The sequence below is a fragment of the Carettochelys insculpta genome, chromosome 4, assembly GCF_033958435.1.
Source record: "Carettochelys insculpta isolate YL-2023 chromosome 4, ASM3395843v1, whole genome shotgun sequence".
NCBI classification, from domain to species: Eukaryota; Metazoa; Chordata; order Testudines; family Carettochelyidae; genus Carettochelys; species Carettochelys insculpta.
Genome location: NC_134140.1, coordinates 104,372,075 through 104,516,253, shown reverse-complemented (window position 1 = coordinate 104,516,253; position 144,179 = coordinate 104,372,075).

Genomic DNA, 144,179 nt, shown 5'->3' with positions numbered 1-144,179 from the left:
ACATTTGACAGAATAGACTAAGTATGGATACCAATGATTGATCTGTGCTTCTTAAGGAAAAATATTGAAGCCATATTTCCAGCAGAGGTTTCAGACATTGATATATTTACCACAAAAGCTCAGCACTGCTACTCAACTTTATACAGCACTAAAAATTTTGCCTGTTGCAAGAATTTACAACTATAATGCAAGATTCATAACCACTCTCTTTTTTGGAAAAATCTCTTGCAACTGAGTAAAGATATTAACATGCAATTAAATTAGAAAAAAATAAATTGAAGGAACATTAACTTTATATTGTTCATTCAGTCTGAAATGCTGGGCTGTGGGGGATATCTTTTTATTAACACATTCACTATGCCCAAGATTGCAGCACATCTGATATGTAAAATTGCAAAATATTTTGATTCTGGTGCTGCACATAAGGAAAATAGGACAGCACATTAGGACGAAAATGCATTTTCAAATGTGAATTTGTGGGGTTATGAATTGCAGCCTCTATGTTATTTGCTACCATTTCTATAGCATGATTTCCGTTTTACTTCACAGAAATATCTTAATTTTAGAAACTGGTATTTTGTTGCCTGTACTTGAAAAATGACAGTCATTTCAACAACTTTTAAAAGACATACAGTAGGTATATGGAAAAGTTAATGTCACTGCACAAAAGTTATTGTGAAAAGCATACAGCTGTTTAAAACAACTAAAAATTGCATGTTCAGAGTTGTTAAAGTTCAGAGCTGAACAACTTCAGTTATTGTTTCAATACCAAAAATATGTAACAGACTTCAAGCTTGTTTTTTTTAAATACCAGGAATAATACATAAAAAACAGTGCTTTCTTAGCACTTTTATAAAAATGTTGCAACTTGATTCTGGGTTTAAAGCTAATATAATTTTAATGAATATTTCCCAGTGATTTAAGAGTAATGAAAAAGTGGTGTGGGCCACCCCAAGCATGGCTGATCTCATCTGGTTTCAGAAGCTAAGCAGGGTCAGGCCTGGTTAGTACTTTGAGGGGAGACCTCCTGGGAATACTAGATAGTGTAGGCTTTTTTCTGCTTTAGGAACGGGGATCGACTAGATGACCTCCTAAGGTCCCTTACTGTCCTTGGATTCTATGACTCTATGTAACAGGAAAATAATAAAAATTTACTGTGTGGATATTTTAATTTTTAATTCAGCATTTAAAATGTTCACAGGTCTGTTGAAAAATAAGAGAAAATCTTCATTATAAAGTCATTAATTGTTTTCAAAATGTCAAAACTCAAAACATTTCAATCAGCTATTGAGTTGATTAAACAACGTCTACATAAGAAGCATCTGTCAACAGACGTGACTGTCAGAAGGCAGAACTTCTGTTGACAGATTTCATGTACACATAAAACCAGATCAAAAGAGCAATCCACTCTGTCGACAGAGAGCAGCCAGACTGTCCCACCCTATCTCAACAGAACAGCTGACTGGAAGCTCTGCAAACAGAACTGCCCAGTGAACCAAAAGCCCTCCTGCCAACGAAAGGGCCCTGGAGTGTCTACAAGGCTATTGTGCGGGTACTTCAAAGTGCTCACAGTTACACAGCTTGCTGGCGCTTTGAAGTTTGCAATTTCAAAGTTCCAGCAGCAAGAATGAGGCTAATGGGGTGCTGCATGTGCAGCACAACACCTCAGTGCTCTTCTCCTCTCTGGCTCATTTACATGCCCCCTCAAAGGAGGAGGCTAGTGTAGACAAGCCCTCAGACTTTTAACAGGTCCTGAGGGGCCTGATTACTGTCGCTGTCAGTGAAAAATTGTCAAACACAAGAATTTAGCCTCAGCCAACACAGCGGTTTACGAAGAAGGAATTGTACCAGAAGTGAAAGGATTACATAAAGCACAAGCCCATGTGTTAGAAACAGCAATACATTAGAAACTATACATTCCCTTAAGCAAGCCTCTCTTTTAGAAATATACATAAGTAGTTACTGAACTGGCTCCACACAAAGCCTGCCTGGCAAACAGGGAAGGTTGTTACTAAGTTATAGATGGCTCCTGTTCTCCTTGTGTATTTTTTCTGCTATGGTCTGCTTTCCTGAATCAAGGCTTTGGTTGCCTTGAAGGTCCTCTTGTATACAGTCCCATAATACACCAAGCAGAGCATCACTGGCCTCTTCAGGTGCTCAAAAGTCAGGAACCCTCACCCTTAGGTAAATTAATTTGCTCAGTTTTTATTCTTATACTGCCTTTTTCCCAAAAGAGACATATGTCTTAAGAGCTTTCCCAGTAGACGTATAGATCATAACTTATATTCTAGTCCATGGCATAGGCTGTTGAGTTGATCCTAGCGTGTGTTATGCTGTAAATATAAAGGACCAAGTGAACATTTAGCACACTAACTAAATTCCACTGAGTTTCCTCATTGGGGTAGCTACAGAAAACCATTGAAAGTCCCTTCTTCTTTGCCTTTATAATTCATGCCCAATACCTTTAACCAAAAGTTGCTTTTTTTACCCCCCCCAAAAACCTTTCCCTATGACAACCATTACCCAAGCATGTTTTATATTACTGTTTAGAATATAAATTGCAATTATACCCTCTTGACTCCTTTCTCTCTTCTCATTGCCATGATGAAAGTGTGCCCCTGGATAACCAGCCTACCATGAGAGCACCATCTCCTTGTTGAGCTAATATACTGTTTCCTATGTCATCCTTCTCCTCACAGCCACTATAGGATGGAGGGTCAGAACTGCCTGGCATTCCTCAGCTGCCTTAAATGACCCTTGTGGCTAGAGCAGCTGATGGAATCTTTATTGTCTCACTAGTCCAGCTGCACAGATGACCCAGGAATAGGGAAGCACAAAGATGGCTTAAAGCACCTTCAGATGCAGAAAAAACACAATGGTTGGTAAATCCATTGAACTATGACTACATCACAGTAACAATTCTTCATAATCTTGATCATCTTTTGAAACTAGATTGCATTCTGGGTTCGGAGTCCATAGATATTTTTATATGTTTAAATACACTGAAATCCTAAATGGAAAATTTTGGCTAAACCAATTGACAGTGATAGGCCCAGTTGTGATCTATAGCATGGGTGGGGAGGGATACACTGTCATAGGCTGTAGGTAGAAGAGCCTCTGCAGGACTACTCCTTCCCCTTTGCTGAAGATGAGAAGGTGCAGCAAGTAGGTGGAGCTTTGGTTTCCCAACCTGCAGTAGATTGTACAACTGCAGTGGCACAAAGAGTGATGAAATCTGCCCCATGTACAGGGATGGCACAATTTATTCCCCTTCCTCTCCAGTTCCCTGGGAGGAAGGAGAGAACCTGATATGTATCAGTGGCCTAGGGAAAATATGTGAATGATACAATAGTCTAGTGTTTAGGGTGCTTACTGAGGATATGGGAGACCCAAGGTAAAGTCCCTGCTCCAACTGCTTTTCAATGATTTATAAATAGTAGAACAGCTAAAATAGGAGAAATTGAGAGCTGTTTGACCTAGAATATCCCATAGCCCAGTGGGCAGAGCACCCTCCTAAGCAGCAGGACACTCAAATTCACATCCATTTTCCCATTCAGGAGAAGTAAGAGTTGAAACTGGCTCTATCACATATCAGATGAGTGCACTGACAACTCACTTAAAAATTATAAGCCAGGCATTTCCTCCAGAGGTTGTTTTGCACATAACAGCTAAGTTGTAACCTCCCACCCCAAAAACTTGACCAAAATATGCATCAAACTCATGTCAAATTTGAAAATCATTTTGGGGGGCCCAAAGTTGCATTTTGTTTCAAACGAAAAATTTCTGTAAGAAAATATTGTGTAGATCCAGTATCCATTCCTCAAGGCTTGTTAGTAACACCATAAAGTAACTCTCTATAAGCAAACTCTCCTGGCATCACCCATCTTTAGACAGTCTAACAGGCACAGATTCTTATCCTGAATAATCATACATAATAATATTTTGCCCATTGCTTTAAAAATAAACTGTGTGAAGTTCTTTTGTCTGAGACTTCAGGCTCTTATACAAAAAAAAATCCATTCTCTTCCATTAGTGACAAAGAAATCTCTGCCAAAGTAGCTGCTTCATTAGCACTTTATTATTCCTTTGTTCCCAAACTATTGTGCAATGCTGCTGTGACCTGTTTGAAGAGCTGCTGTGTTCCAACTTGCAGGTGCCCAGATTTCACTTGTGAGGTGAAATGATTCCTGTATGTATACAATTTATAGAGTACTTTGGAATGCCTCTGGATGAAAGACACTGAATAAATCTAACTTACATTATTATTGCAGACGCTCCAGGTAAACTTCCATTTTAAACTCTAAGTAGAAGCCGATATTACTTTCAACTATTGAAAACATTTCTCAAATATTTTTTTCCTTTCTCTTGTGCAATTATCATGGCTGCTTTGTAGGTTCACAGCACATTGGAGAGTCCCTGCTGAGTCTTTTTCAGTCTGATAGCCAATCATTGGAGAAAACTCAGCAACAACTTTGTAATGCAGTAGCCTAAGGGTGTTTGACCCTTAGAAACATTTTTCTTTTAGTTCTTGAACTTGCTCACCCTTCATAACTAATAGATATAAGGGGAAAAATCCCAATACAGTCAGATATTGTGAACCACTCCTGAACCTCAATCTACTTAAGGCACTTAATAGACAAATTGTATTATTTCTTTGTATTATTTCTTCCTCATACTGCAAATATTGTCAGACTGTGCAGAAGTTGTTTTTCTTATTTACTGACATCAATAGCACAGCAACACAAGAGTGTTGGGAGTGAGAGGAAGAGAAGCAGAGAGTGCATGAAGACTTTTTTTGTCTGTGACCAAGTATGTATGGAAACCTGACTCTTTACCCCTGGTTCTGGGGCAGTATAGGAGCGATGTATCAGGTCTTCTACACTACAGTACAAGTTGATGAGAAAGAATGGTGGGCAATAGCAAAAGTCATTGTTTGCAATTTCTGTATGCCGACTAGTCAAATTAGGTGACCATGTGAGAAGGTGTGGAATGAGCAAGCTGCATGTCTAAAGAGGGTCATATAAATCGCTTCTTTTTCACCACAACAAGACAATTGCAGGAGTTATGGTACTTCTGAGTCACAATGGCTCCAGTGCTCTCCTGGGAGGTGGTGTGCCTTCACATACCATCAGGGCTATGTGCAGAAAGACATAATCTATGCTTTAGATTCTAATAGGTGCTTTCACCTTCCTTTCAAATAAATTTACACACATTGTCTTCTGAACAATGCCTAGCCATCCCATGAATTTGGGTATTTTACACCACAAAATAGGAACCATGACTTTGGTTAACAATGGTCAAGTTGTTACCATGATTCCATCACTAAAGAGGTACCTGGGTTTTTGTTTTGTTTTGATTTTGGATGTACTTATATATTCATTGTTATATGTTGACTTATCTTCAAGATTTACTAGGAATGTTATGCTTTTGATTATATTATTTCCACTGCCTTAATAAAATGCTGAAAATTCATGTGTACAGTAGTATTACTGACTGTGTGTTGTACAGTAGATTTAATGTATGATGTTTGACTATGCTCAGTACAAATTTGGTATGCATGGATTTCTGTTAGACTTGTCTCATGAGCCCCATTTTTTTCTTTGGGGGTTGAGTGGATCACCAAACTACCTGGGCTCATGCAAACTTCATTAAAGAATGTGAGGAAAAAGTGGACCCTGTCATGCTTTGCATGCTTCACAAAGTCATGTCATGTAAAACTCCAGCATACGCGGTTCTAAGCTGAAGCTTATTTCTCCAAATCCTGCAAAGATTTGCATATGGCTACAGTCTGACCCATTTTCACGCTTCACCATTGGACAGTAAATGAGTCTGTAAGGAATTCTTTTTGGTCTCATTGCAAAGGTATAAAACTGGGATTGTATCAAAGATATGCTAAACATTGTGGTAGATTTTATTGTTGTTGTTGTTGTTGTTGTCTATTGTTGTAGTTGTCTATCAGGTTTGTTTTCCAAATTGAAAATAGAGTGATTCGTGTGCATGATTTTGTCATCCAACTTCCCTCAATTCAAGAGAGGTCAAACTCAAATCGTGGTTTGAAAAAAATCTCCACAACATAGTTCAAATATTTCATTTGAAAATGAGGGTGAACTGAAGCATTAAAACCTAGACATCTCTGAACTTCATAAGTGCTTCAAGCATGAATTCAAGGCCATTTGCAAAAATTATGTCTAATTTTTAATAATGGGAAAAATCAAAACCTCAGAATAAGATATCCCCAAATTTTGGATGTTTAGAATGCAGACTGAGGCCATGTCTACATTATACAGAAGATCAACCCACTCAGGGTTGATCTTTCATGGATCGATTTTGTGCACTTGGTGGAGATGCATGAAATGGACCTATCAGGGTCGGTAAGTAAGTAACGAGTAAGGGAGGTCAACGGGAGAAACTCTCTCATTGACCTTCCTTAGTGAGGACAGCCCGATAAGTCAATGACAGGTAATTTAATTCTAGCTACTAAATTGCCATAGTTAGAATTGCATATCTGCACTTGACTTACCTGCCTTACGTAGACCAAGCCTCAGATCCAAATTTATTCCAAATTTATTCCTCCAATCCAAATTTATTTATTATTACTGGTGAATAGGTGTGAATGCTACCTTCAACAAACATGACCAGAAACAGCTCACTAAGGAGTATGTGAACCACCCAGAGGGTGTAAAAGCATTTTTATTTTAGGGGCAGGGAGGTTCACAGAGTCAGAAGCAACATTTAAAAAGCCAAGCAATAACCTAGGAACACTAATAATCCCAGGAAAAACTATACAGAGAACTTCGGGGTTGGATGGCTAAAGAGGCTTGAGACTAAATTTAAAGTTCTCCATTGTTCTTATTCCTCTGCATTTGCAAAAGCAGAATGTTGTACAATCCTTATAAATAGAGTGGATCGACTCCTATTTCCCATGGGAACAGCCACAGGCCCCTAAAATTGGACTAGTCACTTGTAGGGACTATAGGGATCATAATAAATTAGTGAAGACTAATAGCTTTAGAGAAGGTTTTTAGGTCACTTATTGATCAACAAATAAAGATATACTCGAATGTTTCACAAAGGCAGTGGTACAGATTTGGGGTGGAAATGCTATCTCAACATTTTTTCACAGTGATAGAAATATTAGTGTTTTCAAGATTGTAAGAGTTCCTTTCAGTCAAAGCAAAGGCTGCTCAGCACTTCAACAGAACTGAGTTCATACCCAATTTGTTAGTTTTAAATTACCCATGTAGTCGTATGCACTATACTGGCCATGTATAAATAACAGCACAATCCCCCCAATATAATTCCAGGTTCTAAATCAAAATATTATTCTGTTAGATCTTGAACAAATTTCCACCAAGATATATAAGCTGAGGTAGAATAAATTGTGACTAATTACTTCATATACTTTGGTTGCTGATAAAGTGCTGGAAGTAAGTTGCAAAACAACAATCAAGTATTGTATAGCCTCCCAGTCCACTAACCCTGGACTGGAATTTCTGTGAGTCCCCAACGGACGGGAGTGCTTCTCTGTCTGGCTGAATCTAAACAGCAGATAGAGATATAAACATTGCTACTGTTGTATTGATCTCCCATGGGTGACTGCACACAAGCAAGGACATATTAGAAAAGAAATAGCATATTTTTCCGTGTTTAGTTGTGAAGTGGCAAAAGGAATTGGAACAATGACAGCAGTGTTAATCTATCAACCCAGGATAAAAGTTGAATTGTTTTCTTATCTTAAATCTTTAAAATCAGGAATAAATTTAATAATGGTTTAATAATAAACAAAAGTGATTTTATAAAATTTAAAAAGTAGGATTTAAGTGGTTGCAAGTAATAACAGACAGCTCAAAGTAAGTTACTAAGGAATATAAAACACAAGATGCCAGCTAAAGCTAATCGCTAAGGCTTGTCTGCACTTTTCCCTAACTTCAAAGGGGGCAGGTTAATCAGGACAACAGGAGATTAAGTGCTGCGGTGAATATGCAGCACTTCATTAGGCTAATTGTCCCCCATGGCAACTTCGAAGCATCATAAGTGCCCGTATGTGTGTAGCCGTGGGTGCTTCGAAATGCACACAGTACTTCGAAGTCCCTTTTCTCCTCAAAATTTATGAGGTTTTGGCAGACAAATCAGAAATAATTGTGAAGAAGTAAAGTTACGTCCTTCCCCTATGAATTTAGTTCTGGAGATAGTCATCCTTATAATAATGTATTGAAAGAAACTTTTCTCTTTTTATCACATGTAATGCTACACCATAATTAGAACACATCCTTAAAAGCCAAGCTGAATTGGGCTCCCTGATTCTCAAAACCTTTGTTTGGTATTCATGAGCTAAACAGAATATGTCACAGGAGTTGTTGGATTCTAACTAATTTGGCATGAGGTCTGACACGGGCAGCCCCAGTATCAGGCATCCTTCAGTCTGCATAGACTATGGATTGCTCCCTTTAAAGTTTCAATTGAGGACTTTGTTTACAGCGTCTACTGTGACTATGAAGACCCACACGAGAGTGACAGTCCTTGCTGCATCTCTTGCAGATGTAGTGGGTGTCTGGCAAGTCCTTATTGTGCTTTCTGTGTGCTCGCTTCTCCTCTGCTAGCTGTCTGATCTTCATCTCGCCCTTCTGAAGGCCCTTGTGTAACCCCTGCCTCCATCTGCTGCAGTCATCTGCTAGTTCTTCCCTGTTGTCCAGCTCGATGTCTACCTCTCTGAGGTCTCTCTTGCAGACATCTTTGTAGCGCAACTGGGGGCGTCCGGGAGGTCTTTTGCCAGAGGCTAGCTCGCCATACAGGATGTCTTTTGGGATCCTTCCATCATTCATCCTGTGGACGTGGCCAAGCCAGCGGAGTCGACGCTGCCTGAGGAGGGTGTGCATGGTTGGGATTCCAGCTTGCTCGAGGACGGTGGTGTTGGTCACTCTGTCCTTCCATGATATTCCAAAGATGCGCCTGAGGCAGCGCAAGTGGAAGACGTTCAGCCTCTTTTCCTGGCGGTCATACAGGGTCCAAGTCTCGCTGCCATAAAGGAGGGTGCTGAGGATGCAGGCTCTGTAGACTTGCCCAGTATCAGGGAACTATAATTATCTATACACAGCTATAGAGGGAAATAATCTAGCTCCAAACAGGTAGAGAACGTTCAGATTCCTCTATCTTTAGAGCAGCTATTATTTATAAAACTGTCTGTTTAAAGAACTTTAGCAAAGAGACTTGAAATAAAAGGTCTTCTGCTTCAGCAGGGTCTTTTTATTTAACAGTAAATGTGGTATGGATTTCTTTTTCCTGCCATAAAGAGTAATGAAAAGATTTCTCTCCCCCCACCACCATCCATTTCCTAAATTGTTGTGTTTTACAGGGAAACTGGATTTTTTTTCTTGACAACTTACATGTAACAAAAATCAATGTATTTTTTTAAAAAAAGTTGTCAAGTGTCTTGATTAGCTGTACTAACTCAACCATGATAATTCACACAACTAACAAGAAAGGTTCCCTTCTTTTTATATCCTTTCTGCACAGTGTAGATGAGGATGGCCAGGGGACTTATAGTCCTTGTAACAGGCTGTACTCTTATAGACATCCTTTTTACATGGCTATGGTACATTTTGTACAAAGTATGCCTTGAAGCATCATTTGAAAACTCAGTGTACTGAACCTTACTGTCCTGATAAAATGTAACAGTGTTGTATATAAAGTTAAGATTCTACTGTATGAGATTGTTGAGCTGTATTCTAGCTATAGAAAAAATGGTTCTTAGCCGCGTCTACACGTGCCAGCTACTTTGAAGTAGCCACACCAACTTTGAAATAGCGCCCACCACGTCTACACATGGCGAGCGCTATTTCGAAGTTGAAATCAACGTAAGGCGGCAAGACGTCTAAGTCGCTATCCCCAACAGGAGATGGGAATAGCGCCCTACTTCGATGTTGAATGTCGAAGTAGGGCACGTGTAGACGATCCGCATCCCGCAACATTGAAATAGCAGGGTCCGCCATGGTGGCCATCAGCTGAGGGGTTGAGAGACGCTCTCTCCAGCCCCTGCGGGGCTCTATGGCCACCGTGTGCAGCAGCCCTTAGCCCAGGGCTTCTGGCTGCTGCTGCTGCAGCTGGGGATCCATGCTGCATGCACAGGGTCTGCAACCAGTTGTCAGCTCTGTGGATCTTGTGCTGTTTAGTGCAAGTGTGTCTGGGAGGGGCCCTTTAAGGGAGCGGCTAGCTGTTGCCCGGGAAGTGCTAGTCTGCCCTGTGACCCTGTCTGCAGCTGTTCCTGGCACCCTTATTTCTATATGGGCCACTTTGGCATGTAGATACTCCCCTGCAGTGCCTACTTCGATGTGGTGCTGCCCAACGTCAACGTTGAACGTCGACGGCACCAGCCCTGGAGGACGTGTAGACGCTATTCATCAAAATAGCTTATTTTGATTTCACTACATCGAAATAAGCTATTTTGATGTAGCATACACGTGTAGACGTAGCTCTTGAGATGCAATAGGTCTACTGATGCCTTACTGAGTATCAGTATAATGAAATGGACTATCTCCTGCTTAAGATCAATGCTCTGCCCACTAGTACCTTCAGGAATCACTTTAGAATGATTTTGAACCAAGAAGATTCTCCACCTAGCTGGCCACCTGGCACAGCCAGCATGTCACCAGGTCTCAAGTTCTGGAGTGCTACCTGTGGCCTTGGCTTTGGCCGGGGCGGGGGTGGGGGAATTATGTCCAGAATTTGTACCTTTATACCTTGGATTTTAGCCTGAGGTAGGAGCTCACAGGTTTGTAGGAAAGCCTTGGAGTTATCAAGTCTTAGCTTTTCCAGGCCTGACCACAAGTACAATCATCAAGTGGGTTCTTGCGTGTGCTGTGACCCAACCACCTCTGCAGCCACTCCTGCTGGTTGTAGTGGATCTCCTGCCACCATTGCTATGTCACAAACCAGGCCTCCTCTTGACTCTGCAATTTATCCATAAATTGCATCAGAATAGCCTTGGTCTGCTGCCGCATAGCTGATCCCTTCTGCTGCTGGCTGGTCACCAACAACCAGGTCACCTCCGATGATTACATCTCTTGTTTACAAGGTGTCAATCTGAAAGAAACTCAGTTCAGGTACCAAATATAACAGCATGACACCCACCTCTCATGAGCAACTCTTTCTGGTCAGGTGTGTGTGCGCTGTTTTAAGACAGTCATGACCCTGGTGTTGGGCTTTGTCCCTGGGCTGAGTTTTGTTCTACAGCTTGTGAATGTTGCCATCTGTTCTGATGGAGGAGCAATATTAAAGGGCTTGATATCTGTCTTATTAAGAAGATCTTCAGTCCAGTCTGCTGGCTGAATTTGTTGGGTTGTTTTCTCTTGTATATCAGTCCAGCTTGTACCCTGGTCACAGTCATCTTATCAGATACAGACCTGGTCACTGAAAGACGTGCATTTTTGTGGTCTGTACTATAACTAGAATGCACTGATTATTGGAATAAATTCGAATGTGCTACAAGGCCAGTTGATGCAAAATGCAGCCTGCTGATGACAGAGGCTGGGCAAGAGAAGAAAATAGAAAAATTGTGTGGGCTATGAGTTTTAAAGTTAGAATTCCTAAGGTGGGGCACAAATTGTTGAGAAGGGTGTTACCAACATCTCCCCACATTGCTAACAAGGACAGTGTCTCCAATTCACTCCTGGCTAGATAGGAAGAAGATCCCAGTTTAGAAAAGATAAGTTGTTGAGACACCAACAGTGATGAGCACAGTATAAAAATGTATCTTCTGTGTATATGGGAGTGCATTTAGGCTGTCTTCATGACCAGAAAAGAATATTTTGACAATGGGATAACTAGCATGTCAGTAAATTTTCCCAATTCTTGCATCTTCTTTCTAACTTGTGATAAAAATTACAATGCTTCATCTTCCCTAGGTTACTGTACAGTGAGATAGCAAATATATATTATCCCACTGTATACCCCTGCCATTTTCTGCAGAGAAAACATAACTTATATTAGAATATCTGGAAAATGTTTGGCCAGTGTGGTCAAATATTTTGTTGATACTAAACCTATCCTTTCGCCTCACCCCCCACTTTTTTTCTTTTTTTCTTACTTCTATCAACACTTTATGAAATAACCTGGTAAAAAAGAGCAATTTTAGGAAAAGTAATGCTAGGAAAACAGTGTCTCTGCATGGTAGGACAGATTCATACTCTACAGGTTTTTTTAAATCATGCATTGTTCTTCGGATAACTCTTTATCTATCTAGCAAACCTCTGTGCTCTGATTCATTAAATGCATTTGCTCTTTTAATACCACTATAGACAAATGATAAAACATTATGGATACATCTACACTAGCTGGCTACTTCGAAGTAGCCGTCACAACATCGAAATAGCACCCGGCGCGTCTACGTGCGCCGGGTGCTATTTCAATGCTGAAATCGACGTTAAGTGGCGAGACATCGAAATTGCTATTCCCATCAGAAGATGGGAATAGCGCCCTACTTCGACGTTGAATGTCGAAGTAGGGTGTGTGTAGGCAATCCATGTCCTGCTACTTCGGAATAGCAGAGTCCTCCATGGTGGCAATCAGCTGAGGGGTTGAGACGCTCTGTCCAGCCCCTGCGGGGCTCTATGGTCTCTGCTCTCATCAGCTCTTAAAGCTGCAGGGACCCAGAAACCCCGTAGCAGGAAGCTGGCAGCGTGCATGCAGCAGCCCTGCCACATGGTGTCCCTGCACTGCCAGAGGAACATCATGGCAGCCAGCCAGCCTCACGAGCGCCCCCAGAGCTCCCCTTCTGGGCTATCCCAGGGCTTCCAGGCCTCCAGCCAGCGGGAGGAAGCGGGGCCCCTCCTGGACAGACCCTGAGCTCCGAGACCTGCTGGGGCTCCGGGGGGGAGGAGGTGGTGCTGCATGTCATGGGGAGCACGTGGTGGAACGCAGAGGCATTCGCCCGGCTGGCTGAGAGCCTGGTTGCCCGGGGTCACCCTGCCCGCACCCCTGACCATGTCAGGAGCAAGGTCAAGGAGTTGAGGCAGGGTTATGCCCAGGCCCGGGACTCGGCCAGCCAGTCTGGGGCTGCCCCCGCTGCTTGCCCCTATTACCGGGAGCTCAGGGCTATCTTGGGCCCCTGGGACACCTCCTCCCGCCCCCCCCAGCAACCGTTGACACCACGGCCGATGAGCCCCAGCCAGGCTCGGAGACAGGGTCAGGACCGGAGGCCAGCCCTGCCCCCCAGTGCCTACAGCCGGGACCCTCCACCCCAGCCACGGAGTGGTCCAGTGAGGAGGGGGAGCTGGTGCTGGACGTGCCATCCCGCAGCTCCAGCTAGGTGTCTGCCTCATGGGCATCTCCAGAGCCTGGCAGTGCACCATCAAGTACGTACCCCACAGGGCACAGACCCCCTGAGCATGGGGCGGGGGCACCACTTGACCAGGGGCCCCCCACAACACCCCAGCCTGACATAGCCCAGGCAATCCACAGCATAGGGATGCTGCCACAGCCACCAGTGCCCAGCAGCACCTCCGCCCATGGACACTGCCATGCCCCACCCCCGGTGGGAGGGGAGAAGGGAGGACCACTGGAGGGGGCCACCCACAGGATCACTGCACACACCAATGGGGGATGGATGGGGCAGGGACACAGGCCCTTGGCAGGATAGGCGGTGAGCCACGGGTCAAGGCTGGGTACTCACAGCCTCCCTTCCCCCTTTCCCCCTATTTCTGCAGCCACACCATCCATCGTCCCCAGCAGCCCTCCCAGACCACCAGAGCACCAGCTGTTGGGGACACCGCCTGTCCCAGTCTGGGTCCACTCCCGGGGACAACACCACTGCACCACCACCACCTACAACCCAGAGGTGGCTGCCGCCCTCCGGCGCCAGGCGGACCTCATGGAGCGGAGGCTCCAATTCGAGGAGTGGGAGGCCTCCTGGCACCAGGAGGCCTGGCGCGAGTTCATGGCCACCTTTAACCAAGTGGCCGATACCCTTGAGGAGCTGGTGGACCATCTGCCCCCCCCCGATGTCCTCCATCCTGCCCTCCCGTCCCCACTGCCCCGCCCACTGTCGTCCCGCCTGCTGCCCCACCCACCAGCTCCTCAGAGCAGGGGCTACCCGGGGCCATGGACCCACCTCGGCCATACCTGCCCATGCTCCCGGCCCCCAGCCAGCCTCGCCAGGGACCCCAGCTGAGAGGGGGACCGGCCAGCCAGACGCAGCGAGTGTTGTGCCCTTCCACCCCGTCCTGGTGGGCCTGGCGGCTCGGGGCGGCGGCTGGCTGGGCGTAGGCTGTTGCGGCCTCCTGTGCCCAGCCCTGCACGAAGGCCTCCCCCTTGCTTTCCACCAGCTTGTGGAGTGTGCAGCAGGCCCCACAACCTGGGGGGATGTTTGGGAGGCCCAGATCTAGGCATGCTAGGAGGCAATGCCAGCGGCCTTTCAGGCACCCGAAGGCTCGCTTGACCACTTGTCAGGCATGGTTGAGGCGGGCGTTGTAGTGCTCCTTGCTGTCAGAGAGGTGGCCTGTATAGGGCCACATAAGCCAGGGCTGGAGGGGGTATGCCGCATCCGCCACAAGGCAGATGGGTACGGTGGTGGTATCCCCCAGAGGGATCTCCCTCTGGGGGATGTAGGTCCCCGCTTGCAGTTGGTGGCATAGTCCCGAATTCTGGAAAACGCGAGCATCGTGGGTAGAGTGGGGCCAGCCCACGTAGATGTCCTGGAAGCGGCCACGGCTGTCGACCATGGCCTGCAGGACCACAGAGTGGGAGCTCTTCCTGTTGACATAGCAGCCACCACTGTGATCTGGGACACGGATGGGGATGTGGGTCCCATCAAGGGCTCCGAAGCAGTTGGGGAATCCCATGGCGGTGAATCCCTCAACAGCCGTGTCCAGGTCCCCAGCTCGGACGACCCTCTTCAACAGCAGGGCATTGAGTGCACGCACCACCTGTGGGGAGGGAACACGGGTGCCAGTGAGGATTTGCAGAGTGTGACCCCCTCACCCAGGCCCCCCTCACCCAAGCCCCCCTCCTGAGGACCCCCTCCTGAGGCCCTCCTCAACGAGGCCCTGCTGAACTCCCTGCTCACCCAGGCCCCCCTCCCTAGCAGGGAGTTCAGCCCCAGGCCTCCTTACCTCCATGAGGACAGCCCTGACTGTGGCCTTTCCCACTCCAAACTGCTGTCCCACGGAGTGGTAGCTGTCTGTAGTGGTCAGCTTCCAGACAGCTATTGCGACCCTCTTCTCAACGGGGAGGGCGCGCTGCATGCGGGTGTCCTGGTGCCTGAGTGCGGGCGTGAGCCACTGGCAGAGCTCCAGGAAGGTCGGCCAGCTCATGCGGAAGTTCCACAGCCACTGGTCATCATTCCATTCCCCCATAACCAGGTGCTCCCACCACTCGGTGCTGGAAGGGTAGCTCCAGAGTCGGTGGGGCACCCGGCGGGGGAGGGCGAGGAGGGCCCGATGGTCAGGGGCATCTGCTGGTGCTCCTGGGGAGGGCTCCCATTCCAGAAGCTGCTGGGCAGCTGCCCAGGCAGCATCTAGAAGGGCGCCTGCTCCACGGGAGACAGCTTGTAGGGCTTCCAGCTGCTGCTGGAGCTCCATGTCTGTGGGCTCGAGGTCTACGAGGCTTGTCTCACCAATGCAGGGCTGCTCATGCAGTGCAGGCCGAGTGTGTCTGGGAGGAGCCCTTTAAGGGAGCAGCTTGCAGCTGCCCCCAAAGGGCTAGTGTGCTCTGTGACCTGGTTCGTGGGCTTTCCTGGCCCCTTATTTCGAAATAAGGGGCTTGTGTGTGTGGATGCTCTGCATTTCCCTCCGGGGCGGCTCTTTTCAATGTTCCCTGGCGCTACTTTGACGTTGAACGTCAACATTTGCCAGCCCTGGAGGACGTGTAGATGATAATCGTCAAAGTAGCCTATTTTGAAGTTCTTACTTCGAAATAGGCCATTTCGACATTGTGTCCTAGTGTAGACATAGCCTAAAAGTGTGATAAATCTGTAATTTGAGAGCCACACGTTGTATACTTTCAGCATTTGAACAAAATAAGTAAAAAACCCCTCTGTTATCTGTCTTCACTTATGTACTATTTGATGCTTTTCCTATCATTATGAAACTCAGCAAAGGAAGGTGGTTTTTTTTTTTCTTTTACAGAGATATGTGGACAATTTCTATTGATGCAATTGCCATGTTATAAAGTAGTGTTTGAAAGTAAATCTAAGATTACTTCTCATCCTTCCCTGCTCCATAATCTGGTATGTCATTCTTTTGATGACTGTAGATGTAAAGGGAATTATACAAAAGGGGATTTTACGTAGATACATATTTTGCTATAGCATAAATCTCCTTCCCTAAAACTTCCAAAAATGTTAGCTTTACAAGGGTAGGAAACATAAGCACTTTGAATTACATGCATTTTCTCTTCTTCCTTGTGCTTTCTTCTATGCTGTCTTCAGATTTTACATTATTGTAAGAAAGCATTTTAGCTTATGTGATTTTTGTATCGAAGGATGGGAAGTAACCTAGATATTTCAATTGCTAGAGTTTTCAAACTGTCACATACTGGGGTGCAACTCACACCAGTGAGAGATTGTCAAGACTTGTATGATAACCCTCAGTGCCCCAAAACGCTTTTGTACTGTGGCTCCCTGCCTAGGGAACACACAGCCAGCTTGTGCTCCATCTTCTCTATACTGTACTACTCTGAGTCAACCAGGAGGATAATGGGAGAAGTTGCACAGGATCCCTTTAAAACACCACGGCAACACTGCTGTACTGCTCCACATGACTCTGAAGAGGAGGCAGCACCACAATCTGAATGTCACTATGGGCAGAATGCCCTAGGCCCTCCTCCTAGTGTCCTGGGCCCTGCCCCTTCTGGGTGTGCGGACTCAGGCCACCTCCCCACTTACCCCTGGGCCCACAGTGGCTATCAGCTCTGCTGCATTCAACCACTTTGAATCCAACTGATTGCCAGCAGTTGTCACACATACTCTTGTCCTTGCCAGACTTGGGTTATGGTAGCAGGCACCCTCAACACATTCCCAGTCGCAAAACATGGTCTTGCCCTTGTCCAGCCTTCTGCAGCAACAATCAGAGGAATAAGGTCCATCTGCTCCACTAAAGTGATGAAATGCACAATATTTTACTTTAACTGGTATTACTCGAGACGCACAGCATTGCTGGTTTAGATCACAAATAAAATGTCTATTAATGAGAGAGGAAAGGAATTTTAAGTGAGGTCACATGTAAGAGATAAAATGCAGAATTGATTACAACCAAATAAAATTAAAACGTTTTCTAGTGACTAAAACTTAACCCAGCAAGACACAGTTTTTGTTCAAGATGGGCTCTCTCATCATTCCTCTTCCTAGCTACATCTGGCTTTCCTTTAGTCAGGACCTTCCACAAGGTGCTGACTTCCCTTTTCTTCATAAGGGAAAGATTATTGCCTAAGCAGGTTTCTCTGCTATATTCAGGTCCCGGAGACATCAATACTCACCCACCCTTTTGCAACCTTGGTTGAAGAGCTCATCTTCTCATCCTGGTAAAAGTACATCTACTTGACATTTAACCCTCCCCGTCTAATCTGAATGCTGTGCTTCAAACAAAGTGAACCATTTCCTAACTTAATTATGGCCAACAATATGAAGAAGCTCTTTGCCAAGCTCATTGATATCTGGTCATAGGCCTGCACTTTAATTCTGGTAAACCTGTCATATGAGGCATGGAAGAGGTCTATTTTCAGTAAGACTATGTGAAATGACTGTGTCTACCAAGGGATACAAAAGCAGCTGGAAATGGTGAGGATTTAATGGACCAGTAAGGCAAGCAGATTAAGCAGTTTAGGACAGATAACTGAAAAACCATTGATGAGAACAGGAACATCCTATCATCCTGCCTCTTTTACAAGAACTATGACAGAATGCTGTGTGTTGCTTGGTTTAGTGAATCCCCAGTAACTTACAATAAGCTGGTCAGACACTTTGGGGACCTTCTAAGCCCTGAATCCACTGTAAGAGCAGAGGGAACCAACTGGTGCCAGATTAGGCTAATGAAAAGTTTCTGGAGTTCAAACTTGTCCAAAAGAAGGCTTTGCCCCTGAAGTAGCTGCAACACGTGTTGGGTTCATAGTCTGAAGAGTCATTTGATAACCCCCTGCTGAGGATCAGCCCACCTATGGAATTGGTAATAGTAATAGATGAGGCAGACATTTCCCCAGAGCTTGGCACATGATTGTCTGGCTCCATATTAACTGTTAATATATGAATGTGCATAAACAGAATGGTGTAGCGTTTGTTTTTAAAGTAACACTATATTCCCCAAATGAGAATTCCCACGTTAAGACCCCTGCTACAATACTATGTCCAGTTCTGATGTCCACAGTTCACAAAGGATGTTGGTAGTTTGGAGAGGGTCCAGAGAAGGGTCACAAGGATAAGTAAATACTCTTTATAGTTATGGAAGTCATTGAGCCTACCTACTGAGTCTTAATTACAGTCTATAAGTATCCATAAGGAGAATTTACAGTGATCACATCTATTCTTCAGTGTGTCAGACAGTTTTTCTCTTTGCTCACCTTGTACTTTTATCCCTTTTAAATTATAAGATGGTTGACTATAAAGGAGATTGCAGTTCCTACTCCAGACATTACCAGGGCAATGGAGCCTGAACCGCATAAGACCTTTGGATAATTCTGTAACATGGATAATTCATGGTACATTTTTAAAATTCTCCATTTTCTGAGCCATAAGGCTTGTTAATTCAACACAGCTGTAGAAATTTAAATAACTGGCATGTGGGGACAGGCTGAAATTTAGCCTTTTCAAGCAGATTATATTTATTTATTTAGCACTGACATATCATCTCATCAACACATACAGGCACTTCTATTTTTGAAATGTTTCACTTATCACTCTGTGCGTGTTTAAAAGTAGATATGTTTTCCCCCAAGAGTTATTTTGTAAATGACAGGTTGTCCCTTGTGAAATACTTAATATAGTCAGGCAAAAACAGTTTCTCTTCACGAAATGCATATGCCTGATTAAAAACTTTACTTTTTACTTTGTAGTTGTACCTCAGATTCAATAACAGCTGTAAATTTAGCTATTTACAGGTCTCTTTTTAAAGAAAATCCTACTCTGTACTTTCTTCTAAGAAGCACAGGTCAGATCACAGTTACTAAGGCCCTGCTGAGCTAGAAAATTCAGAGACCTGTGCTTTCATATCTCACAAACTCCTATGTTTTAAGCATGTTTCCAGAATATCACTAACCCTATATCTCTCAGTCATCTCTCCTTGATACAATGCCACAATGGAAAAGCAGCTGTATATACACTGAAGATAGAACGATCTCAGAAATCAGCTGGACAAGCTAGTCACGCTGAACCTTTGAAATCCATCCAGCAACATCAATGGTATTGGATCATGGCTTCACAGGGACCTGTGCCTTGACATCAGCCCACAAGCTCTGTTCAGTCACCATATGGTTCTGACAGTGGCCAAATATCCAACTATTGATTTTTATTTTGTTTTTCCTCCTCCTGATTGAATTCCCTAATGCAGCAGTCAGCCCCCACTTAATATCCCTTTCTCCTGGACAGATTTTCTCAATGTGAGAATAGTTCACTTCTGCTTCTCAGAAGGTGAATTCTAGCTAAAGTAGTTTATTCTGTTTCTGAAACTTTAGCTTCTTTAACAGGAAGACAGGCAAATGCTGTATCTGGGTTCTTAGACTCATAAACTACTACTACTAGGTGCATAGAATTGTCAGTCTTCTGCCAGTTAGATACAGAAAATAGTACATATTACATTCTGCAATATACTCTGTATCTTCTACTGGAATCTACTGTAGTATTTTAACTCCATAATTAAAATTGAAGATTGTGTTCTGCGGCTGGAGTGCTGAATACAGCTGGTGAAGATAGCCAACACTAGCATTTTAATTGTAAACAAAGTGGTTGATGAAAGTGATTTTTTTCTGATGCAGGTATGTAGTACTGGACTTTCTAATGCCTTGAATGCTATGTATATTTTACTTTGTGTATTTATATAGTGTAATAAGTAATAATAATGAGTGCTCAATTTACTTAATTAGTCAGTCAAGTATTAGTTTATGTAACAGCTGAAATGCTAGACCCACGACAGAGTTTGTGTGAAACTGGAAGTTTCAGCAATCAGTCATGTTAAAAAAATAAAACAATATAATTAAAATGTGAAATCTAAAATATATTTTCATATTCATGATTTTTGCTTCTAAACCAAGAAAAATTTCCCTTGAAAAAGAAGACTAAATTTTAGAGATGAATATTGATGTAAAAAGAGACCCCAAACCTTTTTTTCTTCTCATGATAAAGTGTAAATCTCCAAAAGGACTGAGGAAATAGACAAACATGAACAGTTTATAAGTTTTTTTCAACTGCGGGTTTCAAGGATAAGTCTTTTGGATAAAATAATGTGCCTACTTCTGCTCTCAGCCTTGTATTTTGTTTTTCCTGTGCAATTCTATAAATCATAAGGACAAGGAAACAAGAAAAAATCTTGACAGTACACAAATTAGTTTTCAGAATATGCAGACATAATGGTTTGTTATATTGATATAGTCTATAGAGCCATCCCTCAAAGCCAGTGGAGAATTTCTATTCTGTTCCCAAATGTATGATGTACATAGAGGGCCAAACAGGCCTAAGAGTGGGCAGGCTTTAAAACTTTATCACTTTTTCACCTCCGTTGACTGAAAACACTTTAGAGAAGGTATGTTTGTTAAAGACAACACCCTCAGTTCTTAGCAAGAGATAGATACTACATCTGAGTGTGCACTAAGTCCCTAATATATCCCTGAAACAATCTGGAACACCACACCTGACATTCCTCATATTTCTAACATAATATAACTGCATAAAATCTCCTTTTAAAAAAACAAACAAAAAGAGCCTTGACGATACCTTCATATATCAGACAGAAGATGGTGTATTTTTCTAAGCAGCAAAGCTATGTTTTAAAAAGTCATCTACAGGTTACTCTTAAAGAAAGTGTGAGGAATGCTAAGACTGGTGACTCTATTTTAAGCCTATTGTTCTTATCCACAGGATTATACAGCCTAACCAGTGGATTTTTTGAGCAGCTACACAGTACAGCTGAAACAAGTTGATGTTGGCTGTATCATGCACAAGAACAGATTGCAAAACATATCAACTATCAATTAAAACATTTCTCTCCACTCTGCATTTACAGAATCCTAAAGTAGAATTCTTTGTCTCCATTTGTGGTTCATGTTTCATGGTGTTGAATAATTAGTTGCTCAAACCTGGATTTTTTTTCCCTCTTTCTAGGAATGTATGAATGCTTTGATCAACTAACATTCTTCTTATCTCATGGAAAAATACATCGTATGTTATGTATTTGTTCATTGTTTTGCTTCCAGAAATGAATCACCTGGGCTCTTGCCCATGAATCTTCAGCACATTAAATGTGTGCTATAGATTTTCATTCCCTGGAAACCATTTTTCTAATGAGAATAGAATCCTAGCTCTGATGTTCTGTAATCAGCCTTGTCAGAAAAGTATGGTTTTATTTTCATTTAAAATATTACTTCACTAAAAATTAAAAGCTCTATTTATATGCAAAAGAGTGATGCTGCCTAGATATTGTAATTGAAATAGCCAAGAAGACTAGCAAACTTTCAGAATAGAAACATCCACACAGACTAATGTTTTCTTTAAAACACCTCTAATTAAGGTGTGACACAGGAGTACAGGTAGTCTGTTTCACCATTTCAGTCATAGGATCTGGGTTAGCAGTTACAAAAGCTTATACACCTTCACTTGGCAGGCATCAGACTCCCCTGATTCTAATGTCTATGTTTACACCTACCTCCAAAATCACAATAATCTATATAGTTTGAGGCCTAATAGAGTCTGTACCCAATCTACCTCATATGTGGCTGATATGTTGATTCCTACCCTGCTCTACCAGTGATCTTAGTGTTCACAAACCCACTTCTTAAAATTTTAAGCAAACACCTTGTCTTTTCTCCCATTCTGTGTTTCATGTAGAGAAGGAGCTCTCTCTGTAAACATCTTACCCTCACCCTGCTATAGAGCCTTCCATAAGGCTCTTCTTTGGTGTGATGCGTAGAAAAACTTGACATTGGTTAAGCAGCTCGTGTGTTAACACCATCAGTACAGTGTCCTTGTGTCCTCCACCTCACCACCAGCTTTTATTTGTTTCTATCTCTTGTCTTGTACTTATGATCCAAGTTTTTTGGGTCTGAGACCATCTTTTTAACTCCTTTCAATGCCTCTGAGAATGGGGTGCTGAGCCATGAATGAGGCTTTCTCACACAGACATATTGCAAATAAAAACCAACAATGTCAATTGCTGATCTTCCCTAAACTAGACTGACTATATACAGTATTTTTCTGTATGCACACAAATATTATTATATCAATGAGTAAGCTGTGCTAGGCACAGCCAAACAGAAAAATAAAGACATTATCCCCACTCAGAGGTGCTTTTAAACCACAATTAGATATGGCATAATGCACAAATAAACCAGCTGAATGGGATGGTCAAGACAAAACAGGATTAGGATTAAAAAGGATTATATTGTTACAGGATGAGCGCTCATGTATGGTACAGGGGAGTACCTGTTTTCACAGCTGGCTAATTGCATGCAGCTGGGGCAGAGTTGTTGACCATACCAATATCTGATTCAAGCAAATGTTAGTTGCAAAGGAAATTTAAAATTCATCTTTAGGAAAGCATTAATGACAGTCTTTCAATTTATAACTTGTGCAGAACAAAATATCTGCAGCGAAGTTGAAATTTATTCTTTTCCCACTCTAACCAAATAAAGGGTTCTGTTACAACCTAACCTGTAACATTACTAGCTTCTGTAGCTAACCCCCAACCACAAGATTGCACATGATCCTACCAGGCTAGCAACTTCTTGCAGGTTATCACCAATAGTCTTTCCAGTCCAGAGTTCCCCCAAAACCACCCTGTCTGAGTACCTAAATATGAGACACTGGGACTGTTCCCATGTGACTCTTCATGTCAAAAGTTCATGTGAGCACTAACACACCAGAAGCCTGATTATTTTTAACCAAAAAAGTTTAATTCATAGAAAGAAAACATGGATTTGATGATAAGAGTAAGGGAAAGCAGTCCTATTCAAGTTGCACAGGAAATAAACAGGATAGTAACTTCAGGCTTACTCTGAGCAATTTGATACATTTATACAGAGTAAGGTAGGTTTGTCTGGCTTTCTAGTCCCATCTGGGCTGCACACCTGAGTGTTTTGTTAAGTCCCTTTGAGCTCTGCCAGAGCTGAGCTGCTCACACTGTCAGTGTTGCTCTACTGTAGGCTGCGTTCCCAACTCCCTAATATTACTGGGGGAAAACAGAGTTTCAAGCTCAGTCAGCTAGGGTGATGGGGCTCCTGTGGATGGGTAAGCCAGTTAAGTGGCACTTTCCACGCAAGTGGCAGTCTCAAAGGGATCTCTGTGACCAAACCCATCACAATGTGCTACCCGTTGCTCTGATGAATCATTTTTATTTAAGTGCTTGTGGGATGGGTGGGAAAATAAACCACAAAAGAAACTTGCAAAGCAAAGAGACCTGCATTCTCCCAATACTGGCTATTCCCTTAAGAAAACAACTTGAGAGCGAGAGTTTTCCATTGGAGGATTTGTCACAGTTCCTGTGGGGAAAGGTAAGTTACATGCAAGCCAGGGCCTCATTGGGTGATATTCGTATTTCTGGATAGATCAGTAAGCATCCAGACTTTTATACGCACCCTTCTGGACATTTCTCTGAACTGAATTTTACATATGTAAGTTTCTAGCTCTGTTTTTTCGGGTTTTTTGGGTTTTTTTTCCTGATAGTGATTTACTGCATGTTTTCTAAGGAGAAGTTTATGACTGGTTGTGTATATGCACAAGAAGGCTGGTTTACTGAGTGAACATCCCATACAATTTCCCAATATTCAAGCTAACGTATACAAGTTTTAAAACCATTATGTATTTCTGAATAGTAACAGAGGGATAGTCGTGTTAGTCTATATTCTATCAAAACAAAAAAGCAGTCCAATAGCACTTTAAAGACTCACAAAATAATTTAGCTCATCATCTAATAAATTATTTTGTTAGTCTTTAAAGTGCTACGGGACTGCTTTTTTTATTATGTATTTCTGTGCTCCTAAAAACAAGGGCAATAATTCTATTTTCCTCTTTATTTTATTTCCATTTCTATATCTGTCAAAAAAAAAAACAATACACAGAAAGGACGATACTTTGTTAGGCCATAAAATCAAAAGCAACCACCAAACCACCCAATTTTATTTTGTCTGTAGTGCTAATGCAGCTCAAGTTTGTCTTCTGTTGCGTTAATGAGTTTTCCCCATTATTTCTTTTGATTCCTGTAACTTTAACTGTACGTATGATACAAATGTGTGAATTATGAGACATTTGTGGTAACCTAGTATTGAGAAGTCTTTGCTGTGTATGTTGTTCCAGTAATATGCATTGATTAATCTTAAATTATTTCACTTTTTGCTCTGTCCAGGCTGCACAGATCACATTCAGTAAGACTAAATCTCCCTTATTGTTATCAAGAAAAATCTAGTCATCATAAACGGTTAATTATAATAACTAATGAACTTATTTGCCTTAGTAAAAACAAAGCACAAAGAACGTTTAACAATATTAGTATGAACTTCAAGTCTGAAATCTTCTATTTAGATTTCACAAAAGACTTTCACTAAATTATTGATGGCTATGGCAAGAGCCGTCTTAGAAATGTCAGGAGATCAAGTTTGGATAAACTGATGCATTTCATATTATGAGCAGCTGGATGAGCCCCAAACACCATCCCCAGGTGATTAATCTTTAAATGGTCTTGTAGGGAAGGGGTGCTTAAATAAATCAAAAGGTGGTTTTAATGATTTGGGAGCGTCTGGGTACTAAATGTGTCTGCCTCTGATCTGAATTGGAATTACCTGTCAAAAATTCATCCATCATTGCAAGCTCCAGACAAACTTTCTGGCAGCAGATGTTTCAGGAAAGTGACTTCAGATGGGAAATATGTCTGCCTGTTAGTATATAGCATACCCAGGAACAGCAACAAAAGGATGCAGAAAACATTTCACACATAGCAGCAATAACTTCTAAGTCTTATATACATAGTAAACTAGGTCTGTATTATTGGAAACATGAATTTTTACCAAATCAGTCATTGAAATGACTATACTTTTAGCTGACATATGTGCCAATATTTGCTCAATATTTGCATATTTGTGAAAATTACATCATTCCTAATAAACTTGAATATAATACAGTGCAACCAGTGCAGACTCTATTATTCCCAGATAAAATCTATGTTAAGATCGGAGTAGGACTGCACAGATATATCAGTAGTTTAAGCTAAAATATACTACATGGATGTTGTAATCATTTCCCATACAAGTAATAGTCCCAAGAAGTTCACAGTTAAGGTCAAACAGACCAAAATTAAACATGTTAAGCTGGGGAAATACTTGATGTTTGGTGGTGGGAAACAGGAAGAAATGCTGATCTGTTGAGTGGCCAATAGATCAGAGATATTGACCCAAGAAACAAAGCTGAATTGGCTTGGACATGTCATACAGAAGTCAACAAACTAGGCAAGTCTTTGACTGGGTGCCACATGGAACACAGAAAATGAGGAAGACAACACAAGACATAACAGAACCATTGTGAAAGATGTCTGTCATTGAAACAGACAACACCACAGTAGAAAATGGGTCATTAAACAGACAAGATGGAAAGGATGGGTTGCTTCAAACATCAGAGGATGTGAAAGCTTCTAAAAAAAACCAGTTGGAAATGGACAGTTGAGATTTTTTTGGCCCTAACATTGCCATGGAGAAATACTATGCAATAAACACGTTGAATAAGGCATTTTAGATTAAACTCACCCCAAACTCAAACCTCTCATTGTATCCATCCAAGGATGGGTGAACGTTGTTAGGATGCCCCAGTGTGTTTAAAACTAAGCAGATGCATATGTACTTAATTGAATCAGGACCTTAATATGTAGAAAGTACTCCCTTTTCATGCTGTTCTCTTAAAGTAACTGGTACCTTAAAAGCCTTAGGTAGTTCAAAGGGAAAATACAGAAGAGATTGAAATATGCATCAGTGGCTTTTTTTATTTTCTTTTTCTTTTTTTTTTAACCTTATGTTTGTAGGAAATACTTACTGTTTCTCCCAAGAGAAGGTGTTGCAAACAGGATTTAATTCAATTTCAAATATACTGGCAGGTATAGCTCTCCGATTTCTCATTGACATCTGCCCACCATTTGATTTGTGTTCTGATCCCTTTTGATGTGGTAACAAGGGAATATAATGGAAGAATATCTCCTTGCAATTGATGAAAAAAGAGTGTCTTACGATGCTACTATCTCTCGGATGGCATTTTAGTGTACTCCAAGAAAGTGACCTTAAGGGAAATTGGACATATTAAAAGGTCGTTATTCCAGTAAACCAATATCCCAAAACTGTTCTTGTCAGCTACTGTATCAAAACCTTCCATTCTATATGTCAATTAGAAAAGCAGAATCCATCAAACCATTAAATTTTCTTCATGTCAGAAATTTACTTTTCACCATTTCCTGGTGTACACAATACTTTAAAATCATATTTCATTAAATGCTGTTTCTAACATAATTGAAAGCAATTCACTTATAAAATAACTGCTGACAGATGGATCTATTTATATCTTAATATGCCAAACTTCTTATCTTGTCACCAATGTCGAGTATTCGAGAACTCATGTTTCGTTAGTGTCTCAAAAAGTATCAGTCTGATACAATGTATCAGGACTGTGAGAGTTTGAGGTCCACTCAGACTCTTACTAAGCTGGCTGAGGCAAATATTTAAAGATGACATCTGTCTCTTCGATACTTCACAGTTTTCAAAACTATCCTCTTACCTAACACTGTACTTACCAAAGTCAATAGAAGGAGCCCTATTAACATCAGTAAGACTGTAACTAAAATCTCTGACCACCTAATATAAATTCATTATAGAGATGGGTGCTGATGCAGGTTGATGGGCTCTGGTCTAGTGGGTCAAGAAAGCTCTAGTTCAATTACCTGCTGCATGCCATGCTCAACTGGGCTTTGATCCTCCTCTTGAAGAAGCTGCTCTCACTAGGTTTGACAGAGAGAAGCTCTTTAACCCCTTTCTGACTGGGGTGGGAACTTCTGCTGTCACAGAATTTCTAAATCATTGTCATAATATGGTCCACTTTGACAGGGGGATATTATGAAATTTCATTCCACTCCCTTTTATAATCTCACAAGCCACTTCTCTCCCTTTGTCAGACCATGTGATCACTAAAGCAATATTTTCCATGCAATAATATTAACAAGGTACTGATGAATTTTAACTCTTTTCTTTGACTTCTTTTGTTTGGATTGTGAGAGGTCCTACTGACATCCGGTCTGTAAAAGCAGTTTTTTATTCACTTCTTAGACATTCTTTATCATTATCACTAACCCCTGTGTTAGTTGGAGTAAGCAGTCAAGAATACTATATCCAGGTCAATCAATCTTGATCTCCAAGCCATTCAAATTCTATATCAAAGAAACCGTCCAGTGTAATCTCAGTTTGGGAAAATGTGGCAGCTGTTTGCAGTGACCCTTCCTCAAATCAACTGTATTTTAACAGACAGTACAAAACTCACAAAGCGCATTCACAAAGAAGGGACATAAGCAGCTGTTAATTATAAAAAAAGCAAAAAAAAAAACCCATACCCCCGCACCCCCCTCCACACACACACACACATTTTGATCCTTTGCCTCTTCTTTTAGACTTTTCTGCATGAGAGTTTTGTTTCCAGACTAGAAGTCAACAGACAGAGATTTTAATGTTGTTCATCTTGTATGTGAATATTAGGCCAGAATTCCAAGTGGAAGAATGTTGATCTACAGATTGCTCTGTAGCATCTCTCCGGGGTATGATATGTATTGAATGAATTAACCTCTTATGTAAACTTGAAGTAGGTGAAGCTTTTGCTCATGTGGGTAATATCTCTTCTGAATGCACTAAGGATCACAAGGCTGCCATGAAAAATATGGTACTATCCCAGGAACTTTGTTTGACACAGTCTTGGTTTTGGAATAGAGAGTTACTTCCTTGTCACGGTCAATCCTTTATTGCCTCCTAGTCAAGAGCAATAAATACCTTAACTCTGGTTATGAATTGGATGATGACTTAATTGTTATAAAGATTGTCAGTATCACCTTTGAGAGGTAACAGAGAGGTAGCTGTGTTAGCTTATTTACTTTGCAGAATAGAAGACTGAGGGGTGATTTGATAGCAGCCTTCAACTTCCTGAAGGGGTGCTCTAAAGAGGATGAAGAGAAACTGTTCTCAGTGGTGACAGATGGCAGAACAAGGAGTAATAGTCTGCAGTTACTGAAGGTGAGAAGTAGGTAGGATATTAGGAAAAAATACTTCACCAGACGGGTGGTGAAGGACTGGAATGAGTTACCTACACACATGGTAGAATCTCCATCCCTAGAGGTTTTTAAGTCCTGTCTTGACATAGTCATGGCTAGGATGACTTAGTTGGGGTTGATCCTGCTTGAAGAAGGGGGCTAGACTCAATGAAATTGAAACAAAAACTGACAAATCAGGTACACAAGACAGAAAGGGGGATGGGTGAAGGCAGGGAGGAGGGGAGAGAATTACTAACTAAGACTAGGTCTGCACTAGCAGCAGAAAATCTAATGCTTAGGTTCAATCTTCCAGGGCACCATTTTGCGCATGCACAAAATGACACATTCCAGGGTCAATGTTGACCCTGGAACCCCTTGCAAGCCACAAGGATTAAGGAGTGTCAGTGGGATGCTGCTGGCAACCTACTGCCATAAAGACAAGGATCAATGGAGACAGTTGCAAAATCGATTTTAGGTAAACAATTGGTGTACCTAAAATTGCGTAGCAGCCGTTGACATTCCCGGTAAGTGTAGACATAGCCTAAGTGTCCTGCCTGAGATCACTAAGAATATCAAAGATGAGGAAGCTGTCTTTGTAATGTGTAAGGTAACTCTTTGAGAGGGAAAGGTGCCAGCAGCTGTAAAATGTGTTATTGTTATCTCCCAATTCAAGAGGCCAACTCTTGATGTTGGAATTCTTTCCAATTATTGCCTTTAATTTTTCTTTTCTAGTGAATATTAACAAGATGTGAGTTTTCTTTCCTTACATGAAATTTTGACCATTTTAAACTATTACAGGCTGCATGTTCCTGATCCAGCATCCTTGGCACTTCAGTGGTCCCGAAAGGGGATTTTGCAGGACCAGGGGATGTTAATGCCCCCTGATTGCCCACTTACTTGATCCCTGGTTGCCCCTAAGGTAATGGCTCCTTGGCTCTCTAGCTGTGGCTCACAACTGCAGTTAGCTCCAGCCCTGGCACTGTGGCCCCAAGGGGCTGCTGAGGGACAGTGGTGCTCCAGTCTTGGCCCTACCTGGGGCTGCCATGGTACACCAACACTCTGGCATCCAGTCCCTCATGTTGGGGCTGCTGTGGGGATGCTGGTGGTCCAGCCCCAGGCCACCCCATTGAGAGCTGCTGGGGGATGCTGGTACTCCAGCCTTGGTGCCCCTGTGGGAAGCTGCTGGAGGACGCTGGTATTCCAGCCCTGGTCCCTCTCAGGGAACTGCCAAGGGAAGCAAGCATTCTGCCCTGGTGCCCCCATAGGGGGCTGCACCCAGTGGGGCTGCAAGCTGGTTGTTCTCCTGCCATGGCTCTCTGATCCAGGAATATCCCTGGTTCTGCCTGACAAGGCATGTTGCCAGACCACAGAGTGCTGGTTTTAGGAAGTGCAACTTGTACGAAGATTTTATACCACTTTGAGAGTTATGAGGAAGTTTTGGAATTGCACCAATGTAGGAAAAATCATGTATACAGCTAGATGAGCAATCTTTGAGTTTAAAAACACATTAACAGTCTATGACACCTAGAAGATCAGCACAGGATAATAAACAGGGAAGCCAGGGAATGAAAGCAGCTAACCAAAATGAGGAAAAAGCCTAAAACTTTAAACAGCTCTTTAAGAGGCATATTTCTGAATCTAACAGAACTAAGAGGAATGCCTGCTTGATCAATCATCTTGATTATAAAGCTGAAACATTTCCTAGTCTTATTATTTACAATTGGTTACCCTGTTCATGCATAATATGATTAATAGAAACATGTACAAGACCCTTATAATCACTGAAACCATTTAATCATCAGTTACAATGTGAGTTTATATTACCTAGACCTTCATATATGGCCACAAAAAAAATGTCAGCTGCAGGTGTTTCAAGCTAGGATTATGAAATCACCATAAACACAATGCTGTATATTCAGATGCGTCATTATTGGAAAGCAGAAAACCTGGCTGATGCATGGGGCCTAGCTGAATCCTTGGGAACCTCAGATCTGAAACATGGGGACTTCTAAAGCCTGAGGTGCTAGCTTCAGCTAATGAGCTGGTATCTCTAACTAAGACCTATAGTGCACACTATCTTTTGTTGATAGGACACCTAATACACACTGACCAGTGAGTTCAGAGTAACCCAAACTTACCAATACAACATTCAGCTTCCTTCTGCATATATTTCTTAAGCCTAATATGACTCGTCATTGCAAACTTATTTCTGATAGTCAGTCTATTTCCTAAAGTTCAAAATATGACTGCATTTTCTACAAACTCTCCTGCAGCAGGTGTCTCTGAAGCACAATGTTTTCTGCTTGTAAATCGCATATTCCATTTCTCTTCTATAGAACTGTGATACATCTGCTATAAATCACAGCAGTTTCATACATCAGAACATATTCCAGAGAGTCAGTGTTAGCAAGATCACATTCAGAAAGTATAGTTCAAATGTTCTTCTTCTTTTCAATGTGAACAGTGAATGAATGATTTCAGAAGTGTACTTCAGAAATGTACCCAAGAAGCCTGAAATACATTTTTTCATAACTAGTGTCTCTTTGCTGTAACTAACTATTGTGTGGCAAAGGGAAACTTCGCTAAAACTCTCGACTGTTTCCAGAGAGCCAACAGGAAGTACAAGTAAACTGAATTTTTCTTTTTTAGATTAGGCATTGGCAATTTTTATCTTATCTATCATCAATACAGGAAAAAAAATTCCATACAGATTTTTTGTTCCATTACGGTTTCATATATTAAGTGTAGGGAAAATAGTTGTTAATGCCTACATCCGAATATGGAATAACTGGCCAAATGTGTAATGAAAGATAACATTAATAAAGATGTTGGTGTCATAATTAACCTACAATGATAAAGATGTGTGGGAATGAGCAGAGGCATGGATGTTGACAAGCCATTAATTATATTTGAACAATTAAGACATTTGATTGGATCACATAGGAAATCTTGCCTAAAATCTCCATATAACGTCATCTTGTGTCCTGTTTTCAATAAATATCTGTTTGTCAACTAATTGCTGCACGATGCATACACAGTAAATTGGAATCATCTATGTGACAGCAAGATGCCAGGACACTGGTTCATGTAAAAACTGTGGTTACCAGGCTGTAACATCCAGCTGGCCTTTGAAGATATTGAAGCATCTCCAGATCCCTATGAAAGGCCGTAATAGGGATCTGTGGTGTGTGGTAGGTCTCTCATGCTAATGAGAAACCCCAGAGCTGACACTTGGCTAAGTCAAATCTGAAGTTTCTAACAGAGAAAGAAGACCAGACTCCTTCCTACATGGAAAATGCATCAAATTTATCCCATAATAAATTGAAACACTAGAAAATATAAATTTACCTCCAAACCAAGGCCAAACATTTGACTTTTTCTTAGGATTGCGAAAAGCCCTTGGGTAGAACAATTTCAGAATATCCAAATTGTTCCAGTACCCACTAGTGAAATATACATGAATGCACGATTATTTTTTCCCTGAAGTAGACAATAAACCCATGTTTCATGAAAATAGTCAGGTCTCTGGATTAAACCAGTGCCATTCTAAAGATGCTATACTTGTTTGCAAGACTTAAAGGATTCAAAAAAAAACAACTAGATAAATTCATAGAAGACAGGTCCATCAGTAGCTATTAGTCAGCATAAGCAGGGAGGGTATCCTTAACTTTGTTTACCAGAGGCTGTGAATGAACAACAGATTACCTTTTTTGTTCATTCCCTCTGGGACATCTGATATTGGCTGCTGTCAGAAGACATGATGCTGGGCTTGATGGAACTTTAGTTTGACACAGCCTGGGTGTTATGTTCTTATCTATGTAAGCCTGCCAAAACAAACAAAAAACTGTAGGCATTGTATTCAACTAGGGAGGGGGAAATAGATTAGATAAATAAAAGCTCAGTGCAGCTTGAGTGAACAGTGAAACAATATGAAACAAGCAGATTAAAAAACGAAGCTACCACAAAATCATCTTAAGAGCTATACTTCCTTAATAATCACAGCAAGGAAGAGTCTTAGCTTTAAAAGACTCTTAACTAAATTACTCAAATCAAAGGGAACAGCTTCCTCTCTCAGTTTTTTCGTAAAACCTTAAGAGAACTTTAATTTGTTTATTATAATAGATTTAATTAGTTATTGTACTAATTGGCAAGCCAGACAAATTGAATTGACATTGATAGTTCAGTTATAACCTTGATTTACCCAGTGCATCGGATTATTGTAAATTGTTAGAAAATTAACTAGTTATGATTTAAATTAGATAATAATGTCTTAGTTAAATACCTATTTCTTCTATAACTGCTTGTTTAATCTTTTAACAAATTTATAAAAGATAAATCAATTCACTGTAATTTCAGAACATCAATACAAGCTAAGTATGTAGAGGAAAGAAAATAAGTCATTAAAATCATTCCTAAAACCATCCTATTTTGAGTAACCTATGTGAGGTTACTAAAAATACCTTATCCTTACATAGTCCAAATGCTACACACAAGGGTAGAGAACTTTGGGAGCTATATCATGCCATGAATGTTTAGTAGTTCATTTCTTGCTTAGTAAGCAGATTTCATGATTTAGACAGTTGCCTATTTAATAATAATAATAATAATAAACAGAGCTTTGTATTTGTAATGAAACAACACCTGAATACCAAAATGAAAAATTAAGAAACATTCTACTTGATTTAAACCGTTATTCTAGACTATTGCAATAATCACAGATACCAGTGCCTTAAAACTGCAGCTTGGGTAATGTGCACCTCATCAAAGATTACAATATCAACTGAGTTTCTAGGCGGTTGGAACAATGTGGCACTAGACACTTTCCTGTCCCACTGAATAGCTCCTCAGCTTAGTAGCGATATGTGTGGAAATAAACTCGCAGCCTATGAAACCTCTAGTAAAACTAAGTCAATGGGAAAAAAACTGGCTGGCATATTTTTACTGGTACACCTTATTTATTTTTTAGGAGATGAGAAAAATGAATAGGCCTTTGAAAACTTCATTATTTATCATAAGCTTTTAGCTAGCCAAAGCTTAGTTGAAAATGAACACTTCACTGACATTTTTCTGTAGAGAAATTCAGAGACGTTTTAGTTTACCACTTTACTACTTTGGAGTGTAAATTCTTTTGGTCAATAGTTATAAACAAATTACTGGTTGAGTCTATGTAGTATGGAACTCTTTCATTCATCAACATCCATAATACAGCATGATTTTTGTTAGCTGGATGTCCAGGTATGGTGGGTGTGGCCAAGTTTCACGTGGTCCCATAAAGTTTGTTTACAACAACCTACCCTGTTTTTCAGTGTTCTGTGCTGTTATTTAGGTTTAATTTACCTTTAAGTGGGCTTGTCTACACTTGCCTGAAACTTTGAAGGAGGCAGGTTAATCAGGGTGATGGGAGATTACTAATGAAGTGCTGCAGTGAATATCCAGCACTTCATTAGGTTAATTCTCCCCTGTGGCAACTTTGAAGCTTCAGACTTCAGAGTGCTGGCATGGTGTAGTCATGGGCAGTTTGAAGCTTCGAAGTTGCCACATGGTCGAATTAGCATAATGAAGTGCTGCATATTCACTGCAGAACTTTATTAGTAATCTCCTGTCACCCTGATTAACCTGCCCTCTTGTTGGGGGGCAAGTGTAAACCCAGCCAATGTCTTCAAAGAGCCCATTAGTGTAAGTGTTGGTAATGCTGCTAGACAATATTGACCTCCTGTGGTCCACCTATCAGGTCCGAAGGTGCCTACCTGGTGAGGTTCAACCTGTAGAGTAAGACAGTGATTATCACAGAAATAACAAATAAAAGGATTTTCCCCCCTCTGATTTTATGAGCTTTCATGCCAATGTCATGCTTTCATGCCAATGTCATGCTTTCATGACATTTTGAGTTGAGTCTGTACCTAACTCAAATCTTTCTTTTCAAAACAAGCTTTATCTTATCAAATTCAAAGCATGACAATTCATCCAGCCAGATTAGTGGGGGAACAAAGTTCATCCCTAATAGTAGAGACTTAACTTTATCCCCAAGACAATAATGTTTAGTTTGAAACTCTGAGGAATGGAAGATTGATTTTGATTATACAAGTCCCGTATAATGTGCATGACATTTACTTTCATTATCTATTATATTCCTTCTGCATCTACTCAGCTTTTACCATAATAAGACATGATCTGAAAAGACTGGACATCAAATATCTTTGAAATAGCTGTGTATTATGTGCAGCTCTAGAAACAAACTGCATATTTAGATGATTTGGGAGGGTGTTTACAGTCCAAAAGGTCAGTACTTCCCTAGACATGTTCTCTTAGGCTGTGTCTACATTACAAAATTAACTTTAAAGTTGAGCATCTATACAAACCCTACATCGAAATTAAACTTCAAAGTAGGGCATTACTCCATTTCCAGACATGGAGTAAGAACTTCGAAGTTGAGCTCCTTACTTCAAAGTTAACAAAGTTAAGTGTGCGTCTACAGTAGGATCTAACTTTGAAGTTAACTTGGAAGTTAGGCACCACTTCAAAATAGGCATCAGAGAGTCAACACACATTTTCCTTTACTTCAAAGGAAAATGTGTGTTGACTCTCTGATGTCTATTTTGAAGTGGTGCCTAACTTCAAAATTAGATCCTAGTGTAGATGCACCCTTACTGAAGTCAATGGAAGGTTGGAAGGTTCAAAGGTTCCCACTGAAGCAAAATTAAGTCCCTGTATGTTTGTAGTACAGAAAATAGGTGACATAGCTGAACAGAAGTGTAACTTTATAAAAGTAAAATCTTTATATCAAAAAATGGGGAAACTAAACAAACAGAGGAAAGAAGCTCTCAGAACTAAGTACCATTCTACTTTAGGCCACATAAGAAGGCTGGAGTGACATTAAAGGGACCCTAAAATCACCAGTTGTGACAGTAGAATTTGTCTGATGTAGGTATTACAGAAGACAAAGGCTGTTTGTGTTACACTAGAAGTCTCTGCAGTCCTTCCTACATCCCAGGCTCAGGAAGGCACAGCAGAATTTTAAGGGCAATTTATCCCTACTTTACTTGGAGAGTATATTCTAGGTTGTGTCTTTTAGAAGTTCACCACAGAATCTCACCCTGAGAGTTTTAGAAGTTATTTCAAAGTGTTAGGTATGTAGCCCCCACAAAAAGCTCTCTTTCAAGCACATGTATCGGAGGAGTAGTCATGTTAGTCTGGATCCACAAAACAATGAGAAGTCCTGTGGCACCTTATAGACTAACAGATATATTGCAGCATAAGTTTTGTGGGCAAAGACCCACTTCATCAGATGTATCTGGCAAAATGGGCCTTTGCACATGAAAGCTTATGCTTCAATATACCCGTTAGTCTGTAAGGTGCCACAGGACTTCTCATTGTTTTTTTCAAGCACATGGTCAGCATAAAATGGAATTTCACTGCAAGCCCCTAGTTTACAAGTCCATTCAAGTAATCTGCAAAAGTAACAAAAAAGGCTTTTTTGAGAATCTTAAAGAGCAAATAGATGTACAACATTTTAAAACAGACATCTGAAGTTGCTCAGCCTAGGCAGGGGACACAGGGTATGTGTGGTCAGCTAGAATCCTAGAATCCCCTGTGTTAATGGGAATTTCATATTGTAGACTTGAGTTCTCATCACTGCTGACTAATAGCCTTTGTCCTTTAAGAAGTAGAGATTCGATTTTTTTAATATAAGAGGCCAGGGATTCAGTTTCTGATGATGACTTAAGATGACTTAAGAGAAGTGGCAGTCACAAGTGGTAGCTTGTACTGGGATTTGGGCTGCTTCTGGATCTTCGAACTGCACTCCTAAATACTGTCATTTCCTTAATAGTGAATCATAGAATCATAGGGCTGGAAGGGCCCTCAAGATGTTATCGAGTCCAGCCCCCTGCTTCAAGCAGGATCAACCTCAACTAAGTCATCCCAGCCATGACTATGTCAAGCCGGGACTTAAACCTCTAGGGATGGAGATTCTACCCTGTCTCCAGGTAACTCATTCCAGTGCCTCATCACCCTCCTGGTAAAGTAGTTTTTCCTAATATCCAACCTACTGCTCTCCTTCTGTAACTTCAGATCATTAATCCTTGTTCTGCCATCTGTCACCACTGAGAATAGTTTATCTGCATCCTCTCTAGAGCACCCATTCAGGACGTTGAAATTTGCTATCAAATGACCCCTCAGTCTTCTTTTCTGCAAACTAAATAAGCCCAAATTCCTCAGCCTCTCCTCATGAGTCATGTGCTCCAGCCCCTTCATCATTTTCTTTGCCCTCTGCTGAACCTGCTCCATCACATCCACATTGTTTCTATACTGGGGGGCCCAAAACTGGACACAATACTCCAGGTGTGGCCTCACCAGCGCCAAATAGAAGGGAACAACAACTACTCTAGTTCTGCTTGAAATGCTCCTCTTAATGCAGCCCAATGTACCGTTGGCCTTTTTGTCTACAAGGGCACACTGTTTACTCATATCCAGCCCTTCATCCACCATAATCCCTAGGTCCCTTTCTGCTGTACTGCTGCTTGGCCAGTCGGTCCCCAGCCTATAATAATGCTTAGGATTTGTCCGTCCCAAGTCCAAGACTCTATACTTCTGCTTGTTGCACTGCATAGACTTCCTTTGGCCCAATCCTCCAATTTATCCAGGTCATTCATATCTCTACCCTCCAGAGTATGTACCTCTCCCCCTAGCTTGGGGTCATCCACAAACTTGCTGAGGGTGAAATCCAATCCCTTATCCAGGTCATTAAAGCTGTAAAGCTGTTGAACAACACCGGCCCCAGAACTGAGCCTTGGAGCACTCACTTGAAACTGATCGCCATTCAGATACTGAGCCATTGACCACTACCCTCATGTAACCGCTGTCAAACAGACACCTGCAGTTGAAACAGAAGTAAGTACTACAGGCATCAAGCTCACCTCTAAGCAGTTATGCAAAACTGTATGCCAAAGCATTACATAGTCACCCTAAACAGTTAGGCCATTTTGTACATAAAGTGAAATTCATTAACGAAAGCTTCTGGCTGTCTTTCATTTCATTTTACTTTGTCCCTGCGGTGTAAATCCAGTAAGAGCAAGCACAAGCGCAAAGGGTTTGCCACATCTGGTTGATTGTCCAAGTCATTTTACATGGTTTTGGCAGTGCCTATTTTGCCACAAATTGAGAAATGATTTTGCGGGTTTTCATTCATGAACAGGTTGCATACAGAAAGAGAAGAAAATATGAAGACAAATGTGTATATATACTGAACATGTAAGAAAACAAGCTTAAAACTGCAACACTAATTTTTCTAAATAATATTCCCACAGGGCACATTCCTTCACCTTTCATTTTAAACTTTAAGATCTTCAGGGCAAAGTCTTTGTCTTTTTATTTTGCACCATGTAGACTTATAATGAGAGATACATCATCTAAATTCTCTTGCCTGAATAGTGACTGTGTTATAGTGTGTATATAGATAAAATGAATCCAGTGTCCTGTAAAATTTCCTCGTGTTCTCTAGAGTTCAGTACCAATGACTACTTATGCAAATTTTTGGTAATATATTTGCCAACTTGATGGTGGATTAACAACATTCGAAATATGCTTCTCATGGCAATATTTAAAAGGTTGGTTACTCATCATAGACACATGGTCACCTACAGGTATTCCTCTATAAATTTATTTCTGGAAGGGTTATTAGAGTAATTCATTCTATGCTGGAGCATATTTGCTTAACCCTCTCTTATAGAAATATATATTGCACTAAAAATGAATTAACTCAAACAAGCACAGATAATCCCCTCAAACTGGAATACAGTCGTTATTTCTTATTTTATCTATCTTTGTTTAATGATGCCCACCACCATAGTATCTCAGTGCTTCTCAGGGGAGAAAGCAGAAATATATTAATGCAGAATCTCCTGCCTCCTCTGAAATGGGTTAAAATAAATACAGGAGCTCTCCTCTTCCACTATTCCTTGTTGGTTTCCTAGCTGTTTGTTGACACCACTTTTTTCTTGCTCTTCCTCTTTATTATATTTGTTGTTAGATCTATTGAATGGCACACTGACAAAAAAAGTTAGATTCCTTTTGAAATCAAAGAGACGTATGGTTATTTGTATCTCTTCCAATAATGAATCCAGAGCCTTGAACATATTTCTGAGAATGAAGCCCTCCTGTCACAAGTTTCACTCTCGAGGCTGACAGCTTTGTAGTTCCTGAGAATTTGCCTGGGGAGCAAGGACGGATCATGGGAGCTGAGCTGTCTTCCTGAAGAAAGTTTAGATTTTCCTGAACTATTTAATCCCATTGCAACTATTTTGAAAAACAAAATAGTCTGAATTCATTCTGTTTCCTCATTTCTTAAGTTCTTCCTGATTCAGCAAAGCACTGAAACACATGCTTCAGAGGCATTCAGGCTAAAATCTTATATTCTGATTGTCAGTTGTTGATTGCAATTATTGTCTTGCTGGGTTCTGTAAATTGATTTTAGGGATAGGGACACCAGTAAAACTTTTGCTGTCCTTGTGCAACCCTGTGGATGCACTCAGTCTATATGCACTGATAGTGCCAGTAGAGCTGATGAAAAATGCTTTACGTATTTCAGGTCCAAAATCTGCATAGTCTTGCAGATCACTAATTTTACATCATCCTCATTAGGTTATGGGCTGTTTTAACCACCAGTTCATTTGGTTAAATGTTTAAATTCTCCAGCTTTGAAGGATGCCAAAATCAGAGTTCTTGTTGAGAAGATACCAACCACAGTTCTCTCTGAAATGATCTGAACTTACTGAACCTTAAGAAACATTCTTCTTTATGCAAATGCATTTTCAGCGCTATGGAGCATTTGTTCTGTTTCCACAAGTTCAAACTAGCCAATAAACAAGGTGAATCTTAAGAACAATGAAAACTTGTTTTGCAGTGATTCTGAAATTAATATCTTATTATGCACGTTTTGTTTTCAGATTCTAAAGTTCCCCATGGTATGTATCATCACTTGAACACTAAAGATGAAATTGTTTAAACGTATGTGCTTGGTTTAAATATTAAAGTGCACCAGAGCTCTAATTTTATTAGAAAATTGTTACATCTTGCATGACCTTCCTCAAAGGTTCCCCAACAATTATGAAGCAGAAGTAACTATGGGCATGTTTCTTTTGCTATGTTCTATGGGAACATGCTCTTTGGGTATATCTACACTGCAATAAAAGATCCAGAGCAAGACTGTGACTGGCCTGAGTCAGCTGACTTGGGCATATGGAACTCAGGCACATGCAACCTCAATGTAGATATTTGGGATCAGGCTGGAGCCTGAGCTCTGAGAACCTGAGAGGGAGGAAGGAGACAGAATCTGAGTTCCAGCCCAAGCCCTAGTGTCTGCTCTGCATCATTATAGCCCTGCAGTCTAGTATCTACATTGCAATTTTACATCCCTACAGCCTGAGCTCCAGACAGCTGTCTCACAGTCTTGGACCCAGCGCCACAGGCTTGCAGTTTTCATGGGGGTGGGGGGGTGTCACATTAAAATTACAGGATAAGTCTGCACTGGATGTAAGCTAAATACAAGAAATGGTCCAAAATGTTTCTAATTTATGCACTTACAGTATGCAGCTGAACTATCATCTAAGTTGATTACATTAAGATGGCAGTGTACGGGGAGAGGTGTATAGAAAATGGTATGTCTGCTCTCCTCCAGGTCACTGCAATTCAATACATTTCAAATATTGGAATGCTGGAAGAACCATGGAAATGTTTAATATTCAGGTTTATCTGTTGCTTTTTTTAAGACAGGTTTCTAGTTTTTATCATGACCTTTTAGTATCTGTGTTTTGCCATTTCTTTGTAAAGGACTAGCTGTGCTGAATCTTTATCATATTGATTGCTTTACGTGTTTTTATCTCAGGTGCAAGACAATACACAGCACTGTTACTGCATTATTATTTTTCATTTGTACCCCATTGATTTGCTGCCAGTAACTTACAGGTCAATTTACAAAAAGATTGGGTATGATTTATAATTTTTCTAAAAGTTTATGCCACATTGGGAATGCTTTTATAAGCCTGTCATATCTCCAGGTTTGTTTTCCTCTTGTGAGTTCAATGCATTCATAGATTAGTAGCTCAGTTCCACCAGGATATCCTGGATGTTCACATAATTTATATGAATAAGTGTCTGTGCAAAAGCTTATAGTTAAATTGGAATTTTTACTCTGGAGAATTGGTCCTTCCCTTATTTCCACCTGAATAATTCAAGCATAACTCCACCAAAGCTGGTACTATTATACTGCTTTGAAACTGCTGTAAGAGGAGTTTACATACCCTAGTAGATACCAATATTTAAAAGCAAAGGTAAAAATTACTGGAAGAAAACCATTAATATGGATTTACTGAAATGGACCGATATTAATAAAACTACAAGAACAATTCTGTGTTATGAATTATTTCTGTGCCATTAAGCCACAACCTGGCAAGGCAGGATTTTATGGAGTTATACCTCTGTGTGAGCTCCTCCTAGACTGCTAAGTCAGAGTCTAAGAGCTCCAGATCGCTTGTCTGATACATCATTGTTCCCCAGCCGGTGTGGCATGGCACTGTGGTGTGCTGCGAAGTGGTGCTTAGTGAGTCTCAGAGCAGTGTGCTGGGTGTGCCATCTGCTGCTCTGTGAATGTGCTACACTGCTTGGTGAGAGAAGTACATGTGGCAGCAGTAAGCTACGTCTACACGTGAAGCCTACTTCGAAGTAGCCTATTTCGATGTGGAGACATCGAAATGGCTATTTCGATGAATAACGTCTACACGTCCTCCAGGGCTGGCAACGTCGACGTTCAACATCGACGTTGCGCAGCACCACATTGAAATAGGCGCTGCGAGGGTACGTCTACACGCCAAAGTAGCACACATCAAAATAGGGGTGCCAGGCACAGCTGCAGACAGGGTCACAGGGCGGACTCAACAGCAAGCCGCTCCCTTAACGGGCCCCTCCCAGACACAGTTGAACTAAACAACACAAGATCCACAGAGCTGACAACTGGTTGCAGACCCTGTGCATGCAGCATGGATCCCAAGCTGCAGCAGCAGCAGCCAGAAGCCCTGGGCTAAGGGCTGCTGCCCACGGTGACCATAGAGCCCCGCCGGGGCTGGAGAGAGCGCATCTCTCAACCCCTCAGCTGATGGCCACCATGGCGGACCCCGCTATTTCGATGTTGCGGGACGCGGATCGTCTACACGTGCCCTACTTCGACGTTCAACTTCGAAGTAGGGTGCTATTCCCATCCCCTCATGGGGTTAGCGGCTTCGACGTCTCGCCACCTGACGTCGATGTTAACGTCGAAATAGTGCCCAGCACGCATAGCCGTGACGGGCGCTATTTCGAAGTTAGTGCCGCTACTTCGAAGTAGCGTGCACGTGTAGACACGGCTGTAGTGGCAGCTCTGGGGTGGTGGCAGTAGCACTGGCTGTGGCTCTGGGGCAGTGGTGGTGGTGGTTCTGGTGAGTCACCAGCATCAAGGTAGCACAAGGGGGCAGGCATGCCTGGCTGGCTCCAGGGAGGGATGTGGCATTGGGTTAGAGCAGGGGGCTGGCAGTGCCTGGATCTGGAGGACAGGAGGCGGATTGGGTTACAGTGGGGAGCTAGGGTGCCTGGCTCTAGAGGAAGGGTGGGGAACTGGGTTTTATATATATTGGGTGTGCTGTGAAATTTTAATGACTGCTGAAATGTGCCGTGAGATAATAAACAGCAGAGATAATTGTTATAACCAATAGGAACGGACATGCTCAGTGTTAGTGACAGACTTTGCTGGATCCTGGACAATGTGGGAGCGGAGGTGGAGGGGCTCAGTGCCATGTTCCCCTGAAGGAGCAGGGATAGAGACAGACAGCCCTCAGGGCCACCTGGACTGCGTGATGCCACCAGTAGCCATCAGTCAGTGTCACCAGGACTGCACCAGGATTCAGCCATGATTTAAAGAGCCTGAGGCTCTCTCTGCCACAGCTGCTGCAGAAGCAGCGGTGATGGCCTGGAGCTTGATAACCTTTTAAATTTCTGGGTACCAATGCAACTTCCTCACCACTGAGGGTGCCCCTGGACATGCAAATCAAAAGTGTCAGCTCACATGGTAACTAGCATCTTAGGCAGATAGCAATCAAAATGGCAAGTGTAGCTGTGGGTGTGAATATAGCAGGGGATGTTCCAGAGATATGGGAGAGAATAGCCTATGAAAAAGGCTGTAACATTTTCACCAGATGATACTCCTGAAAAACAGCCCATTGTAAAAGGGTTGGTATACCTCACCTTGATATAACAAATTCTACACCCTAGGACTTGGTGAGCAGGTCAGGTGAGGGATGGAGCTTTTCTCTGGTGATCAGGAGGAGGCTGTGAAGCTGTCAGTGGAATTGCCAGGGAAAAATTGGATTTGTAGAAAAGTAAGGTTTTATTTGCTTTTCCTTTATAACAAAGCTACAGGGCAGTGTAGGCTCTCTACAAGATATGCTATGCAAACATTTTTGGGATTTTTGTTTTTATTTTTAACACTGTTTTTGGTATATCTTGTTTGAGACAGCTGTTGCATTGGGTAACTTCACGTAGATTGTTTTGTGTGAGATGAGAAATCCTCAGAACTGTGGAGAGGTGTTGAAAAATGAAGATTTTCTGGAAGTCTCCTCTTCCATTGATGTGTCTCAAAAGTCTGTGTCCAAGTGATCAATGTAGAGAAGCTAAAATACTAAAGGGACATAAGTTGGTAGTGATGCAGGTGACAGTTTCCCAGAAGTAACCTTAGTATCTTTTCATTGTCGTAAGCGTTTATTTGCAGCAAGTAATTAGTTCTCTTCTAAACACCTCAGGAACATTCTGAAACTGATGACTAGCCTACTGAACATATGTCTTATTTTTTGCACGTTGTGAATCCACATAGCTTGATTTCCTCCTTTTATTCTTGATGGGAAGATCTTCAGTCTATTTTTTTATTTGTTCTTACCTATTGCTCATGCATTTGTAATATTGCAACAAAGATGATCATAAAGAAAATTTATATTACACAAAAGTTATGTTTAAAAGAGCATTTTTGTTACAAATCAAGCTCCAAAGTTAAAGAATGACAGAGTTAGGACTGCCTCGCTACAGTCTAATTCTGGAATGAAACTTTCTCCCCCAGGGCCTGTCTTATTGCTTGCACAGAATGGTCAGTGGCTACACTAGCCCCTGCCTTTCGGAAGGGGTAAGCTAATGAGCGACTTCGGCAGATTCTAATGCATTTTCTTAGCAACACAATTATTTCAAAATAATTTTGAAATAGCAGTTGGCTCATTTCACAACAGGTAAACCTCATTGCAGCTGAGTCTACACTAGGCAATTCCTTCAAAAGAGTGGACCCAAGGTTTACACATGCCGTGTGCTCTTTTGAACATGAAAGCAATGGTAGGTGCCATGGGAATTAAGACTGCTCTTCCAAACAGAAAATAGGAAGAGGCTGCCCTTTTGATGCCTTTTTAAAAAAAAAAAAAAGGATGTGTAGACATTCCGCAGCCCCCTTTTTCATAGCAGTGGGGTCTGCCATGGTGGCGATCAGCTGTTAGGTGGAGACGTGCTGTCCCAGCCCTTGCGGGGCTCTATGGGCTGTGTGTGCAGCAGCTCTTAAAGCTACATGGACCCAGAAACACCATTTCAGGAAGTTAAGAATGTGCAGGCAGCAGCCATCACGCATGCTGCCCCTGCATGCTTCAGCCAGACCCACAGTGACTACCAGAGCTGCATGGCCACTGGTCAGCCATGTGAGACACCCCAGGGCCCCCGCTCTGAGCAAACTCAGGGCACCCAAGAGTCCAGCTTGGGGGGAAAAAGTGTGCCCCCTCCTGGATGGAGCACGAGCTCTGGGACCTGCTGGGGCTCTGGCAGGAGGAGGAAGCACTCCAGGTGATGGGGATGAAGCAGTGGAATGTGGCCACCTTTGCCCAGCTGACCAAGGGATTGAGTACCCATGATCACCCTGCTCACACTCCTAACCAAGTCAGGAGTAAGGTCAAGGAGCTGCAGCAGTGTTATGCCTGGGCTTGGAACTTGGCCAGCCAGTCGAGGGTCAAGCCCACTTCCTGCCCCTATTAGTGGGAGCTCAGGACCATTCTGGGCCCCCAGGACACCTCCTCCCCGCCTGCCATCCTGGACATCTCAGTCAAGGAGCCCCAGCCAAGAGAGGAGCAGGAGCTAGGACCATCATGTTTATGAACTGTCGTCTGCTGTGGTCCAGGGTACAGGTGGGCATGTGAGTCCCATCAAGCACTCCAAAATAATTTGGGAACCACAGTGCAGCAAAGCCTGCTATGGCCATGTCCAGGTCCTCGATGCGGATGACCCTCTGGAGGAGCATGGCATTGAATGTGTGCACCACCTGCAGGGGGGGGAACATAGGCACCCATTGGGGTGTGCTGAGTGTTCCTGCCTCCCTCCCCAGCCCTCACCGGCCCCCTAACACCACCCTGGCCCCACTCCAGCCCCACCCCGCCAGAGGGTGCATGCCTGAGCTTCTTTGCCTCCATCACGACGGCCCCAAGTGTGGCCTTGCCCACACCACAGACCGGTAGCTGTCTGGACAGATTCCAGACAGCTATCATGACCCTTTTCTGCATTGGAAGGGCGCACTGCATCCAGGGGGCCTGGTGTCAACTATCACCACCCATCTTCTTCTCTTAGGGGTGGCTGTTGTAGAACCTTTTTGCGCTCCTGAGAGTATCCTGAAGGATTCTGTCAACACCTTGGCATGTCAACAATTTGCACGTTAAATTGATTCCATTAATAATTCGGGATGGGATACCACAGTGTTGCAGCATTTTCCACAAAGTTTCTCTATTTAATTCTGTCAAAGGGATCTGATGAAGTGGATCTGTCCCACAAAAGCTCATCACCTAATAAATCATTTTGTTAGTCTTTAAAATGCTACATTTCTGCTGTTTTGTTTTGTTTTATTGGAGTACAGACTAATACAGCTACCTCTATATTGCTTTTTCAAGTCTAGGAAGGTTATGAACAAAGAGGAATTCCACTCAAGCAACTGTTCTATGATTACTCTGAAGAGTTGCTATTTGGTCAATGCAAGAACTCTTACTTTGGAAGCTGGCCTGTTCTTTCCATCAATTTCTTTCTTTATTCTCTCAAAGAGGATCCCATTGAACACTTTTCCTGGAATATACAGCAACATGATACCCTTCCAGTTCTTGCATTCGTTCAAGTTACCTTTCCTTGGAAGCTTGATAAGGTAGCCATGTTTCCAGTCTTGAGGAGTGTCCTCAATGTCTTGTATTTTCCCAGATAGATTGGACATCATGTTGACTGGTGTCTCGCTACCTGCCATGATTGCTTCTGCAGGCATGTTGTCTGCACCAGGTACTTTTCCACTTTTCAGATGGGCAATGACTCTTTTTATTTCTTCTTTTGTATGTCGGCTGCTGTTAATTTGCAGCAGTATGTTTGCAGACGGTAACTCTGAAAATTCCATGTGGGCAGGGCACTTCAGTGGCCCTTCAAAGTGTTCCTTCCATCTACCGAGCTGCTCACTTGGGTTTGTTAGCTCACACCCCTCCTTATCCTGTACTGGCAAAGCCACTGAAAACCATGACCCACTTAGATTCCATGTGATGTCAAATAGCTCTTTCAAGTTTCTCCATCCTGCAGCTTGTTTCACTTCTTGTGGAAGGTTTTCCACAAAGTTCTTCTTGTCCCATTTTTCAGCCTATTCAACTTCTCTGTTGGCTTCTAAATACTTTCTCTGAGCTTCTGCATTGGCTGCTCTTGTTTTGCTGTTATTGACTGCTGCTTTTCTGCCCTTTCACTCCTTCACTTTTCGTAGAGTTTTCTCAGAGTGAGCTGGGGAAATCACTAAATCACTGAGAGCAGAGGACAAACAAGCTTCCACCTCTCCATTCTGGTACCTGGACCTTTGCCCAGCACAATTTATGATGCCCAAAAACTGCAATATGCCTTATATGGTCAATTTTTAAAAGAATTTAACTGCTTTAAAAAAAAACTTAAGAAATCTCTGCTAAGCAAATGGCCATTTCTCAAAACAAAGCAAAACACCTAGTAGTTTGGCCACATCTGAATGGATTTTTGCTCAAATAAGGGCATCCAAGATAAAAGTGATACACCCTATGATTTTTAAATCCCTACTTCCAAGCATGGGAAGATAAAGTAATTTTAAAATAAGGTTATCAATTTTTAAACATGGTAAAAAACAATGAACGTTTCACTAGCTCAATTCTCAGAAGTAGCAGAAAACAGACCCCCCCCAAAAAAAAAATCAGGCTGACATATGATATGGAAAAAAATCTCAGCTCAAATTGTTCAAGTTTGGCAAAGCTTAAGCAACTGAAAACAGGATCTTATGATGCAAACTATCAGACAACCTTACTACTTGGTACTACCAGCCATGCCTAAAATATAAAGTAAAACATTACTTTAAATAATTGCTTTTTTAAATTAACAAATTTAATCAGGTATATAGCAAGCTTTGAATTACCTCTTGATATTAAAGGAAGCAACAGAACAAGAAAATACAAGATTCTTAAATGTATATCTCTAGATTTTATGGGAAACAGCATAGTTAAAGCATGACTTGTGGTGGTGTTCAACAACAGAATCAATATTCCAGTTAAGACACCACATAATTGTTCTGTGTTAAATTATTTCTTTTCAGTAATTAGTCCATTCAATGCATTTATTATTTGATATAGCTCCTAGTCCTATGCAATTTCAAATGGGTCAGCTCTTGTCAAGGACAGTGGATCTTTATGCACCCCAGCAGATCTCTGAAGTGCTGCTAATGGTGGTCTATTAATCTGGCTGCTAGAATCTGAAGTTTTCAAGGCTGGACCATGAAATAATGAATAAAGTTTTAACTGCAAGCCATAGACAAAACATATAGAGAGATTTAACTTATTCAAGATAACTTACCCCTCCTTTCTAAAATTAATCTCTTGTGAAGTCACCTTTATTTTTAAGTCACCTTTACTTTTTGTTAAGTTATGAAAACACTTTCCATTATCTTGGCAGCCAGTTCTCTTTTATGCAATGCTATTATAGGAGAATTGCTCAAGCAAATCAAGTTATCAGTCTGCACATCTGAATCTTAATAATTTAAATTTTGCTCCCACATACAATAGCAAACGGGATAATCACTTACATTATAATATCTAATGCAAGTGTAGCCCATGTTGCTGAACTAACAAAAAGTTTGGCACCTTAGGATCTGAGGCTGAACTCTCATAAGCTGAGGAATCAGGAGAAAAATTATGCTTGACCTTTGTCAGTATCATAATTGCATATTTGTGTACAGCTACTGTACTACTTTGCTGGAAATTTTTTATGGCCACAGTGCTAACACTGCATAAATGTTGACAACACTTTCAAGTTGGTCAGTTATGATTTATCTATTTCCATTCACCTTAAGGATAAAGATATGTATTTACAAGCTGTTTTTCTGGTGTGCAGAAGCCCAAGATTGAACACTGAAGCAAATCATGTAGATTAAATACCAACAGCCATAAACTTCAGTGGGTTATAGCGATTGAAATTTTTGAGTTCTGTTGGAAAGTTTTACTGGTTCTTCATAAGAGCTATAAAGTAACTGAATTTGTAGTCAGTTTGTGATATATTATGATGCAGAAACATACTGAATTAAGAAAGGTAAAAATTCAGAATGAGGCTATGAATGAAACACATCAGAAAGCTGATATTCTAAAATGTAACTAGTACATCATATAAAATAAACTGATCTCCTCATGGACATGACTAAACTGAGTGGTCATTCTAATAGGGTGGAACCAATGTTTCACGAGTGCCCACCTGGGTTTGTTTGCACAGTTCTGTCAGTCTATGGTGATCCCTTGTGGTAATTTCTGTGGTCATTTGTAGTGATTGAGCCCTCCTCCCAACTCACACACAGAGTCTCTTTGGAACACAAATAGACCCTTCCAGGGTATTAGTCCAAAGCCTGTATGCTTCTTGGTCCTAGTAGGGGCTATGCCTACAAGCTACCTCCCTGAAGAGTCTTCACCCATTCTGAGCTGACCCCAACTGGGTCTCGTAGCAGTTAAGTTCTGGGAGCTTATCACACTCAATTATATGTCATTTCCCCATATGCTTATCTGGTGGAGAAAGGGAAAACCAAACCCTCACACAGTTTGGGTCCCAACCCAGCAATCCTAAGAATTACAGCCAGATGACATCATGTCTGTATAACTAAACTGCTTTCTGTTCCCTGGGCTACTTTTTGATGGCTGCAGACTTCACCAATGGGTAAAGCCTTTACCACAGTATCATATATGTTCTGGTCCAACAGCCAGACAGGAGCGTTTTCTTGCTCCCCCATCTCTGCCAGCACTGAGCTGTCTGTGCTTTGCCATGCAATGCTTTGGACCACTAGGATTACCACTTTCATTCCTCACGTTCCAAATACCAACAGCCGAGTGCACTGCAGCTCTTTTTATATTAGCCTGTAACCTCCTGATTGGCTAGAGCCTTGCAGCCTACCCCAGACTGGCCATGTCCTACTCAGCATTTCCATGCAGCTTGCAGGATTCCTCTATTTCTCTCTTCCAGAGACAGGTGTAGCAGGACCCTAAAACCTCCCATATGGGGTCTATGAGGCAGGTACACCCCATCACAGCAAAAATATTTTCAGCATAGAAAAGCTGTGTTATAATTGACAGATGCATGAAATTTTTACCCACAAGTTCCTCTAGTAGAAAATGCAGGTTTGGGATGACAGCTATTGGAGAATATGTTGATTTGGGAGAGTCATTTTGATTAACAAGACTAAATAATACACTGCTTGTTCAAGCCAGTTTCAGAAGGCAAAAAAATAAAAAACTCGAGACATCGCGCCACTCCCCCTTTTACACAACAGGCCAGTGGCTGGTCCACTCACAGGGGTAGTGGGAGATCCAGTTTCATATCCTGTCCTGAAGTAGGGACTCAAACTCAGTGTGTCCCTTCTCTCTTAGGAGTGGTCAACACCTTGCAATAGCAGGCCAGTCAACAGGAGGGGAAAGGGGGCAGTTGCCTTGTGGCCAGCAATACAAAAGAGCCCTTTAAAATTGCTGCTTGGGTGCTGTTCAGCATGCTCCAGCCAGTGCTGAGGGATGGCTGCCCCATACCCACACCTTCCACCTGAGGTCCCTTCACTTCTGTAGGTGCAGAGTGCCCCTCTCCCTACCTGCCCACTTGACACAATGCAATAGTCATTTTCTCTGGCCCAGTGGCTATTCAACTATTTCAAGCAGAGATTTTCATCTGAGCTCACATGCCAGCTAAGTGTTCTAATCATGAGGCTAATTGAGGATAATAGCCATCTCCTCCATTTTGTGAATAAAGACCTCCAATTATTTTGGGTGTTTTGTTTTGTTTCTTAAAACATAGACTAAATATACCTAAAAATAAATAGTTTATTTCAGGGAACACAGACCATATTCCCAACTTTTTCACTTGGTTGAAAAAGCTGTTTTTGCTCACCCCTGAACCATTTCCTGATTCCCTGGCACGAATTCCAGTGACCACCCCTCTCCCACAAAAATAGGTATTTGTACAGCTTGAACAAGCATCCTTGTCGGTATTTGACTTTTTTGTTTTGTATTCTTTTGGCAGGGAAGGGTTGAAAACCAACCATTTTCTAAATCTTCAGCTATGCTGCCCATTGATACAGAATATCCACCTGGCAAATGCATCCCTTTGGCAACTTCCCATCTGTAGCCCTGTTCTGAAATACAAACAGAAGTTTTCCCCAATTCAAAAAAAAATTGAAGTATAATAATGTAAGTGAATTTAATAATCATTCACTTATTTGTGTTAAAAGGAATAAAATTCCACTTTTGGTGTTGCCTTTTCCCACTTTTCTATAATTTGTCTTTATGGTGTTTGTTATGGTGTGCACATATTAATGCATACTGATATTAATATTACCTTCACAATCTCTCTCTCTATTTATAGACATTTATTTATTTTCTCAGAAGGCATAGTTATTGCATAAATGTACAAAAATGTTATATTAAAGCACTCATGACCTGATCCAAAACATGACCTGAAAATTGTGGAAGACTTTCCACTGAGAGTGGCTCAGCCAAGACAGCATGCTTATGGGGGGAATCTGAAAGCATAAGTCTGCACGGTTATCTTTTTCCTCCCTTGATTTGTTTTCAGAGCTCTTTTCAAAGTGCATGACTTTACCGGAAAAGACAGGGCAGTCTAAACAGTTACTACTTCTATTAACCAAAAATGTGGAAATTGCTTCTGGGAGAAAAAAAATAGTTTATTATTAATGAACCATAAAAACCCTGAAAGGATGTCTAAGAACTAAGGGGGTTCCATTTGACAAATGATCAACAGAGTTTTATATCAAAGAAGAGCTGATACTTTAGATCCACACACCTATCATCTTTATTATGATGTTTCTGGGGCTACTGTTTTTATGTTGCCAATATATCTGATATCCCTTTGGATAGTCCACCATTTTTTATTGTACACAATTCCCAAAGCATAGTAAGGTATTAGATATGTCCTTGGCCACAAACTGTCAAAATATCACTTTTGTTCATTTGTCTTGTTTTGAACCATCTTTTTTTTTTTTTACTGGGCAACAGACAAAGCTAACAGCATTACATCAGTTTCTGCACAGTTTGTAATTAGGGCATATTTGAGGATACACAAGTCTCATAATCCACAGTGTTTTATATGTAGTCTTCTAGAACATATAATAAAATCTTGTCCTCACATTTTTCATGACCTTCACAAATTCATAACATATTGTGCAAACATGCAAATGGAGTGTTTGCCTGCATCAGCCACCTTGCTATTCTACTAGTACTCATTTTCTCTGCTTCTAGCTTTAGGGGGCTAGTCAGAATGTACCTAACAATTACTTATGTTCTGTTTCATTTTTTAAAATCAAAACGAACATGATTCTCAGGGAAACAATTTTTTGCTGAAATTTCAGTTCTGAAGGTTATTTTAAAAACACCAGTTCCTTAATTATGTGATTTTTTCACTTTCCCCCATTTACATCTATCAAAGCAACTACTGGACTGAGGCATTTCTGACACATGTTGGAAAATCTGTTAACAGATGGACACATATTTCCCTTTGCTGCGATGAGTGAAGATAACAAAGCATGCCTGGAGAGCTATCAAACGGACAGAGAAGCCAATCTGCTTTAGTCTTTCTACCATTCCCCATCCTTATGGAAGCCTCTGAGGTCAGATTGAGGGAAAGTGACTGTCTGTGGAATACTCTGACTAGGACCAAGCATTTTTCCCATAAACAATCTACTTGTGACTGCTAACCAAACTATCTGTAATTTCTGCTGCCTCATTTCAAATCCACCAAGATGGCAGGAGAGACAAAACTGTGTTTCCTTTAATAAAAGTAGAATGTTGTTCTTCGGAAGCAGTTTATCCTATAGATTTGGACAAGTTACTCCCCACTACCAGTTCTGTAAGGGGAAACTTCTATGCAAATGGACCAACTCTGAGGCTTGTGAAACAAAGCCATGTTCAAGTCTTAATTATATCAGTGTGGCTTAAGAGTTGAGTCCTTATGTTTAATTGGCTAATTATACTATTTAGAAACCTGCAATTTATTAAATCCTGATACACAGTTTCTGCCATGTCTCCAATATTAAAATAAAAGGCAATATATTTTAAGACAGGAAATTCTGTCTGATTTGGAAAACCATTGTCTCCTAGATTTTGGCTTACTGCCTGGCCCTTTGAAGGTTTTCAGGTGAAAGCTAGACTTCTGTCATGTACGAAAATTCCATTTCAGTTTCCCTACACAGGAAGAGCAAGGGAAAAAGTACTGTTCATGCTGACAAACAGAACTGAATCTAGCTTTTTTGGAGTCTAGAACTGCAGCTTTCTGTCCCCCCACACTGCCACCACCATTAATCTTTGGGGGTCACCACCCTGGACACTGATTTAGAGAAGTCACCTCCTTTTATTTCTCCCTTCCTGTTCAGTGTGCTCTAGAAAAGCTAAATTGGAGGAGATTAGGAAGTCCAGTGTTGAAATCTTGGCCAGTGCACTTCAGCTGCTCTGCATCTCAACTAACACCCAGTGCCATCTCTAGGAGTGCCACACCAACTTGCACTTAGCGTGGATACATATAATTAACATTGGCCATTGCCACCTCCATGACAACAGAAGGAATACAGAATGACTGCAGGTTGGAGCTCTCTAAGCTAGAACTCTCTCATCTGGCAACATCTGTAATCTGGTTTGATTTTAGTTAGCTGGATGACCACTTATCATGGGTTTGGCCAAGTTTCCTGTGGCCCCATAAAGTTTGTTTCCAGCCACCAGTCGTGGCTCTAAGTGTTCTGTGCTGTTATTTAGATGTAATTTACCCCTAAATGTCTTCTAAGAGCCCAGTAAGCATTGGAAGTGTTGGTAATGTGCTAAACAATATTGACCTCCCATGGTAATGCAAATTCTCTTGTCTGGGACCAGTCAGGCCCAAGGGCACCAGATTAAAGAAGTTCGTCCTGTAATCTTTTTTATTTTCCTTTTTGTTTTTCAGTAGTGTTAGATGGAATCCTGTAGGTGAGAGTGAATGGGCTGAAAAAGGATGTGATAACCTTATACCTTTCAGCAGGCATGGGTTGGCAGAGTAAAAGTAGGTGCTAGATTTGTTAATGAGTAATTGCCAGACATGGCAGAGTTAAGGTTACTCAGGTACTCCTAACTTTGCAATTCGTGTTTTCTGAGGTCTGACTTTTACTTACCTCCCCATTCTGCTCTGGGATGACATACCACCAAGCAACATTACTCAACATTAACATTGGAGGGGGGTGTGGTTTGCCACTAAATAGGTCCAGTTCTCATTACAGCAACATTTTAAGAAAGAGACCCACTTTGTTGTACTGTAACTTTGATTAGACTTTCATTCTTAGCCTGATCACACTACTCTGCCTTGTGCTTTAGAAAATGCAGTCACTTTCTTTTCAGCTAGGCTGTTCCTAATAAAAGAGCCTACTGTCAGCATCCATGTAATGGTAGCTTTGCAGAGGATGTAACTGAGCGGAAAAGAAATTAATTTTCTGTGCGCTCTAAAGTTTATCATTTTCCTCTTAGCTATAATGAGAAGACAGTTTCTTTTGTATATGCTATATTTGTTCTTCAGCTGCTTGAAGGGCATGAGTAGCCAGCCAGCCACTATTGCTTCTGCTGCTGCAATATCATTTCCATTCCACATTGTGCTGTCCTTCTATAGGCATCATTCCTTTGTGAAGTCCTTACTATTCCAAGAACGTCCACATTATCCAAGAAATGTAGGTCCTAAACGTCTATTGATTTTTCAGTTGCACTTACATTTCTAAATATCTTTGAGGATCTGGGCTGGAGTCACTAAATTGGATGAGATTAGGTGAACCTCAAAGGGCAGTTAGCCCTCAGACAGGTGTGGGTAATCTTTTTTTGGGCCGGGGGGCACTGACCCACAGAAAATTCAGTGAGGGAAGACACACAAGCGGGATGCAAAAAAAAAAAAAATCAAAAAACAAAACAAAAAAAGAAAAAAAACAAAACCAAAACCATGAAACTCTCATGGAATTCCTGCCAATCAGGGCCATGAGAGAAGCCTCCCTCCAGGCCGTGCCATGCTGCCCTTCCCAGGGCCAGGGGAGGGAAGAGAGGGGTGGCAGTGGTGGTTCCGCTTCTTGCCCCCACCAGGTAGAGCTTGTGGGCTGGATCCAGACTCAGTTTGCCTGACTCAGGGCTCAAGGCTCCATACCCCCAAACCACTGCAGACTGCACACTAGGGAGGGAAGCCCCAAGCGTCGGGGGCTGGATCCAAGCAAGTCACCATCTGTAACCGGAACAAGAGTTAGGGGCATAGAATAGAACAGCATAGAACCCTGTTCTAGGAAATTGGCTGTCTGTCTCTTTCAGGCTTCACTCATTCTGGTTTGGGTACCATGTGTATAAAAATTGGTTAAATACATGGCTTGAGGTTCTCTGCTTGTGAAAAGTGTTGGAGCTGGACTTTAGTAAGTGAAAATATGACTGTCAATCTGGTCTGTTAAATTTATCTCATCCAAATCCCTGGTCACCCAGTTTGAGCTTTACATTTTGTCATAGCTTTACATTTTGAATATGTTTACTGAGCTAATTTCTTTCCTGATTTCCCTCTCTCACCCCCATAATAGAAAAGTATTATTGGAATCTATCAGATGTGCCTTCCATAGTCCAGAGCAAACTGGTTTTCTAGTTAGGACCAGGAATAAACTATTTTGAACTTTAAAGTAGAATATTTTCATTTGTCACTGCCAGCACATCACAAATGTTCAGTTATAAATCCTTATAATAATGTATGAGTCATCCACTGCTTATTGCATTCCCTATCATTCCAGGGCTTTTAATGTTGTGGTAAATAGCAGAAATCACTTTGAGTTTCTCATTTGTTTTATTAAGATAAAACCCCAAGAATATTATTGGTCTCCGTCATTTCTAGGACAACCTCACAGGAGACAAGGAAACAGAATCAGTGTGGCATTGCTTCTTTTTATCCATAAGCATTCACGAATTTTCCATGTTCAGTTCTTTTAGATATATCTTCTTTTCAAGCTCATGTATGTAATTAAATCAGCCATATTTTGAAAGATATTTAAGTACCTTTGTAATGCGAACAGGCAGAATCAAACCTGGGAAGCTCCAGATCTTGGTGAATGAGTCTCTACCGCATGAGCTTAAAGCCACCTGTGGCTAAACTGGGAGCTTGGGAAGAGCTTCCTTAAGTGGTTGAAGTAGGTTAACCCTTGTAGAAGTGGTACACTGTCCCATTAATGACACCGGGACAATAAGGAGTCTGTTCTACAGCTAGTTCATATACCAAGACCCAGAGTCCTAGGTCTGAGTCTGTCTGTTGGTGATACAAGTGGCGGCTCATCCCATCTCTAAAACTAGCAGACCCCAGTCACCTACAGACAGACTTAAACCTGGGACATCTGGAGCTTAGAACATGAGCCACAACACAGCTGTCTGTTAACTAAGGCTGTAGAACAGATTCATTTTTCTTTCTGTAAGTAGTTTCAGCATCCTTGATAGGACAGGACACCATACTCAGGAGTTGTGTGGGTTACATGTAAAGATTTTCAAAAGTGACTTATGAGTCAGGCATTTAACTCCTGTTGATTTCATGAATGATTAGTGCAATTATACATTGGAATAAAACATGAATGGTAGATTTTCCATCTCATATTTTCAGATCATAACTGGATGCCTGCAGAGAGATGACTGTTGGCAATGGGAGTCAGGAGGTTAAAGCATTGCTCAGAGAGGCTGTGCCAAACCCCAGCCAATGGCAAAATGGCTTACTAAGATAACCAGTCAGGTCCAGGGAGTGTTATATAAGAAGGACTGCTGAGCAGAGCAGAAGACCATCTCTCCTTTCAGGCAAGGAAGAAATACTCATCACTGGGTGATGACTGTCAGAAAGAGTAGTGCTTGAGCCTGGCTGGACGACAAACAAAAGCTTTGATACAGAGCCAGAGAAGGAAGTAGGGAAAGGGAAATGGGCCAGGGAAACAAACAGCAAGGTTGCAGAAAATGCAGCGTGTGGCTGCTTCCTAGAAGGTTCGAGGGTAGTGGAAGGTCCTGGGTATCTCCCCACCCCTTTGCCCCATTCAGGAGAATGGCCAGACCCTGTACTGAAGCTTGGCATACAGGCAAGAAGCTAGATTAAGGGCTGCTACTGCCCCAGAAGTGGGTTATGATAAAGTGCGGGCATAGCTGGAGGGCTGTCTCCATAAGAGGACACTGTGGTTCAGGGAGCAACACAGGTCCAAGCAGTGGAGACAACAGCGATGATAGACATGATACCACTAGTTGAAGGCAGATTGAAGGAGTCGAGAGCTAATTCACCATAAAGGCCAGTAGGAGGTGCCGCAGTGCTGAGCACATGAAAGTCTTTGGCCAGTGTAAAGCTGGAAGTCAAATTAGACAATTTTATGAAGTCCCTTCTGGCCTTAAAATATATGAATCTGCATAGTAGGTGTCACCATTCAGTCAACTTCACTTAGGAAAGATTAGCATGCGTCTTGCTTTAGAGAAGGCATACACATCATACGTTCTAGGACCATGATGCAGCAATTGTGTATTCAGTCACTACAGATCCATTAAAAGACCTCAGGTCCATCAAAAGAGTTCAAACAGGCTATTATTGCTATTACACCCGGCTGCTCCAACCAAGCAAACCTGAAGCAGCAATTACAGAGTGACTCACCATTAGATGGGGGTATATTACACAGAAATGTGCTTCATAGTAATAATTTAGCCAGCTGCCAGATCACAATAAAACACCCTTTTTATTTCTGATTGTATTGATTCTGTGTGCTCTCATCTGGTGCTTGAATATTTTATCTGCTAGTGCTGTCTTTTCTAACACAGTAAGAAGGAGAAAAAAGGATCCTGGCCTTTGCTTTACTTTAAATATTTTCACTTGGTTGTGGATAAGTCACAGAAAAGGAACATCAAAAATGCTCTCTTTTGTGTTGTACTTGAACAAATCAGTAGAAAGAGAAAATAATCTTGATTTTAGATATGTAATTCTGGAACTAAACCTTGATTTTTGGTTTTATGGAAGTAGCTTGTTGCTAGTACCTTCCTTAATATTTTTGTATCCCTTCTAAGGGGTTTATACAGCTGTTTAAAACATCAGGCCTGCAGCAGAAGGGGAGCAAATGAGATGTACATCCTTATTGTAAGATCAGAATGTACAGTCACTTGGAGGCCCTGCCCCAGAAAAGAATCTCCATAGATTCTTTGTGCACTCTCTCTCTCTCTCATGACCAGAGGCAGTGAACTCTGTGCTATATCTGTAAAAACAGGGGCATACGATCTCAAAGGGTTCAAAATATCCATTTAGACAGTTGAAGTCCAATTGTTATATCCTGGGGAAGAGGACACATGGTACAACTTCGTTTGCATGGTCTTCAAACACTGAGTAGTGATTACTGTTTGCTATCTTCCATAAACATGGGGAATGAAGGGCACCAGTCTGGCGTGCAGAGTCAAAGAATACATAGAAAGCAATAACAAAATTTTGCCAGAAGGACATTTATAGTGCTACAACCCGTGATTCTGCATTTAGTCACTATTGCTTGGAAAGCTAAATCTTGTTAAAAGTAGACAATATCATTTTGTAGTATGTTCCTGAGACTGGAAATGGTAACTATGATTTATAACTAACCAAATGCTTAATCCTCAACAGAATGGACTGCAACAAATGTAGCAGTTAAGCCAAATGACAGAAGCATAAAGAAATGGTGCCAGAATTCCTCTGCTTACACTGACCTTTAGAAGGCTGTTTGTCAGATATACTTTTTCCCCACAAAGTGTTTTTAAAAAGGACCAGGTAGTTGACCAGGTCAGTTTCTTTCAATGTACTCTTCAGAGAGGTGAAAATAGGAATGCTCAACGATAACTTCCTTTCCGTCCTATGAAGAATTTTACATAATGTACTGCACAGTCTGGGTTGCAAACACCAATAGAGAAGTTCTGCTTTTGTTTACCTTAGCTGAGCTGAATGGAAGCGGAGGCATTTAAAAAAATGTTAAAAAAAAATTCTTTCAAACAAAACAGGGAAAACTTGTACGTCTGAAATACAAAAGGTACAGCTTGAGGTTTGGACAAACATAGCAGCACAGATTTTACAAATCTGACCTGAAGAAGTTTCCCTAATGAGATCTTATTCCTGTAGAATTTGGAAATCTTCTAGCTCAGACTCAGCTGGGCTAACACATAAGAAATAGACACAGAAGAACATGTTTTCAACTGGTGTTTGCTGTTATTGAGCAAATGGAGTTACAGCAAACTCTTCCCAACATGACATTTTGTTCTGTGTACATGGGTTTTATTCTGTGTATATGTTCCACAAATATGAGGCCAACTGCCTTGAGTATACATAAGTTATCATGAGCCATCACAACACAAACATTCATGTGATTAGGCACCACCACAAAATGTAGAGAAGTTCACATATCTGGGGAGCAACATGACGTATGATCTAGACTGTAAGAAGGAAATAGCGACTAGAATAGCGAAAGCAAGAGCGAGTTTGAAGGTGATGGATAAGATCTGGAAAAGCAAAACAATTAGCTTAAGAATGAAGCTGGATGTCTTGAAAATGTGTGTATTCAGGAGCAAGTTGTACGCATGTGAGATATGGGTGATAATGAAAGATTCGAAAAGAAGAATTTTGGCATTCAAAAGGAGTTGTTATAGAAAAATTCTGAGAATAGGATGGATGCAGAAGGTCACCAATGAGGAATTATATAGGCAGATACTGCCGAAAGAGAACCTGCTGCAGAAGGTTATAAAATGGAAGCTACAACTATTTGGACATATTTGCAGAATGAACAATGGATGAAAAATCAAGACCCTAGTATTCGGCATAATGGATGGTTCGAATCGAAGAGGCAGACCCCACAGAGAATGGATAGATGATGTAGTAAATTGGTGCGGAGCTAGTCTACAGAAACTAAGCCACGCTGCACTGGATAGGGAAAGATGGAAGGAAATGGTGAGAAAGGCATCAGACACCAACGGGCGCTGAGCCCTAGGTTTTTGATGATGATGACGTTGTCTTGTAGACTCTCATGACAATGGTTAATGTGAGAAGCCACTTCCCTCTGACTTGGCTTCCAGGGCATTCATGCATAGAAATTCATATTTTGTGTTTGTGCTTCACACACTACAGCATTTGTGCAGATTTTATGTTTCATGTTGTATGCAAATCAGTGATAATTAATTGAATAAATATTTTTAAAATGCCACCAAAGCATGTGAGCAAGTGTGTGGGCAGTGAAATTTCTTCCAATATTGCCAAGAGGGCAAGAAGTGTAATGTCTTTGGAAGATAAATGATAAGTTCTTGAAAAGCTTGCCTAAGGTGAAAGTAATTATGCCATTGGGCATTCCTTTAGTGTTAAGAATCTAAAATTCATACAATAATTTAACAAAAGGATGCTATTAGGACTAGTGTGGTGAGTGGCACACCAACATCTTTAGAAGTGTCTTGCATGCCACATAAGCCATTTGCAGAAAAACATGGAAAAGGCATTGAATGCTGGGATGGAGGACCAGAACCAGAAAAAAAATGCCTCTTAGTACACATGTGATACGTAATAAAGCCAAACAAATTTACAAACATCTGGGACAATAAGTTTAAAAAGTGCTATAACCTGCATAATGTGAAATTGTTGGGGGAGACAGCATCTGCCAATCATGAAGCAGCAGCTCAGTTTCTCAACTATTTCAGGAAGCTTACTGAGGAAAAGAGCTATTTGCGAGAACAAATTTTCAATGCAGAAGAGACTAGCCTGTTTTGGAAGCATATGCCCAAATGCACATTTCTTTCCAGTCAGGTATACCAATGGGAGGAGGAAAGCATCTTTTAATCTGAAAATAATTGACATCTGAGCGGGGTCTTTGTCTGGGTCTGGAACAGGGAGCAGGGCGAAACTGAATGCTTGAATGAATCCAGTAGGTCTCCTGGCTGTCTCAAAATCATCCATAGATATGTAAGTAGAAAGGAAATGTTTAGTTAGATGCTATCATGTTATGGGTTATTTTGAAATTAGTGTGGACTTTTTCAGCTTCTCTGTTTAACGATTTGATTCTTTCCCCTTTACTCTGTAACTTCTAAGTTGAATCCCAGGGAAGTAATTCTCTGTGCAGCAACTGCAATGTTTCAGTTGTTTTCTCTTCTTTTATGAACAAATTACCCCTTTTTTAAGGCAATGATTTGATCCCTGTGTCCTAGAGAAAGGTCTGTGTATATTCATGGCTTAGACTGAAAAGTCAGCTATCAGTTACAGTTCTTTGTTTCCAAGCTTTCTTCTAAGGGAGGGTTAAGAGCTTGGGGTTTACCCCATAGGGAGACACCCCAAGTGCATCTTAGTGGATTAAAAGGTTTTGGTTTTTTTCTTTCACTTGGGTGTTGATGGCGAGTACCCCTCAGGATCAGGGAATCTGTGAGCTTGGGCATTTTTTATTTTAAGCAAAGCATCTAGCGGCTAGGTATTTTCAAGGCTTTTTGCGGGACCCCACTTTCTGCACTTGGAGTGTCAAAATGGGGCAGAAGCCCTGACACCTGCACAATATGAAAGTATTGGGAGAGGCAACATCAGCCAATCATGAAGCAGCTGCTCAGTTTCTTGACTACATCAAAAAATTTATTTAGGAGAAGAGCTATTTGCCAGAACAAGTTTTCAATGCAGAAGAGACCAGCCTGTTTTGGAAGCATATGCCCAAATGGACATTTCTTTCAACAGAAAAGAGATCTTCTCCAGGTTTTAAGAAACAGAGGAAAGGCTGACTCTTCTATTTTGTCCAAATGTTTCTGGTGATTGCATGATAAAACCCATATTTCTTTACTGAGCCCTTAATCTATTTGCTCTTAAGGACAAAATCAAAAACAATCTTCCTGTTTTCTGGCAAGCCAATAGAAAAGCATGGGTAACTGCTGTACTCTTTTTAGACTGGTTTCACAATTGCTTTGTTCATGAAGTTAAGCATTACATAACAAAAAAAATCTTGTATTTAAAGTGTTGTTGATTCTGGAGAACACACCTAGACACTTGGACTCATTACTGTTGGCTCACCCTAACGTTAAGGTTGACTTCCTCTCCACCCCTACCCCACAACTTCACTCCTGCAACCTATGGATCAGGGTATAATTAAAAAAAACATTCAAGAGTTATTATACTGGTTATTTGACTTCATCAAAGAGATCATTGAAAAAAATTCACAGCTTGCAATGAAAGATGCGTGGAAAGGGTACACCATCGTAGCTGCAATAACCACAATAAAAGAATCCCTGGATGACATAAAACAGTCTACCCTTACTGCTGTGTGTCAGAAACTCTGGAAGGAGGCAGTGACTATTTCTCTGGTGTTCCTGCAATTGAGGATGAAATTGAAATATTGTAGCAACTGCAAAATATTTGGGAAGTGAAGACTTTGATGACATGTTGTCCCATGAAGTTGCAGACCCACTTGACTCTCTCTCTCATGAGTTAACAGAAAAAGACCTTCAAGAACTTACAGCGACATCTAGAGAGGAGGAAAGCGAAGAGCAGGAAGATTTGGGACCAAAACCGTAAGCCACTCTAGCTAATTTTAAAGATTGTTTTTGTTCCAACCTTCAAAAATGAGCGATCACATGTTGGAAACCAATCCTTTTGTGGAACAAAGCCTGACCTTCAGAACAGGCTTCAATGAATTGCTAGGACCATACTGAGAGTTAAAAAGAAGACCTTTGTAAGAAGACAAATCAACCTATACTTCCTGCTTTCTTCAAAAAGGGAGAGAAAGGCACTCCACAACAGTTCTCCCACCAACCGTCATGCAGCGGCCTTCAAAAAGTATCTCAAGTGGCTAAGTCAGTTCAAGTCTTGCTTAACAATGGCACACATCATTTATGAAAAATGTCATCTCAGGATCAAAGTTACCAGTACTGTGCAAAAAATTTGATTTATTAATGTACTTAGTATTCAAGATCGGTAAAATCTCATCTACATTCACTTCACTTAGTATGCTGTCTTCCTTGTTTGATTTTACAGGATGTACAAAGTATTTTAAGGGCTTTCATATATTCCCTCCCAACCCTGGTTCCCTTATCTTTCTTTTTCCCATAGGGCCTTAAGCTTCTCTACCATGAATTCCCTTACCATGGGATTTTTCAAGAACATAACCATCACAGTTGGGGAGGGATTGCTGCACATGGAACTGTAACAGTTTATACCAGCAGAAGGTCTGCACCCTTGGGTTTCCACTGCTTGATCACATTAACAAGTTGGCAGACATGATAGCATTTTGATACAGATTATTCTGAAAAGGAAATCCACTTTATTATTATTATTATTATTATTATTAAGTGCTCAGAGATCTATCTGCAATTTCTAAAAGGAAGATCTTTTATTAAGAAAACATATCATGCATATCTTCTGTTGAGAAAAAAGGAGGAAGAGGATGATAGAAAAAATAATTCAGTGACATGTTAGCAGAAGAGGTTGTTGCATGAAATACTGACAGGGGAGAGGTGGTGGGGGAATGAAGTGAGGCAATGAAGGTCAATACTGTACCTCAAGGGATTATATTGCCAGATGGCAGTAAACACAAGAGCTTCAGTGGGTATGAATCTTCCTCTTCCTACCATCTTTGGAGGAGTTGTAATATATATATTTTTACTGCATATTTTTTCATAGCCCCAGGAGATTGTGTAAAGGTCAGATTCCTTTGGAAAGAAAACATGATACATACAGTGAAAGACGACTCAGCCTAGTTAATATTAACCTCTGTGTCCCAGAACAGATGTGTTCTGCTGGGGACAGAACCATAACAGGACTGTCTGTTATAGGATGACATGTTTTAACTGCCTGTTATAGGATGACATGGGGGGAAAACAAACACAAATCCACTATGAGCCCCTGACTAACAAGACACCTAATCGCATGCCTAACTTTAAATACATAAAATTTCACTGAGTTCAGAGAGACTACGCTGATGCTTAAAATCAGACATGTGCTTGTTTAGCTTAATGAATCAGGGAGTCCGGTAGAGACAAATGATATTTTGTTCCTGCTTCTGGCTTTGGATAAATCATTCTTTGAACAGCCATAGGAGTAACACAGGTTTGGATAATGGCTTCTACAAAAATAAAATAAAAAAAATACATACAAAGTTATTCCTGAACAACTGATCTGATTTGCTTATGCTTAAGAAGGAATAAACATAATTTTCCTTAAAAGTATTTGCATTTCAAGAAAAACAAAGAATACATTTTTCTCCTCAAGAAAAATTAATAGGATAGTAACGTAAAAAGACCAAAAACTTTGCATTTTGTGCTATTTCAATATACCTGAACAGCCAGTGACTCCGTTTGTTTCCTTGTCAGAATATTTTGGGATCATTTTCTGCTATATTGGTGTTTCTATCAATTTTTAATTCTACTTGCATATAAGCAGAAATAAAAAAGCAGCCCCTTATAGGGCAACAAATATAAAGTATTCTTATGCATTTTTCCATTATCTGTGAAAAATTAAATGAGTCCCTGACTTTCACTTCAATTTGCCTACCAAGGATAATGTGTTAGGGCATCCTATAGGAGCAAATTCCATATTGAATTTTTGTTTGCTTGTTTGTTTCATTGTGTTTTCTTCTAATCATAAGGGAGAAAAAAGAAGAGTCAACTGGTATCAGGCTGATGTCATATAAAAGACAGATAAACACTCAGGTGCAGAGAGGAAACCTGATGTGCCTTTAATGGGAATACAAAATTATTACAAAAGGGACAAAAAATAACTCCAGTAGACATTACTCAGTAATAGGATGGGAATCTTTTGTTCATTTTTGCTTGCTGAGTCTTTCTCATCTCTAAAGACAGCTGGATTAACACAAGAACTGGTGAGAGATTTCACATCCCCTAAAGCCAACTTCCCTCTAAAGTATGAAAACGTTTATTGGCACAATTAATTAAAAACTTTTCTCCTGAAGCAAAAAAAAGTGTCATTCTATAATTGTAGGGCCTTTTTTTTTTTTGTTCTTGTCCTTCAAGTGAACCTATGCTTTGTCTGTGATTCTCTTTTAAGAACAAGGGGGCTCAGTAATGCAGCCATCATAATGCTGTTTCAGTGCCTATAGTTATCTGCTCATGGAAGAGTAGCATATCTGGTCACACTCAGTCTGAGGAAACAACTGACACACTGCAAGGGACAATTCTACTTACCCATTTTCAAATGTGCCCCACAAATATCCATTTTTGAAAATAAGGCACAGAAATGCCATTCATGTAAATGCACAATAAAATTCTTTTAAATAAGAGGCAGCCTTTGTTATCCAATGGCTGAAAATATCCCATTCTCCTTCTCATCACCTCCCTATCTTGGGGAGAATATAAATATAAAAGAGAAACTTTGATTAAAAAGAACGTAAGTTTCCAACATTTTTTTTCCAGGATAGCCTTCATACTGAAAATGGCTGTAAACTTAACAGAGACTAATTGCTAGGCCTGCAAGATAAAAGGAGGTACACTGCACTTCTGTAGCCCTAAAGGGTCCCCCAGTTCAAAATTCCACCACCACAAAGACACACTGTATGCATTAAAACAGCAGGTTGAGTTTCAGGAGTAACCTGAAAAATAATCTTGACAACCTGTGCCCCAAAACTGTAGGCCAGCTCTGTGCATAATGCTGTGGTAACTAGAAAAACAGCAAGGATCCAATGCCAGTGGCCCCAAGGAAACCTTCTCCAGCTCTACTGCCACAGCTCTGCTCACTCATTCATCATCTACCAGTGGGAGAAAGGGATTGTCCAGAGGCAGAAACCACTCAGCAGCAGTATGCCTTTTTCTGTGATCAGGGTTTGTGTCCTCTACTTGAGCCCTCACCCTCTCTCTCATCCCGTTACCCATCTCCATTTATTCCCTTTCCCAACTTCCCTTATCATAGTGAAGCCCCCAACCTCCCTCCACCAAAACCAGGAGTCTCTTTTGGTTGGGCTGGGACCACACTCTCCCCTGTACCTTTCACCCTTAGGTTTCAGTCTCCTCTGCAGCGCTGGGTGCCTCCATGATGTCAGTGATTGGAGCTCCCTACAGCCCCACTGTCAGTGCTGGCTTGACCAGAATGCCAACCCCATCTTCAAAAAAACCAGGGTCTTGTCAGCAAAACTCACTAGTGTAACTGTAGCCATGGAGAATACACCAGAAACTACGTCCCACTGCTAATACATTACCTAAATGGATGAGGGTTCCTTTCACCATCACAGTTTTGCAGCACTCAGCTAAGCATTCTGGCCAGGAAAGTGGAGACAAAATTTTGCCTATGTTGTTCGATATTCTTCAGGCTTCTTCTAATCCTACACTAGCTACCAGGTCTGCTGACTGGCGGTGGGGCAGGGCAAGGCAAAGTAGTTAGGTGCCATAGTACCCAGGGACTTAAAAGGGTCCAGGGCTCCCAACGGCTGTGTCTACACGAGCCCCAAACTTCGAAATGGCCACGCAAATGGCCATTTTGAAGTTTACTAATGAAGCGCTGAAATGCATATTCAGCGCTTCATTAGCATGCGGGCGGCCGCGGCACTTAGAAATTGATGCGCCTCACTGCCGCGCATCTCATCCCAATGGGGCTCCTTTTTGAAAGGACCCCTCCTACTTCGAAGTCCCCTTATTCCCATGAGCTCATGGGACAAGACATGCGGCGGCGAGGCGTGTCAATTTCTAAGTGCAGCAGCCGCCCGCATGCTAATGAAGCGCTGAATATGCATATCAGCGCTTCATTAGTAAACTTCAAAATGGCCATTTGCGTGGCCATTTCGAAGTTTGGGGCTCGTGTAGACGTAGCCAACCACTGCTACTGCTACAGCCGCAGCAGCAGCAACTACAGCCTTGGGCCCTTCAAATCTCTGCTGGTTGAGCAATATGTGCCAAGTAGCACTGAAGGGCTGGCTGGAAGAAGCTAGCTTAAAGCTGCCCCTTCCACCCAAATCTCTGCCCCTTCCAGAAGCCCAGAGCCACCCTGACCTTTCCTAGGGCCTCCTGATATCTGTCTGCCACCCTGCATATAGCTTTAACAACCATCCTCCTTAAGAGTAAATGCAACAAGAAGTGCTGTGGCACCATATAGACTACATATAGACTATATGCATCTGATGAAGCAGGTTATGCTCACAAAAGTTTATGCTCCAAAAGACCTGTTAGTCTATAAGGTTCCACAGGACTTCTTTTTCTTTTTGTAGATACAAACTAACATGGCTACCCCTCTGATACTTGAAAGGAAATGACAATTCACATTAGAGACACAAAGAAGGTGAGATAGTATCTTACACTGGATCAATATCAGCTCATGAAACAGACAAGTTTTGACAGAGCTCCTATTCAGACATAAAAGTTTTTCTCTTTCAACAACAGAAGTTGGTCCAATAAAATGTTATTTCATAATATACAGGGGCCAACATATTGCCAACAATACTACAAAGAAGATCATCTAAACTTCAGTATTTCCCATTTTCTTTAATTCCATTTCATTTCTCCTTGCTTCCATTTTATTATGTTTTCTCTAGAGCATTTCTGTCTTATTCAAAAAAGAAGTACAGACTTTCCTTTGGTTACATAGACAAGTCTTTGGCAGTAGCTTCTTTGATCTGTTCTGTGAGGTCCAGGCTCTTTCCACTACACGTGTAAACTATATCCCTTCCTCTTCCGCTCTCTCTTCTTCAGTCATTCTCAAATCATCCTGCTCATCAGAATCACCCTGTGGCACTTTCTTTCCTTCTGTCTGTGGAGGTAGGTAAATGACAAAAATGAAAACAGATGTTTTTCTGAGCAATTGCAGAATCAGATCGCTTGCTGTTAGGGCAATTTCTGCTTAGGTGAAATATTCCTCACTTTTCACATATTTGCCCAGTTTTAGTATCTGTCAATTGCTAGTAACTTAACTTTTGAATTAATTTTAAATTGTCAGATATTGTGGTAGCACATACAGATATTGAGAACTATAAAGACTTTTAGCACACATGGATGCATGCATGTCCTAATATTCTGGTAAGCTTGATAACTGCAATTTTGGCAGTTTGAAAGTGCCACTGAAACTAAAAATTGAATTGGCAAAGCAGTACAATCTATGAAAATGTTCTTCAAATGGATAATAACATAATGTTAATCACACTATAATACCCTGCTGAGGAAATTATTGGAAGTAAATTTATGATTATTAGCTTTGTACTCAGGGAAAAAATGTGATGTGAGTTAGGAACAATTGTTTAAACCAGTGATATGTCAAAATCAGAAATTTGACTCTATGTGTCAATAAACCCTTACATATGAATTTATCAGCTGTTTTTTTTTCTTTACATTTGGCATAAGCAATATTTTGGATCCATATTCCAGACTTCCCCCAAAAAATTGGATGTCAGTAAGTTTGTGTATCAGTATATGATATCTAAAAGTTTTCCTGAGTTTGAATGTCCCCCTTTAAGCAAACTGGTATAATAAAATGGATTATTTTATTTCCAGAATTTTGGTTTGACATGTTATAATCAGTCTATCAATTTGTCTCAAAGTTGCTTTTGATTCACATTGTTTCCAATAAAATAAAAAACTTCAGCTATTCAGTATGAGATAACATAATGGAGAAAAATGTTAAAAATAACCCAGATGGAACTCTTTTGAGAAGGGCTATTATTTCCACAGTTCTCATTCCCCTAAGAATAAAAATGTTCACTGCCTGAAGTTAGTATTTGAATTTCAGCATTAGCAGGTTGGATGGAAATGGATTTAATCTTGTTTCTGTACACCTGGATGAGAAAACCTAAGAGAGAATCATGAAGGCACTCTAAAAATATAGACCAAATAGATATAATCTACACATTCTTTTACCCCCTCATAAGGTTTACAGCTCCATTTCAGAGGATTTAAACATCAGTATGATGGTGAAAGCAGAAAATGGGACCCGAGTATAGGAGGACAATTGAAAGTACTTCTACCATTATATTTCAACTTGATTATAAATGTTTTGCACGTCTTTCTTTCACAAAGTTTAACTTTCAGGGAAAAAAAGTTTAATTATGTGTCTGTATCTGTGTTGCTACAAAAATAAACATGCAAAAAATGCAGATTTTGTCTTAGAATAATATTTGCCTTCTTTTAGGGCTTCCAGAAGAATATAACAAAATGCAACCACTCATATTTTGTGAGATCCAAATAAAAGTTGAGCCTCAAAAATTTCATTTTCCTATCTAAATTGAAGCCAAATTTCTTAAGTAGATTCCAAAAAAATTAATACCTCAGAGATGGGGTCTCTGGCCCCTGCTGGTGCACTGCAATCTGTCTGATAACCTAACAATCTCCCTCCTTTGATTCCTACTATTAACTGTCTTGAGAAAAAAACTATTTAGTGCCACCTTAATTTTTCTTTGCTAAGGGATGTTTCCCATTTCACACTGCATCAAGGAGGTTGTCTGGACAATCATGAATGGAAGGACATATAGTCCCTGAGACAACATATCGATTAAACATAAAAAAATGGGAACTAGATCATCCCCTTTCCCTGGTTAAGTGCTGTGGCCAGCTTTACTGGGACAATACCTCTATAATTATCCAATCCCAGAAATTCCCCTTATATCTTTGTGTTCTGGGGATTGCAGTTTGGCCTTTGCAAAAAATGTTAGCTTTCTTCCCCACCAAGCAGGTATTCAACCATGTGAGAAGCCCCTGTTGCAATTGCTCCATCATCTCTTGGTGAAGAGGAGGAATCCTGAGAAAAGAGAATATAACAGAAGTTGTAGTATCATTTCAAGGGATATTATAAGGGCCTGGGGATGGGACAATATAAACCCCCGATGCCAAGTCCTAGCTGACCCACACCTCCCTCTGTCTATGCAGTCATCATACTTCCTTGAGTGTGAACTCCCTGAGGCACCATCATGAGGTACCTGAACTCCTCAATTCAGTGTGGCATTGTAAAAAACCAGCATTCACTGAGGCCTTCTGCACATAGATCTCTGAGAGTCCGCAGACTGTTGAGAACCTTTCTGGTAAGGAGAGTGTCAGAGATTAATCTTTTATTTTGTATACAGTTATACCATTCCTTTCACAACTACACTATGGCTATGTCTACATTACCTCCCCACTTCGAAGGTAGGATGGAAAGTAGGGTGCTGGGAGTTTATTAATGAAGTGCTGTGGTGCACATGCAGCACTTCATTAAGCAACTTCCCCCCCCATGGCAACTTTGAAGTTTTAAACTTCGAAGTGACAGCTCACGTCTAGCTGCAGCTCACCTGCCGGTACTTCAAAGGAGTAAAGGCACTTTGAAGTACCCTGGGCACTCTGAAATACTGGAGGGTGAGCTGTAGCCAGGCATGAGTTGGCACTTCGAAGTTTAAAACTTTGAAGTTGCCACAAGGGGGGTGGGAATTTGTTAATGAAGTGCTGCATGTGTACCACAGCACTTCATTCATAAACTCCCAACACCCTACTTACCATCCCCCCTTCCAAGTAGGGAGGTAGTGTAGACAAGCCCTAAGTTATCTTTTTGCTTAAAAAGAAAAGACTGAATCTGGTTGCTGATTGGCTTGAGTAGAATGACCATCAGTGACAGTAGATATGACCTCTACTCAGGTCAAGAAACTCCAGTATTTCTGTCAGTCATTCACCACTGAATCATTTCTCTTTCACTGGCCATAGTCATAGGAAAGCTTGGATAATGGTGCTGGATACTACATGGTGTCGATTTACTTTCATGTGTCAAACTTTTTTCATCGCATCTTCCCCTGACAATGCAGTGGACATGTGGTGACAGACTTGGAGAAGAGTAATCTGGACTCTCTGGAGCCAGGGTGTCCAACAAGATAGCTGCTAGCATCTAGCCACCTCTGGCTGTTTGGCCAGTTGAGTGTGGCTAGTTGGCTTGAACAATAAATATATGTTCAGACTAACGTGGCTAGTTTGCTACAGCAGTAGCCAAAATAGTGTGATGGTTGTCTTCCATCCTAAATGCAGGAATCTGCATTTGTCCTTGTTGACCCTTGACTAATTTCTTTTGTCCCAATCCTCTGATTTGTCCAGATCACTCTGGACCCTTTCCCCTGCTTTCCAGTGTATCTACTTCCTCTCTTAGCTTAGTATCAGGTGTAAACATGATGATGGTGCAGTCCACTCCATCATCCAGATCATTAAGGAATACATTGAACAAAACTAGCCCCAGAACCATCTCCTGGGGTTCTCTGCTTATAGGCTATTCATACCATCCATGCTTCTTTAGCTTGCTTGCAGAAATACTGTGGAAGACCATAACAAAAGCTTTGTTAAAGATAAGATGTATTTACCTCTGCTGCTTTCCCAATATGCAGAAAATGCAATAAGTTTTCAAAGGTAATTCTTTTATCACATCAGCCTACTCTCTCAGCACCCTTAGATACATTTTATCTGGCCCTGTGTACTTGTCCAGCTTTTCAGAAAAATCCTTAACCTGTTCCTTTCATCACCGAACACTCCTCACTTCCTCCCCATACTATGGTGTCCCGTGTAGTGATTTGGGAGCTGACTTTGCCTGTGAAGATCAAGGCGAAGAAAATACTGAATACTTCCATTTTTTTCCCACATCACTTTCACTAGGTTGCCTTCCCCAGTCAGTAAGAGTCTCACATTTTCCCTGATTTTCTTCTTGTTGCTAACATAGCCATAAAAATACTTGTTAATACTGAGAAATTGTTCTCAGTGGTGTCAGATGGCAGAACAAGGAGTAATGGTCAGAAGTTGAAGAGGGAAAGGTGTAGGTTGGATATTAGGAAAAACTTCTTCACCAGGTGGTTGGTGAAGCATTGGAATGCGTTGCCTAGAGAGGTGGTGAATTCTCAATCCCTTGAGGTTTTTAAGTCCCGGCTGGACAAGGTCCTGGCTGGGATGACTTAGTAGGGGTTGATCCTGCTTGAAGCAGGGGGCTGGACTAGATGACCTCCTGAGGTCCCTTCCAGACCTAGGATTCTGTGATTCTGCGATTCTGTTATCCTTTACATCTTACAGCTGCAAACACCTGCATGTTAGAGAAATATCTAAGTTTCCACTTTTTGTAATCTTCCTTTTTGTGTTTAAATTTATCAAAGATTTATCTGTTAATCTAAGCTGATCACCTGCTTTATTTCCTTTTCTTTTAATACATTGGGAGGGTTTGTTCCTGCAATAATACTTCTTTAAACTACAGCCAGCAATCCTGAATCCTTGTCACCTCACATTAGCTTTTCAGGGGATCCTGCCCATCTTTTTCCCGATGGAATCATCTAGTTTTCTGAAATCCAGGGTCCATACTCTGCTGCTCTCCTTTCTTCCTTTTGTTGGGATCCTAAACTCAACCTATGATGGGCCCCCACCACATGCTTTATGTGAAAGGGGTTATGAATACAAATAAGCATAACTCAGAGATGCGTTGGGCAAAATACCTCTTGCAATCTATCATTTTCAAAGTTATGATCTGCTGCATCTGTATACCCTCCTTATGTTTTTAAACTCCTGACTCAGATTTGAAAATGAGACAGGCTATTAAATCCCTGCTTGCTTTTCTGTTCCCCTCCCACCATGCCACATTTCAAGCTAGGAGACAATTAAGTAGGAAAATCATTTTAACTGTTACTTTTCACAATACACTGTACTTGATCTATTACAAATTGGATCTGAAAATTAAATTATTAAATTAAAGTATGATAAAAGGGTCTGATCCCTGACATATTTAAGAATATAATTGCTAATTACCATGATTAAACACTGTGCACTGAAGAAAATGTGTTCAAGATATGGTCCGATGCTTCAGATTTTTCTTTAGTTTAAATAGTAATAGGTTAAATAATGTAAGATGTGCCAATAACAGCACAACTGAGAGACTGAAAATAAGAAAGACACCTGCTCACTGGAAATTTCAAAATACATAAAATGGAAAAATAAATACATTTGTTTTATAAATTGAATATCTCTATGATCTGTTTGGATGATGCATAATGTAACAGGAGCACTCATGTCATATTTTGTTTTAGTCTTACACAATATCCAGCTAGGATGGACAATCAGACCAACAGAAATTGGTAGTCATTCAGAGAAATATATATTTATCTCCAATATATATTATTAATAGTAATATTTGTAGACCACTTACATGAACTAGATGTATTTTGTAGATTGCATTGGAAGAACTACCTTGTGATGAACATATTATTAACATGCATCTAGAAATAAATATATAAATTGTGTCTTTTTGTGATAGCTGATTATTATGATCAACATTTTAAAAACGCTATTGGAGTTTCTCGTGCAAAATGTGTATATGCAACTCTTCAATTACATTTGCATGGATAACTGCTCAGTGCAAAGTTAGGTCAAGTATTTGAATGCAAAACTGGCTAGTTAGGTGTTTAATGGTATGATATCAGAGGGGTAGCCAGATTAGTCTCTATCTACAAAAACAAAGAGAACTCCTGCAGTACCTTACAGATTTATCAGAGTACATGCTTTTGTGGGCAAAGACTACTTTGTCAGATGCATGCATCCGATGAAGTGGATCTTTGCCCACAAAAGCTTATGCTCCAATAAATCTGTTAGTGTATAATGGAATAATGTAACTCCTCCCAAAGGCAATGTGAATATTCCCATTAACTTCAGTGAGAGTAGAATCAGGAATGAAATATCAAGTTTCTAGAAGTGATTGCAGTACTTAATACAGTAGTAGTAGTAGTAGTAGTAGTAGTAGTAGGCATCCTTCAGTCTGCATAGACTATGGATCGCGCCCTTTAAAGTTTCAATTGAGGACTTCGTTTACAGCGTCTATTGTGACTATGAAGACCCACACGAGAGTGACAGTCCTTGCTGCATCTCTTGCAGATGTAGTGGGTGTCTGGCAAGTCCTTATTGTGCTTTCTGTGCGCTCGCTTCTCCTCTGCTAGCTGTCTGATCTTCATCTCGCCCTTCTGAAGGCCCTTGTGTAACCCCTGCCTCCATCTGCTGCGGTCATCTGCTAGTTCTTCCCTGTTGTCCAGCTCCATGTCTACCTCTCTGAGGTCTCTCTTGCAGACATCTTTATAGCGCAACTGGGGGCGTCCGGGAGGTCTTTTGCCAGAGGCTAGCTCACCATACAGGATGTCTTTTGGGATCCTTCCATCATTCATCCTGTGGACGTGGCCAAGCCAGTGGAGTCGACGCTGCCTGAGGAGGGTGTGCATGGTTGGGATTCCAGCTTGCTCGAGGACGGCGGTGTTGGTCACTCTGTCCTTCCATGATATTCCAAGGATGCACCTGAGGCAGCGCAAGTGGAAGACGTTCAGCCTCTTTTCCTGGCGGGCATACAGGGTCCAAGTCTTGCTGCCATAAAGGAGGGTGCTGAGGATGCAGGCTGTGTAGACTTGCATTTTGGTGTGAGTGTACAGCTTGTTGTTATTCCACACTCTCTTGCTGAGTCTGGACAGAGTTGTGGCCACTTTTCCGATCCTCCTATTTAGCTCAGTGTCCAACAACAGGGTGTCGGTGATGGTGGACCAGAGGTAAACAAACTCGTGGACGACCTCTAACGTATAGTTGTCAATGCTGATTGATGGAGATTCAGCAACATCCTGACTAAGTACGTTTGTCTTCTTTAGGCTGATGGTAAGCCCAAAGTCCTTGCATGCTTTAGAGAACTGATCCAGCAGTTTTTGAAGCTGGTCTTCTGTGTGAGACACTAAATTAGCATTGTCTGCGAACAGCATGTCTCTGATGAGGACTTCTCGCACCTTGGACTTAGCTTTCAGCCTTGCAAGGTTAAACAGTTTCCCATCAGATCTTGTGTGCAGCAAGATGCCCTCTGTTGAAGATCCAAAGGCATGCTTCAGGAGGAGTGCGAAGAAGATCCCGAACAATGTCGGAGCAAGCACGCATCCTTGTTTGACGCCGCTCCTGATTCTGAAAGCATCCGATAATGCGCCATCATATTGGATGGTTCCTCTCATGTCTTTGTGGAACGACTGGATCATCTTGAGTAACCGTGGAGGACAGCCTATCTTGTGGAGCAGTTTGAACAGACCATCCCTGCTGACCAAGTCAAAGGCCTTGGTCAGGTCGATGAAGGCTATGTAGAATGGCTTTCTCTGTTCCCTGCACTTCTCCTGCAGCTGCCTTAGAGAGAAGACCATGTCAACGGTAGACCTCTCTGTGTGGAATCTGCACTGCGATTCGGGGTACACCCTCTCAGCAATCTTCTGGAGTCTGCCAAGGATGACGCGAGCGAACAGTTTACCAGTGACGCTTAGGAGGGAGATTCCACGGTAGTTGTTGCAGTCACTTCTGTCTCCTTTGTTCTTATACAACGTTACAATGTTAGCGTCGCGCATATCCTGTGGAACCTCACCCTCTTTCCAGCACAGGCACAGTAGCTCACGTAGGGGTTCCAGAAGTGTGTCTGCGGCACATTTGATTACCTCTGGTGGTATACCATCCTGACCAGGGGCCTTTCCTGCTGCAATGCTGTCGATGGCTCTCTTCAGTTCATCCACAGACGGTTCTTGATCCAGTTCATCCATTACTGGTAGGAGCTCGATGGCATCGAGGGCTCCGTCAACCACAACGTTCTCGTGTGAGTACAGCTCGGAGTAGTGCTTTAATACAGTAAACCCTTGCATTAACTTAACTTGCATTAACCCATGTTAAGCTGTACTCAAAATCTGGCTCCCCCTCCAGCCCTGGTTCAACCCTCATATAATTCAAGGGACTACTGTATAGATGCAACATTATACATCCTTATTTTTAAAAAACTGTTACCCTTTTCATGTTATAACAGTTAGAATATTCCAAATTGGTTAATCAGTCCACTTACAGTGAATATCTGTTAAGAAGCTCTTTTTTACAACTAAGAAAGAATATATCAGCAAGAGTACGTAGTGCTAATTTTCATATTAATTGTTTTTTTTTTCAAGTAGAGTTGTTTCTTGTTTACACAAAATCCAATCTCTGACAGAAAATCCTAAAATAACTCACTTTTAGTGAGCAAGTGATTGCACACAAATACCTGGGTCACTTGGAAATCTTGCACTTTCATATGGGGAAACACGAAAACTATGCACTGCCCTGCAGTTGATTTTCTCCTTATGCCAGCAGGTACTCATATTGGTAGCCTTTTGAGTTGAAGAAATAGTGTATATTTTGTTGCATTCAAGATTTCTGAGGCCACCAAAACATTTACCATGAGACCTCCAACCTAACTTTATCTAAATATTGTTTAAACTACAACATTTGTCAAGAAATTCTTACTGATTAAAAACCAGGGAACACCTACAGAAAGGTCTCTGACTGAGGACTAAAGATCCCTGCATCCACACTAGCCACAGGAAGGAGTGCCTGAACAGTTCTTGCTGTTGTGTGTTGCTTTTGTAGAAGTTTCCTCAAGCTCAGTAGTGTGGCTTATCCTGCAAATTGGAATTTAGAAGTGTGAAAATGGAAAGACAATGCTCCTGCACTTACTTGGTGAGGAGATCTTTGGAAAACTTGTTAAGTTCATAGCAAACACATAAATTAGATATAAAGATTAGATTGCTGGTATGTTGCAATATAAATACTATTGCTGTAACACTGAAGAATTCAGAACAGTAATAAACAAGAACTCATAAACAGAGAGAGAGAGAAAATACAGGTTCAGGTTCAGGCTACTCCGTAAGGAAGCAAGGCACAACTCTTTCCACCTTGCTTAAAGCTCACTTTTTTTAGACTGATGATTTGCTGGCTGACTTAGAATGAAGGATATCACATGTCTGGCTTTAGAGACCCCTTACCATGCAAGCAAGAGCGGGAACTCCATCACGCTTAAAATGATAGCATATCATTTTAAAAAAGTTTCCAATACAGCACAGCACCTGAGCAGAAGATATGCATAAAAAGCAGATTTCTGTTTCGTTTCCCAAATATAAGACACAATCAAGTTCTGAATCTTTGTCATTGAGTCATGCACATATGAACTAAATTAAATAGGGAGAGGAAATACATTATGCTACATCTGCTATGAAGCAATAGAGCAGACATGATGCCTGATAGCTGCATTTTTCTCTTTCTGTTACACAAGTGACCTTGAATTGTCAGCTTTGTTATCTGCTTCTGTATTGTCTTTTTTCTGTCTTATCTGATTTCATTAATCTACATGAAAAATATTCCTATTATGCCACCACTTCCCATAACCATAACCTTAGAAACTATGACAGGATTTTTGTGAAAAAGATGCACTCAAATACAGCTCTTGGCATATACTAACCTACACTTCCTGGATTTTGCATTAAAACAGTGTGCTCTAGAGTTCACAATTTTTGACCAACTCATGGACAAAGGTGATACAATAAATATAATGGGATTATAGCTAATGACTATTTGGGTCAATATTTAGTAGCTGCTCAAACACAAAATTCCTTTTCCTTTTGGAGCTATAAATAATTGAATTGCTAGAGAATAATTTTTTTGAAAAACAAGACCAAAAAACTTTGCTGTTAGATCAAAAGTGTGAGCAATAAAAGGAAGAAAGAAAAAAAAGAAAAACAGGAAACCAATGGCCCAACATCTAGCCCTTGGGTGAAGGACAGAAGTTGGCCATTTCCTGAAAAGTCAATTTTGCATAAGTAAAAAAAAAAGATATAGTTAGTAACACAAGATGAGTATAATTCTTTTTTACTGAGCCTCCTCCCTGATTACTTATTATTATTGACAGGAACAATTAAAATGGAAAGTCTTAATACAACAAACAAAACAAAAAATCCTCTGTGCTACTATGAAGTAAAAGCTACCTCCGTGTTACTGCTTTTTAGTGTTCAAAACCCCAGTCAGAATCAGAGCTCTGAGTGGACATGAGGCCTGTGAGCGGATGTCAAGCTCCATCACTTCACTGATGCACCAATACTGCATGTAACCTATTTTGTACATCCACTGATGAGATTGCGAACTGTGTGCAGGTTTCACACACGAGACTTTAAACAAGGATGGCAGTCAATTGACTAAAACTATGTCTATTTTCTACTTCTACGATCATCTAGATCAGCATGAACAAACTGGAAGCATGTGATCTCACTGTATAGTCTCTGACATTATTCTGAGACTCAAGCATCATGGTTTCATTTCAGGAAGCTGCACTGAATCGTGTAGACCACAGGGATTTTAAATGGAATTGTGGCTATGGGAAGGCTCGCAAATCTGACTTATCCCTGTGCCACTTTTCCAATTAGAAGGTAGTTTGGGGGCTTTCCAGTGACTGTATGGACAACACATGTTCAGTAGCAGTTATGGTTTGTTTATTTTGTCAGTGTGATGATGTTGGACAGTAAACAGATGTTAAATATTTGAACAGTCCAATTACAGATGCAAATGCACTTAATCATCCAATACAGTGGTTAATTAACTATACTTATGGCTCAAACACTATGGTTATACTATAGCTTATAGTTATGGTTATGCTATAATAGAAAATTACTCACTACTCCTTGGTGGAGGGACCTGGATTCAGGACCAACTTCACTCCCAGCGGAGGAGGAAGATAGTAAAAGCAGCAAAATACAGCACAGATATGAGAGACTTAAGAAAAATAGAAGATTGATACCAAAGATAAAGAGAAGATAGTGCTTTCTGATGTAGTTGTAGAGTTTTGAATCACCGTTGGCGTTAGACCACACGCTCTTAGCTGCAGCAGGGAATTCTTTATACTAATTTGCTCTTGACCTATAACAAACCCTCAACTTCTTGGAATACTGTTGAAATATCCACATTAACCACTGGTTCTTCTCATCTGACTGTGCCTTAGGTAATAACATTTATTAGCCATCGGGTGCTGACTGATACATTAGCCCATTAATATAACTGCTCCTTGATTGCGCATGCAAGATAAGTAAGAGATGTGTACAGAACTGACGCGAATATCTAACATAGCTTCCACTTTCTTGCTTAACCTCTAACGTATCTGGTGGGCCGATAAATGATCAGGAGGAACAAGCCCTTGCAAAATAATAAACCCTTGCAAAAGCCCCACTGTACAGGGTTGTCCTGTAGGCTTCTTGCATTACTGATAAAGCAGGCAGAAAAGATAGGCCACATTAGCCTAAGCTGGCTAAACTTAAGATATACAGAATTAGTAGGCAAAGCAAAAAAGACAAAATCTAACTAATGTTTGTCCTATATCTTGTAGAGGCTACAATCGCTGTATCCCTATCTACCTGGGTCACACCACAGGCCTGGTCAGCACCAACTATACATAAAGCTGCTATGTCTCCCCAGAATAAGTGGGTTGGGGCCACTTTTCATGGCCACAGCCTCATTTCTAACAGATTTCCCACCATTGTGACCCTGTGGTGCTTGTTTGGTAACACAAAGAGCACTGAGTTTGTCTTGTGATTTTCTGTTTAACAGAGCATTTGGTATATTTGTGTGATTTTCTTTCTCAAAACCACTATTTTGAGGGCACACCTCTAAAGTGTACATCACGTCATATTCTTTGTCTTTGGAAGATTTTTTTCATATTTCCCTTGCATCAGTATTAATACTCTATATTCCCTAGTCTGCTGCTGGTTCAAAAATCAGGTAACAGTTGTTGCATTTTACGTGAACTGTTTACTTTAGTGTTCCATTCCACCTGACACCATCCTTAATTGTTACACAAAGGCGAATCCCCATCTGTAAACAAGTAGGGATTACTGTGGCCAAGTGAAACAGAATCACCTGTGCATATATTTCAAAGTCTCTGATGATTTTTAATAACCACTTGCTTTCATGGAGCTCACAGATCACGTGCAGTACAACATTTGGTAACCAGCAAGCCTGTCTTAATGATCACTGCTCATGCACATGGCTGCTGGAAAAGTCTTTCATGAATATTGAATTCAATTATTATGAACAGGTGCAACCAAGTAACTACATTTCATGCTCACTGAGATATCACAAACACTTAAATTTGATAAAGTTAATACACAAATACCTACTCTGGCACACAACAATAACTTAATGAACATTCATGAAAATGCAAATACAGTGATCAGGATGCTCAGCTTTGGGGTTGTGATCAAGATTCATTTTCAGTAATTTTAAACAATTATTTCACCTCATTGCTTAATTCTTCTCACAGCTGGGGAAACCAGTGATGGGAGAAAATAATATTCCCTCTCTGATATTTCTTTGATGAAATGAGACCTATTCTGTGCCTCGTGCTATTGTTCAGCAGGGAAGAAAAGGAAGAGATGTGATTGGTTCAATCTAAGCCATTTCACAGCTGTTTTGTTATGAAAATATTAACTTGGGGTGACATGTCAGAAGGATTGAAGCCCAGACTTCCTGTATGAGGCCACAAAATGAATTGTGGGTGTTGATCTGAGTGCTTGCATCTCTTGTTGTGTCATCTCCAAATGCAGTTACATATTTAGAGATGCACCCACAATTCTATTATGGATGCACATTATACTCTCAAAGGAAAAAGCTGCAGTTTTGTTTTTGTTTTTTTTTTTAAAATCTGGTTCATGATGTTTATTCTGTATAATGTTTTTCATTAAAACTATTCTGACCACAAATGTTATTTCTGAGCAACAAGGAATGGAAAAAAGGGAATATTCTGTCACAACTAACGTAATTCTTCTGGGAAGTACATGGGATGGGTAGTGCTCAGCCACACGAGAGGGCTAGAGAGACTGAAAACAATATAGTAAAAGACAATAAATTATCATAATTTAATACCCCGGGAAAATGTGGCCAAAATCCATTGCTCTGTGCCTGCCCAGAGTGCCTAGGCAGACGAACGGTGATTTTGGGAGATGTATTTCTTATAGGCCACAGAACAGCTGCAGAAGTGTTCTATAACATATCTATCAGCTGAATGACTGAAGTAGCTTCTCCATTCCCCTGTGTAGGATGACATGAGTAGAAATGGGAAGGACCCACATAAGATAAATCTTCCGGACTTGCCTCAGCATTTTTCACATACCTTACCGGGCCTGTGAACCCGTTCCACTCTGATCTTTTGAAGAGTGACACGCTGTCCCATGAATTCCGTAGCATCAAAGGAACAATTTAGAACTGACCTTTTAGATCCAGCCAATATGCCTCTCGTTGCCTTCAGATTCTTGACTCCCAGTAAAAGAACAGGAGGTCACTGGAGTATTTTACCCTGTATTTGTAGAAATCTATTGAAAACAGAATGTTTTGAGTTTGCAAAACTATTCCATCTTTAATTCGTCTTAGTTTTTGTAAAAGACCAGGTTTATTAGGATCCAGTTTCTCCAGATTTCCAAAGTTAAGGGTGATTATCAGTTAGTTAAAATTATGAGTTTAAGATCTGCACCAAAAAGCTCTAATTTTTTCTGCATCTTTAGGTATTATAGACATTTTTTTCAGCACCTTGCATGTTTTCAGTAGAATCCAGTAAATAGTACTATAGAGGTTCAGTTCTAGCTCCCTCAAATTCATCGTTTTCCCATTGACTTCAGTAGGTGCCAAGAATTTATCTCAGCATTTTAATGCTGCAGATAGTCTGATGACAAGGAGAAAAACTTATGAATGCCAATTTTGTTCTCCATTTGCCTTTCATATGTTAACTGGATATCTAGCCTTTTGCTCGAGGTTCCCACCTTTTAAATTACACTTAGTAAAACTAATTAGAAGATGCCACTAATTATTTTAAATTTTACCATGTCTTCTACAGAATGTATATCTCTACTCATATGGTGTGTACTTATTGTTCTAAAGTATGATAGATGCAGAAGGTCACCAGCAAGGAATTGTATAGGAAGATACAGCCAGAAGAGAACCTACTGCAGAACGTTACACACCAGAAGCTACAGCTATTTGGGCATATCAGCAGAATGAGTAACGAATGAAAAGTCAAGACACTGGTATCTGGCATAATGAATGGTACCACTAGGAGAAGCAGACCCCACAGAGGATGAGTAGATGATATAGACTGGTGTGGTGCTAGTCTACAGAAACTATGCCACTCTTCACTGGACAGGGAAAGATGAAAGGAAATAGTAAGGGAGGCATCAGACACCAATAGGAACTGAGCCCATGGTTGTTGATGATGATGATGGTGATGATGAAAGCATACCGAAGGGCTTATTTCCCTATACTTTACTCCATACTTATGCTACTGTAATCCCATGTTAAATCAAAGAAAGGATGGAATAATGCAATAGTGAATGAGGCATTGTTGCAACCTCCAACACTTATTTACAGAGGTAGTACAAATTACAGCGTTCAATTTTTTCATTGTTTTTAATAATCATGTTAATGTCCAGTTAAAATTCTAGAATTCAATCCACAAATTGCTATGTGTCTTTCATAACATTTACTACATGAGAGTTGTTATATCAGAAAGATACATCTCTTCAAACAGGCTATGTCTACACTAGAGAGTTTTGTTGGCAAAACTGGCATTTTATCAATAAAACCTGGGGATCATACAGATTCCCAAGGCATTCTGTCAACAGTAAATCAACAGAATACAGCACTTTTATCAAGTCTTCTCCTGCTCCCCATGAGGCATAACACCACTGTCAACAGACATCTGTTGACAGAAAGCCAGTCTGAAAGTTCTGGGGGGGCCCTTTGTTGACAGACCAGGCTTCTGGGACACCGGGCAGACCTGTCTGCTGTGCTTCCAGTTGACTACTTTGTTGAGAGAGCCACCAGGCAGTTCAGTCACTCTCTGTCAACAGAGCAGAACACTCTTGCAATCAATTTGGCCGTGATCTGTTGACAGAAGTTTTGTCAGAAGATATCTTCTGTTGACAAATCACTGTAAGCTAGACCTAGCCACAGTGTCTGGTCCGCTGCACTAATAAAAAATAACATCAAGCTCCTTCCTGTATATGGTCATGAATATTAATTGTGAAGTGGCACTGTTAGTATTTCCTTCACATAATTTTTCAGCTGATCCTGCAGGCTTCACAAGTAGGTGTGTTAATATAAAGAGCATTTTCTTCCTTATCTTTAAAAATGAATTACAGCGATATCATTTATTCATGTCTCAATATACTTTATAATAAAATGTATCACTTACATAGTACTTAGATAGTTACTTGAGTGTTTCACGACTTTGCCATTTGTGAATAATGCATTCAGCCATTGACTTAAATAGTACTTATGTAGGCGATAAATTTAAAGCACTTGCTTAAGTGCTTTGTTGAATAGGGATATACATGCTTAAGTTAAGCACATACTTAAGTGCTTTATTGAACCAGAGTCTGAATGCCAATTGAACCAGAGTCTGAATGCCAATAGAACCAATACAGTGTTTCCCGTACACTGAGCGCTTGTGCAGCCATCCAAAAGAAATTCAAATGCAGCCCAGCTGATTAGCTGAGCACCCACAGCCAGCAGCATGTATGTTTACTGTTGGTGCAAATCTGTACATACCATGGTGCACATGACAATATTTATTCCATGCAATGGTGGAAAAATTAGATGGAACATTGCCACACAATTATGCATTTCCCCTTTATATGGCATCTATGAATATGGATGTTTATCTGGCATATTCAGACTTCTAGAATCTACACAGTGGTCATGAAAGCTTGAAAGTTTATCTTTGTGGTGCAATTTCCACTTCTACTTCTGATCCTAGCCATGGCAACATGTGACCTCAAGGTACACCTGTAACTTCACATCAAGTTCTCGTCAAGGCCAAAAGCTCAAAAACTTTGGAAAATGGAAAACACAAAATCAGAACATTACCAACCCTTAAAATAAAGATTGATTAAAGTTCAATTGTGGAAATGGGTAAAAAAATCAGAAATTTGGGAGGAGAAATTCTGTTTTGTCACCTTACAGATCTTTCCATTATGATTACCATTCCATTCAGTTATCAATGGGATTTATATGAGCACATTGAGGGATGAAACAAAATGCTCATTGTAGGCTAGGAATCGCTTATTATGTATACTTTCTTCCATGGGATAATATCCCGCAAAAAAGAATGCAATGCCAGCAAGTGATCTGTATATTTTATATGTACCAGTGATTGCTAAACATAACCTGACAGTGAACTAAAAATATTCAATTTCAGTTAAAACTGGTAGCAAGAAAATCTAGGCATAAGAAACCTGCCCACACTGAGTAAGCCTGCAATTCACTGATGTCTACACATCTTTGTGAATCTGCTTTAAAATTCTTTGACACATCTTACACACCGTAGGAACTGTAAAATATGGCCTAATGAAGACCCGACAAGTCTATTTCATGAGGGTGTCAAAAAGAAGTTTACAGTCTGTAGTTTTCTGTTCTAGAGGACTCTTTGAAAATGCTGATACAGTCAAGTACATTGATACAATAATCTGAAAGAAGAGTCTGACTATAAAATCTTTGCATGCACTTTGATCCACCAATATTTTTTAGATATCATATTGAACAGTATTACAATCTTTTATGAGGGGAGCTTAAACCAGGCTTCTCATGGACTCAGTAGTGCTTCCAATAGATATCCCCAATCGCTTTCAAGAGCATTCTGTCAGGTTCAGTTGATAAAGATTAGATTAACCGATTATGGGGATGTTATTTTTTCTGAAAAAACAATATTGTCATTCATACTTATCACTGGTGAGAAATGGCTCATATCTTAAAGACAGAAATAAAGAAGAGGTTGTCAGAATGGATCAGGAGCTCAAATAAATTCAGCAAAATAGGGCATTGCCAAATTTTCTATTTGAGTGGGAATACACTAAGTCTTTGTTGGCCCTCAAAAAAAGCTTCTGTCCTAGAAGCCGCACTGGCAGTCATGGTCAAAGAGCTGCTCTACTTATATATGTTATTGCTGAATTTTAGCATACATAGAAACAGAAGACTTATACTAGAACTGTGAATTGTGCACGCAGGCACACTGCACAGAACACAGAGCAGTCTACCAATACACACCAGTTCTGACCTTCCACACTCCTGTTATCCCTGCTGAGCCTCTTCTGCACTGACAATCCATTACAATGTTGAATGCATTGGCTTTGTGAAACAGCTAAATACATTGAAGTTACCAGAATTTATTACTATTGGAGAATTTCAGGGAAAAACAAACCCAGCTAACCCAAACAGCTTCTTTCTGAGTTGCTGTTTATGGACACATACAACTGTTGTGGATTGCCGACTGGCATGCAATTGATTCTATCCGGATGTAAATATGGTGCACCGTGTCTGAATTCAGAATGATTTGTGGCAAATGAGGAAACCAGATAATCTTGGACTACTTCAGAGTACAGGGCAAAATTAAATTTTGCTTGCGCAATATAAAAAAAGTTTAACAGTGATGATATGGATATAAATTATGTATTTCTCTCTCTCTCTCTGCATGAGCATGTGCGCGCGCGTGCACACACACACACACATACATTGTGCATGTAATCAGAATACAGAGATTGTCTCCTGGAGCACATTCCATTCCCTTTGCAAATGTATTATATCACTCCCTGTGGCAGCTACATCAAAAAGGAATCTTAGGGAAGTATTTAATAATGTTTAACACTATTTTTAATGCAATTCAGCAGCTGAATCCAACGAGGAGAGAGAGCACCAAGTGACCTGCCAACTTTCAGTTGTGGGAGAACAGTGTTGCAAGTGGTGTAACTTAGAGAACTGAGGTACTTTCAGGAATCAGAGGAGACAAAGTTTGACATGCAGCTGTCTTCTCTCTTCTATTCATCTGGAGTGTGGTAAACAAAGTTTTGCCTTACTATAGCCTGTCCTTAACTATTTCTTATTTGCTTCCCTTCAATTCCAAGAACATTTATACTGGCTTCTCTTACTCCCCAGGAACTAAACAAACAATTAAAATCAACTAAAAAAAGCGGTAATGTATCACGTTAAAGACTAACAAAATAATTTATTAAGTGAGCTTTCATGGGACAGACCCTCATAGTATATAGACTAGCACAACTTTCTCTCTGTTAAAATCAACTGTTTGGTAACCATGAAAAGGTAAAGTGTTAAAAGTTCCTGGTTGGGATTTTCAAAAGTTATTAAGGACATTAGGGCTACGTCTACACGTGCAGCCAACATCGAAATAGTCTATTTCGATGAATAACGTCTACACGTCCTCCAGGGCCAGCAACGTCGATGTTCAACTTCGACGTTGCTCAGCCCAACATCGAAATAGGTGCAGCGAGGGAATGTCTACACGTCAAAGTAGCACACATCGAAATAGGGATGCCAGGCACAGCTGCAGACAGGGTCACAGGGCGGACTCAACAGCAAGCCGCTCCCTTAAAGGGCCCCTCCCAGACACAGTTGCACTAAACAACACAAGATACACAGAGCTGACAACTGGTTGCAGACCCTGTGCCTGCAGCATAGATCCCCAGCTGCCGCAGAAGCAGCCAGAAGCCCTGGGCTAAGGGCTGCTGCCCACGGTGACCATAGAGCCCCGCAGGGGCTCAAGAGAGAGCATCTCTCAACCCCCCAGCTGATGGCCGCCATGGAGGACCCAGCAATTTCGACGTTGCGGGACGCGGATCGTCTACACAGTCCCTACTTCGACGTTGAACGTCGAAGTAGGGCGCTATTCCTATCTCCTCATGAGGTTAGCGACTTCGACGTCTCGCCGCCTAACGTCGAAGTTAACTTCGAAATAGCGCCCGACGCGTGTAGACGCGACGGGCACTATTTCGAAGTTGGTGCCGCTACTTCGAAGTAGCGTGCACGTGTAGACGCAGCTTTGGTGCTCAACTCTTGTTAAACATCTTATTTAAAAGCCTACTTTCAGTGGGGACGTTTGAAATTTCCACTTGGGTATTGTGCAACAGAACAAGTGGTCAGACAGCTTTGGCTCTAAATTTCAGATTAAATATTCCTCAGGTTATTGTGCATAGACACAGCTTCCCCAAGACTTCATAGAGACAGATCATTCAGATTTTTTCCCCAAAATGTTTAGCATAAAAACAATCCTCATTTACAACAAGGAACAATCCAAATCTGGATGTGGTTGACTTTGGGTCTGACACAGAGCCCACTGACATCAATGGAAAAGAAAAACATTGACATCAGTGGTGTTTGGATCAGGTCTTTTCAATTGAACCATGTCAAAGCCTCATCCATCACAGAGCCTGATTTCATGTATAATAGTTCTGCTGACTAGAATGATTACCTTTATTAGAGTGAGTCTTCCTAATGGCTGCTGGAAAAGTTACCCTGACAGAGGTATTGCCATTCATTTACAAGACCCCAGATGCTGGTCTCCCTGCTCAACTCCCAAACAAACTCCCCGCCCGTCCAAGGTAAAGGCATTCTGCCAGGCCATATGCTTTGCACATTTCTCTTTGAGGGCATAGCTGCTGTTCATCTGGCTCTCACCATGCAAGTCTCCTGCAACCAGATGGGCATGCAGCCAGCGTCTGAAGGCATTCTGCCACAGAAATGTCAGTGTAAAACAGAACAGAAATTATGCATGAAGATTTAGAATCATTAGATGGCAGGTTCATATTTCAGTATGTAATGTAGGGATTGTTGCTTAAATTAATTCCCCATCTATGATGAAAATATTTTTATATCTAAAAATTGCTGTCTGTGTCCAGCTCCCTCCTAGTGTACCCAGCTGTCATCACACCCCATAAGTTCTGGTGCTTCCAGCTGGCAGATTGCAAAAGCGCTGTGCTGTGTCCTTTTTTAGTCCCTGGATATCATGAAACCTGTACCTCTATAGCCCATACCTATTCCTACCCTTATACTGCCTACTTACATCTCTTCAATCAGTAGAAAATAGTTTTTACAACTGAAACAGTAACTTGCATTTTCTTTATATTCATATTCTGCTCTCACTTATTCAAGGGCTTTAAAGTCACATATGCCTTCCTGTTTAGGTGTTTGCCATTAACACAAAAGGCTGAAAGTCTGTCAATCGCACTCCTTTAAAAATACGTATCCTCAGTTAACACATTTATCAGACCTGCCACCAGCCAGCCACATTCTAATCTTACACAAACAACAAATGTAGCTAACTGACTCTCTACCCCAAACTACAAAATATTACCTTAATATTTTTAAACTACAGACAGCTCTTTCTCTCAGACTTAACCAGATCTGGTGAAATCTAGTAAATCTAACTATTTATACTGATCTGCAATTGAAATTATCAGCAGTATCAATTCTCTTGACTAGAAGTTTAATCTCACTGTTTCCCATCTCACTTTAAACACTGACCATCAGGTTGAGATCCTTTTGACTCCTACATTAGCTTCTTCTTCCTGACACCTACACATAATTTCTCATCATATTTTTGTTATCCAAAGTGCTCCTCTATGGCTGTTTCCCTCCTTTCTTTGTTGAATCTACTTTATTCAGAAACCATGCTAATTCCGATGGTTGTTTCTATGCAGGACATGAAGCTGACTTCACCTTGGGGAACCGTTACATTCTGTTTCTGACACTTTTCCAGACCATAGGTTTTAAATATTATGACAGTTTCCCCTGACCCGGTCCAAACACATAAGTTTAGTCCTCTCATTGCACTGGTGGCAGTGGAGGAATGGATTCTCAGCTGGCATGATTGCCTCTACAGGCTGCAGAAGGGGAAGACTTTTCTTTGTACTCTCCATCTCCCCTATATCTTGTTGTTCTACTTTCCCATCCCCTGGCGGCTCGTCTTCTTCTTCCCATTACTTACCCAGAATGAGGAGTGTCTTCTGGCTTCCTCCCTTCACCAGGGTGCCTAGATTTACCCATATCTCAGTGATTAGCTGTCAAAGGACGCTCCAGGATCTAGGTCCAATACAACCCAGTCAGTGCTCCTCCTAGACTCCTATCGATTACTGTGGCTCCTTGTCAGTGGCAAAAAGTCCACATTAGTACCAGTTCAGAGGGTAGATTTTACTCATGCTGTCACCCATGTGCGAGTGTTACTGCCCTTAGACAGATTCCAAGCCCTGGCAAGCCTCACAGCAGAGGTATCCAAGTTTCCCCTGCACACAGCCAGGGTCTCCCTGCATCTCTTGGGGCTTATGATGGTGTGAACATACAGGGTCCACCATGCCAGGCTCTGCATGTGTCCACTGCATCAATGACTGGCATCAGCTTACTCCCAATCATGATTCCCTAACCAGTACTTCCCACCCTGCAGTGGTGGAGCACTCCAGACAATGTTCTGGAGCGAATCCCATTCGATACCCCTCTCCCCTCTTTTGAGCTGGTGCTAGTTGCCTGGGATCTGGGCTGGGGTGTGCACCCTGGCAGTCTCCAGACCTATGGGTTGTCAACCTTGGAGGAAGAGAGGTTGTATAATAATATCAAGGAGCTCAGAGCAGTTCATCTGGCATATGAGGTCTTCCCGCTGCACATGTTGATTATGGTGATGCGAGTCCCCACAGATGGAGGACCATACTTGTTGGTTCTGAGCCAGAAACCACTTCTTCTTTGGAACTTCTTCATCAGCCATGATATCCAACTGGAGCCGGATCACTTTCTGAGAATTGACTATGCCTTGGCAGATCACCTCATCAGGGACTTTTTCTCTTACCACAAATGGTCTCTCCATCTGGAAGCAGCCTGTGTGATCTTCCAGAAGGTACTGCCAAACTTCATGGTCCAAATGTTCTGATAGTTGAACTCAAGTAAAAGAAGAAAAGAAAGACAATGTACTTAGTCATGGTGAGTCTATGCTGTGTAAACAGGTAAAGCTTACAGGATTTTCTGTCTTGAGTGATCTTCCCTTCTGATTTTTTTCTAAGACTGAACAGATTTCTCCTGGAAATAATTGTTCCAAAAGCTCATCTGGCATCTGATGATTTTGTATATTGGGGAGGTTATAATCTGTGAATTATAAGCTCTGGATTCTTTTGTATAATCAGGGCTGCTTCTGGGTTTCTCTACCAAGTAGGTTCTCTACCTTAAATCCCTTCCACAAATATAATAGGACCACTTGAGTTTATTTTTTACACCTAAACATGGATGAGAGCATATAGGCTGTGTTATCTATACCCACCCCTTTCAATCCACAATAACTCAGACATCCATCTGCTCTTTTAACTTCCTCTTTCCTTATGCTTGGTTTCCTGTTATATCAAGGTCTCTTTGGTTTAGCTACAGGATGCTTTCTCAATGTGCCTTTTCTTTCTATGCAACCCTTTACCCTATATAACTTTGACCTACCTTAAGTTTTCAGTTACCCGGTTAGGCATGTGTGCTAACCATACAATACATTTGTCATCAAGCTGGCCACATACTTGGGCAAAATACCTGATTTCTGTATGTTAGTTATTTGCAAATTTCCGTGGGGTGCACATACATAAACATGAACAATTGTATACATAAGACTTTAAAAATCTGATTCCGAAAATCCTAAAGAACAAACTGTAGATAAATGCATTGATATACAAAATCAAATTATCTATCTTATCTCTACACTTTCTCTTTCTGGGATGCAGTTGAAAGGAATATACCCCAATAAGTCCATTCACTGGCATTTATTCGTAGATATATACACACACACACACACAAACACAGCTTTATGCATTTACTATAAGTGGCAGTTTTCAAACATTCCTAAACGCCTGAAGTTTGGACAGACTATATGTAACTTAAATGGATAAAGAGTATGGAAAGGTTGAGACACTCTAGTCTAGCACTCTTCCACCTGAGAAAAGCCAAAAAACAGCACGATTTTAGTTAGCCAGAGGAGTACTTATCCTGGGCGTGGCCACGTTTTCTCTAGTGCCATAAAGTTTGTTTACAGCCACCAGTCCCGGCTATCAGTGTTTTGTGCTGTTATTTACCTGTGATTTACTCCTAAATGTCTTCTAACAGCCCAGCAAGCACTGAAAGTGTGGGTAATATTATTACATAATATTGACTTCCCTTGGTCCAGTTAATTCTCTCACTCAGCACCAGTAAAGTCTCAAGGCTGCCTTTCTAAACAGTTTTGCTCTGTATACAAAACAACAGAAAGTACACTCATCAATATATATGTTTTATTCACTGCAAGAAAATATTCTGCATTACAAATCTGTTTTATTATATGATTTCAACTTTAAAAACATAAAAACAGGTTTTGTTTATGTTTAATAAACAATTCTGCTGAAGTCAAAACACAGCAGTACTTCCATTCAAACTACTGGCCTTCTATTTCTGTGGTTGCTGCTCAGTATGACGCTAGAAGGGGAGAGAAAGAGAAGTGGAAAATATAAAATATAGTAGACTGTATATATGATAGCCTTTTAAAAAGATATTTCCTACAATTCTTCTCTAGTAATATTAGATTATTTGCAATACAGGTGATTTGTTACACAAAAGCTCTGTAATTTTAAATTTCTACACACATTTTCATAATCTTATTTACATATTTCTTTGATATAATTTTTTATTACTTACAGAATCCCAGGATGATAATTTTTTTCTTTGAGTTGATAAATGCTAATTTCATGCACAAAACATTAGAGGTGCATTTTAAGAATTTCTGGCCAAATATTGTCCTTACTTATGCCTAACAACGATGATAGTATGAATGAAATTTCAAGCAGAATTTGACAGCAACACACAAAATGATGCATTACTCATGAAGGGTAGACACTGACTTTGGGCCAGATGGCAAACAGCTTATTTCTGCTAGTGACCAGTGACCCACACTTCCAAGCAAATTTTTACTCAAGAAATAGGAGTGGCAGATCATGGCCTTAATTCTGTACTTCACAGTAACTGGATAAAACCTGATGAATTATTTACAAACTGCATATGCTTGTTTTGCGTATTTTGATGTTCTTAGTATAACACAGTTGTATCAAATTGATAATATTGTAGGTTTGACTGCATAAATGTCTAAAATCAACTTATCTCAGAAACCATTCTCTAAAACTGAATATTTTTTCCCACTTATTTCACTTCCATTAATTTTTGTATGTATATATCCTTCATGGAAATGTGTGAGTGAAAAAAAAAAAAGATTATTTTAACAAGAGTAACAACTCACAAAAGTTATTCTGAGGAACAGAGCAGAATGAATCATATTCACGTGTGTATACACTGGATGGAAAAAAACAATGTTTTCACTTAGCAAAGGCACTCCTGCAGATAGGGAAATCAGAGCTGCTAAAAACCCAACAATGTGTGCCTGACAACTTTCCCAGGCAGACGAGAATGGTGATGCACAGGAAGTAAGGTAAGTCTCTCAGTGACCATGGCAGTAGAATCACCTGGCTTATTCTGGATCCCAAGGAAACAATCACACTCATTTCACTCTTGCACTTCAATCGCTCCATGAAGCAGTATTGATTATAACGTGTTAATGTTCCACCCTTTGAGGCCCAGAGCAGTTATAAGCAGGGTTACCATATCTCTGTATGCTAAATAAAATTAGTTGTAGTCAAGCAATTTTAGTGGGCAATCGATCAGCAATATACAGTACAAAAGGTCAAATTAACATCAAGTTGAGTCCTTTTTTTTTAACTTTCTTATCTTTAAGGCTTTAGAATTCAAAGGGGGAGAGGTGACACATGCATACTCCCATACACCTCTCTTACAGGGGGGCATGAGTTACCCACCCCACCCAGCACTCTGCATTCTCAGTGCCTTGGCTGAACTCATATGACATTGTTGCCTCTCCTGGTACCTGGTGCTATGTGTTCCCAAAGCAACAGGTGAGAGCAGCACACACAGTCGCACGCTTCCCTAGATTTCTGTCAGGGCTCACACCACAAGGTTGCCAACAAAAGCCTTTTAAACATGGTGCAGGATGGAAGAAGTGAGAGCTGCTTCTTGCTGCAGGGGAAGCTAGGGAGGGATGGGATGGGATGCGATGACCTGCCCCATATCTTTACAGAGCTCTTCTTTGTACTCAGCATTTGTGGCTGGAAGCAGGTTGTCTTTTCCAACCCACATAATGCTGAAATGCAACTAACACTTCTAAACTTCTGCTATCCATTGACATAACCCAGTGACTTCCTGCCCCCTGGCTACAGTGTAGGCAAGATGGTGTTAAACCCTAAGGATGCATTGTGCCCAGGGCTCAGGGAATCTGATTGCAAGGGCTTCAGCAAATCCTGACAGAAATGTGGCTCAGGAGGGTAGGGTGCCTAGGGAATGCAACATCCCTGTGCTTCCTGGGGCAGAACCCAAGCCAGGAGATTGGAGATGCAGGTGAAGAGGGAGCTAAGCCCCCTGCCCATGGGGCTGCTGTGATGCCTTCAGGGTCAGGGCATGAATAGGCTGGAAATATTTCTTCCTACCTCCCCCTGCTCCAGAGCTTAACTGAGGAGCAGAGTGGCTTCCCCATGCCAGCACTGTGTGGGGCTCTGGCATATGCAGGTCTTGGCTTCTCCTGACCACTGCCCTGAGCTGGAAGATATTGGGGAAAGGGAGGAACCTGTGGGGGAGCAGCCAGACCCACACTCTGCAGCATTGACCCACCAACAACATTGCCCATCCACCCACTTTTTTGGCTACTGGAGCCTCCCCACTCCCCACTGGGCAGCTAGTTCTATGGAACCTTACAAGGAAAACTTGGCCAATTTATTCACATTTCAGTTTCTCAACAACTCAGTGACAGTGAATGGTGCCATGACTTCCCAAAGCAACAGGTGAGGCGGCACACAGCGTCGCATGTCTCCCTAGATTTCTATAAATATCTTAACATGAATCTGGGGCTCTCATATAAAAGGTATGTACCTTGATCAGCTACTGACTTTTCTCTCTTGAACCTGAAAAAGTCTTTCCTGATGAAAATTTCAGCCTTTCCTGTGAAAGGCTTGGGTTTCAACAATTTGTCATTTTTGTGGAAAAATCCCCAAACCGCTCTAGACTTAAACCAACAAGTTGCTGGCCAACTTACCTAAAGAAACTCTTTTTTACTTCTGTTTCACTGAAGGGATGCAAAATTCCCTGAAGGCTGACTATAAAAATGCCAATATCCCTGGGCATAGGGGATAGCTATTAAATAAAATAAAATAAAATAAAATAAAAAGCACACACACTGAAATACAGATATATTTGTTTTCCTTCTGGATAAAAACTATATAACTGGTCTCTCCATCACATCAAAAGTTCTAACCTTTGTTTTGTTCAATGAAATCAACCAGTATTGATCCTATTTCATTCATAATGTGGTTGAAAGTTAAATTGTTCACACACACACACAAAATAGCAATAATGAAGAAGATGAGATAGCAAGATTGAGCCTGAAGCTACTCTTGACTCAAACCGTGATAGTGTCAGTTCTCATAAGCTCATCAAGGTCAAATGTCTTCATTGTTTGGATGGGAGACTTCCCAGAGACACCCAGGAGCTACAATGATGGAAGTATTTATGGAGGTTGCACTTCCCATGCTGAGAAGTTGTGAATCAATAAACCATCATGTGGTTCAGTACTTTGGCACAATTTACAGCCGGAAGCATCTTTTGGATGAGGAATAGAACAGAGATCTTGAACATTTGGGGTCATTAATTCTCCCATGGCAAAAGCAGGGATGTTAACTCACTCTCTTGCTCAAACTCCACATTCACATTCAATTCTTATTTTAAGAAGCATTGCAAGCAAGGTGTGGGAAGTGAGTGATATGCATTAAGATATTTGTCTTGTTCTAAAACACTTTTGCACAACACTCCATGAATTCTGCCCCCCCCCGCACCATTGCAATAAGATGTCTTTGAGGCTATAACAGAAGGTAAAACCAAGTAAAATATCTTTTGCTTATATCAATTCCCCAATGAATGAAACTATTTTGCTATTAGTCAACAGCTGAAACAAGTAATAAGTGATTCAGAGTCAGCATTTTTTCTTTAAGGTCCAATACCAAAACTTAGGAAAGAATTCATCCCTCACCTCAGTTCTATTGCAGTGGATGCCAATTACATCTGTCTGTGAGCATAAGGGTGCCTGCCATCATGGAAGCATTCACCCAAGGTGAGCTCAAGGGTCAGCTCTGCTCCTTCCTTAGAGATTTTTGCTAGACTAAGTCAGCTTTAATACATGGCCCAGGAGTCCCACAACTCTAAGCTCTCTGGGAGATTTGCCAAATTGGTACATCTTTCTCAGCTGGCCCCCTCCTCTGAAGAGATGTCTGGTTCCTGACCTTCTCCGGCGTCAAGGGATTGCAGGTGGCTCAGCAGCTGTGCTCTAGCTGTTGGCAGACTTACAACTGATGATGGTTGACAGTTTGTCTTGTGGATGCAGTCCTACTATTACTATTGGCTCCAGTAGGTATCTCAGTGATATGTAAGTGAGTTTACAGCACATTTGTACATAAAGCGTAAATATTGTGTGGCAGTGGCAGTGGGTGTGGGGTAGTCATTGTAGACATTAATGCCATTTATCTCCTACTCTCACATTCTGTTGTGCTAAGGCAACTCTCACAGATACCTGTATGCATATAAATAATCCATAGAAGTCATACCTCAGGATAACGCAACAATGTGTTACTAATTCTAAGAGGCAACATGAAGAAACACACAACACAAAATAACACACATGAAAAAAGATGTAGGATTTTATCACTGAGGTGAGTGCTTAATTGGGATGCTTACTCAAAAGCAAATATTATTCAGCTTCTCAAATAGAGTGTTATGATGCTAGGAATCCTAGCTCAGTAAAATACAATTAAATCTCCAGCTACTATATGCAGTTTTGGCATATGACTACATTAATGCACTTGAAGAACAAAAGCTTGATTTTCTCATAGATCTTAAATGGTATTTTGCAATTGAATTTAAAAAGAACAGGATCAGCCGTAAAGAAAATGCTTCTTAAATGGTATTTTCCTTCCTAAAAGAAAAGCCAAATTTCATATGTTTGCTGGTGTAAACATAACTCTTTACAATTCACAGGATATTTTGATATACAGGAAGTCCCCAACTTTGCATGGGTTATATTCCAAATGTCCATATGTAAGATGGTTGTTGGAACTCAGGTGCATTTTCCCTTGGAAAAATGTTACACATTGTAGTTAGGTTCCCAGGCTAGCCCTCAAAAGTGTAGTTAAATGGCAACAAGGCAGACATACTGCGTATTTTCAATGAAAAAGAATAGAAATAGTTGTTTTTTTTTAATTTAAATGTGAATGCTGGTGCTTGAGTAAAGGCAGGTTTAATCAGAGGAGGATGAGTAGGTAGCTGGAGATTCTGGTAGGCATATGGCATATTTCACTCATATACGGAGATACACATCTCACAGGACTGGAAGGGATCTCAGGAGGCATCATCCCTGGCCACCATCCCTTATCCACAGGTTCTGTACAAGCTCTACAGTCAGTGTCACCCCAATATTCCCAACTCTGTCAGAACGTACCCAGACCCTCCTCACCAGGAGGTGACAAGCAAGGTGAGCTCAGGCTGCAGGACTATAGAGAAGCAGGGGTGGATCATGCACCCCACGGATGGAGAGCAATTATAGTTTTCCCGTCAAAGTGCCACTTCTCTACAGCACCTGGCTTCACAAACTGTCCCATGTTCCTCAGGAGTACTCTAGCCATCACTTGCATTGCTCACCACCACCTGTGCCTCTGACCTGCTCCTCTGAGGCCAGGGCTGTCCATAACCATATGCTGAATATGCAGCTACGTAGGGCATCCAAAAATTTGGGGCACCACAGTGTCTTAATATACACACACCTCTTCTTATCCCTGTTCTATGATTGTTCGTCCTCAGGAGAGGATCTAGTTAATTTAAAAGTAAAACAGTCTGCCATGCCTATTAGCAGAACACTGAACTACTGTGAAAGAGCTGTTTCAGTGGTAATGAAACTATTTAAAAGACGTTTTTCAACCCCAGGTATATAATGTCAATTTCAGATTTTATTGTGTTAGTCTACAGGACCTTAGTTTAAAAATTGTTTTATTCCATTGGTGTGTTGCTGAAGATTATAAAATCACATCTCTAAAAATCATCATCTTCCCCCTCCCCACACCCTGGCGCTGCTCTTGGGCATAGGGGCACCAATTTAATAGGACTTCATAGGGACCCATAAATCCTAAAGACTTCCCTGCCTGAGGCTGAAGAAGAGCTTTTGTTTTCATGTGCCAATGTTCATATGTTGATGTTTGTAACTCATGGAGTGCCTGTATATTTATGCACTAAGCCATGTCAGACAACTCAGTATGCTCAGTGCAGTCCTTGGAGTGAAATTATAACAAAGCCTATTACATTCGACAGTCCTCATTTAAAATCATCCCAAATTGTGTATGTGCAGTAGGGATGGAATGTGGCTTGTGAAATGGCACAGAAGATAGTTTGCCCTGATCTGGACTTACAGTGAATCGGTATTCAGCATCACTTCCTCTGCTATTACAAAAGGAGTCAGGACTGCATGCCCCTCCTTGGAAAAGCCTGGTGATCATGACAATTTAACAATTTTAAAATATGTTTCTTACAGCTTTATCATTCATCAATTATCTGTTAACCTTAATTATAGTAATTTTCATACCTAGTTTTTCTCAAAGGCAACCTGATTTCTGTGATGCAGCTCCACACATGTAAAATGGCCTCAGGTCTGGCAGGAGAGCCAAGGCCCTGGAGCCTGGCATTTTTTAAGGACCTGGAGCCTCGCCTCACCAAGATCAATAGATTAAACAAAATGTGATGTTTCATTGAGGTTTTGTTGACTGAACAATGAAGAAATGTTCAAGAAGTGCGATCACCTACGGTTAATTTTATTCCCAAATGTTTTCTCTAGCTTGCCTCTAGCTTTAAAGAAGCATTCATTTTCCAATTGACTACTTGTATTTTGGCTAAAATTCCATATGGCTACTAATATCAGTTCTATACACAATTATTACATATCTAAAACAATTCTAAAGAAGACAAACTTATGATCAATTGAAAAATGACAATAACAATGAACTCATTACAACTCAGATAAATAAAAATTACTGTTAAATCGTCATCATTATGTAAGCCAGTCACTTGATTTTTTTCAATTTCTTTCTCCTAAAAGATGAGTAGCTTGAAGATTTCAGTGCAAATTCCTTCTCAGTGAAATGCTATTGAAATTAATAAATGGACATGAATTTAGCTATGGACACTTGATTTTTGAGATTATAACAGAGATTACAGGATGAAGGTAATCCTAAACCTAGCATAATACTACATTTTAGATCAATTGCAGAAAATTGGGAAGTCCTTGTAATGGAAAATGACTAACTCAGGAAGAGATTTGTTTGCCATCTATATGAACACTGAAAACTTTCATTATTTTTATTGAACAGGAAGCCCTCACATGTATGGAATTAACACATTTAAAGAACTTTTCACCCATAATAATAAAGGCACCTTAATAACCAAAACGTGCCACAGTCTATACCCCAGGAATACCAGTCCTGGAACATTTACGGGCAACAAAGCCCGCTGCCGGCTTTGTCCACATATCTTCTCTGGAAATACCATCACTGGACCTAACCAGGTTACTCACAGAATCACAGGCACTTTCTCATGCTCCTCTACTAACATCATATATGCCATCATGTGCCAACAATGCCCAGATGCTTTGTATATTGGACAGACTTCTAACTCCCTTAGATAAAGGGTCAATGGGCACAAAACAGACATCAAACACTCCAGATCCACAAACCAGTTAGTCAACATTTTAATGGAATGGCGCATTCTGTCAATGAGCTAAAGGTATGTGTGTTACTGAAGAAGAATTATCGCACCGTTCTTCAAAGGGAAGCAGCCGAGCTGGCTTTTATATTCAAATTCGGAACATTAACACATGGTTTAAATCGTGATGGGAACTTTCTGAGTCACTATAGGGGCTTGTCTGCATACTTGGCTCAATCTAATTCTTGACCTTCCCCCTCACCCCTCCACTCTCTGATTTGCTCACCTTGATTATCTTTTTCTGATTTGTCCTCCTTGCTTACTGTTTTTGGTTCTCTGTGCCTTAAATATTGAGTCTGATCTGGTCTGGCTATGGTCTGAAGAAGTGGGTCTGTCCCACGCAAGCTCACCTAATAAACCATTTTGCTAGTCTTTAAAGTGCTACTTGACTGCTTTTTGTTTTGCTGTTTATGGTTATAAATAAAAACTCACAGTGTAAAGTGTTTCCTTTTTTCTGAGGATGTCAACACTGTTATCCTTGTAATACTTCTTACATACTAGAATAACAACTTCATAAATTGATCATCAGAAAACAGAGTCATTATTATAGAAAATAGGGCTAAAATGTATTGAGGATGGAGTTTAAATGTGCTGTCCCGATGCACAACTATCCTGATAGAATTGCAGGGGGAGGCAACATAATGAAATGAAAGATATGCCAAAGATTTGGAATAATTATAGACAAAGGACAAATGAAGTATTTGTGGTGAGGAATGCCTACAGGCTAACACAGGCACAAGGAATATGGCTCGCTCCCTACTAAGCACTGAGTCTGTCACCATTTGATACCTGCACACCAATGATCTCATCAGTCCACATTGCTGTTGACATTTTAACTCTTGTAATTTGAAGTAAAGTGAATCATCTTTCAAACTGTAATGTACTGTCACCATTTTAAAAAGTTACTACATTAAAAGTGTAATACCTCAGTTGGATAAAGTGCTTTTCATTCTGGCTCCCTCAAGATCCACCAGTTCTACACTTGGCTTCCTCTGCCAGAAAATCTATGAGTTCCAAATTCCTCACCCCTCCTGCTCCCAAACCGGTGTGTTTCTTATTCTTCCCAGCACAAAAATTCACCTATCATCCAAAAATGGGCACCCTCCATATAGTACCAATAAACTGGAGGAAGGCACTTTTTAGCATCAGCTGTCATGGCAGTGAAAGGTACATTTATTCCTGGACAGCTGTCCAAAGTCCTTGTTTTGCTACACTTACATTGAGTTTCACCTTGCCTCACAAATCATACCATTTAAACCAAGAGGAATATTTTTCCACGTAAGGCACTCCTCAGCATGATTAAAAGTGACAAAGTCAGCCCCAGAGAGAGCAGCAGCCAGCTGCAGAGGATTAGGATACATGCACCAAACATAGCCTAGAATGAAAGACACTGTCTCACAGACCTCTTCCTTCCCATTTGTCACTGTTCAGACCACTTCTCCTCCCGTGTACAACTCGTTAATATCCTTTGGCAACTATAGCAATGGCTCACATAGACGGTAATATTAAAGAGAGTATTTAAATATAGTTTATCAACTAGAGACTAGAACGAAAAGCCAACACCCTGTGGCCAACCAACATTTCATGGACCACTGCAACTGCTCTGCAGAACTTCAGGGCTCTACAGATGACCATAAGAGAATTACTGGGCCGGAGACTTTCTTCCTATATCTTCCTCATTTTAGATGAAAGATGAGATTTTGAGTTAGGGAGCCCATGGACAACTCTGTTAGCAAGGCACTTGTGAGTTGGTGTGTATTTTCTAAACCAGGTCACTCCACTTGTAACTGTTAGAGAAGAACAATAAGGGGGTAAACATTTTGGAGGATAAATCTTGCAATCTTTGCACACACAAGCAGATCTGTGGAGCTACATGGGATGATGCATGTGTCAGGGTATGCAGGATTTTTCCAGTAAGTGTATATTGTATTTTAAATGCACAAGATGTGAGGATGTAGACCACTTTTCATTTTTAATTTCCCAGGAAAGTGCTTTCACAAAAGGAAGATGAGACAACTGTGAAATATATGCTTCTTGTCTCAGTTGGTGAGAGAACATCCACCATTCACAGGTACAGTAAATGCTTTCAATCACTGCTATAATGAGACTGTATTTCTCCCAATTTATACCACTGCATGCCATGCTAGACTAAGGAAACATCTTCCCCAGCCTCCAGCAACAGATAGCAGCTGGCACAGACAGAAAAGTACAGTGATACCTCATAGTTTTCATTACTTAAATGGCACATCTCTATTTGCAAACTAAAAGGAAACAGCAGCAAGAGCACAGATTCGCCTTTCCTTTTGAACACAGTAAAATTACATCCATTTCCTTCTGAGATATGGACAAAGACACTTGAGGATGGAAATTATGTTTTCCATTTTGCTCTGTGTGTATATACATTGCAAAATGGAAAACATATATGTGTTTCTTAACTTGAGGTAGTAGGATGCCTTCGGATGTAACACATGCAGAGATGGTGTGTGCCTGAAATCCAAAAACATCCTGCTGCATCAAGTCAAAAAATACAGATCAAAATAGATATAGCTGCTGCCCTTTGGACTGAGAGGTTATTTTGAAATAAAATCAGCCTAGTATTCTCTCTGATGAAAAACAAACAGCATCTTTAAGGCTGTGATAAAATGGAATGACCATCATATTTCATCTAAATTTTAAAGCAGCATCACATTTAGAAGAGAGAAATTACATAAAAATTGTGACTCTCCTTTATTCCCTGAACCATATAATTAGAAGCAATTGTTAGGGACCGTTTGGTGATTCAGTAGCTTTCTATTACCTTGTTTCATTGCTTTGTAACATGTCATAGATACTGTGAGCATAAAAGATGCAAAATATAAAAATATCTTTTTTATTGTAGCACAGTCAGACTTGCTTAGGGTACTCTTGCGCAGACTGAATGACTCTTATGGGAACGAAGTTGAAGGAAAGTCCTAAATTGTTTCAGAGTCGTGGAATGTATGATTTGCCAATCTGTTTATAGTGATCGCACTTTAATAACCCCACACTTATACTAGAGCTTGGTGGCAGGTAGTCCTCTGCACCCCATAGTCACAGCCCTTCTCAGTCATCACCAGCCAGAAGTGTGGGAACTGTTATTGGGCAGTTGTCATTCAGTAGTAGGGTTGTCTCCCCTGAAATCTAGGCCTTCTCCACCCCTTGCCCTTGCAGGGATCTGGTGTCACCAGATGCATGACCATGCAGGGAACTCCCTCTATTGATATGAAACTGAAATTGAAAAAAGATTAAATAATTTTACATCTTGAACCGCTCTAATCTGGCTGTTTTTGTCATCCAGCAACATCTGTAGTCTGGCATGATTTTAGTTAGCCAGACATCCACTTATCATGAGTGTGGCCAAGCTTCCCGTTGTCCCATAAAGTTTATTTACAGCCACCAGTCCTGGCTCTCCATGTTCTGTGCTGTTATTTAGCTGTAGTTCACCTGAAATATCTTCTAAGAGCCCAGTAAACAGTGGAAGTGCTGGTGATGTTCTGTTGACAGAACAGCCAACGAGAAACTCTGCAAACAGGGCAGCCCGGTGAACTGGAAGCCTTCTCTGTTGACAGAGGGCCCTCTGGAGTGTCTACAATATTTTTTTGTCTGCAGAATCTGTTGAAAGAGGTTCTACGCTTTGTACGATCAAGAGAAAACACTGCTGGGAAAATTGCTACGTTCTTTCAACAGATTGTCAACAGAACGCATTTGTGGTGTGGACACTCCCTAGTTTTGTAGAACTCTGTAGTGTAGACCCAGCTATAGAGTGCACAAATACTAGCTGTGATATACTGAAATATACCTTTTTTGTTTTCATGTCAGTGAAAGTTCTATAGCCATCCATCAGTACAAGAACTATATTTTCGTATATCGTGTATAAGAAAACATCACTTAATTGTGGGTTCTTCAATAATTAACAATTCATTCAGATGTGTAAATATGCAGGTGCAAAACTGATCAGAACAAAATAATAAGGACAGTTTGACCTGAAAAAAAATGACACGTCAAATTGGACTGCAAAACTAATCTGTGAAATCTGATTTTCTTGCCAAAAACACACACTAAACAGTGAGTGTTAACAAAGGACTATATTCTGCTATGACACACACCTCCCTATCACATTAATGTGTGTACAGAATAATAGAAACTATGTTTAGAAATATAAAAAGGATTGGTGATTGTAACACAAATTTCGACAGTGCTTACAAACAGTACCTACAATGCTATTTATTTAATTGGCATTTAGACTCCAACACAGTCATCTTCTGGAACTGACAAATTTCTGGATTATTATCTCCCTTACTTTCTTTTTGAATGGATAAAAGCACCAGCCAGTTATATGCTTTGTTATAGGTGCAAGGAAAGCGCTTGATTTACAATTTTTTCTAAAGAGCTAACACTATGATGAATTAGCATTTTAGAGGATTATTGGGTTATAGCCATCTCTCACATCTATTCACTTTTAATACCCTGGTTCCAACAAGTAAATCCTTGGAGATGCTGCTACTTTTACAAAAAAGTTGGTGAGTAATGATACTGAGGATATGTCTACACTAGCCCCTGCTTTCAAAAGGGGGATGTTAATGAGACACTTAAGGATATGCTAATGAGGCACCACAATGAATACATAGTGCCTCACTAGCATAATGATGGTCACGGCACTTTCAAAGTGCCACTTTCGATCATGCTCATCTCATCTACATGGGGTCCTTTTCTAAAGGAGCCCGCACACTTCAAAATCCCCATATTCTTATTTGGTTAGGTGTGTTAAAATTTGGTAGGTCCAGCTAATAAAGTAGGGGCTCACTGAGACTCTGAACTCATTTGCTCAGAAGAAGCTGATAACAAAGGCACCAGCTTTCTCCAGGCCTCAAGGGTGCTCTAATCCCCCCTCCAGATCCTGCCCTCACCCAACCCATACACCCAACCTTCCACTTTCTATTCCTGCTCCACCCTGCCCCATCTCTTCCCATATAATTCTGCCTTCTAACATGCCCTTGCTCCAATGCTTCTCTCTCTCTCTCTCTCTTCCTAAAGCCTGCACACAGAAAAATAGCTAATTGCAGCAGGGGGAAGGCACTGGATGGGAGAGAGAGGAATTATTGGTGGGGCTCCTGATGGGGCTGGCTACCTATTCTTGTGCAGGTGGGGATTGTAACAGTTTTATACTGTTGACTCATATTTGGTTTGTGATCCATTAAAAGCCCATCTACCCCTAATCTTTTCAGTAGTATTTCATCCTAGGCAGCCTTTTGCAATTTTGCATTTGTCAGACTGAGTATTCTATCCTAAATACCCTTGCATTTCTCCTTATTGAATTTGTCCCATTTATATGAGACCATTACTCTAGTCTGTCAATATTTTGAAGTCTAGTTCTATCCTTCAAAGCTCCTGCAGCTTCTCCCTGTTGGTATCATCCAAAGACTTTAGCCATGCATTTCTATATTAAAATCCAAATCATAAAGATATTGAATCAAACCAACCACCAAACAGACTTCTGCTAGACTTGATGCCCTTCCAGTTTGACCATAAACCATTGATAGCCATTGATAACTACTGTCTGAATATGGTTTTCAGAGTCTTTTCTAGGCTATTTTTGCCTAGTTTGCTTATTAGAAGGTCATGTGTCAGTATCAAAAGGCATACTAAAGTTGAGATGTATGATATCTATTGTGTATCATACATATCCACAAGTCCTGTCACGCTGTTAAACAAGAATATTAAGTTGGTTTGACATGACTGTTGATCGTCTTCTTATTATCTTAGGTACTTACACTTGATTGATTGATCATTTGCTCCATTATCTTTCTGTGCACAGAACTTGTGTTAAATGGCCTATAATACCCTGGGTTGTCCTTATTCCTCTTTTTATATATAGAAACTAATTTACCCTTTACCAGTTCTATAGGATTTCTTCTGTTCGACAAGCATTCTCAAAAATAATTGCTGGGGCTCAGAAATCTCTTTGACCAGTTCTTTAACTATCTTGGGATGTATTTCATCAAGTCTTTAGAGCTTGAAGGCATCTAACGCCAGTAATTCTTTATTTGTTCTTTCCCTGTTTTAGCATCATATCCTACTGGTGTTCATTACGTTTGTCATTTCTAAAATACTGACCTTTTTTGAACTTTAATACAAACAAAAAGAATACTTTGGCATTGATGAATTTTCTGTTATTGTCTTTCCCTCCTCACTGACTAATAGGTCAGTCCTTTTATTGGTCTTTCTCTTGCTTCTACTGTATTTGTAAATATGAGTAAATAAATATATTGTACTCAACTAACTAAGAGGTTACAACAAGAGGTTTGGGGAAACAGCAATAACTGGATTATAAAATTAAGACCAAGTTCCTGCAAACACTTAGATATGCAAGTAAAATTAGCCATATGAGTATCCTTATTGAATGTAAAATACTCTGTTTTCATGGACAAGACCACTATGGCTATGTCTTCACATTACCCTAACTTCGAAATAAGCTACACAATTTGCACTACGCACTATGCAAATAGCTTATTTCTCCCATATTTCTAAATAGGCTAGTTTGGCATGTAGCACTGTTTAAACAGTGCCACGTGCTGAAATAAAGCTCTACTTGAAGGCATCTCTGTACTCCTTCTACGATGAAGTGTACAGGGATGCAGGAATAGCATGGTCATTATCTTGAAAACTGCTTTGAGACAATGGGTGTGTTTCTTAGGTTGGAGCTATACTTGCTGCAGAAGATCAAATGCGTAAATTCAATCTTCCAGAGTCAATGTCAATCCCAGAACGTCTTTTGAGTGCCGTGGTATTAAGGAAGTTCGACAGGAGGAGTACTCCTGTTGACTTTCTGCCATGAAGACTGGCATAGAAGTCAACAGCTGCAAAGTTGATTTCTGGTGCGCAATTGGCATACCAAAAATTGCATAGCAGCCGTCAAATTTCCAGGTGAGTGTAGACATAGCCTTAGATGTAGGCAGCAAGGATCTCGCCCTTGTAGACATAGCCTACCATGTCGACAGAGCCTGTAAGCTCTGAAAGACATGCCAACAGGAAAATCTTATTTACCACTGCATAACTGAAACTAACAATTGTTCATGCAACACATAAAATTATTAAAAGTAGTCTTGTTCTGATGGTGCGTGTTCTTCGTAAGGCTACATACCATTAATAGTCACAGTGAAACAATAGTGTGCCCAGAGAAAAGAAGGAAGGGAAGGACAGGTAGGAATAAGTATGTATGGTCCTGTTAGTCTATATAATATATATCATCTATAAGTACATGTATAACACTCAGAATTTATTTAAGGGTATTCTGGAGATTATTTTTTAAAATCACTCTACAAATATTCAGGCTGACAATGGCCCTTTAAAATAAGTTTGATACTCTACAATGGTATTTTTTATTACATATGAATAACTATAATTATCAGGATGCTTTCACAGTATTGGACAGCTAATAAAAGTCTGCTCTGAATTAAATTTTTAAAAAGTGAAGATTTAAGTAACTGAATGTCCTGCAGAAAATTAACAAAACACTATGTTTTTTTACAAGATCAGCAGGAGCTGAATGCTATCTAAAGAGATAAAATAGTACAGAAGTTGAGAGGCAATAATGTTATACACTGAAAGACTAAAAATGCAAATCACTGAAAGACTCTAAATAGAGCCCTATGGGAATCCTAGGAATAACTGAAGTGCAACTGGAATGCAAAATCCCCTGAAAAGTCTTCTTGGTAAATAAAAGAACAGTTAAGCCAAACAAAAAGCTACAAGTGGACAAAAAATTAATAAACATAGTAAAAATGTCACGATCAATGCTGCTGAAAACAAAAATCAAGCACAAAAGGGAACTTTTAATAACATAAAGAGGATTGAGTCGTCAAACACCATTCATAATTTACTGAATTCTTGCAAACAGAATGAATATTGTCATCTTTAAACCTAGGACTGACAACAGCTACTTCAATTCCTAGTGCTCAAACACAAACTAAGTTTTACTCTGTGTGCATAACATAGTATGTGTAATATCTACTAACAAGTCAGTTTCTGATTAAAATATTATTTAAAAAAATATAACACTGCTAACTGAATTTCCTTGTAAGCCCTTGGCATAATACTTTATGAGCAGTTCTACTACCCGTCTCTTAGTTTGCAGTCATGTCTACTGTTGTGCTGAACAGATGGTAGTGGATGCCATTTGAATTCAGACTGCCAGTTTCAAACAGAAGGAGCAGAGAATGGAGATAGTAGCTAAGATTCGCACATAAACCACATGTAAAAGTAATCCACAAGATGTCACTGTTGCTCCAGAGAAATAAAGCAGACAGTGGACTTTTCTGGTTGTAAATTGGGGTTGTGAGTATACATTTGAATATGCTTCAGTCCCGCTCAAAATGTTTGGTTTCTTCCAATGAAATGTTTGGTTTCTTCCAATGGCAGTCATGCCATTTTGTTTTGGGATTTTCTTAATTCTCATAAGCTAATTCCAGTTTAGTTGTGGCAGTACATGAAAAAGATTCTCCAGGAAATTATTCCACTGAGACATGTTTTCTTCTGAGTTAGTACTGAATACCACTGTATAGTATTAAAAAGACTGCAGCCGGAGTGTGGTCACTTAGATGAGACACAAAACAAGTTCCTTACTAATGTTAGTCACTGAAGAACTATTGGCATTGTTCACAAGAATATGGGTGTTGCCCCTGAATCGTGGCCTACTTCCAGTTCTGGTTGCACTCTATTCAGTGTGAAATCCTTGAGCCGCTGAAGTCCAAGTGAGTTTTCCCAACAAATTCAGTACTAAGTGTGCCCACGATATTTTAAAAATAAACCTTAAATAGCACCCACGAGAGCTGCCATGGGCCCTGGGGCAAGGTGGGAGAGGGGCCTGGTTCTGTACTCCCAAAGGAGCAGGATGAGTTGAAGGGATGGGGCCTAGGGACACCCCCCCACCCCCATTGCCTTCCAGCTGCTCTGACACAGCAATTCAAAGGGCCCAAAGGTCCAGCCACTGACACTGCTACTTTGGGATCCCTGTCCTTCAACACCCCTTCACTGACCATCCACAGGTCTGGCTTAATTAAAGTTGTTTAAATGCTGATACTGAGGATTCTAGTGTTCTATCTTCCCATTCATTCCTCCTTTTCCCACCTAGTGGCCGTGTCTACACCAGCACAAATCTTCAAAATGGCCATTGAAATGGCCATTTCAAAGATTACTAATGAAGTTCTGAAATGCATATTCAGCGTCTCATTAGCATGCCACTCGCCACGGCTCTTCAAAATTGCCACTTTTCACTGCCACACAGCTCATCCAGACAGGGAACCTTTTTGAAAGGACCTGGCCAACTTCGAAATCCCCTTTTCAAAGTTGGCGGGGTCCTTTTGAAAAGGATCTCCATCTGGATGAGCCATGCAGCAGCGACAAGGGGCAATTTCGAAGAGCCACAGCCAGAGGCATGCTAACGAGGTGGTGAACATGAATTTCAGTGTCTCATTAGTAATCTTTGCAATGGCCATTTGCATGGCCATTTCAAAGATTTGTGCTAGTGTAGAAGTAGCCAATATGTTACCACTCCTTTCTATGGCACAAGCAAAGCTAAGGGCATAATTCTGCAGACTTCCATCGACTTCAATGAGAGTAAGTTCAGCCTTTGTATCTCTTTCCCTATGACCTATGAACGAATACTTCATTTTTTGAGACCTCAGTAAAACTGAAAGTATGTCTAGTAGAAAATACAAAAAATAATGTAGAGAGCTAACCCAGACATATATGCAGATGGAGATATCACAGGAAAAGTGACAACCAATGATTTCCCTCTGCCAGGCTCTTCCACTTTAGGGGAAAGGAAAATTTGTATGATAAATTATTCAACCCATGCCCTTTCAGAAATGCAATAGGATTCATTGTCTGAATACCCTGACTTTTACCAGGATTACAGGACTTTCTTTTTAGAAACATTTCAAATATATGTGCAAAAGACCCATTGTAAGCAATCTCTGTCAGGCACCTATCACCCAGTGGCAAGTAACATTTTCAACTAGATTTGAAATTTTTCCCAACCTCTGTTGTAAATAAGATTTCTCAGAGAAGCAGATAACACATCACTATCTTGAATGTTTGGTCATATGTCCTACAGAAACAGTTGTAAATTGTTATCATGAATAAATGTGGCAACTATATTAGTTTGACAGAAATTTTGGAGCATAAGCTTTTCTGGGCAAAGACCTGCTTCATCCACAAAGGTTTATGCTCCAAAATTTCTGTTAGTCTATAAGGTGCCATAGGACATCTTGTTGTTTTTGAAGATACAGACTAACATGGCTACCCCTCTGATATATTAGTTTGGAAGACAAGGGATTAAAAGAGAAAATGATGTTGGCAATCACTTTAATAAAACTGAATGTGAGAGGGTAGACATTTTTAGACTTTGCTCTGTTTTTCATGCTTTGCTTTCTCCCCACTTTTTACAATTTTTTTATTGCTAAAAATCATTTAACAGTGGTTGTGCATTCATCACTCAAGACCTTGTGCTTCCACCAACATGCTCATTGAGTAGTACCTTACTATACAAGCAGTACTGTTGCTTCATGGGCTATTACTTGAATCAGGAATTGAAGAAGTACACAAATACCATAACCAAACACATATTTCCTAGCCAAATCACAGGTGCAAACCCTGTTGAATGCCAGGGTTCATATGGGTGTTGAGCAAGAGGAGATATGAGGTGGCATAATTACCCTTATCAGCTCTAATACAGACAGCTGCTTTAAACATGTGATGCTTAACTGGGTAACTGAATTGGGGTAATCATCACCTAACTGGATAACCTGGCATTGGGGCTGCTTTTTGCAAGGGAAATGCAGCCAGAAATCTGTCCCATTGGCTTTTCAACCATTGTTCCAAATGAGGTAGGCACCAAGATAAATGAATGAAAACAAGTCCTGCATGTACGCTTCAGGATTTGGCCTATTAGCTTCAATGGCACCTGAGAGTTCACAGAACCTCTCAAGATCAATCCCAAAAAAGAAGAATAAATGCTCTTTAAATGGACAATAATTTCTACTACACTGCCATGTCAAGTATGGATTTTAGGCTTTGTTTACTAAACTCTTTTAATTTCATTGTATTGAAATAAAACTATTCAGAGCTAATCAAAACCATGTCAGTTCCTGTGTTCAAATATCAGCTCAGAGACTTCTATGGGATAAATTTTTGGATCTGTTCTGGGCTGAAAAGTCCCTGAAGCTTTTCCATACAATGCCAGTTAATAATTATGATTCACAACAAAGGGCACAGATTAATGCAATCCCACTTACTTAATATGGACATGACAAAAGTATTGGTCCCCTGATCAATGTAATGCTTTCCAATCACCTGAGAATATAAGAATGACCATTTTACACAAACCCATAGAGCATATGTAGGGAGTATGTGGCCATTTGATTTTGTTACATAATCTTACACAAATTGGAAAGCTTTGTAAAACAAGCAAAACGTGTATAAACCCTTGCTGCTTGGATGTATAAACATGTATAAACCCATTTACTGAAATGTAACTAAAAGTCTGGGGAGAGGCAGAGACCAGCAATGTTCTACTTTTTTAACATGTTAATCTTTTATAGTGGTGTCTCACATATCTTAAATCACATGTTTTAACTGTACTTAATGTGTAACTATATACAGCACAGTATCATAATATATTGATGATGGCAAAAAAAATGAAAGAAATCTAAGTTTGATAACACTATCTAATAACCTAGCCATGTTATAGAGAGATTGTGTTAGAAACTAGTAATGAAGACAAAGTTACTATGCACAATAAATCCAGCCAGTTTGAAGTGCATTATATCTTTAAGAAGTATCTAAATGCTTTCTGTGTTCACCACATTCTGTTTAGAACATTTTTTTATCTTAAAGTGTATAGCTAATTACCCATCTTGCACCCAGTCAGAATTTTCTTGTGTTACACATACTGTATGTACTCATGCAAAGCCATGTGTAGGCTATTATTACCAATTTTAAAATAGCATGGTGCTCAGAGTCTTTAAAATTGTGATGCATCAGTAAACAGCTCTCTCTCTACTAGCTCACATAAATGAACCATTTTAAATACTGGTCTATTACTAGTTTGGGGGAAGGGGTTATTTAGTGATCCCAGCTGTAATTTCCCTTCACATCCCCTATTGGCACCAAGCAGGTGTTTACATAGACATGTTACAGAATTTTCCCTGAATATAATTTTTTTAACCGTAAAGATGAAGGATAGTTCCCTGACCCCACTATGTATTCTGAGACAGAGGTGATGCACAGCAATGAGTTGCTATATTCTGCCCAGTGTGGTGCTCCCCTGCTCTGCTGGGCTTTTCAGACCGAGCTACAATGAGTTACAGAAATCCTGTCTGAAGGTGGTAAGACCAGTTAGATCTTTATTTAGAAGGCAGGGGCAAGGTTTCTAGAACTTTTGAGAAAGAAAAAAGGTATTTTTTGTCTCTGACTTTAACTGATTTTCTTGGAAAAATACCATATTAAGCAGGACCCTGAAACTCCATATTACTTTGAGGTATAAGGGGCAGATGCACTCAGTGAAAGAAGGTGGTAATAATTTAGCTAGTACTTCAATATGTTTCAACTCATTGGCTCATCGAGACGGGGCTCCTTTTTGAGAGGACTGCAGCAACTTTGAAATCCCCTTATTCCTATCTGTTGTTAGGAATAAGGAGATTTCAAAGATACTGAGGTCCTTTCGAAAAGGAGCCCTGTCTGGATGAGCCGGGCAGCAGCGAGCCATGGCAATTTCAAAGTGCCGTGGCTGCCGGCATGATAATGAGACACTGAATATGTATTTCAGCACTTCATTAGTAAACTTCAAAATGACCATTTGCATGGCCATTTCAAAGTTTTGGGCTAGTGTAGACACGATCATTATTTAAATGTAGCCTGAATGTTCCAGGCAAGTACTGCATAGGAAAGTACTACCATAACTGGATAAATAGCTTGGGAAAAGACTTAAAATGATGTATTCATTAATGAACAGGGAGTTGTAGGGTACTGATGTGATTGCTATGGTAGGGAGCCAGCCCTCATGTTTATAACCCACCTTAACCCTCCTCTGAGAAGGGGTTTGGGTGATGAAGCCCGAGCAATGGATTTATTGGAGGGACCTGGAGGGAAAAAGAGGAAGATCTGGGGAAAGTTGAGTGACTATGGAATAAACCTGTGCAGTATTCTGTTATCTGCTGGGCAGTCTGAAAAATCTATGAGTAAAATTTGTGGCCTGATTAAACTGACATCAAATTTTGACTGTTTTTCTTTCAGCATAGCCAGACAACCACTCCTGTAAGGCCATGTCCACACTGGGAAATTTTTCTGAAATATTTTTGAAAGAAGATCCAGCAGAGCATCCACATACAAAAAGCATTTTTTGAAAGTAAATCAAAAGAACACAGCGCTCTTTTTGAAAGCACTCTTCCACTCCCATTTCAGGAAGAGTGGCTTCTTTTGAAAGAAAACGTGTGTAGATGCTCCTCAGACCCTTTTTGTTTTTTTGAAAGACCAGTCCTCATGGCACCAGATTTTTCTATCCCTGGCCTGTTCTTTCAAAAGAGCAAGGGCTGTCTGGATGCCCTCTATCAAAAGAGTGGATTGATCTTTCAATTTGCTTTTTTTGTGTGTGGACACACTCTTCTCAAAGAAGTTATTTCAGAAGAGATCTTCTGGAAATACTTCTTTCAAAAGATCACTGTAGTGTAGATGTAGACTAAAAGAGTAATTGCAGAAGACAACTTACATAGACTTTGCGCAGTTTATGCTCAACAGTTTGGGATACAACAGAGATAAGACATGGCAACTTTTTTTTTCCCCAGAAAGTCACAGATTTTCATGGTTAGATAGATCCCCAAAATATCAAGGATAAATAGCATACTCGAGACTTGTAAGGCTTATCTTTTACATTGTACAAGAAGTAGCACTTTAAATTACATTGTTGTGAAAAAAAAATTAATATATACTCATCAGTCTATGGTTGAGTTTGTTAATTTCCTGCAGTTCAGTCGAGATCACTAAACCTATGTCCCTTTTCAGCAATTAAAAATTGTCTATGCATGGAAAGTATTCAAATGAAACAACATCTAGAACAGTTTAAGTAGAATGTTTGAATAACAAAGATTATGCAACTGCTCTCCAAACAAGAACATCTTTACTTTATTCAATTTTAAACTTTTTTTCTTTGTTTCCTACTTATTACATATCATATTTTTATAAAATGGCAATCCTGGAGTTTCAGGAGTGATGAATCCCCTCTGACATCACCTGACAAATGTGGGGAAGGTAGAAAGAAATGATTCAGAGAAAGAAAGAACATGATAACTTAAGAAAATCCAGTGAGAAAGCTCTAGAAAGTTTAACTTACTACTATATTTTATGCACTCAATTAAAAACAGTGACATAGCCATTTTTTAAATTCTATTCCTATTCAATGGCCCCTACAAAATAGATTAAATTAAAATTCAGTGCTCAGATATGTATAAATTCACAAGGGATCTTAAAAGCTTGATATTTAATACATTCTGGTGTTAACCTCTATCTTGCTATTTACTGTAAGAATTAGAATTTTACACTATCACAAATACAGAAGTACATTTAACTACCAGGAATAACTATTATCAACATGTTAAGGGTTTCATTAGGAGATGTTGGCTAGTGTTTGGGAAAAGTGAAGTCAGAAATACTGTGGAAATGCTACTGAAATAGTACGGATGAAATTCTTCCTCAGTGACATATATGCAGCTCCTTGAAACTAATGAAGTTACCAGTTGGAAATGAGGGTAAAAATGTATCTTCTAGGATATCTTTAACTGAAATTATCAATGAGAGAAAAAAACTGTTCATGATATACCACCCATATTTTTCCATTCTCATGCACTTCCAGCAATAATATGTATGCCACTATGTACCAACAATGCCCTGCCACCATGTACATTGGACAGACTGACCAAAACCTTTGCCAAAGAATAAATGGACATAGAGCAGACATCAAGAAACTCAGTACATAAGCCAGTAGTCAGTGAACACTTCAATAGAGTGGGCCATTCTGTTAAAGACCCGAGAATTTGTGCCTTTGAGCAAAAAGGAATTTAAAAACATTAGAGAGAGAAATTTGTGAATTGGAATTCATATTCAAATTTGACACATTAATACGTGATATGAACAGAGACATCAATTACCTCACACAATACAAGGACTGCTTCCCTTCTTTTGATGCTCATCATTACCTCAGGCAGGACAATTAACATTCCCCCAGCCTCTCATCTGCCTCCTTCAGGCCTATGTATATGATTTGTCAGTTTTTACTGCACTTTTTTTTTGGTCCTCTGTACCTATAAATGTCAGTCTATATTGGAAATGAGATTCATCTGATGAAGTGGGTCTGTCCCACCAAAGCTCATAACCAAATAAATAATTTTGTTAGTCTTTAAAGTACTACATTTCTGCTGCCATATTCTTCCTGGTTTTGAAAATTGAATTGAATTGATAATTGAATATTACATGGATTCTTGACATTTACTAAGCTGAGCTGATCATCCAGCACAGAATTACTAACAGTTCTTCTGTATACTGAAAAAAAACAGTAAAAATCTTAAATGAATCAGACTATACCACAGAATATTTATGAATACAAATTCCAATCTGAAATAATGAGCATAGCGCTAGGAATAGTCTACTGACCATTTGAGTAGGATGGTGACAGTGGTTTTGAAATTCCCAGGCTGCTTAGGAAGTTGTAAAACCTGAAAACCCAGTAAGAATGGGGAATTTAAATTGTCGCCATATTGGCTGGCTATATGCTGCTTCAGGAAAGGATGCGGAGATAAAATTTTTATATTCCAGTAATAGCAGCTTCTTAGAGCTGCTATGTTCTGGAACCTGCAAGGGAAGAGGCAATTTTTGATTAAGTCCCAAGTGGCACACAGGAGCTTGTCCAAGAGATAAATACAGCTGAGCTGCTCAGTAATAGTGATCATAATGTAATTAAATTGAGCCTCTTTTAGGGAAGACAAAAACAAAGAAACCTTACCACAGTGACATTTAACTTCAAAAAACAGGAACTATACAAAAACAAGGAAGCTACCTAAACGCATATTAAAGGGAAGTCATAGCAAGCAAATGGCAGCAAGCTGCATGGAAACTGCTTAAAAACACTGCAACAGAAACTCAAAATAAATGTATATTGCAAACCAAATAAAATAAAACAAAACAGCAAGATGACCAAAGAAGTGACTATGGCTAAATAACAGAGTAAAAGAGGTGGTCAGAGGCAAAAAGGCCATCTTTTAAAATTTGCAATTCAAATAGTACTGTGGAAAATAGAAAGGAGCATGAACTTTGGCAAGTCAAGTGTTAAAGGTCAGCCGAAACAATCTGAATAGTAAGACATTTAAACCTAGCAGTATTTTTAAAGTGTATCAGAAGCAAGAAGACTGCCAGTCAATGAGGCTTCTAGATGATAAGGAGCATGAAGACAAGGCCATTGCAGAGATGCTCAATGAATTCTTTGCCTCAATCTCCATTGCAGACGATGTGAGGAAGATTCCCACACCTGATCCATTTTTGTTAGGAGACAGATCTGCAGAACTGGTCAAGCTTGAGGTGTCAATAGAGGAGATTTTGGAACAAATTGACATATTAAAGAGTAATCAGTTAGAACAAAAAAGCAGACCAGTAGCACTTTAAAGACTAACAAAATAATTTATTAGGTAGTTAGCTGGACCAAATGGTATTCAGCCAAGAGATCTGAAGGAACTTGAATATGAAATACAGAACTATTAACTAGATTATGTAATCCGTCACTAGTGTTAAATTTAGACTGCAGGTGTGATTTTGTATACAGAGGTATTTTGAAACAGCAAAACCAGAGCTTTTCCCCACATTTGAAATAGCACTACCATTTCAACGGATATTCCAGTTTTACTACCCCTTGTCATGAGTGTGGTAACAGAACTTTAGGCATAGCCACTTATTCTGAACTTCAGTGCCATTGGATCGCAACAAGTTCAGAATAAGGTATTTTGCAATAATTTACCAATTGTTTTGAAGCATAGACACAGTCTAACGTAGCCTCAGTGACTTCCAGAAAGCGAATGTCATGCAGACTTTTAAAAAGGTTCCAGAGGAAATCCTGACAACTTCAGGCCAGTAAACCTAATTTCAGTACCAGGCAAATTAATTGAAACTTTAGCAAAGAAGAGGATTAACACATATGCAGATGATATGAAACGTTAGAGAAGAGTCAACATGGCTTTTTTTGTAAAGAGAAATTATGCCTTGCCATTGTAATATAATTCTTTGAAGGTGTCAGTAAGCATGTGGGCATAGCAGAAGCAGTTCATATAATGTACTTAGATGTTCATGACATCTTTGATAATGTACCACGTCAAAGGCTCTTAAACATATTAAGCCATCGTAGGACAAGAAAGGAGGTGCTCTCATGGATCATTAACTGGTTAAAAGACAGGAAGCATAGGTTAGGAATAAATGGTCAGTTTTCAGAATGGAGAGAAGTAGGCCCACTGACAGCGGGGAAGTGAGCAAAGAGGGAAATTGCCTGAGCAATTTAAAATGTGCCCTAAACTTGGCCTTCTCTCACTCTGTGCTGCTCCTAGAAGTGGCTGGTACCTCTCTGTGGCACCTGAAGGCAACTCTGTGCGCTCCCTTGTCCCGAGCTCCAGCTCCACAGCTTCCATTTTCTGGGAACTGTGGACAAAAGGAGCTGCAGGGGTGGTGATAAGCATCTAGCAGCTGCTGCTACAGGGATGTGCCAGTCACTTTGGAAGCCACCTGAAGTAAGCACTGAACCCCTGATACCCTCATCCACCCCAACTCTCTGTCCCAGTCTAGAGCCTGCACTCAGAGTCCCTCCCAAAAATTGCAGCCTGCACCCTCTCCTACACGCAAATCTCTGCTCCAGCTAGAAGGAAGTGAGTGAGGGTGAGGAGGTCAAGCAATAGAGGGATGGAGTGAGTGGGAAAAGGATCTCAGAGATGGGGCAGGACTGGGGCATGGCAAAAGGGAAAAGGCAGGACAGGGACTGGGCAAAGGTCTTCCAGTTTAGACAGTTGGCTACCCTATCAGATGGGCATGCACAAGCCTGGCCATGCCAGAAGAATTCACCATCACTGCCCGGTCATGGGTGTGGCTTGTATATGTGTGGGGGATCTTTGACTTTTCTGTCCTGTGGCCCAGAATTGTTGTTGGCAGGCCTGGGAAGAGGAAAATAGCAGTGCTTCCCAAGATCTGGAGCCTGTGCTGTTCTACATATTCATAAATTATCTGGAAATGTAGTGAACAATGAGAAGCAAAATCTATAGCCAGCACAAAATTATTTAATATAAGTAAATCCTGTCTGTGAGGAGCTACAACAGAATCTCACAACACTGGGTTGCTGGTGAATGAAATAGCCGATGAAATGTAATGTTGACCTGTGCCATGAAGTGCATGTATGAAAACATAATCCCAACTATACGTACAAAATTATAGGATCTAATTTAAGTGTTAGTGCTCCAAAAGAGATCTTAAAGTCACTGTAGCTATTTCTCTGAAAATATTTGCTCTATGTGCAACTCTATGTGTAATTGCATCCAGCCATTAGGAAAAGGGATATATAATGACAAAAAAATCATAATGCTGCTTTATAAATGTATGGTTTGCTCACATCTTGAATATTGTCTGTAGTTCTGGTTGCCCCTGGAGAGCGAGGCATCTAAAAGAATTGCAAATCCCCTGTATAGCATGGGAGTCAGACGGTGGCTTTGCAATCCCAGAAGTGGCAGGGCTGGGGGCCATATATTGTGGCACAAGCACAAGTTCACAGGTTCTGGATGAGTGAGAGATAATTATCTTCTTTGGCCCAGGAGTAACTCTGAAGCACAGGTACTCCATAATGTTCAAATTTGATAAATACACAAGCTCTACAGTTTTGCATCTCAATCACAGGAGGACCAATTTGTTCAGTGTCTTGACTAACCTTTGAGACAGGTGACTTCAGTCAAAGCAAATTATCATCATGATAGTTGAAGTCTGGTTACCTTTAACTTTAATTGCTTATTGAAGTAACTGCCCCACATGTTAGGTGCATTCCCATATAAGGAAGTGTGCAAAAGAAAACTTGGCACTTTGTTTCTGGAACCTTTCATCAGGAACAGTTTCCTCAGATAAAGGACAGTTTTATACTCCTACTGCTAAAGATTAATCCTCCCCATACAAGAAGGGAAAGGGAAAGGCTTGTCATTGGTCTAAGCCCAACAGAAAAAAAAAACATGTTATATTTGGAAATAGCAAAAGAATACCTGTGATCCTTTTCAATTCAGAAAGGAAACATAACACTATAACAACTAAACTTGGACAATCAGCCAAATTTCACCAGTTCTAAATGAACCCTTATTTCACTGAAAAATGTAGGTTTAATAAACAGAAGTTCGTATACAGTCATGAAGGACAACTATAGCTAGAAAACTGGCATGCCCCAAAGTGGAAGTGATTGTCTTCATGCCCAGCAGACTAACCCCAGTCAGAGGTCACATGATTTTTGCATTCTCTCTGTTAGCAATGTGCTTCTTCTTAAAAACAAACAAAAACATCCCCCAAACTCTTAATATCTTTTTTCAAATGGATTAGCAAAATATCAAAGTATTCAAAAGCAAAACACGTAGGCTATGTTTACACTAGAGAGTTTTGTCGACAAAACATGGGTTTTGTCAACAAAACTCGTGGGGCGTTCATACACAGAATGGGTTTTGTCAACAGCATGTCAGCAAAACCCAGCACTTTCACCAGCGGTGTTCTGCTGTCAACAGATTTCTTTCCACAAAAGCACTATGTATGGCTGGGTCTACATGGAGCAGCTCTCCCAGCACTTCCATGCTAACTTTTTCAGGCATAAGAGGCTGGAGATAGAGGGGCAAAACCACGTGGCCTCTTTACTGCTGGCACTTCCCTCTGCTGAGAACAAGATCTTGCGTGGCTATGCTGGTGAGTTGTGGGACCACGCTAATGAACAGCCATTTTCAGTTGTGAGGCTGCTCATTAGCACGGAGCTGCTGGGAGAGCCGCTTCATGTATATCCAGCCTAAGTGCCCCCAGGGGGGCCTCTGTCAACAGAGCATCCACAACAATGGGAAGCTCTATCTGCTGTGCTTCCAGGTGCCTGTTTTGTCGAGAGAGCAACCAGGCTGTCCAGCTGCTCTGTCGACAGAGCTGAGTGCTCTCCCAATTTGCTTTTGTGTGTACACACAATCTATCGATGGAGGTCTTGTTGGGAAAAAAAATCTCCCAACAGTGACTTCTGTCAACTGATAGCTATAGTGTAACCATAGCCATAATGTCAGTATTATGCAAAATTTGCTAGGGACATTTTTCATTACTTTTGACTCACACCACTTGCCAAACTAATTTCACATAAAAATTCCCTAGTTTTTCTTAATATTTTTCAAAGATAAAACCCCAGGCCTTCCAAGTGAACATGTCTTTCTTCGGCTCTTGAAATTAATCATTGTCGTAGGATGGAAACACTTCCTTTTCTATCTGAAAATTGTGGCTTGAGTCATTGACAAAGGTGTAATAGCCCAGAGATATCATAGTAGCTATATTGTTAGCACTAGCTAGAGTGCCCACAGGTGCAGCACATCCAGCCCCTCGCTATCACAGGTAACCCCCTCATACATGATCCACTCATACAAGTATCAAGTCTTGTCATTAAACTAGTTAGATGGTTTTGTTTCCACTACCCCTATATGAAGGCCATAGTACTACTGGAGGAGGAAAAGACTTGTGTATTCAGAGATTTAACTAAAAAAGCCACAGTCTATACCCCAGCAACACCAGTCCTGGAACCTTTCCGGGCAACAAAGCCCGCTGCCAGCATTGTCCACATATCTTCTCTGGAAATACCATCACTGAACTTAACCAGGTTACTCACAGAATCACGGGCACTTTCTCATGCTCCTCTACTAACATCATATATGCCATCATGTGCCAACAATGCCCAGATGCTTTGTATATTGGACAGACTTCTAACTCCCTTAGACAGAGGGTTAATGGGCACAAAACAGACATCAAACACTCCAGATTCACAAACCAGTTAGTCAACATTTTAATGGAATGGGGCATTCTATTAATGACCTAAAGGTATGTGTGTTACTGAAAAAGAACTTTTGCACCGTTCTTCAAAGGGAAGCAGCTGAGCTGGCTTTTATATTTAAATTCGGCACATTAACACATGGTTTAAACTGGGACGGTAACTTTCTGAGTCACTATGGCTATGTCTACACGTGCCCCAAACTTCGAAATGGCCATGCAAATGGCCATTTCGAAGTTTACTAATGAAGCACTGAAATGCATATTCAGCGCTTCATTAGCATGCGGGCGGCAACCGCGCTTCGAAATTGACGCTCCTTGCCGCCGCGCGGTGCGTCCAGACGGGACTCCTTTTTGAAAGGACGCCACCTACTTCGAAGTCGCCTTATTCCCATGAGCTCAAGGCAAGGAGCGTCAATTTCGAAGCGCGGCTGCCGCCCGCATGCTAATGAAGCGCTGAATATGCATTTCAGCGCTTCATTAGTAAACTTCGAAATGGCCATTTGCATGGCCATTTCGAAGTTTGGGGCACGTGTAGACACGGCCTATAGGGGCTTGTCTGCGTACTTGGCTCAATCTAATTCTTGACCTTCCCCCCCGCACCCCTCCACTCTCTGATTTGCTCACCTTGATTATCTTTTTCTGATTTGTCTTCCTTGCTTACTGTTTTTGGTTCTCTGTGCCTTAAATATTGAGTCTGGTCTGGTCTGGTTATGGTCTGAAGAAGTGGGTCTGTCCCACAAAAGCTCACCTAATAAACTATTTTGCTAGTTTTTAAAGTGCTACTTGACTGCTTTTTGTTTTAACTACAAAAGGCTATGTCTTTTAATCTTCCTGAACATCAGCATTTCTATTAGTGTATTTACCCAGCCATATTACCTTATATTAAATTTTCACTTTACATTATGTGGAAAGATTCAGACAGAGATAAAAGCTACACAGGACAGAATTGTTGATTACCCATAGGCTCTGGGTTCAATTGTAGCTTCTCCCTGTGTGCTGGAGAAGACAGAAGTCACAGAAATCCCTATCTTCAACTACCACACTAACACTGACACATTGGCCTGGCATAATCTACTACTCAGTGATGTAAAATGAAAGCAGGTGGCAGCAGCTAACATCACCCTGACAGTCGTTGTAGTGGCCCTTGTTAGGGTTAGATGTTAAGAAAGATGTTACTTTGGCTTGATTTCAATAAATGTGCCTCACTTTTAACTCTTTCCTAAATTGTTCAGATATATTTGCCTCTTGTTCAACTGCCTAATAAATAAATAAATAAACATTTTCAAACCTTATCAAGTGTAGCACTGTCAATGTAATCTTTCCAGTACTGTACAGGTTGAACCTCTCTAGTCCAGCACCCTGGGGACCTTACCAGTGCTAAACAAGAGAATTTGCCAGACTACAGGAAGGCAGTATTGTCTAGCAGCATTCCCAATACTTCCACTGCTTACTGGGCCCTTAAAAGACATGTAGGGGTATTAAAGCTACAGAACAGAACACAGAGCCAGGACTGGTGGCTGTAAACAAACTTTAAGGGACCACAGGAAACTTGGTCATACCCATGATAAATGGACATCCAGCTAACTAAAATCATTCTGGACCATGGATGTTGCCAAATGAGGGACTGCTGAACTAGTGAGGTTCAACTGTAGTAAATGTTTGAAAATATTAACTTCAATTAACTTCATATGATCTCCATGTTGTCATTTTTCAGTGTGCCATAGACTTTGGTATTGGTAACACAGCCCAGCACTATAAATGTCAAAATGGAAGCTTGAAAATTTGGCAACTGGATAGGGGTCAGCTAGGACTATCGGTCATAGATTCTGCAGTGACATAATTAAATGTCAATATCTAAGTTATCATCTTAAGCTTTCTGAGACAATATCCATTGAAAAACGGCAAGTGAGTTGTCAAAGCTATTGTTTCAGGCTATCTGCTGATTCGGGAAGACACTGTACCTTATTAATTATGAAGGCTAGAAACTTACATAAAAGTAAAATTAGATTATGGAGGACTATTCTGTGGTGAGTAGGCCCAGAATCAATTGAATAATAGTGCAACTATTTTTTCTTTTAAGTTTCAACTTCTGCTGAGTATATTACTTTTAAGGCACCTACGCAGTTTGAAGTATCAAGTAACACCATAAATAGGGCAGAAAAATAGAAATTTTTGTAGATTGTTTGTGATCCCCAGAGATCACATAGAAAAAAATAAGAAGCCTTGTATATTGAAATAAAAACTGACTTTGGACATGAAGCAGTTACACAGAATTTCTGGGCTGAGTACCATTTTAAAGAACCTCTGCTAGGTGATATATAAATAATTCAGTACAATTTTATTTTGCACAGAGTTGCACTAAGAAGAATGCATTAAGAAGTGACCCATCAAAAATTTATTTTTTTTAGTGTTCATTTCGTCTGAATTAGTATCAGTGACATAAGTGCTGGCACATTCACTTAAGCTTTCCTCCTTGTGCCACGTGTGAAAACAGAGTGGAGCCACTTGTTATAGTAAAAAGAATTTTTTTTTAAACGGCAGTTATCTACTAATGAAATGTTTTAATGAGGAAAGACTCCTAGGCTATGTGTAGATTGCAGGTTTCTGTCAGGAGCTGGGAAGCTTCAACAAAGTCAAAGAGCTCTTTTACTAGGCCACATGCAAGAGTATATTATTGTCCCTGTCCCAGACTGATAAAGCGGGTTTAGAGAGAAACGTGCTGGTGTAACAAAGAGAAATAAAGTTGCATGTAATCACCACAACTTCTCACCTGACTGCTGAAAGCTAGGATTGGATAATTGGACAGATCTCTGTGTAACAGATAAGTTTTTTTCATTATTTTTGAATTTGTCATAGGTTGCTATCAGAAGACAGATACTTAACTAGATGGATTACTGTTTGACCCAGTATGGCTAGTCTTATGTTCTGATCTGCCTAACGGGTATTAGGTGACAGTTTTGGTAGACTTCAGTTTTAAGGAAGGCTGTGAAATTAGTTTAAAATAGGTACTTTGCTTGTCTTTTCACCTGATTCTATAAATGCTGTGAAGACTCCAGGAGTAACAAATGTGTGTATGTCTTATACAAGAATATTCACCAAGACAAATTTTGTTGATGTAGGTTGCTGCTATTACTTAGCTGTGCTTAGGAGGATTGTGCTTCCACATCATTGTTTAATATCCCAGGGAAGCATCACTCCCTTTGAGAATCTGCAAGGGGTGTAGTTCTAGGTGTCATTGAAAGAATGTTGGGAACTAGTTTGAATTCTGCACATTTGATCTTGCATTCTTTCTGACCCCTGCATTCCCACTGATTTCAGTGAAATAGAAGGAGCTAGTGGGATAACGTAGGATTGGGCCCTGTTTGTTTACTGGCTCATGCCAAATCTAAATTAGGTTTTGTACAGCAAAATTATGTATTTGGTTACAACATTTGTGGTTTTTTTTACCATAGCCCTGCATGTTTTTGTGGAATTTCATATCAGATGAGCACATACATTTTTGCAAATCTAAATTTAACTCAGCTAATTTGCACTTCTTGCCTTAAGAAGCTGAAAAGCTGGTTTAGTCATGACATTCCTGAAATAAGGAGTAGGTTCTATAAATTAATACAATTCCTCTCTTCCAAGAAATATCATGTTTTGCAAAGAATAATGCATATTTTATTGAGATTTTTTCTAGTGATCAAGTTAAGCAATTTGGAGGCATCAATGACATTTCACAGAGACCAGCAAGGGCAGGTGCAATGACAACACTAAAAAAATCTTTGCCCTCTCAGAATTCCATCAGCTGTGATGTAGGGTTACAGATTTAGGAAGCTGAGATGAGCTTCTATGCTCTTGACATTCTCTTCCCAGGTGCTGCAGAGAATTGGATAGACCTGAACATCCTTCTCTTGTCACTTACAGACAGTACACATGACAAATCAGGGCCAGAAGTGGTGGGGGAATGTGAAATTATGTTTGGGAAAGTTGAACAGGGAGAAAGCTAGGCAGGCATCAGTGGGGAAGAAAGGAAAGATTCTAGTGATACTAGCAACTACCAGCTGTCTTTATTTTGCTAATTCTGTGAGCACTGAGTCAGAAGCCTGAACTCACATCTTGATGCCTGACACAATAACCTGTTCTAAAATCATTTCTTGACACTTCCATTATTAATAAAGGTAGAAAACATTGAAATTATGTCCACATGTGCATATCTTATGCCTTCTGATAAAGTAGCTGAAGGGTTTTCAGAACAAAAATATGTTAGGAACAGGAATTTTTGCTAGGTAATGATCTTCCTAATAATTTTTAAGCTAACCATTTTGTTTGTTCTAGCAAAACAACAAATGGAAAAATAAAGTTCTGAAGGAATAGTGGCAAATTATGTTAGGTCAACCTTTTGGAAGGACTAGCAACAGTAGTAGAGGTACCAGCCATATCATCATTACAGCACAAACACCCATGAAGCCAAAGGTACCATTTTTAAGGATGTTTCACATAGTTCCGCCCTTAGTTTAGCCCTCTTGGAACACTGGAAGGAGATAGTCTATGCCCAGGAATTGTATTGCATCTGGCCAACTCCTCCAGCAGCACCACAGCCAACCGGGCAGTGCCAGACCTCGGTGACAGACCCTCTGCTAAGCACACGCAGGATGCACACTCCACCTCCCAGGACAGGGGCACCACAGGCAGCAGTGGGCCACCCAGACATCTAGTGGACCCAAGCCGGATGCATCCCAGCCGGCCGTGGCTCCCAGCATGCCATGAGAGCTGCTGGCAACAGTCAGCATCCATCCCCATGGACAGTGCCACAAGTTGAACATGCAGGGAGAGGGTGGGCAGGGCTGGACCATGCCCAAGGACTGCCTCCCATGGCCTCACCACCTGCAATGCCCCATAACTGCTGAGCCATTGGACAGCAGGGTGGGGGCTGTGCTAGTGTGGGACTGCTGTGCTGTCCATCTCTCCCTTTCTATCCATACAGCTATGCCATCTGAAGGCCAGAGATTCCCATCTCTTCCCTCATCCCAGGCAGCCCACCAGAGGTAGTGGAGAGGGCCTAGGCACCCTCACTAACAGCACCGCAACAGGCCCAAGGCCAGAGGGCACGGAGGTGCTCAAGGAATGATCCTGCCAGCCACCACCAGGCCGAGGTGGCAGAGCGGTGCCTCTACCTGGAGGAGGCTGACCTCGTGTGGTGGCGTACAGCCTGTGAGAAGCTAATAACTAACCTCTGGGACCTGACGGGCTTATTGAGGGAGCACCTAGCCCACCTGGCCTGTCTTGTCCTCCAGCAGCCATTCTTCCTGCTAAGTCCAATCCTGTCGCCCCACCATCACCTTCCTTGATGACCCCATGCCACCTCCCCTGCTGAGCCTGACCCGGCCAAAGCACTCCAATGGTCCTACCACCCTGTGCACCCCCGCCATCCCAGTCCCACTGGGAATCCCAAACCAAAGTTTGCCCCCTGTTCCTCATTGTAAATAGGTCTGGTCCCTATTTGTAATAGGCACACAGTTAATAGTTTTCATTAAACAGTTTATTTTGGGACCATCTCTGTGTCCCATGCTCATGGTGGCAGGGGGATCAGTGAGGGATGCATAATTGTGGGGGGGGGGGCTGTGTGGGGGGTTGCTGTGTGGGATGGCTGTGGGGTGGAGGTCACGGGGGCACTTGGGAAAATGTCTCCCAGAGGACCTTCCTTATGCAGCTCCCATCCCAGTGCACCTGGCAGCTTGGGGACCAGCTGGCTGCACGTAGGCAAGTTCGACCTCAGTCACCCATCCCTGCACAAAGGCCTCACCCTCGCCCTCCACTACATTGTGAAGGAAGCAGCAGGTGCCCATCATCTGGGAGACATTGTGCAGGCCGACCGCCACATGAGGAGACACCACCAGCAGCCCTTCAGGTACCTGAAGACCCGCTCCACCACATTGCAGGCCCAGTTGAGGCAGGTATTGAATGCCTCCTGGGTGGGATCAGGATAGCTTGTGTAGGGCCGTATCAGCCCAGGATGCAGGGCAGGGAGTAGGCAGCATCTGCCACCATGCACAGGGGCATGGTGACATCTCTGACCTGAAACTCCTGCAGGGGCATATATGTCCCAGTCTCCATGCAGCAGCAGAGGCCAGAGTTCCAGAAATTCTGGACATCATGTTTCCAGCCTGCCCACCCTACATAGATGTCCATGAAGTGGCCTTTGCTGTCCACCAGTGCCAGGAGCACTACCAAGTGGTAGCCCTTTCAGTTCACATAGCTGCTGGTGCTGGGCTCCGGGCACAGATGCGGATGCGCCTCCTGTCCAGGGCACCAAAGCAATGCAGAAAGTTGAGCGTAGCGAATCCCACAACAGCCACATCCACATCCCCCACATGGAAGGACCTGTGGAGGAGCATCAGGTTGATGGTGTGGATGACCTGCATGAGAGGGAGGGTGTGTGGTCTCTTGAGGGTGTGATGGGAAGTGCCCAGCCCCCATCCACCTGTCCTCTCCTGGCTCTCCTCCACCACGCACCCAGTCGCCAAGGATCCCCTTTGCTCTAAAGCGCCCCCCCATGATAGGTGTGTGACCCAAACATGCCTTGCCTCCATGAGGACAGCCCCAACAGTGGCCTTGCCCACCCCAAATTGATGCTCCACATACTGGTAGCTATCTGGGGCGGCCAGCTTCCAGATGGTGATGGCAGCTCCCTTTCCGATGAGGAGGGCATGCCAAATGAAGGTGTCCCGGTGTCTCAGGGTGGGGGGCAAGCTAATGGCAAAGCTCCTGGAAAGTCTGCTTGCTTATGCAGAAATTCTGGAGCCACCTGGCACAATCCCGGTCCCCCGTCACCAGCTGCTCCAACTAGTCCATGCTGCTGGGATGGCTCCAGAGGCACTGGGGCACTTGGGGTGGCACCGATGTGACCCCAGGTGGAGAGGCCCTGGTGAGGGAGCTCGCCACCAGAAGCAGGTGGAGGGCAGCCATGACCACATTGGCCAGGTGTCTGACAGTGGCACGCAGGACAGCCATCTCCAGAGCCAGAAGCTGCTGCTCAGGATCCACTGGGTGTGAGTAGTCATCTGATCCGGGCATAAGCACTGTGGGACATGTGGAAATTCTGCAGGCCTCAGTGTATTTGCACCTCAGCAGCCCGAGACATGAGATTGAGTACCAGCTCCTCTTTGTTTTACAAAAAATGGCACTGTATATCTAAATATGTTTCCTAATAATCTAACCTGTCACATTTGGCATGTGAGTGCTAGGTGTTTTAAGCACTCATTAGTGCAGAGGGCAAGTCACATTTCTTGTGTACAATCCAGAAATCAAGTGTTTTCTTTTTTTAAAAACACATTACATGCACAACCAAGATTGTGTCACTTGTACATCTTTGCACATATCCATATATACAGTGGAAAATTCTCTGCTGAAAATTTTCATTTAATTAACTGAACCCAAAGGCAATGAAAATCAATCATATTAGAAAGTAGGGAGCAAGTGTGAAGGCAGACTTATGGCCTAAACGCAGAACTGGGATTCAGGAACTCTTGAATTTAAAGCATTGCTCTGACCCTTGTCGCACTTTCGTTTCCCTATCTACAAAATGGGGGTGATAAAACTAATCTACGTTTACAGGAATGTGGTGGAGATTCCTTGGTTAATATTGTAAAGTGACTTGAGGACAAAAAGTACCATAGATGTGTTCAGTGTTTTTAAAATTAGTTCATATGGGCATGAAATGGCAAAATACAATAGATATATTTGCCTGGAATTTTGCACTTAAAAATACAGAGTATAGAAAAGGTTAAATGTTTTTTGAATCTTTCAGAAACTGAATTTCGTTATTTCCTAAAGTTTTTGCCTCTCTCATCTTTCCCCTCAATAAGAAGTGACAAACTGAAGTATTATTCCAATAACCTTACACTTTGTTTATTGTTGCTTATAGAAAGGAATCCAGCTAAGTGTCCATTACAAATTTTTATGTCAAATGGATACACAGCATGAGTTTATGTAAGAGCAAGGCAAGGCGTCCTCATGCGAACCTTTTGAAGACTATTTCAAAAGGCACAGTATGCAGAAAAATCTGAGTACTGCATGCAATAAAACTAAATCTTCTTTTTTGCAATGAAAAGATGACTGCACAATATTGAGTCGTGACTGTTGACATTTCCCAGTGCTCTGTCCTAATATATCATGCTAACTTAAAAGACTTTGTTGTCCGTACTAATTCATCTTTTCTCCTGGGTCAATTATGCTGTTTCCTTCAAATCAATCCCTTAATCAACTCCTTTGATAATTGCAGCTGCACAAGGAGATATTTATCACAGAATTATAATGAAGGCTTTTTTTCAGTGCAGCGTAGTATACTAGTGTACTACCATAAGGGGCCATTTATGCATATGTGTATAGTCTAAGATTTTTCATATCAACATACAATAATGACCTATCATCTTCTGCTCCCTTTAAATAGAAATGTTATGAAGGAATCATATTCTTTCCATGAATGTGAAAGAAAGATCTATTGACATTGCTTAGACAATTTCCTCACATCTTTGATTTACTAAACTGTAGCTGCTTTCAAGCAGCCTGATTTTCTATTGCATTCATGGGAGTTCTTACACAAATTGTCCCACTGGAGCCAGTAGCATTCCTCATGAAAGGCCACTTACGTCAGAGTTGCATTGTATTAATTGTAAATTTTCTTAAGTTATATACTTGCATGGTATCCATATAACTGTGATGCTAACATGAGTAAAATCATAGGAATTGTAAGTGCCATACCAGATCAGATCAATGCACTATCTGGAAAAGCATATTATATTTTACACTATCTAATGCCAAATATATCTATCTATCTATCTATCTATATATATATATATAACATTTGTAATAACAAGCCTATAGATGAACTTTCTTCCTAAACCCACACATTTATAGGATCATTTATGTGTTGATGTATGAGACTTAATATCCTTTATGCATTTTTAATCTTTGCTTGTGGAAATGAGGATATTAGCATTATCTGTATAAGTGCTTTTGAATCCCACTGTGCTCTTTGTCATCAACAATATCTTCTGGTAATGAGTTCCCCAGGTGAAATGTGTTTGATAAAAACATTTCTTTCTCTTAGTTGGAAATATGCTGCTCCTTAATTTCATTGTGGGTCCAATTGTTTTTGCATTATGAAAAAGGTAATAAATTATCCTAATTAGAACTGGCTGAATCAATGAAGTCAGTTTAAAAAAATTAAATGGTTGAGATGGAGTGAGGAAAAAAATAACAAAATCCTACTGACAATAATGGGAGCAATCTTGGACCCATAATTGCTACTGAAATCAGTGAAAAGAACATTGAGCTCCAAACTGCTTACAAATAATAGTTAATAACTTTGTTTAATTTCTTAATAAAGGGAATTTCCCGATTGTTAATAGATTTCCTCACCTTACTCTGTTCAAATAAGCTGTTGCACTGAAGTTCAATGAGCTTTAACTATAGTTTGGAGGTGCAGTAACAGGCTAGCTTTGAGCTAATGGGAGATTAAGTAATGTTAATACATACACATTTGAAGGCAAATTAATTTTAACAGCTTGTAAATTAAAAAAATATCTTTATTGTGTGCAGCAACTTTAAACCCAGCAATTGTCAGGCAACAGTATTCCTCTCTGTTAAAGCTATATGTAGGCAGTAAAAAGGCTTTCGTAATGGAAGCTGTCTGCAAACCTGACTATGAAGAGTCTATCACTTCGCCATAATAGAAACTAAACCAAAACCTAACTTCAGCAGTGATTTCCTCTTTTCCCCCATAGTATTTCTCCCAATGGTACACTGACAATACACTATACCTGGATCAACAACATGCTGGAGAAATAATAGTTTTAAATTTGAGTACCTCACAATCACAGAGAAAAAATCTGTTTTTCCCCACTGGTGTCCTTGCATTTCTGAAGGTACAAGTCTTTCATATTTGCCCTTTGTTCATGGGCTATCAGAAGGTTAAACAGTCAGGTTACGTCTACACTAGCCCCTCTTTCGAAACGGGGAAGCTAATGAGACACATTGGGATATGCTAATGAGGTACTGCAATGAATACGCAATGAGTCATTAGCAAAATGGCGCCCGCAGCACTTCGAAAGTGCCGCTTTCGATTGTGCGCAGCTCGTCTACACAGGGTCTTTTTCAAAAGGATCCCGCACACTTCAAAATCCCCTTATTCCTATAACCAAATAGGAATAAGGGGATTTCGAAGTGTGCGGGGTCCTTTCAAAAAGGACCCTCTGTACACAAGCCGCACACAATTGAAAGCGGCGCTTTTGAAGTGCCACAGCCCGCATTATGCTAATAAGGTGCTGCATATCCATTGCAGTGCCTCATTAGCATATCCTGAAGTGTCTTATTAGCATCTCCCTTTCGAAAGGGGTGGGGGCTAGTGTAGACATAGCCTCACATATTATGTAGAGAAACACCATTACCCAAAGTTTTAAAAAATACTTTAATATTCCTGTCACTCTGAGGCCTGGACATATATAAGGCAACCTGAGTTTATGGAATAAGGGATATTAAATACAATCCCCATAAAAACCAAGAACTCTAAAATGCTTCAGAAATAACTTTCCTTCCACAAAATGGTGGTGCACATTTGGAATGTTCACTCTTGTCACCTCAGCTCTTTAAAGTTTTCTCTCTCACACACTGCACCACATGGTATCATATATTTTGCATTTGTACCTGTATAAATCGTTTGAACTGTGCAGTGATAGGATGTAAAAGCAAAGTAAGATAATTTATGGTAATTATATTCTGCCCATACAGTGCTTAACTATAAAATGTTCTTTATCTTGTATCAGTACAAACACTGCATTTACTCTGTGGAGTTGTGATTAGCAGCGGAAGTACTAATACAAGACCAGGGAATTTATTTAAACAATAATCTCCACTCAAGAGGTGCTGTCAAGAAATAATTAACCATGACACAATAAGTGAATTCAACCAATGCTGAAATTATCTGACAAAAATCAAACGGTATAATATCCGTGTTTTGATGTAAACTGACTCTTGGTTGAGCTGACTTTTAAAAAAATGAAATATTAGGGTACTTGTTGCAAAAATGGTGTAGTAAGAGTCATTAAATATATGGTTTGGTTGAAATAAGCACTGGTTATACACTTTGTGCATAGAAATAAAGTAAGAACTAAAGTGGACTCTTTACAAGTCTTTTTACATCTAATGCAAATAGTTTGATCATTTATCCTAGATACTGTTATTGAATAGTCTTTTAGATTTTAAAATACTTATGCATGCTGAATAGTTTATGATTATTCACAGAATTCACAGTGAAGTCACTAGGGATACTCAAAGTGTTGTAAAGTCCACTGTGAGTAAGAGAATTAGAATTTGGACATACAACTAGAGATGATCCAAAACTACAAAATTCAGCCTCATATCTGAATCTTCACTTTCCTTCAGCTTTGGAATTCAGTCCCATTACACAGATGGGCCCAAAATGTGAAGTTGAGACAGGAACCAGAATTCTCCCAAAATTTTAGATGGATTGCAAGTGAAGTCCTGGCACAGGTCAGGAATAACTGCAACCCATAGCATAGTTCAAAATGCTGATATTTAACTACTGCAAGACTTGTCAAGCTCTTGGGTAAGGTGCTGGGAGGGCCAACTCTACGATCTTAAAAGGAGGGGCAGGGCCTTGAGCAAAAGGGGTGGGGCTGGGGCAGCATTGTCCAGGGCATGCCACATCACCCGCCCAGCCCTCAGAGCCATCCAGAGAATGCCATTCCATGATCTGCTATGGCAGCAATTTAAAGGGCCCAGCGCTCCAGTTTCCACCACTCTTGCTGCACCAGCAACAGTGGCCAGGATCCCTAAGCCCTTTTGAACCACTAGGCCCCCTTTGCCCACTCCCCCACAACAGCAGGCCTGCATGTATTATATTAATCTCCAGTTCATATTACCAGAATAAAACTAAATTAAGTTGAACCTAAGATTAAGAGTATGCATTAGTGTTTTGGTATAAAAAGCATGATAGGGATATTATCATGCTCCATACATAAAATACAACAAAATAATTAAATCAAATCAATTTGCAACATTCAAAGATTTGAGGTTCACCCTCAAATTATTAGTGTATAACAGAGGCTTTAGTACCAGACTAGATTAAATTAGTCCCTCCCTTCCCTCGCCCATCCCGAAAAAACATCAGCACAGGGCAAATTTAAGGTCATTAGTTGCCTTCAGTATGTATAGCTATACCTTCATGGGTTTGGATTCCTTATGGGGACAAGTTTTTAACTGTATCTATTCAAATTCAATTCCATCTGGAATGTTTTCAAATTATAGTTTGAAATTCCATACATGAGTTCTAAACAAAATATGAAAATATCCCCAGGTGATATTTCTAAGAATTTGAAAATATCTCATATCAATCTTAAATATTTTAACTTTTAGAGTCAGACTTATGAGTATTCGCTGTCTTCCACCCAGGAGCGGCACCAGCCTGACACAGGAAACCAATTAGGTTTTCCCATCCTGACCTCCACATTCCTCTTTGCTTATATTCCAGTTTCCCCTATTGCTGTTCCCCAGCATTCCTCTGCTCACATTTGGGTTCTGGCTACACTACATACTACTTTCAGCAGAGTCGCACCTCATTCAAAAGCAAGCTGTGAGTGCAGTACACAGCTACACATCATATAAGTAAAATGCTCATGTTCTGTGATACGTAAGATGTCAGACCAGATAGCCTGGAGGTTCTTTTTGTCCTTGAACTCTATGAGTACGATTGAGGTAGGCATCACTGTAATTGCATAGGCTTCTACTTAAATACACACATCCTCCTACACACAACTCCTGCCTAACTCCCTCTTGTCCTGTTTCCCCCATTGCCACCCTGCATACACACACTGTAGTTTCTACTGACCAGCGCATTTCTCCACAAACACATAGTCCAATTGCCCATCCAGGCCTTGTATGGCTACAGCTACCCTAGAGGGTTTTGTAGACAAAACAGCCATTTTGCCAGCAAAACCCAGGGAGTGTTTAGATTCCCAAGGCATTCCGTTGATAGAACGCAGCACTTTTGTTGACATCTGTATCCCACTCCTCACAAGGAATAACACCTCTATCCACAGAGATCAGTGGACAGAAGCCAATATGGATATTTCAAAGGACGCTCTGTTGATAGACAGGGCTTCCAGGACACTGGGCAGCCATGTCTACTGTGCTTCCAGTTGTCTATTTTGCTAATAGAGTGGTTGGGCTGTCTGGAAGCTCTCTATTGGCAGAGCATATCACTTTTGCAATCCATTTGGCAGTTTGGCCATGATCTGATGACAGAAGTATCTTCCAAGAACACCTTCTGTCAATAAATTAGTGTAATCTAGGCACAGACTATGTGAAGTAGATATAACGTAACAGGCTCTTTCTATTGTATTTCTAAGGATTCGTGGTATTTTTTGCCATTATACTTTATGACTGAAAGTTTCTTCCTGAAGGGCGGACAAATAATGTTCTATTGCAGAGAATTCCATGAAAAATTATCCTTCTACAAATGGCTGTCATCTCCTCTTTTTTTCAATGGGAATGAGCCTCCAGGCTTTCCACAGGAAAAAGGTGGCCCCTTTGTCAAATGGCGGCCCCTCTGTCACTGCCTCCGATAGTGTCCAAGTGAGCGAAAACAAACTGTCCCCCTGGGAAGATGGTGACCTCCCATTTACAACTCAGCATTGAAATAATTCTGCTGAGATCAGTGTTATGTGAGAGTCAGGTACGAATTCCATTCTTCAGACTATATCAGGAAAAGGAAACCACACAATCTGGCACTTAGTGGATTTTGATAATTAAGCTATATATGCTTAATAGACTGGATATTCTCCTTCACAGCTTCTTTACTGTCAGACGAGCACATGCATTCAAGTAGTCTAAGTTCTCAATTTGAATTCCTGTGGCACCTTATAGACTAACAGATTTTTTGGAGCATAAGTGTTTGTGGGCAATGACCCACTTTGTCAGATAAGGTGTCACAGGACTTCCCATTGTTTTTTGCAGCTTACAGACAAACTTGGCTACCCTTCTGATACCAAGTTCTCAATTGTTTGATATTGTTCTTTAGACTAAAATAGTAAAAACTACAGTATACTATTTATGCTGAAATGTCATGTAAACTGAGGGGACCACACCCTTTCTTTTATGTATTACATTTTCACTACAATAGACTTTCATGGCATTCATCCCATGTCTTTCTAGTACTGGATTCCTGAGCTCACACTTCTTCTAAGCGCACTAAGTTCATTGTAAGTTTTTTGGCAAAGTAGTCCATTTTTGTACATGTATAGAAACGGAAGAAGCTTATATTTTCACAGATAAGGGAAATTCACAGTTTAAATACTGAGGTAGATGAATTAGTGTTTAGGATTTGTAAATTAAAAGTAGCTGTTTTGGTCTGAGTTATGAATGGCTACAAAACTGTGGTAATGACTGTTGCTTGCAGAAATCCCCTTTTTGGCCTGAATAGGGTGCACTCCAGAAATGGTTGTATTATGCTGTAAACAACAATCACGGAGGGCTAGGTATAGCCAGCTTGACTTACACAAAGTCCTGAATCAACAGTACTGTTCAAGATGAATAAACACATAAGAATCTAATACAAGAACCTTGTTCAGAGCTGACGTGCAGTTTTTGGGGTTCTACTGTCACGCGCACAGATTCCCAGGTTCTTCTAGCACTTTCTAACTGGGTTTGGTTGGAATAAGGGGTTGGCTAAAAGGGGTGAACTAAGAAGGGGCCCCAGTAGTGGGTCTGCCTGCTGCAGCCTACCTGTCAGTACCGACATACGAACACACAACACTCTGTCCTGTAGAACACCGAGGTTCAGCGGGACACACTTCCAAGCTTAGGCAGCTTGCTTTCAGAACTTCCCGGTCATGCGGCCAGAGCCCTTTTGGGGGTCCTGGGGCATCTTTGCCTCAGCCTTACACGTGGCCATTACAGGCTCATGAACTAAAACATAAACACATCACAATACACAATTGAGGGTACCTTTCCCTTTGGCCAATGGTCAGAGTACTGGGTAAAAAATGGATATGGGTGACGAACAAATAACAAAACATAAACAGATTTAAAACAAGTAATGGTTTTTACTTACACAGTTGACCAGATACAAAGATAAAACAGTAAACTGTTGCATTATGTTGCTCGAGCTATACTAATACAGGTTTCTTCGCGGTACCAATAGGTATTCGCTCACTACTCAAGCTAACTCGCGAGCAGGCATGGGGAGGAGGGGGGCATAGGGTGATCAGTCCTCGGCGAAAGCAGTATTTGGCTTCTCCAGGGCATGCTGAGGCCCCCCCAGGGGGTTGCTCTTATGCTGCTTTATAGGATTTTTGATGTCACTGCTTCCTAGATTGATGCATGTCTATATACCAATCATTTTACGATACATTTCACCTGGTCCCCTATGTATATCTATACGCCAATTATTTTACAACACATTTTGCTTTTTTCCTTATATGGGATATACTACGGAAAGGGTATTTTAACACATTTCACTTGATTCCTTATTTGGGATGTGGAATGGGGAGGACTCACCAGCCATAGTTTGATCACTATGTTCATTGTGTCATGTGTTGCTAACCGCTCCTGCTTCTCCAGGCTCCATGTTTATCACATGCGGTCAAAGACGCCGCCCTTACTTCCCTTTTTCTTGTCTCGCTGAGACACTTTCCCATTTCCCTCAGCGGAGGTTAAAAGTAGAGTGCCTGAGCTATGCACCTGAGGCCGGTCATGCTGATATGGGCTGACTGATGTTTGACATGAACATTTTTGTGACAGTTTAAGATAAATGTTCAATTTGTCAATAAATAAAATAATAGTATCCAAGTATTAAAACTTCTATGAAACTATATATTTTTTATTTATTTTAGAATGAGTTCAGAATGAAAATATCACAATATCATAAAGGTGAAGTAGATTAATATCCTGGGATTTTTTACTTTAAAGATTTGTTCCAGGTTACAAGGGAGATCCTGGTGGTTCCACAGTGGGCAAAAATCCACTGTACATTCTATAATTCAGAATTGATCAGAATTAAGGTAAAAAATACAGGAAACCAACTTATTTTTTCACTATAGAAAATAGAGGTGCATTTAGTTAAGACGGAGATTTAGTCAAGAGGCATGATAATGCTACATTCTTTATATTACTGTGCTGTCTGGATTCAGGGTGGATTGATTTAAATCAAGATATATAAATCATTATTCAAATCACCAAAATCATTTATTTAAATCATAAATGAAATAACTAAAAGTCACTGATTTAAATCTCGTTAACTAAAAAGTCATGATTGACAGTGCTTAGAGTGCACTTAATTTTGGAGTTAGTCCTACTGAACTCACTGGCACCTTCTGGTTTTTGAGAAAACAGAAGTATACAATGCAGTTACCTTGGCAAAGCTGAGTTATGCTTATATAAAATAGGGAGTATATTTATGACATCACCATTATGATCTGCAGCCATGATATTCCAAAATAAAAGCAAGGACTAAGTAATATAAAATAAGAAAGTGACACTCAGTAGCTATTGGCAACTGGCATCTAAGCTTTCTTATTGCAGCTTTCTGTGTTGTATATTTGAGTGATAGTTGTAAGTAGGCCCGGCATCAACTTCTAGAATTGCTTACACTTGACATGTTTGCCTTTTTTCACTCAGGGAACAAATTTATTAAAAATATTCCCAGTTAGGGTCTCTCTTATGCCCACAAGACACAAGAGTTTTATTATGGTAAAAATGTTGGGGGGTGGGATATAGGAAGCTCTGTGTTTGCTGAATAATGTCTTCCCTTTTTCTGCCTAGTCCACTCCACTGATCCTTTCTATTCTGCCCCCATCTTTTTCTATGAATTATCCCTCCATCTTATGGCAATGTTTTAACTAACTCTTCTGCAGTGCTTAGCCAACATCCACCACCAGATAAGCACAGAACAAAAATAAATGTATCCAGCTTCTGTCCTTCTTTGCACATGTTGTTTTTCAGTCTTCTTAGAAACAGAAATTGAAAGCCCAGAACTTTCAAGAAGCAAGAGCTGGCAGATAAGCTGAACAGACTTTAGCCAATAATTCATTTTTACAAGACTCTAAGGTAAGTGTAGCATGTTTTCAATGGGATTTAATTGTAACTGCTACTTTTAAATGAGAAATTTAGTAATTTATTGATTTTTTGTAAAAAGAAAAAATCAAAAACATTCCATTTAAATTTTAAAAAATCCAATGTTTTGTTTTTTAAAAATAATTGATTTTTATCCACTCTGTCTGGTTTGTTTCTAATGACACTTCTTCTATTTCTAATGTTAGCAACACTTTGCTTCATACAGATGCCTGATCAATTTATCTTATGTACTGAAAAATAAATTCCTAAAATCCTTCCATTGTAGACTTTTATCAAATCTTAATGAAAGTTAGAATTTTTGAAAGTGGTTTATGTAATGAAAGACCTAAACCCCAAAGTCAGCCTCTGTTTTTTCTTGCTGCCGTCTAAACACTAATTCAAAGTGAAACACTTGTAAACTAAAGTCATTTTTAATGTACTCAGAAACAAATCAGACTAATGACAGGCTGTGATGTTTGACATTTTGAAAACACTTACAAACTTAAACACTTGCTTATCCCATTCAATAAATCAGACAGAATACCTGCCATCAGAGACTGAAGCAAAGGCAAAGCAGCAATTTGACTGGCAAAGAAAAATACAAGAAAAGAAATTTAAATATGAATATATTTGTTAGGAGAGGTCCATTCCTTATTAATTAATGAAAGATTAAGTGTGGTTTATTCAGGAATCTCTGCCTTTTTTGAAACAGCTGTAAATAACTAGAAGTTATTTAAAAATAAAGGACTTCTGTTCCATACAGCCACACTCCGGAAGTTCTGAAAACCCCAGCTCTTTTAAAAGAATTAGCTAAGTAGAGACCAGAAGCCTTAAGCTATGTCTACAGTAGTGGAAGGGGCATGGTAATGAGGGAGTTTGGAAGATGCTAATGAGGTGCTTCCATGAATATGCAGTATCTCATTAGCATAATGGTCGCCAGGCATGATTCAAAAGTGCTACTTTCAGAATGCATGCTGCCTGTGCAGAAGGGGACCTTTCGAAAGGACCCCCAGGACTTCAAAAGCCCCTTCTTTCTATTTAGTTTAAGGAAGAAGGGCTTTTGAAGTTGGGGGGTCCTTTCGAAAGGCTCCCATCTACACAGGTGGCATGCGCTATAAAAGCAGTACTTTGGAATCTTGCATATTCATGGCAGCACCTCATTAGCATATTCCAAACTCCCTCATTACCATGCCCCTTCCAAAAGGAAGGTGCTAGTGTAGACGTAGCTTTAATGTTTCTGCAAACTGGCTTCAAATCAGAGATAACAACAGCAACAACAACACTAAATAAATGTGTATTCCTCAACTTCCTGAGCTTCTGTCCTCCTTCCACAGCGCAATAGTTAATAAAGACAATACATAGAAAGATATAGATCTGTACAGACAAATATAAGTCCAATAACTCCAGTTAATGGCAAGTAATATTCACTTTCATGAAATTGCTTGCAGAGTTCCTTCTTGAAAATTGAATAGCAGTAACAATTCTGTCTAAGAGGATGGCTGAGAGCAGCCTAATTAATGGAACATCATAAAGCAGCCACCTCACTATAGGCATCAGGCCAAACTACCTTAAAACCAAGAAAATGATGAGCAAACGTACCTATTATTACTGAATCCCAAGTGTTTCATTAGCAACAAGTAATGGAAAGGCAGATTTGCAGGAAAGCAATCTTCTTTAAGTGTACAAAGAAGCCAGTGTTTCATACTCAAGCTCTTGAAACTCTGTAATAGCAATCTGATTCTACCTTTTATTTCAGAGGTCCTTATATCACAGGAAACCAGGTTCCTCCTGAAATATGACTCTCCTTCTCCTGTTCCACTCATTGTTATGCATCAAGTAACTACATCTTTCAAGGTTGAACATTTTGGGAAGATAGGATGAAGGTCCACTTTAATTTAGGATGAAGGTCCACTTTAATTCTACCAGAACTCAGACTAACCAAAAACCAAAGCAAGGCTGATGTTCTAATGGACCAATGAACATGGGTCAAGGTCCACAAACAGTTGGTAGACATGGACTGATAGCTCATACAGCCTGCTTCCTGCAGCCACAAAAATGCCTAGGCTGCTCTCTTTCAGTGATGACTCTTGGCTGCTTCCTCACCCTTGTAGCATAGGGGAAAATATAGGTAGTGGAACTCCTCTCATAAGCTATCTTTGGGAGTCTGACTGCTCCATCCCAGATAACCACACAGGAAGAGTCACTGTCTTAGTGTAACACCGACTGGAATAAGAGCAGAGCCGGATATTATCCTGAATCATTTACATTGTCACAGGAAACCCACCTGAGCTTTTAGTAACCGCACAAAAATGAAGTGAAACCCCATAACCTCAAGATCATTTTTGTCAGGAATGTCCTGCTGTTTAAGTTTCAGGAAGTGACCTATTCCTGATTTAAATGTTGTTTTTGATGACTGGCCATGTAGAAAGAGGCTGCAATGTGGGGCACATCTCTTGAAGGGAATATTTCCTCAAACCTATAGCTCAACTTCTTCATCACAAAATGGCTTAAAAATATCACCTTGTGAACCATGATGTTCAGCTAGGACTTGGATCACATTCAGAACTGTTTTTCTTGCCGCTTTCTTCCTTTCACACATGGATGCACTCAGTCCATACCCCAGCCTATGAGTTTAGAGCCCCTTGTCATATATGGCTTTGTTTCTATTCAGGGCTTACGATGCTGTCCCATGCCTTGGATAGTTGTTTCTATTTTTTTAACTATCACTACACAAATGGATCTTTAATTGCACATTCGGTTAGCTGTAATGGACATCCATTAGTATATCTGTTGATTTTAACTAGCTCTGTGATTGATGGCTGTCATCAGCTCCTTTGTACATAGCAATATTTTAGAAAAATATTAAAAGGGTTAGAAAGGAAATGAAACTCCTGAAAACTAATTGTTGTCCAGCTCTTGGACTAAGAATTGCTTTTATAGGCTAAATAGGCATACTATTAGATCCGCATTTCTCAAACTGTGGGGTCTGATCCCACCCCAGGGGGTCATGAGCAAGTTGGTGGGGGGGTCGCAGCCGGATTCATTTTTTCTTTTGCAAAATGCATAAGTCAGGCTTTTTCCACAGCTGAACACAAGTTCTTCAGCCAGGGAAGCAGCAGAAAGATAAATCCTGGGGTGGGGAAGCACTTGGGGAGGGTTAAGCCTGGTGGTGGGTTGGGACCATGGGAGCGGGGCAGGGGGGCTAATCCTGGGGTAGATTAGGGCTACAGGGAGGTGAGGGGTGGAGATGAGCCAGAGCCTTGTGTGAGGGTGGTGAGCTGGAGCCCTGCTTGGGTGGTAAGCCAGGACAAGGGGGTTTTGAACTGGGGCGGCATGTGGGGGTTTGAACCAGTGTGGGGGCTGAAGTGGGGTGGGAGGATGGAAACAGAGCCACATAGGGGAGTCTGAACTAGGGGTAGTGGATGGAACCAGGGCTGTGCATAAAGGGGTTTAAATCAGGGCAAGAGGATGGAACTGGGGCTGCGTGTTGTGGGGGGTTTAAACCGGGGGCGGGGTTGAGCCAGAGGCACATGTGAGGGGTGGTAAGCCAGAGCCAGAGCTGGGTGTGGGGGTGGGTTGAGCTGGTGTTGTGCACGGGTGGTGAACTGGCGGAGGGGTTGAACCGGGGCTGGGGAGGTTGAGCCAGAGCCACTCCTGAGGGTGATGGGTAGGAGCCAGAGGCAGGGGTAGCAGGGGAGCCGAAACCATGCATGGGTGCTGAGCAGGGTTGGGGGGTGCTGAGCCAGGGCTGTGTGGGGCTGGGGGGTGGGGGTTAAGCCAGGGCCACTGGGGATGAGATTTTGAGTTGCACTTGGCATGCATTAACGCAAGTTAAGGGCAACTGGAAATCACACATTTTGAGGGTTTACTGTAGGAATCGGGGGCAGCTGCGTAAGAGCACGGTCACGTACTCTGGGTTTGTATACTCTGAGACCTTACGCAAACAACGTGATTCCAAATTTGATGTTTTTCATCTATTTCCAATAAAAATTAGTTATCAAAAGTTATTGGCATATTTATTTTCTGTCCAATCCTAATCCCAACAAAATGATTAGCTGTACTCGTGGAGCAGTGAGGGTGGGGGGAGGTCACAAATTCATTTAGCATTTTAGGGGGTCGTGGTATCACAAAGTTTGAGAACCCCTGTATTAGATCATTCCAGGAAAAGCTTTTGTGAATCAGTCTTAGTTCCAGTCCTTAGCCACAAACCTACAAAGTCTCCTAAGCAGCAGAAGAAAGAAATGCTTTTGTCTCTGCTATGTGTCCAATACAAGTTAGAAACACGGCTTTAAGCGTCAACATGGAACACTGTCAGATTACTGGTCAGGGCTGACTAAGAGCTGCCTGTGTACATGAGTCAGTTACCATGTACTCGAGGCTTCAGTAGCTCTTATAGCAATGACATGCCATCAGGAGCTGATGGGAAAGAGGGGAATAGCTGCACACCACCACCCATCAGCTGAACCTACATGAGCACTGTACACCTCCTGCCTGGTCTTCCCAAATCCTGCATGTAGGCATAGATCTTGCTGTGCATGAGTAAACTTACATATAGACTGAGTTCAGTCCAAAGTTAAACTATAAATAAGAGTTTCACAAGCTATGTTCTGGAGAAGGTGGTTTTAGGATATCTGAGACAAATGGAAACATCCTAGATTTTAAGCTTAAAATGTAGATAAGGTGAGGAGATAAGCTGCTAGTCTTTGCTTTATCTACTGGTCCTTATATGGTCTGTATTATGTCCAAACCAAATAGATTCAAGAATTATGTATGTTTGTAGCTAGGCAAAATATATAGAAACAGTTTAGTGAATGACATCATTTTGAATTATGATATCAGTTTGCGCCTAAACACCCTTCATCTGGACCTGGTCTGTGAGGACATACAGCTACCAGCCTAACAAAGAACCTTAGTGATAAACTGGATTCAAAATGAGTGAATTGGATGTAAGTAGTTTGGACAAACTGAGTGGAAGGAAGTCTTGGGGTAATTCCAATGCTGCGGATTCCTCCCTTATGCAACAGAACGAGCAACACTAGAAACTGTTCTACTAATTGCAAGTTGTTTGTTATTTGAGGAATTTACCATGCAATTTTATAAACAGCTTCCATTTGTGTTTCCTACCATTTTATTTATGAAAACACAACTGAGTACTTTGTGAGCATTTCCTTGTGAGCACAGGTTGTAGTAATAGAAAAACACAGGTGGTTGTAATCGGAAAAAAATAATGCTACAGGTTGAACTCTCTCATCCCGCACTCTTGTCCAGCAACCTCTAATCTGGCAAGATTTTAGTTAGCCAGATGATGACTTATGGTGTGGGGCCAAATTTACTGTGGGCCCTTAAAGTTTCTTTACAGTGATCAGTCCTTGCTCTCAGTGTTCTGGGCTGTATTTAGTTGTTATTTACCCCTAAAGGGCTTCTAAGAGTCTACTAATCAGAAGTGTTAGTAACGCTGATAGACAATATTGACCTCCCGAGGTCTGGCAAATTCTCTCATTCAGTACTGGTCAGGTCCTGAGGATTCTGGACTCGAGAGGGTCTGTAGTTCATGCAAGTGTTTGAATGTGCAACACTGTGCCTATACAATTTGATGCCAACCCATTTCCTCCTTATAAGATGTAATGTAAGATGTGCTCATAAAACACATTATATGAGGCCTGATCTCCTCCTCTCCATTATCATTAAGTCAACTTCGTTACACTAAATTGAATCCAGAAAGGAGTGAATGAGAAAATTCAACATTTTGCACTTATCCCCTCCCCTTCTACCCTTAGGTCACTAGATTTACTACAGAAAAGCTCATGATAGTTGACTTCATGGGTCTGAGATCAGCATCCCAATGCACCTTTTGGCACCCAGGAAACCTTGTTTAACCTAAGGAATTTTGAATGTTCTGCTGCTATTCAAGATTACTCTTTCCCCTCATGCCTTTCATCTGTATTAGAGATGCATAGTGAATCCATTTTCTGACTTCATTGTATTTCCCACCTCTTCACTTTCACCGTATTCTTTTTCCTCTCCTTTACTCTCTAATTTTTAGCCTTTCCCTTACCTCAGCTGCTATATTTAGAGAACAGCAGCTATTTACAGATGCAGACATTACAAAAGAATAAATAAAGGTTTTTTTTTAATGTAATGCTAGCTTCTCTTGAATGACTCAAGATTTGGATTCCCTGAAACAAGCCTAATTTATATATTAGTCTTCACAGGCCTCATTTTAAAGTGTGTGTCAGATGAATAAATAGCACAGGATAGTAGATAAATTCACAAAGGCAAATTTGGCAGCTGTAATATGATCAGCAACAAACATAGACATTAATATTCTACATCTTTCCAACCATCTATCTTTGTATTATGTTCTACCAGTAGATTTACTTGGGTATTTATGAGGGGTGGGCAGGCCATGGTTCCTAGCCCCAGCCAATCCTCTAACTGGGGCCTAGGCCTTGTATTTCCCAGCTCCAGCCTCCTCCACCTAAGCTCCAGGGGTAGGGCCTAAGCTCTGGAAAGGCAGGTCTGGGACACACTCCCTGGCACCAGCCTGAGCTCTGGGGTTGGGGGAAGGGTAGAGCAAATCTTCCCAAGGGTAGAGCAAAGCTTCCCTGGCCTGAGCTTGAAGGCTGGGGGGCCAGGCCAGGACGTGTTTCTCTGACCCAGCCTGAGCTCTTGGCAGGAGAGCAGCAGACTGGACTGGTGTTCTAGGCCCTGATAGTAAGGAGGATAGGGTTGTACACCTGGGGGTTCGTCATGGGGGCCCATTTGGAGTGGAGGCAGGGTCACAAGTGTCTTCCTGTAGGGTGCTGTGGCTAAGGATGGTCGAGATGGTTGGTGTCTGGCAAAGCTGACATCCCAGTGTCTAGCTGGACACTATTTTCCTGTTGTTGCTGCCCCAGTGGTCACTCTGCAGTATAACTGTTCCTTGGGTTCACTCTGTGCTCCTTCATTTCCATGTTCTGGAAAACCATATGATTCTAGGTACCTTCCTTTTTCCTGGTGCAATCAAACCCAGATCTTATTTCAGGATAGGGTAAGAGAGAGCTGCATACCAAATGAGGTGCTCCTACCTCTTACAGTTTAGGAGGATTTCTTGAAGAAATAGACTCACAGATAGACTGACATACTCTACTATAGATAGATTACTGACTTCTTGACTAATTGCTTTGAAAAAGACCTGAGAAAAACACCCACACATATCTGAGTCTGAATCAACTTTTAAAAACCAAGACATTCTAAATTCAAAACCAAATACTGATTTTAAAACAATCCAGACAAGAGTATTCTACATAATACCAATGGCTTCTTTTGAGTACTTGGCTGGCACACTAGTCTAATGCTTTCTTTTACATGGTAAGTGGGATTGATTATAACAGTGATAAAGACATTTGATTGAGCTTATGAATCATTTATAGAAATATATTCAGGGAATCAGAATGTAAGCAGTTTTCAAATGATGTAGAATTTAGTGTCAACATGGTCTCATGACAGGATTGTAGGTCCAACTGGATAATTTGGAAACATACATTTGGATCCTGGCCATCAAACATATTTTCAGGCATATTTTCAAAATAATTGAATATTCGCTTTTAGGATTTTCTTTGTATGGAATGGCTACCACTGTTATACATGTAGTAGCTCCCTGCTCTATTGAGCTAAATTACTAACATTCATTTGTACAGAACAGCATTCTACAATGAGCAGTCTCATATAATAGGATCTGACATGCTTTCTCCACATTCTTCCATCTCTTCTGTCTAAATGCAATGCCATTATTATATTGATATTTATATATATATAGATATGCCCATAAATTACTCGCAAATGCACACACACACACGCACACACACACAATTGATTTCTTGCAGGGTTGACAAAATAGTTTTATTTGGTTTGCAACAAATATTCAACATGCCACTCAGTTCCCTACAGTATGTATGGTATTTGTGAAATGAGGAAACATGCAGTTACCCCATCCATGCCGGAAATGCTTCCTTCTGGCCAATGTGAAAACAAGTGTATAAAATGGAAGTACGTTCAGAGTGTAAGGTAATTCTTCTATCTTAAACTATTTCTTATTGGGCTCAGGTATTCCATAGTAGCGAACTCATATCAATGTATCTTGTTCAGTATTTATATGCTACAACCCAACTGTAATGGTTAATTACAGCAGCCTTAAACTCACATTTGAAGAGAAACAAAACCAGATATCACATATTTTTTAACGGAAAATCCATCTACTTCATCACTGCATGCCAATAATGTATTTTGCATCATCCTTCCTTTTCAATGACCCCAGAGGAAGCATATGTGAATGGAACAGTTCTTATTCATGCATTCACATCATATTTATGGCAATTTCATTAGTGTTGGACATGACATAATATCAGTGTAACTTCCACACTGCCAGATATCACATCTTCCAGATATCACAAGAAAAATAAAGAGAAAGGCACAGTGCATCCTCAGTAAC